At 42.1% G+C, this 115,344-nt stretch overlaps 8 protein-coding genes across 10 annotated transcripts in view; 4 read left to right on the forward strand and 4 right to left on the reverse strand.

Annotated features, from left to right (window-relative positions):
• Positions 1 to 948, forward strand: part of ap1m1 (adaptor related protein complex 1 subunit mu 1) — a 7,687-nt gene extending 6,739 nt beyond the window's left edge. Inside the window, exon 12 of the mRNA XM_067252748.1 lies at positions 77 to 948. Coding sequence (XP_067108849.1) covers positions 77 to 99 — 23 coding nt within the window. The 3' untranslated portion in view covers positions 100 to 948. The remainder of the gene's footprint in view (positions 1 to 76) is intronic.
• Positions 949 to 35,783: 34,835 nt separating this feature from the next.
• On the forward strand, positions 35,784 to 38,203 carry klf2b (Kruppel like factor 2b). The gene is made up of 3 exons (XM_067252575.1): positions 35,784 to 36,128; positions 36,238 to 37,174; positions 37,384 to 38,203. The coding sequence occupies exons 1-3, from the start codon at positions 36,057 to 36,059 to the stop codon at positions 37,557 to 37,559; spliced, it is 1,185 nt and encodes a 394-aa protein (XP_067108676.1). The 5' UTR covers positions 35,784 to 36,056; the 3' UTR covers positions 37,560 to 38,203.
• A 12-nt stretch (positions 38,204 to 38,215) lies between these two features.
• LOC136958570 (epidermal growth factor receptor substrate 15-like 1) lies at positions 38,216 to 52,484 on the reverse strand. 3 transcript variants are annotated; one of them, XM_067252571.1, is made up of 24 exons: positions 52,443 to 52,484; positions 51,942 to 51,983; positions 51,752 to 51,841; positions 51,524 to 51,571; positions 51,333 to 51,428; positions 51,063 to 51,161; positions 50,851 to 50,976; positions 50,708 to 50,767; positions 50,329 to 50,583; positions 49,250 to 49,407; positions 48,804 to 48,969; positions 48,599 to 48,661; positions 48,008 to 48,093; positions 47,750 to 47,822; positions 47,462 to 47,623; positions 47,142 to 47,339; positions 46,759 to 46,923; positions 46,323 to 46,428; positions 45,919 to 46,049; positions 45,758 to 45,824; positions 44,513 to 44,595; positions 44,270 to 44,333; positions 42,575 to 42,756; positions 38,216 to 41,312 (listed from the first exon to the last, which is right to left on the reverse strand). In XM_067252571.1, exons 1-24 carry the CDS (start codon positions 52,467 to 52,469, stop codon positions 41,166 to 41,168), a joined length of 2,694 nt encoding a protein of 897 aa, XP_067108672.1. In that variant the 5' UTR covers positions 52,470 to 52,484; the 3' UTR covers positions 38,216 to 41,165. The 3 variants fall into 3 exon arrangements, with proteins under 3 accessions (XP_067108672.1, XP_067108673.1, XP_067108674.1); XM_067252572.1 differs by lacking the exon at positions 48,599 to 48,661; XM_067252573.1 differs by lacking the exon at positions 42,575 to 42,756 and having other exon boundaries at positions 41,174 to 41,312.
• A 5,627-nt stretch (positions 52,485 to 58,111) lies between these two features.
• Positions 58,112 to 64,406, forward strand: faim2a (Fas apoptotic inhibitory molecule 2a). Its single transcript, XM_067253198.1, has 12 exons — positions 58,112 to 58,141; positions 59,102 to 59,294; positions 59,394 to 59,515; positions 60,462 to 60,526; positions 60,652 to 60,705; positions 61,183 to 61,233; positions 61,325 to 61,364; positions 61,540 to 61,577; positions 61,663 to 61,750; positions 62,159 to 62,254; positions 62,544 to 62,597; positions 62,693 to 64,406. Exons 2-12 carry the CDS (start codon positions 59,126 to 59,128, stop codon positions 62,837 to 62,839), a joined length of 924 nt encoding a protein of 307 aa, XP_067109299.1. The 5' UTR covers positions 58,112 to 58,141; positions 59,102 to 59,125; the 3' UTR covers positions 62,840 to 64,406.
• A 5,740-nt stretch (positions 64,407 to 70,146) lies between these two features.
• Positions 70,147 to 82,130, forward strand: LOC136958932 (myosin heavy chain, fast skeletal muscle-like). The gene is made up of 38 exons (XM_067253086.1): positions 70,147 to 70,353; positions 70,437 to 70,580; positions 70,876 to 71,032; positions 71,213 to 71,240; positions 71,400 to 71,514; positions 71,728 to 71,820; positions 71,936 to 71,999; positions 72,130 to 72,228; positions 72,393 to 72,496; positions 72,733 to 72,871; positions 72,984 to 73,102; positions 73,249 to 73,398; positions 73,596 to 73,766; positions 73,898 to 74,201; positions 74,368 to 74,438; positions 74,611 to 74,698; positions 74,870 to 74,987; positions 75,065 to 75,188; positions 75,405 to 75,541; positions 75,738 to 75,993; positions 76,296 to 76,538; positions 76,625 to 76,801; positions 76,982 to 77,127; positions 77,234 to 77,324; positions 77,506 to 77,895; positions 78,102 to 78,228; positions 78,356 to 78,474; positions 78,731 to 78,927; positions 79,084 to 79,267; positions 79,379 to 79,544; positions 79,609 to 79,733; positions 79,892 to 80,200; positions 80,378 to 80,581; positions 80,737 to 80,862; positions 81,198 to 81,368; positions 81,512 to 81,616; positions 81,690 to 81,785; positions 81,975 to 82,130. Exons 1-38 carry the CDS (start codon positions 70,147 to 70,149, stop codon positions 82,128 to 82,130), a joined length of 5,820 nt encoding a protein of 1,939 aa, XP_067109187.1.
• Positions 82,131 to 83,005: 875 nt separating this feature from the next.
• abcf2a (ATP-binding cassette, sub-family F (GCN20), member 2a) lies at positions 83,006 to 90,627 on the reverse strand. Its single transcript, XM_067253746.1, has 15 exons — positions 90,538 to 90,627; positions 89,118 to 89,308; positions 88,603 to 88,815; positions 87,943 to 88,125; positions 87,103 to 87,274; positions 86,663 to 86,758; positions 86,305 to 86,407; positions 86,026 to 86,121; positions 85,705 to 85,824; positions 85,213 to 85,302; positions 84,977 to 85,087; positions 84,689 to 84,751; positions 84,338 to 84,466; positions 83,986 to 84,189; positions 83,006 to 83,583 (listed from the first exon to the last, which is right to left on the reverse strand). The coding sequence occupies exons 2-15, from the start codon at positions 89,260 to 89,262 to the stop codon at positions 83,467 to 83,469; spliced, it is 1,842 nt and encodes a 613-aa protein (XP_067109847.1). The 5' UTR covers positions 89,263 to 89,308; positions 90,538 to 90,627; the 3' UTR covers positions 83,006 to 83,466.
• An 843-nt stretch (positions 90,628 to 91,470) lies between these two features.
• smarcd3a (SWI/SNF related, matrix associated, actin dependent regulator of chromatin, subfamily d, member 3a) lies at positions 91,471 to 104,739 on the reverse strand. Its single transcript, XM_067253653.1, has 14 exons — positions 104,668 to 104,739; positions 101,895 to 102,085; positions 100,822 to 100,911; positions 99,583 to 99,625; positions 98,788 to 98,910; positions 98,244 to 98,366; positions 97,666 to 97,761; positions 97,304 to 97,405; positions 96,737 to 96,898; positions 95,812 to 95,909; positions 95,179 to 95,314; positions 94,787 to 94,909; positions 94,116 to 94,217; positions 91,471 to 93,368 (listed from the first exon to the last, which is right to left on the reverse strand). The coding sequence occupies exons 1-14, from the start codon at positions 104,737 to 104,739 to the stop codon at positions 93,315 to 93,317; spliced, it is 1,515 nt and encodes a 504-aa protein (XP_067109754.1). The 3' UTR covers positions 91,471 to 93,314.
• A 2,899-nt stretch (positions 104,740 to 107,638) lies between these two features.
• Positions 107,639 to 110,448, reverse strand: tmub1 (transmembrane and ubiquitin-like domain containing 1). Its single transcript, XM_067253351.1, has 3 exons — positions 110,366 to 110,448; positions 108,520 to 109,230; positions 107,639 to 108,141 (listed from the first exon to the last, which is right to left on the reverse strand). Exons 2-3 carry the CDS (start codon positions 109,179 to 109,181, stop codon positions 107,790 to 107,792), a joined length of 1,014 nt encoding a protein of 337 aa, XP_067109452.1. The 5' UTR covers positions 109,182 to 109,230; positions 110,366 to 110,448; the 3' UTR covers positions 107,639 to 107,789.
• Between the last annotated feature and the right edge of the window lie 4,896 nt (positions 110,449 to 115,344).

The following is a 115,344-nucleotide window of genomic DNA, read 5'->3' on the forward strand; positions in this document are numbered from 1 at the left end:
TCCTCTCTCGTCCTTTTTTTTTTTTTTTTTTAAGCGTCCATTTGATTAAGTCTCATCATTTCCTCCTCATATTCAGATTATCAGCTTCGGACCCAGTAGGCGGAGCTTCAGTCTGCAGTGAGCAGGTGGAAGGAGCAGGAGGAGGCGGAGTCTCCCTGACATCCGTGTGCGACAGGTGTCAATCATGAGGCATCACTGGCTCTCCGCGTCAGTTTGTTTTGTTCAAATAGGTCATTTACATTGAATATCTCAAGCAATCACGTGAAGGCATCCTTTGTCATACTTTGCATTACAAGTTGTAGTGTTGTAGGCACTGTATAGCTCCGAACACAGGAAAGGCTATTGGAGAAATGGAAAAGTTTACTTCTGAGCTGTGCGGTCCACATTCACATGTTGCACTGTTCGTGGGTCGTTTGAGGGGACGTTACAAGGTTCTGTTCATAAGTTACTGTTATCACAACACAGGTCAGCTGCTTCCTCCGTCAGTCTTAGACAATGATTTATTCTTTCATGTACTAAACAGTATTTTTTTTGTGTTCTGTCACGTCTCAAATTTGATTGTATATATTTGTTGGTACAGTACGTCCTAAATTCCAATTAAGTGTTTCGTTTGTTTTCAGGTCACTGTGAAATAATCTGTATTTTTTGTATTTTTTATATTTACACCCCATTCAGTGTTTGGCCTGTCTTGCCATGGATGATGGCCAATTGCGATAATGCTTGTAATCCAATAAGACAAAAAGGTATGATATTACTCGTCAAGTTGCCCAAGAATTTAAACTCTATGCCAACTGTAAAGCTCTCTAACCTCCTTCTGCATCTATTGCACTCTAAATCCCTTTGATTCCATGCCTGTGAAATTTAAAATCAATGATTACCTGTTAAGAATAATTATATTCCTCCTTGTGACATTTTACCACTCAATTTCAAATCAATAAATACATGTTTAGCATATCTCTCTTGTTTCCTTGTGACATTTAACTTCAAGTTGTATCAATGAAGGGCCAACAAGTTGAGTTTATTACTTCATTTGTATTTTTGGGTGTTTGTTAAGTTCATGTAATGCCGTCATCCTAAGGCACCTGCTGTCTGTGTGTGGAATGCTAAATAGAGGGGAAAAGTGGCCAGAAGTTTCCTGTTCAAGGCCCCTTGGTCTATAGAGGTCTGTGGATGTTTCCACCCAACAGTGGTTCTCTCAGGGTCCAGAGGCCTGTGTGTGTGTGATGTCAGCTACTATTTAGAACAAGCATTCAGTAAACACGCTGGAACGTCGGGGAGGATGTGACTCAAACTGCGCTGGCCGTCTCACACACTAGAAGGTTCCTGGTGTGCAGGAATAGGACGGCCAAGCACAGAGTAGCCATTGTTCAGGGGTTAGCGAGACTGAAGTCTGGAGTGGTGTGATATTAGGTCATTAGGTTTGTCTTACGAGGCGACAACTCCTCTACAGTAGTCGTGAAGAGATGATGTCACAGTAGACCTGTCGTTTCTGAGTCACCAACAGTGTTTGGCCTTGTCAGAACTCTGAATAATTTGTGTTTTACGGGTACAATCAATTGGCGTGTTGTCCAGTAGTTTTCAGGACAGGTGTAATCGGGATATCTTGCTAGTCTCATCGTAACGCCAATGCAACAGGTGTGTTTTGTCTCTGGAGGTGAATCATTGACAGGACTCTGTCAGAAAAAGAAGGGGAATGTTATCAGGGCTGGGGAGGCTCAACATGAGCCAACATGATCATGTGCATGATAATCTGAAGTAACCTCATTGGATTTGAGACTTGAGTTGTTTTTTTCTTCGCATTTTGGCATTTGCCAGTTTCCAGTTACTGTAGCAGAATGACGATGGTGGTATCACTAAAGTAACCCTAGCATTGCATGTAATTCAACAATGTGTCTGTGAATGTTTGTGTTACTTCACTGTAAATGCTAAAGGTATGTTTCCATGAACTGGAATGACTGGTAGGGGAAGTTCTATACTTTGAAATATGGATTAAAGTGACATTAAGATATTTAAGCTCACTTGCATAAAGTCAGTGACAGTCAGGCTTAATCTTTTGTGTCTCCTGTCTCCCCCTAATTCAGTGTGGACACATCCTAAGGCCTAATTCTTAAAGCTTGTAGCAGCACTGTCTGTGTTCCTGGCCTGAACTTGCTCAGCAAACTTCTCTGATATTTGGCAAAAGCAGCGATGAGGCTCTGGATAAGGACGTCTCATTTACAATGCCTTTTCAAGACAGAGAATTGACATTTGTCTGAAATATCAAACAAATGATTCCATGTGCAGTTGTAAGATCTAAGGATACTATGGTGTGGAATCATTTATTATACATTTGTACTCCTTATCCTCTATTACACAGATCATGATCACTGGTTCATTTGGCCATCGTTACAGAAATGCACCGGGATCACTGGACCCTGCAACAACATGTATATAGAATCAAAAAATAGGTTCTGTAATGGACATAGATATTGTAGATTGTGAATGGAAAGTTTCAGTTACACAATAGATGGACCCAGATAGCAATCCCAGTTGACATTGCACAATGTGACACTTACTCTAATCTTCACACGCACATATACAGGTGTGTCGCACGGCACCATATTATTTACCTGTACACGGAACCCTGCTGCCTAGGAACCAGCATGCCTACAGTACAGGGAAGCCCTTGCATTCTTGGACTCCCATTCACACTCCTTCTTTATGACATCAATAGTCGTAGTTTCTAATAGCCTAACTAACCTGATATGCACATCTATAATGTCCTTGTTACACCTATACTTAAATTGTTGATTAGGCATCTTGAAAACACTTGGAGAATATTTATGGTGGTGGAAGGCATCTGTAGAGTATGATGAGACGTCCACACCAGTAGAAACGCATTACTTTACTAATAGGAGGTGTGTGAGTATGCGTGTGGTTTGAGTACAGAAGGAGGAAATTCCAAATATGGATTTCCATTCTCCTATCCAGACTTCAGACTATTTGGATTACAGCAAATAGCTAAACGTTCACAACCCTGAAAATCAATGTGACACATTCGTTCTAAGCTTGCACAAAGTATATAACTTATAATTTCAGAATCAGAATGGATTTAGCAAAATTATTTTCACCTCACGTATTTAAAGGTACAAGGTCAATACATTTGACCCAAGTCTGCATACAGAATAATACTAAATTCCTTTCAACAATTCTAAATCCTAGGACATGACGGGCCTGTTAGGGAACACTCTGAATTAATGAGCAGTGGTTTCACCATTACAAAGGCAAACGGAAAGATAAACCTTTGGCAAGATTACCATGATTACTTCTCTCCAAAGTCCCATGCAAAAAAAAAAAAAAAAAAAGGTTTAGATATTATGTTGCCCTAGAAACAGCATTCAAAGTACAGTATTGTGTTACTGACGTTGGCTTGGATCTTCGACGTATAGCACCCCTTATTACATAATCAGCTTCAGTCTCTGAAACAATAATTAGAATACTAGAATGCCCTCAGCCACATTTACAGTATAGGCTGTATATGTTTTCCTTATCTTTAGTAAAGGTAACTACAAATGTACCAACTCCCATTTACAATATACATTTATTGTATATGTTTAAATAGAAAAAATTGATTGCCCACAATAACAGAAATGGGAGCTTTTCCAACGGTGCAATATTTGCATATTAGTCTCTACAGAGACTTGTTGATGGATCCAAATTAACTTTGTGGAACCATTGGTACTTTCGTGATATACCATTAAGCACCTGAGGGTATCAGCTCCAGAAAATGTTATTTGACAGCTCATTACATGTAAAACCTCCCAGGTTGGAAAACAAGACATTCTTTACAGATAGCAACGGTAACATGAAAGGAAAGGAAGTCATTCAGTTGTAAAAGAAATCTTCCTTTAGCATTATAATAAAGTCAAAAATAGTTGCTGCTAAACGTATTCACATTCACAGTATCATATCCGCTTTAGACAAATAAAAGGCCTTTTTCTCTTTACAATCAGTGGACTAAACTCTGCTTGAGGCAGCATGTACTGTAAATGGAGAGGTCTTTTCTGGCAACACAAAGCATCTAAATCCCTGTCTGTGTGGCTTGAGACTACACAGAAGACCGCCATGACAGCTGGATGTTAACTGTGAAATGTTCAAAGAACGAAAAAAAAAAAACGGTTTTTGTGTCTCTTGAAGACCAATGTTAGTTGGAAATGGCTTGTGCTCTTCAATGCTGGGAGCAACAGAAAAGTTTTCCTCTGGTTTCAGCTTCCACCCAGAAGCACCTTGCTTGCACCTCTTACTAGTAATGACAATCACAGACACAAATACCAGTGGTTTCGAAAAGCCAAAACCTCGGCTAGAAATCCTCTCAATGACCATTAAATCTATTTCCTAATTCAACTTGATCTACATCTGGAGATGATCACAAGTCCAACAGCTGTGATCCACAGTCAGTGATGTGACTCAAAAACCTCACATTCATTTTGATATACCACCAGTTCACAACCACTTTATGGTTGAGCTGTTTGCTACTGAAAATATTTGTGTTTGTCTTTCTCGCCCCCCCCCCCCCCCCCCCCCCCCCCCCGGACATGGTGATTGTATTGGGATGCCATATGACATAGTTTCTGCTCTCTCCGTCCAGTTTCTCTGAGCCTGGTGATATTTTAGCACGAGTGCATGGCAACAGCAAAACAGAGGCGCAAGATGGATTCCTTTGCTGACCACTTTTTGAATTACTGATCATGTAAAAACCGGCTGCGGTCTCCAGATTGCAAACATCAGTCCTTGGAGCCTGCATGCAAACCAACCCTCCCTCTAAATAGGCTTGTCTATTTCTGTTGAGCTGTGGGGAACATGTGTTTGACATCAGTGTCACTCGGAGACATTCGCTGCAGGCCCTTCATTGTCCTTCTCATCTGAGGAGTTCATTTCGTCAAGAGATTGACGGGCGATGATGGGTGAATTTGGAGGACAATCAGAAAGCAGTGAATGAACACATAGTTTAGGTCGGCTCATTTGAGGTAAGTGGTTTGGAACTTGACATTGCTTTGCAGTGGAGTTCAATATGGTTGGGCTTGCTACTGTTTATCCAAGCTCTTTCGATAGAGCTTGCTGGAAAAAAAACAACAACAGAGAGAAATGAACAAGGCTGTTTATTCCACATCCAAACTAGCTGAGACTTTGTAGCAATGTGGACAAAATGCGACAGGTCTTCAAGAGAGTACAATCCTTTCAGACCTGAGATTAAGTCTGGTCTTAAACCTAGAAACCCTTCTCAGCTAGATTAGTCTTTGACATGGCATTATCTACATTCTACAATACCTTGAATGCTTACGTTGAACACGTTGAAGTATGTTCACATGACTGAATTCCTAAGAACTCATCACTGCAGAAGACCTGAAAGGTTCAGGAATACATACAGGTGCAGATGATCCAACTCCCTCTCAGACAGCATATTGCGGATTCCTTCCAGGAACCCATGTCTAGTTACCCAGTCAGTCCTAGGTGGGGGTTGGGGTCAGGTTGGGGGGGGGGGGGGGGGGGGGTGAAAGGCCTGTGTGACATCCACTCTCTCCCTCTATAATTTCAGGCCCTGTCTTTTCCACCAAGACCACTCAATCTTAAAGCCATGTGGTGGTTTTGTGCCACAACCACTCACAGCAAAGTAAAAATAAACCCTTGAGACACATCCTTCTCATGGGATGGGGGTTTAGAAGAGGGACCCACTGACTTGGCTTGGCTATAATAACCTACAATGATTCACACTATCTGTAGACCGGTTCCTTCAATGTAATAATTTACTAGAGGGATATGGCCAGGATAGCATTGTGGTGTATCTGATATAACAGAGTAAAAACTCAAGGTTGAGGCAGAAATAGAACGATACCACATGAAAAAGGCTCAGGCATGAGGAGCTTTTTTGGGGGTGTATTCAGAGGTCCAATGTCAGGGTCTCTCCAGATGTTTAAAAACACAATTTTTAGAGTTTGGGTAGTGATTGTGAGTGCATGTGTATGTGTGAGAACTGATTTTCTTGCCCTTGTGTAATTGCATTCACTGCCTGTGGGTTGGCCTTCATTAAAAGCAAGAAGAGCCAGTTTAGCACAACATAAAAGTGTGATAGACCTACCCGCTGACTACATTACTGCAGAACAATACCTTCCTCCTCTCCATCTTTCAACACACAGTAGACCTGCTCCCCTAACCACATCACCTGACTGAGCGTAAACCAGGACGCACAGCCATTATAGAGGTGCAGCACGCCTACTCTTTCCTCTGTTCAAGGTGTGTGTGTGTGCAATGTGTGTTGTAGGATGGAGCGGGCAGACAGGAGGACGCGACACATACCCACATTGAAGCAATTTGTGCGATTACTTAGTCTGTATCGCTATGGTGACTCATTTACTACCTACAGCCTGACTGATGGCACAATCAGTGCAGACACTGTGGGTTTTTTTTACCAGCAATTAATACTAGTACGGACAGAAATGTAGTCGATTGACTGGTTTGGTCCTATGCTGTTGTATTTCAAGTATCAGGACCAAAGGTCACCAACAGCATTACCGACATCAGAGTCACTGTTTCTCATCACACTAACACAGGAGATTTATCAAGCAGGCTTACCTTCAAAAGCAAGGTTTGTGGTTTTGTTAAGGTTAAACTGTATTCATGAAAAGCAAAAAGCAGATGAAGCTTATTGACAAGTTATTGACAAGCCTAATGACACCCTCCAGGATGTTTGATCATGTTGAGCAACATCACACACAGATTACACGGTCCTGGCTCTTCATGATATGTCTTATAAATATCCTTGTAGCTGGAGGACATCTATCACCTTCCATGACACCTTGATTGAGATCAGAGATTGTGGAAAAGTGCAGTGGGCGCACACACACACACGCACACACACACACACACACACACACAACAACCCCTGGGAGAGAGGTGAGAACAACAACCGAAGCCAATGGTGTCCCCGAGGGCTGAAGCTCACCTCCTTTGATCTTTCACATCAGATATCATCATGAACAGTACTTTCCAAGCACCAGGACTCGCAATACCCCCCCCCCCCCCCCCCCCCCCCCCTCCGCCTACCAAACTCAACCTGCTCTAATCTTTGTGATCTTAATCTACACACTTCAAAAAGCATTCAGACCAAAGGGCCCCTTGAAAAAAAGTGGTTACTGGCTGTCTATCAGGTGTCAAAAGCCTGCTGACCCTGCAGAGCTAATCCCTAATGATGAGTTTCACTCCCATTCTTTCCTTTTTTTTGCATGAAAGTAGACAGATATGCCACCTGTTCCAGTCTGAGGTTACTGTTAGTCTCTGGAGAGTGAGGGACAAAGAGAGTTCCCCAGTTTCTGTCAGTTTAGCTTTAAAAACAGATGCTAGACACACGGTAGCCAAACCAGTCTTACTTTTAGTGTTGACCCTTGTGGTTAGTCTGTTTAGCTCATGCAGACCCCATTAAATTTACCCCTACGACTTTGGCCAAATATATCAGGCAATTTTGAGTTTATATGAAGTTGATTTAAGGGAGTCACATATAGGCTTCCCAACATCCACAGGTTGGTTTGAGACAATTATCCATGAGATATATTTTAAGTGTGACTCAGAACACTTAAAACACTATTTTACCTCCTCTACTCCCAGAAGAGACTTTTCTCTTCAAAACCCACAAGGTAAAAATGAGCAAAAGGACCCCTTGAGAACCTTCCACAAAGCCCATGTTTCTACCAAATGGTCCTGAGCAATATTTATAACCTTATCAGACTCCTTCTTTGCTCAAGGGTGGCTCCAATCCATCTTCGCTAAACACTCATCCCCTTTCACCCTACAAGACCACTAGATTGAATGTCTTGTATTGTTATGAATTATGGCTTGTGCTCCTCTATTGCACAGAACCAAACACAACTTGTGAAATACAGTGCTTTTCAGTCTTCAGCTGGGAATTAAAGGAGTAGGCAGAGGGTAGGAGAAGACATTTGTCTTATTTGTTGATTGTTCCTGTGTGATTTGGCACAACATCCCCATAAACCATCTGTGAACTCATCATTATTCTCTCCTAATCACCCACTGCCGCCTACATCCTCTTCTACAAACTACTACACCCATTTCCCCCAGAGAATGGTTAGCTAGCTTAACTCTGATTCTTTTATAATGGCTCTTTACACACAGAAATGTCCTCCTGTATTTCATAAGGAAGTAGGAAAATAATAACAGCAACATTCCAGAGGGGCTATAATTTTCTTCCGGCGGGTAAAAGTTGTCCATTATGGTCAGGGTCAGGGAACACACAGAACCCCATCATCAGGCCCACACGGTTGACCACATCAGAACCGCCCGGTCACAACCAGTGGAAAGGCCCTGTCTATGCAAACAACAGCCAATCAGAAAGCCCAGGCCGAGCGGCGCGCTACATTTGCCCCCTGACCGCGTCACGGCTCTAAATTGAGCACTATATTCCATTTAAAATTACAGTATACATACCCACCCATCCCTGCAATTTGCATGGTTTCCCATTGATGGGCGAACTTAAACAATGCTGATACAGTGCAAATCCTCAAAGGGAAAAGTAGCTACTCTTTGTATTATGTCCTGGCCAATGAGAGATTAAAATAGTTTAAAAGAGATCCCAACAGTCAAACAGACTCTGAAACAACATCCAAGGTCCAGTGATGTCCTAGTTTCTGAATTTGACCAAATCCTACGTGGACATTGACCTAGTAATGTTTTCAGGTCTTGAAGGTTTCAAGTATTTGACTTGACTTCTGCAGGGAGGAGATTACAGTACTTTTCCCACAGACATATCAATGGGCAGGACACTTTGTTTTAGTTTGACAAGGTTTTAAAATACCGTTCATGCAAAAGTAAAACTATGTTATCTGAGGCATGACTGTGGCTTGTGTGGGATGTTGCCCAACGACACTATATTAGCAAGCTACATCCTGCAGGGTCGGATTTTACAAGCGGCTTGAAAAAACAAGCCCTTTTGCAAAGAAATCACCTACAATGCCCCCCCCCCCCCCACACACACACACACACACACACGCACACACAATAATCACACATGCACATTCACACACACATACACACCATTGAAACCACTTTTCTTTTCTTTTTTACAGTTTATGTTGTATCTACAGTCATTCACTGAGTTCCTCCCAGGGTGTTGACAACGGCATCAACTGAAGTATGCTCTCACCTAGGCTTGCTGCTGTCTGATAGATCAGAATGAGAGACATGGCAGACAATCTAACACACACCCTGCTTGAGAATGCCTTAAAAAACATAGCCTCTGCCCTCTTATTGGTTCTCAGAAAATATGTCAATATTAGTGATGAGTCACAAGTCACACTGTTTTTTGAACCTTTTGGATCAACCTTGACAAACTTGATCACCTTTTTCTTTATTAGGGAAGATAGTGTCCGTCATGTCCTTGTTTGTTTACTGAAGCTTCACTTATCCCCAACTATTGTACAAGGAATGCCAATGTGTTTGGGTGTGTGTATGTATGTTGTGACATCGTACTGGGAACTGTGCAGGGCAAGAGCCCATGAGCCAGGTGGATCTCACTCAGTCTTGTAACCTGGGAAACACGTGTTTGAGCCACAAACAGGCACTAAAGGTGATACTAAAGCATTGACCAAAACACACTTCATGATATTCAGGTCTGCTGCTGTGTTTCCATCACTTTTTGATCTTCCTGCTACACCAAAGATGGAATCAGGCCATCCCGAGGACACCATACATCAAAACATTGTTTCATTCATTTGCTCAGGTGCGTCGACCCAAATAACACCACACTATCGCACGGTGCAACGTTGGCGCCTGAATAGGAATGTGTTCATTGTCACATAAGATGGAGAGCCAGAGAGGGCTGGCAGGTATTTGTAAGGCCATATTTGAGGGCCTCCTTGCTGAGTGTTTACCTTCATGGACAAATGAGTCCATTGAGTTGGCCGAGAGCTGTGAATGAGCTCGTTCTGTACACACAGGCTTTTTGATTTGCACTTCAAAACAACCTCAGCAGTCCCGGGGACACATACCACAGTGCTTTAATGGGAGGCCAAATAGGCTGCCACTTCAGTAAAATACCTCGCGGATAAAATTGCATAAGTCAAAAAAACGAGTGGCGATAGGCTTTCCCTCCATTGGTCGAAGTGGAATGAGAGGTTGAAAGTTTACCAGTGTCTCTTAAAAGTTTGTTTGAGGAGCTGGATATAGTATTTTAACGGTTTTATGTTGCATATATACCACAGGTATGTACTGTACAGGTACTAAAACATAATTCAAACAACGTCGGCCATTACTATTAGTGTACACTCACTCACTGTGGCCTTGATACAGTCTTAGACTATATGGTAAAGTCAACTTTGGATCATAAAGCGCACTACTAAAAACATATCAAGTGTTCAAAAGTTTCTCTTTTCACAATAAGGTTGTGAAGTCTGGAAGTCCATTCATGGGTTAATGCATTCAGCTCAAACGTCTCCTTAAACCCCTATTTTTACACTACCATCGTTTTGGGGTTTTATACAATAACAAGTTGAGGCTGGTGAAGGCCATCCTATTTTAATTATATTATACCATAACTAACCCCCAGCCCACCCCCTCCTCTTTCCACAACCCCCTTCCCTTCACAAACACGCTAAAAAAGGCATCACATTACACACTAACATCCCCGCTCCCCGCTATGTAATTATACAATCTGCAGAAAACATTTTTATTTTTAGGGTCAGTAAATGTTTGACTTCTGTCAGTGTACAACACAAAGAGAGCCGGCAGTTGTTTTAGCTTTAAAGTTGTTTAACGACATGAGTCTCATTGTCCAACTAGAAGAGTTTATAGCCAGGGCGAAGTCGGTGAAAATATCTAAAACTCAATTTGAGATGGGGATGTGAAGAAGCGTCTATTTTTCTTTTCATGAAGCTTGGGACATTTTTATGGCCATTGTATCTGAAGTACAATATTTTTTATTACCTATCCCTTTCCGTGTCGCTAACTACATTTCCCAAGAATGCAAAAACCCATGTATTATACCTTGAATTATGAGTCTGGTAACTAGTGACTTCAACCAAGAATGCAGATGGTGCTTGTAGTTCAGTGACAGAGTGAGAATAGATGCTGAGGAGTAAAGGGACTGTGTTGTAACATGTTTTCCTCCCAGTCCATATCACGTGTGCTGAGAAGAGAGATGCAGCTGGTGCGCAGCTCAATGCACAACTGATTGTTTGCCAGTCTGATATGAACTGTAAGGCATTTTAACAAAGGACACAATAAAGTAATAAGCACATGTCTCCACCCATGAAGTTCATGTGACTTCTGTGTGTGAGTCCTGTTGTCCTGTCCTGTTACCACACTTGTTTTATTTGCCAAATCCATTTGGGCACACTGTGTAGTTGTTCACCTTTGTCTTTATCTTTACAAAATAAAGGCAACACATGCCAATGTTGTATCTAATCTAACAAGACAGAATATTGGCAGAATGTCAAGAAGTTTCCCCGTGTAAATATGCTCCGTAAAATCTCTAACATATCTTATCATGTTGTTTGTTTGGTTTAATTGGTTGTTTGTTTGGGAGGATACTTTTCTCTACTTGTTTAAAATGAGCCCATGTTGTAAAACCGTTGTTATATGCTTTAAAAGTAATTTTAAAGCAGAAACATTTTGAGAGAGAGAGAGAGAGAGAGAGAGAGAGAGAGAGAGAGAGAGAGAGAGAGAGAGAGAGAGAGAGAGAGAGAGAGAGAGAGAGAGAGAGAGAGAGAGAGAGAGAGAGAGAGAGAGAGAGAGAGAGAGAGAGAGAGAGAGAGAGAGAGAGAGAGAGAGAGAGAGAGAGAGAGAGAGAGCAAAACATCAAAACAAACAGGCTGAACTTGCGGGACCGATTTGAACCAGCAGACCTACAACCTCTAGTATCCATGCTCTCTCATCCACAAAGCCAAACATGATGCCAGACAATAGGAGGAGGACACCACCCTCGGATGTTCAAGGTCACTCATGCGTCTGACATGCACCCCTATGCCAGTGTCGTGGAGATCAATAACAACGTGCAAACCAGGGAGACCACCTCAGCTTCTACCAACTGCAGACATAACACATGTTTACTGACTACTTTCCTTTGTGGTGCTGATAATGTTTTCAGTGGCTGTTGTTTCATTTGCTGCCATTTCATGAAGGGAAATGATGTCACGTGCTGATTGAGCAACTAACTGACCTTTGAACTACAGCTGGAAAAGTGCCCTTTGAATGCCCTTGAATGCACACGCTTATTGTTTTGTGTACTCTGCAGCTAGGCCCACTGGTAAAGTAGGCAGTGGAGTGAAAGAGGAAGGGTGTAACTAGAACTACTAGGATTAACTGCAAACACAACTTCCTTCTATTCCTGTCCAAGATTCTCATACAGCAGACTGAAAACCAGTGTCGTCCATGATCATATCCCTTGAAAATAATCCAAACAATCATGTTGTTTTTTACTGAAGAAGTCATTCAGAAGGTGGCACTGTCTTTAATAGGTGACAAAAATCTAAGTAGTCGAAAAGGTCATTATTAGTTATTCATAGAAATGTGTGTACTCTAGTTAAGCATCAGCAACGTTTTCAATTGAACATTCAGAATGTACATGTGTAAATGATGTCCAGAGTGATGTAAACACTCCCCCTTGCCCCCTTCAAACAAGCTTGAATTGTTGCACCGTTCATGCTCTATCAAAAGAATGCACATCCAAGTAAGAATTAAAAAAACTCTGATGAATGAGAGTCTCCTGTAAGAGCATGTGTACTTCATTACCCAGGTGTCTGCGACAAGGAAGTCAACAAACCATCCGGCCCCTCAGCAACCTGCATGGGTCAACCTATAAGCTACAATGATGTGGATCCCCCTGGCAGGAGGCTAAGACACGACTCACCACTTCAAACAAACCCTACATATATCCTGATTAACTTTCTAATGGATTTTTGTTTGGTGTGGAGACAGTGGTTAGACTTGGTGGGGGCTCTGAGGTGGAGGGGGGGGGGGTGCAATGGTCAAAGAGGTTGATAAAAGATGTTGTCTCTGTGTCTGACCCGAGGGGAGTAGAGGGGGGAGGGGTATTCTGGGTAAGAGGAGATGCTATCAGGTGGCCGAGTGTTTACCTACAATAGGGTTTTGTCTAATTAAAGAGGTCACCTTAACTAAACTCCTCAGACCACTAATCACCTCAACCACTCTTGTTCAGGTGTCTCTAAACAACCGTGCAGAGGGCCTGTTCCTCAAGTCTAGTTGTTGGGAAAAATAAACAAACAATTGTTTCAAGCGCATTGCATTGTTAAACAATGTACTGTTTGAATATTTTAAAATGGGAATGAAGGAATTAGGGTTAAAAAATACCTAAAGTTGAAATAAAACGTTCAAGGCAGATATTGTTCAGTAATCACTAGGTGATAGACAAATCCCTTTGTGTTGTAGCTCAGGTTTACATATAGTAGAAAATATAGTATAAATCAACATGCAGAATATAGAGATATTACCACATTAAACTAAAGCATTTCAAGCTCCCTACACTATCACAGTATCTGGCAGGAGCTAGCATACAACTACCTCTGGGTCAGAGACGTAACACAACAGCAACAAATGACTGAATCAGTCATTTTAATTTACTCCAACAGCAAAGGAATGCAGTGTGTCTGGGACATAAAGGCTGGTTGAGCTTTGAAATAGGACTACACCACTCCAGCCTGCACAACTGGCTTAGGGTCCATGAAGCCCTGGACGTGTTAAGCAGGCCGGCTTATCTAGAACACATCTTCCAGGCCTCAGACTACCCAGCTATAAGATGACATGGATGTGTGAAGAGGTGAGGAGGTAAGGACAGGTGCTGGAAGGGAATGGTTCTAGGGATGAATGCATCTTTTATTCTTTTTTTTTTTAACTTAAAACTTGTTTTAAATGCTTCCCACAGGCATGTTCATTGCTGTGTTACAATGCAAAGAGGAATACATGTTCTTTTGGGAATCTAAGTGTTACATTCAGCCATCCATCTCCAATATTCACCTTCCCATAAAATACAGGTTGGCACTTGTTCAGCGATGGCATTAAAATGTGGCTCTTCTCTTACAAGACTCAGGCAACTCATCTGCATCCACTTGTTTTAGATTTTTGACCAGTGGTCTGGAAAGGGTCTGATTTATTCTGGTCTGCACAGGGGTCGGGTCTATCATGGTCTGGTTCATCCTGGTTTGGACAATTTTGTCCATGTTGGTCTTTCTTGGTTTTGCTAATCCCAGTCCGGCACATTAAAGTCTGGTCTATTCTGGTCTGGTTCTTCTGGTTTGGTCAATCCTGACATGGTCCTCTTAAGTCTTCCCGGCTAAATATTTATTCACCATTACTCCCTCAAATAAAAATAAAAATATGTGTAGAGTACAAACACTTACTTAATACTTACACCATACTTAAGCAACAGTTTTTTTATTGTGTCAGTAAAATGTACTCTCCAAAACCAGTAGTTACGCAACTTCAACACAAACATGTTGAAATGTAATGGTATGATGGCTAGCAATGGCTAGATATAGGTTATCTCTGATGGATGTTCAGAAATTCGGCTTCAGACAAACAATATATGCCAGAAAACAGGGACAGCTGTGAAAACATGGGTATTGTAAGATGATAGCACAACAGTCAGAACAGACACAATAGGTAACCATATTCTGATTCTGTCATTTCCTCTGGGAGTTGAATGGTCAATTAGACATCATTTGGAAGATTACATGCTGTCTTATGTTATGTCTCAGTACATGTCCTCCTAGTGCCCTTTCATGTATCTGACTCTATTCCCTTAAGCATAGCTGTTTGTCTCGTGTGTATGATGTAAACTCTACAGTGCGTGTGTGCTCTAGTGTTGAAAGTGATAACACCAATAGTGAGGTCAACAAAGGATAGGTTTCCTGCTGTCCTCATTCCCATGCAACACAATGCTGCAACACAATGGGACAGGCCCATTCACAGCTATTGTCCAATGACTCTCAGTGTTTCTCTGTGTGTTACCTGAGCACTTCAGATTTCTCATGGTCCCACCAGCCAGTACTTTTATTGTGAAGGGCACCTACAGACTCCTCTGGATGATGGGCAGCGTAGAGTTGCATATCAACCTGTCTTTATTACAACCGATGGGCTCCCTTTACGTTTTATAGCATCTTTCCGTAAGACCTAGCATGCCAATGCCACCTTTAGTACCTTATGAAACGCCTGTCAAAAGCAGAACAAAAAGACTCTAAGGATTCTTATTGGCTATAAATATGTTGAATCTTTGACTGCAGTTTCCAAAAAGGGTAACCAACCGAACAGAAAATGAGCAGCGTATATTTTGACTCTTGGTCAATAAATAGCTGGAAGGATAAGATCTCTGCATGGAAAGCAGCAGACAGCAGACTCAAGCTGGGCAGACTGATAGGGCATCCTGCTGAGAAACATTAAAAGACTGTCTGATTTGATGTCCAACAATTCTGTGATTAGCTCAAACAATGGGCTAGCAGTAAGACAGCCTTTTTAAATAAGGCAGGCAGAGTCACAAGGATTGAAAGGTTTAATCACAGCATCCTGGGCTGAGAGATTGGAGTCAAAACATGATTGTGCTTGTACTGTGTGTATGTGTGTCTCTCTCTCTCTGTTTGTGTGTGTGTCTATGTGTATGTGTCTCTGTGTGTGTATGTAGGCCCATGTATAAAAACGGTCTGTTTTTGCCTGTGCGTTGTTTTTTTGTAAATTCAGCAGAACGGTTTGTCACAATTACGGGAAAATCTGACCGCAGTACCAGAGGGGGGGAAACTCGAAAGTGTGACTTGTGGCATACAATAGTTGTGACAGAGGCTACATGAAAAAAATTATGAGAGCGTTTTTTGACAGTGTTGCACATATACTATAGCTGAGAGAATGTGACACTGCAGAAACTGAAGGAAGTAACCAAAACAGAAAATGTCTGGTCTCTGCTGCCCGCTACAATCTTGACTATTGTGCCCTTGAACAAGGCATTACAAGAACAAATTGAACTGGTAACCGAATTGAACCAAGACCATGGCTTTTCATCTGCTGCTCTCAGGAAAGACACGTATTTGCTACCTCACAATGAATGACTCCCTTCACAGTTAAGGGACTACCCCCTCCCCCCTCACAAATGACACACACACACACAAAGACAACACAAGACTCTCCCCACAATACTATCCCAGAGAGGTGGTGAGACTGGTGGCAGACGTCTGGACTGGGGATTATGCTGCAGGTAGGCCTAGGGCCATCATACTTGACTAACAGGCAACCCAAGATGGATAGGAGGGTGGAGGGAGGGAGAGGGGGGCATAGAGAGGGAAGGAAGGGGGAGGGGTGAAGGGTGGAATAGAGAGAGTAGAGGGGTGGAGGAGGGGGGAGGGCATGAGGTGTAAGGGGGGAGGGGGGGGTGGTGGCAGAGGGTGGACGACAAGTAGAAGTCAGGCTTTTACAGCCAAAAGGAAGAGCTAACACTATCTAGACCTAATAATAAATCAGTAAGCTTCGGGGGAAGATATTTGGGTCATTCGGTCACAGACATGGCTACTCACATGAGTGATGTTCCAAACCAACTCCACTGGATCCACCCCCCCCCCCCCCCACACACACACACACACACACACACTTTGTTCCTCCCTCACCAGAAAGGACCGACCTTCCTTTCAGACAACAGGTGACCTAAACTGGGCCTTAAAATCCGCTGACCTTCCTACATCTCAGATCCTTATCTACTGAAACATCTACCGCAAGACGGAAAAGGAATTCATTGCTACACTTTATTAATCTCTGCCTTTACATTCACTCAATCATCACACACTATCATTTCATTGTGTCTCTGTCAATGCAAGATGTGGAGAAGTACTTTGACCTGGCCGTGTGAAGGTCAATCAACTACTTTAACCACCATGTATTTAAATACACATCTGGAAAACAACAGAGTAAATACAAAATTCCCTTAAAGATCAGTTCCATAAAAAAACATCTGTTGTGCACTACGGACTGTCAAATGAGTGTCTTTAATTACTCGACTATTAATCATATCGCAACTGTGTCAGAAGCGGCCATGTTAATATTTACCAAGCAAGTGTGCCAGTGTCAGAGTAAAAGCTAACAATTCAGATGATAAAATAATAAGGTGGTGGGTTCAGGGAGCTTGAACACAAAGAGAAAAGCAGTCAGCAAATACAATGAACAAATATGTACAGAGAAAACTGTTTCTTTGTTTAAGGCGCTGATGCACTTTCCTAAGAAAACGAGGTATGAAAAGTTATTTAACTTTGTCAGTCCAGCCCCATTCCAATACTGTTTCATGGCACAGGTGAGCATGTGTGTGGTGGGGCATGTGTGCGTGTGTGCTAGTGTGCACGTAAGCAGTTGCAGCATGTGTCGTCATCTCTGTGTTGAACCCACTGCCAGCTTTCACTAAAGTGTTATCACCCTGCTTATGCCTGCAGGAACATTGACCAATGGATTGTTGGAATTGTTGTTTGTTTTCATTGTTGTTCTTTGGTTTACTTTTATGCTTTGAATGCTAATATTACTAATAGCCTACCAGTATATAATTTTTTACAAAATCGTATTTTCTTAATCTTTTTTTTTTTGCGTGTGTCTGTGTTCATGTTCTCTGCATTGTGTCATGTATTTTACTTCAAGCACACACACACGCACGCACACACACACACACACACATAGACTGTACACACAGACATAAACACACACTGCAACACCTCAGGTGATTTAAAGAGCACTTACTCCACATCTCACTCCAGCAAAGACACCTCAGATGCATTATCAGATTAGGGACCTTAAGCATGAAAATACCTCATCTCACCCTGAAAGCCTTTTATACCCATGAAAACTATAAGTATATCCCTTAAGCAGTCTGTGAACTGACCTGCCACGATTAGGTTAACTAGGCAAACCATATCAGACGTGTTCACAGAGCACAAAAGCTCACTTCTCTGAATAAGTCATTTAGATTTCATTTGGTTTTGACTGACAAACTCCAGCATCAGACTTAACAAAATTAAACATGCCTTTGGGAGTAGGCTCACTCTATGTTCAAGTCAAAAACATGTCACCTTGCTGTTAGAATAATTTGTTGTTTGTCAAAAGCATAGTATTATCAGTGCTCTTGTACACAAGTGGGAGTGCGTAGCTTTTGTCTTCCTTAACAAGCGCCGAATCATAGGTAAAGAAAACATCTCTCTCTTTCCTCAGTGGGGAAGCCTTCAATATAGCCCTGTTCCACTTGTATGGAATCCATTGCTCTATAATGGCTATAGATACTGTGGTGCTGTCCATATGTTATGCAGGTAAGCCATGTGCCCACGAGGATTTCCTGGATGTCACCTACAAAATAAGCAGTGATACAAGAGTGGGGGATGTTTGAAATGGACAGCATGTCCACATATTACTAGACTACACTGCATCCATAGGTTGCATCTAGGTTGTGTCTTCAATGCTTTTAATGACTAAATACATTTCTTTGAATCATACCAGAGCCTCGAGTGATTTTGAACTGTCCTTTAAACAAAGGCATTCCAAATACAGAGTCTACATCAAGCATGGTAATTACTTATAGGATCACTTATAGTTACACAAATTCCCCCACCCATCTCTTTGTATCTATAAAAAACACTGTGGTTAGGTGGGGCTTAAAATGAGACAACCTGAACCGGCAGGTAGCAGATGGAGAACGTGGAATGGGAAAATAGTTCATGTACACACACACAAAACACGTTATTAGTCATGAAGAACATAAAGGCACATTACTTTCTGCACCTACAGATCCCAATAATCTCACCATAGGTGTAAAGAGCAAGATTTACATTCAAAATCCGTCCAAATTGGTAAGGATTAATGCCTGTATTGCACAGAACTATGAGTCTTATAACTCATAGGCATAGGAGTGGTCACCAGAAGGTCACACATGCACATACATACAGTGCATTGCTCAGAAACAATCGAAGTATAATAGGGTGGCAACATTTATGAATTCACTTATATGGCGATAGAACATTTGTCTTAATGACTCACAGCATTAAGCGCAGCACAGCTGGCAAGAGTCAACCGTCACTTCTTCACGCCGGTCTCTTGGCCAGGTGAAGTCACTGCATAACTCCAGGGTCAACCGCAGGTCTCTCAGAGTCTCCAGGTGAGAAGAGAAACCTGAAGGCCCTCCAACCCGTCCATCTAGCACTTGAGAAGGCTGCTGAGTGAGGTCAACGTAAACTAGGATTAAGTTCCTCTCTGGTCAACCTGGGGTCAGGGCTCCCTCCTTTCTCTCAACCCCACCACTTTGTGTTTTCTTCTCTTTTGTTTGGGGACAGGCATTTGAAATATTTCAGTCATTTAAAGAGCTTCTTTTTTACATGGGGGTGGGAGGGGATGGGGAGCCAAAGCAGCTGGCGCTCGATGCTCATTGGTCAGAGCCGGGTTTGTGGTGGATCCTACTCGTGAGAGCGGCTGAAAGAAGTGGAGGTGTGTGGGTTTGTGAGCCCTGACAGGAGAAGATTCTAAAGCCTACGCTATTCGTTAGGACACTTGACGAAATGAAAGGGTGAGAACTAGTTTGGATTCTTAGTATTTGTCAAAGAAATATGCCGTCTGTCGTACCTGCTTTCTCGGTTCAACTACAACATACTTGACTCACACCAGTGTGTTGCACACCTTAGGCAAGACACTTGCTACAAATGCTATGGATAACCATTGCTTGCTAGTTGCAGTACTGTAAACAGTATACTGTAAATCATAGATTTATATAATGTGTTTTGTTTACTTTGTACCGTTACTGACCTGTCTGGATGGCGTTACTACTGTAACAGTGTAACATTCCCCCAGGGATCATTACCATACTTACTGAGTAAAGAATCCCCTTCTTTTCAATGATAACTAACATTTACATTTGTGCAATCTTCTACATAAAATACAGGTCCCCCTACCCCCTTTTTATCAAACGACAACAGAACATGGCTGAGGGTAAGCTCCGTGTGGACACTGCGCCCTCCCAAGTAGTGTTTACTTTCCTAGCGTCCATAACATGCTTTCACTGCATCCACAAGGCTATAAAGTGCGCTAATTAAAGGGGATCCTCATGCAGAGTGCAGTTATCAGTTCAGCCATTGCTAGTTTATGACAATCCTTTCCTCTTTAGTCGTAAACTGGTGCTGGAGTAGAGGCAATGCTGTCTCAAGGAGAGGAGCCAGGCAGGAGATAAGCGACTGAGCTTCATATCTTGGCTGCTGTCTTCTGTGGGTTGCATAACCCTTGGTCGGACCCAGACATAGTTTAACCACCCACACGTGCACACTGTGTTTTTTTGTCCAGACGACGAGGCCTTGCACACACAAACACACCATGCAGACGTTGAGGATAGAGTCACGGGCTATTTATGCTGAGCCCTTTCAAGCCATAGTGACTCGTTTTTTTGTAAAAACTGTAAAAAAGACTCACATTCTCACTCCCAGTGTCCGGTTAGACAGGTACAGTCTGTGAGGAGAAAGTGAATGGCAGTGATACAGTGGGAACACTCCGAGTTCTACTTCACCCTGAGTCACTGCTGCTTGGGTGGATAGAGCTGTCAGAGTGACTCAGTCTCATTGGCACATGGACGACCAGCACAGGTGGATAGGGAGCACAAGCCCAGGCGGATGACTGCAGATAGATGTAAGACAGTTACACCCAGCTCTCGATAATCAGTTGTTGGCTTCAACGTCCAAACATGTGTATCCAGCTTTATCCATGATTTTTAGGCATGTGTGCACACATATTGTGCATTTGGAAAAATTTTCTGAGTCATGCATGTAAACACATACACCGCTGCCCATCCACTGTCGAAAGGGATCATTCGACAGGTGTGTGTACTGTGTGATGGATCTTGTTATCTTTTATTCTACCTGCAGCAGGATCCTGCCCAGCCGCCTCAGTCACATGGCCATGCCAATTGTGTGCAAACATGGACCTGGTATGGCGGTGAGTCACTCTGTAAACATCAGGCCTTACTTCACTTGCTCCCAACGGTGCATATCACATCGTCTGGGCCGGGTTCCTCCGCACACACGTTATAAAGGCTTTGCATATCCTGTGTGTTGTACATTTGGAGATGAACCTTTTTTTTTCTGAATGTCATAAAACATCAAAGCATCTGTCTTTTTTTATCTGACAGGATGACATGTTATGTTTCAAATGTGCCAAGTATCGTGCTGACTGATGTGGTTAGTCACACAGACCTGAGGACAAGGTGTACCAGACTAATTAGACTCCTGCTCCTTTGCATCTCCAAAGTCGATGAGCACACCAAAACGCATTTTCTGTGCCCGGATAACTGGTTGTATGGATTTGGTAATCCCATTTGTGCAATGTGGCAAAGTCAGGCTGGTGCATTGGGGGAAGTCACAGAAACGCTGCTTATCCTGGACCGTATATTTGCATAGTTTTCCCACATCCACACACAACTCAAAAGGGCAGTTGATGTGGTGAGACAGACAGGTCGGCCTGTACACAAGAGTTTGGTGAGATTGTTCCTTTTAGATTGCTTTGAATGTAACTTTATTGATCTCTTATAGGAAATTACCCTCAGAGTTTAAGTGGAGAAATGTTTTGTAACTAAAAAGGTCATGTGTAGCCTGGGTTTTGTTTCGCTCAAGGTTTCTGTTTACAGTACAGGAAGATAAATGGTTATGGGCGTAACTTGACAGTTTTCTATGACAAAGTGTAAAAGAGGCCCATAAAGAGGATGAAAAGTGGCTAGTCAACTTCCCAACTGGAGACTAACAGCGACTGAAAAACATACAGTGGCTGAAAAGATGCATCACTCTGATCCAGAAGAGCACAAAGACTTGACAGGACCCAAATGCAGTGCAAACATTCTTACAAAAATGTTGGTCTTGAGAATGGTTTTTGTATGAAAATCATTGACCTAATGAAAGAAGCACACATTTTTCAAGATGCCACCTTTTCCTTTTACAGTGCTCATAAAAAATAGGAAGCGAAAACAGAGCCAGAGCTGACAAGTCTAGTGGCTTCATGTTAACCTGTCTCTCTTAAGCTTCAGCTAACATTGAGTCAAAATGCTTCAGCGGTGAGGACCTTCCTGTGGTCAACCTGTCAGGGTCCGGGGGAAAGAGAATGAGGATCTGGGACAAAGGTGGATGGAGATGAAGTGTGCAAGGATGACGTCCCTTCAGCCTTGACTGCCGTGTGGTTTCACCCAAAGAATGGAAGCAGATTGTTCTTAGAGGCTGTGTAATCTCCATCTCCAAACCTGAGTGGGATCAAAGTAGTTATTAAAGTAGCCCACAACCCTGAGAAATAGCAGCCCATGGTGGCGACCAAAAAAAACTATATTTGTAACAAGGGCACACATTCATTTTCCCAGGAATGGGGTGTCTGAAGCAATTGGGATTGAGCAATGACAGTTTTTTTTTTAAAGCTACAGTATCGAGTGGGAGTTACGCTTTGCTTAATAGAGGGGGGCAGTGTTAAGACCTGGGACCAGAACCTCCATACACATTTGAATATGTTGTTTTGTGGTAGCTGGCGATGAGTTATTTATCACCATTAAACAATGTTGTGAAAAATCATAGTGAGAAAAAATTAAGGACACAAAACGGTTACTGTTTTCATTTAAATAAATTCAAGGTAGTTTATGAATCGTTGTCTGTCTTTAATATTGAACTTGAAGGAAATGACTGATGCCTTACAGCCAGAGTGCGAATTATACAATGTCAATCGGGGGGGTCAACTTCTTCTCCAGGGCGTAAAGTAATATTTACGATTACAGGTAAGAATGATATATAAATATATCGACCCCACGACTTGTTCTTTTTACCTATTTTGGGGTGGTCCAAGTCTTAATTAGGGGGGTCAAACCCCCACAAGCCCCACCGTAATTCGAACCCTGCTTACAGCAAAGAACTCTGAAAATGTGTGCATTTGTATGATGACTATTACCCCTGACACAAAGAATATCAGAGTTTTCAGGAAAAATACATCTCCTCTGAGCAGAAGTCACAAATGCCAAGATGGGAGTGACTTTTGTCTTGAACACGCTGTGTTCTGAGTTTCCTCTGAAGAGTCTGATACAAATGAAGAAGGAGTCATTTAAATGTGAACAAGCCCTATAGTGGTATTGTTTAATTTCAATAGATGAAGGACTTCTTTAATCAATATACTGTCTCCATATCACACACAACTAAAGTCTTATAATTAAAGTATTATCATTATGTTATGCTATGACGTTGAAGACGATTTAAATAAATTATAATCTAGAATGTGAAAAATGCTCATATCTGACTGCAGTTTATTGTAACTGCAACTCAAGCACGATCAACAGGTCTATAAACAGGTGACCAGACCTTAAAATAATAGGTTCTATGGAAAGAAAATGAGATGTGTAAATGTGTATTATGTCTAATTTTCATACCTCCAACATGCCAGTTTCTGCTCACTTAACAGTTTCCGCCAGGCAAAAACAGTGGGCATGCTGCGTTCATGAGAGAGAAGCACAAACAGTAGGGCGTCTGTTCTGTGCTGGTTTAAAGCTACAGAGTGTGGTATTCATATACAACTTAATTATCTTTTAGTCTCTCTCTCTCTCTGTTCCAGTACAGAGAGAGGAGAGGGAGGGAGGGAGGGAGGGAGGGAGGGAGGGAGGGAGGGAGGGAGGGAGGGAGGGAGGGAGGGAGGGAGGGAGGGAGGGAGGGAGGGAGGGAGGGAGGGAGGGAGGGAGGGAGGGAGGGAGGGAGGGAGGGAGGGAGGGAGGGAATGTGTGGAGAAGCCTTATGGGTGCCTCACAACACTGAGATAAAGATATTCCCAGAAGAGACTTAAAAAACATTCACCTCCCACAGATCTACACAGACCCCTCTGTTGTGTCACATGGACACACAAGGTGACCTCTTGTGCCACAGACCCAAGTATGTAAAAACAGAGGAAAATAGCTGAGAAAAGGTGGCATTTCTTAAGTGAAACTGTGTACAAAAAAAGAGAGAAAGTGCACGAGAGAGAGAGACGGACAGAGAGTGAGTGAGTGCGTGTGTGTGCGTACATATGAGCAAGTACGATAACTGTAAATCTGTCAGTGTGTGTGTGTCTAACTGAGTGTGTGTGTGTGAGAGGAACAGAGAGGAAGAGAGTGAGAGTAGAGAGTGGGAGGGAAACCTGCCTAATATGCTAACCTCAGCTGATTACATTTTCCCGTCCAGACGGTAGACATTCCTTTCAACCTGTGGCTACTACCATAGCCCCTCTGCTCTGCTGTAGAAGAAGAGTGTGGGGCGCTAAAGAGTGTGAAGAAGAAGAATTAATTATTTTGAAGAGTTAAACAACTCACTGTTATCACTGACAAGACACATTAGTATGAAGTAGTAAAAAGATAGCTAGGCAGAAGTGTATTACTTAAACTAACCACAGACACCTGGTGCCTCATATTCACAGCTTTTACACACGTCAACATATCTGTACAGGTCTGATGCTGACCATCAAACCTACTACAAGAGACCCTTTGGGAGAGCAGTTGTTTGCAGTGAAGGGCTATGTGGTGTGGTCTGTTTGAACTCTGTCAAGAGGAAAGTAAGAGTCACCCATAAGAGGAAGACTGAAGCATCGTCAGTTAGACACGTACATGTGAAAGACAGCGCGATATCGAGAGGGGCGGGGGGGTGGGGGGGGGGAGACAGAGAGGGAAACAGCAAGAAGGAACGTTTTTTTAAGGCAGCTGAATGACATGACAGAGGTAGGGATTGTTGCCATGACATGGCAAAAGTGACTCAGACCAACAAGCTGGTGGCAGATGTGTGTTTACATTTTGACCCCAACAGTGTTTATCATCAGGCCTGTGTGTGTGTGTGTGTGTGTGCGTGTGTGAGTGTGTGTGTGTGTGCGTGAATGTGTGTGTGTGTGTGTGCGTGAATGTGGGTGTGTGCATGAATGTGTGTGTAGCCATATGCCTGTGAACACATACACCTCACTTAAACCAGCGGCATCACATTTTCCGCCAGTGCCGTAAAGGTCAGGGAAGCACTGGCAGAGTTTCAACAGGCCCCTCTTTCTCCGTCAGCTCTAAGCTTACTATCAACAGGAAACATCTTTCACAGAACAGGAAGTGTTACTTGCTAATTGGTCCAATGCGATTCAATAAGAGTTCTGCTCTCAGCCAATGGGAGTGGGCTTATTTCAGGAGGTGGTATAAAAGGAAAGCAAGCCCTCTGCGAATGCTCAGACCCAAGTTTTCACTGCTGCTGCTGCCACAGTACAACTTCTGCGTTTCTGTGTTTGCTGACACTCTTGTGTAGAAAGGAACATCTGCTTCGTTAGTTTATATATTTCATGGCAGGGTACACCACAAAACCAATTAGTTAAGAAAGAGGACATGAACACCCATAGTAGAAAACACTGACCTCACTGCACCTCCCATCATTCCTTGAGAGTTTCCATTTGTAAATTTGCAATCGTTGTTTTCTTATTTCTAGTTATAGAGGATACGTTTTCTGAAATACAAGAAATTGTTTTTTTGTCATATGGCCAGAGTACAAAGCAATTTAGAAAATCAGTTGAATTGAATTATGATAAATAAAGATGTATGGGATTGGAACGAGGTTCCTATAGTTTTGGTGTTTCATCCAGGTGCCTATATTTGGAGTAATGCCCTGGGAGGGCACAAGTGATTCGTTATTGCCACAAGCTCTCTTTTTAGCCTCGGCATTCCGATGGAGAATGTTCGTGCCAACTTTGTCATCTTTTGCTTGAATGGGGAAAAGCATGAGAACAGAGCCAGAAATACCTTATGCGCAGGGTGACATTACGAAAGTGCGGGTGAGCAGTAGGAGCTCTGACGGAATTCCGTAATTAGCCAGCCATGAGCCAGAAACAAAGGCCAGTGTGGAGTCGCAGGAAAGAGAACAATCAGAGAGCTTGCGCACATTCCGTGAAAAGCAGGGGACCAAAAGGACGTTCTGGAACTGACGTCTCTCATGGTAGATCACGATGACGGCATACTGAAGGTTCAGCAAAATAAGAACACTTTAAATTTACATTTAGTCATTTAGCAGACGCTCTTATCCAGAGCGACTTACAGTAAGTACAGGGACATTCCCCCCCCGAAGCAAGTAGGGTGAAGTGCCTTGCCCAAGGACACAACGTCAGTTTGCATGACCGGGAATCGAACTGGCAACCTTCAGATTACTAGCCCGACTCCCTCATCGCTCAGCCAACTGACTCCCCAAATCCTCTCCCCATACATATTTGGACCCTATCCTACACTTCTAAGTACCAAAGTTGACCAAAATGGAATAACTTGAAGGATGCTTTTTGAACTACACCACCACAATTGCAGTCAAAGTTCCTTCCCCACATCTCCTTACAAAATGGCCGCTATGGTCCCCTAACATTGGTTTGCTGGATTAGAACTGATCTCCCACCACACCACCATTTTGTGGATTCCTTGTAAAGGGGCCACACCCAACCATACATTCCCAATGGGAGTTAATTTTGGTCTCGGATGAGGAGAGCAAGGAAGAAATTATCTAAGAGAATGGCCATTAAATGATACTTTAGAGAGGCAGCAGATTGAGGCCTTGCTTGTGGAAGCCACATTTGCTAAAGGTACAGAAACCTCATGCAACTTGAGTTTCTCTGTCATTTCTGCGCACTTGATACCAGTCAGATTCAACAGGACTTAAAATACCACTGCAGAGATGATATGAGGGACTTCTATTGTGAATGTTAAGTACTCTCTAAAACCAACGGGGACACTTTCTTGTGGTCTGTGTGGGTTACCTTCGGGTTGTGTGCACGTGTTGAGCTTTTCTCTCTTTCTTCCTATTCCTGTCTTTGTGTGTGTATCTATTCTTTTCTCTCTGTAATCTCAAGTTTCTCTCACTCTCTCTGTAGTTGCTGGACTTCTCTCTCTCTCTCTGTTTCTGTGCGTGTATCTGCGCTTCTCTCTTCTCCTTCACTCTCACTCTCTCGATTCAACAAACAACTCAGGGGGCACCTACAACCCAAATGATTTGTATCTTACACCCAGTCTCTCCGACACTTAAGACTGACAGATTAGGAACAACCCACAGCCACCCAGCTGGCTCTGACGCTGGCTGGACCGATACAGATAGGGAAAGTCAGGAGGATGCCAGATGAGTATAAATCTTCAACACGGTCCAACTCCAAGTCTGCAACAACAAATTACGCTTGGCAGTTTCCCTGGATTTCTCCCTGACACACTGTATATACACAACTGGTGTACATGTGGTCCTGCCAATCTCTGATTTGAAAAACAACAGAGGGGCACACACACATGGGATTTCAATGGAGTGGTGTTAAAGCTGCCTTGGACTAGTGGGAGGTCTCATTCACTATCTGCAATGAGATCCAAAGGGGGATATGAATACAACTGGCATGGTATTGTTCAGGGAGGGGAGAGCAAGGGTGAGGGTGAGAATCCAAAATGTTCCAGAGTGTGAGGCAGAGGATGTTGGTTTGCTGGCAGTGGAGGGGGGGGGGGGGTGGCTAGAGCATCAACACAGGACTATCAGACACACAGGACCATGCTTCTTCCATTACTACATCACTCCGCAAACAGATCCACCGTGAGACAAAACACACGCACGTGCACACGCACACAAACATACAGATGAACAAACACAGAGACACAAAAAAAGACAAATGGCTCGGAGAATCGGGGAGGAACTCTGATTGCCGGTTGCGAGCACACAGAACACATTTACATTTAGTCATTTAGCAGACGCTCTTATCCAGAGCGACTTACAGTAAGTACAGGGACATTCCCCCGAGGCAAGTAGGGTGAAGTGCCTTGCCCAAGGACACAACGTCAGTTGGCATGACCGGGAATCGAACTAGCAACCTTCGGATTACAAGCCCAATTCCCTCACCGCTCATACGACATACGAGGCTTTAAGTGGTGTGCATATGACCACACACCACAAGGGCGCCTGCATACAAATCGAGGAAACAATTGTCAAACTGTAAAATGATTCACATGTAGAAAAAAAAACAGGATGTGGTTAGCGAGCAGAGCACACCTCTTAACTACTCCAAGAGCTGCAGATAGGTGAAATGTGACACTTTGTGCCTAACAAGGCCTACAATAATAGCCCATGCTGATGTTCAAAAGGCATGCCTCTCTCCTCTAGGTATGTCCTCTAGTATATGCTGGACATATTATATTATGTTCAACGTCACTTAACTTCCCCCAGACAATTATCCCATTAGTTATAGATGTGTGTGACATGTAATCATGTTCAAATTAAGATGTATTTAAAGGCAAGACCAGTTAATGGCTACATTTTCCAGAAGCACATCTCCTCTGCTGACTTCTCCCTGGCCTGGGGTCTGATCAAACAGCTGCAGTACAGAAAGTCGAATGTCACCCAGAGCTCCGGGGGTCGCTCAAACAGTCTGCGCTTATGTCGTCCCCCGTCCCCCCCCACCACCACCACAATCCTGCCTCAGGTTGAAGAGTACGATCTGTCCTGCATTCCAGGGGAGAGACGCCCAGACATGTTATAATTTACCCCACTTAGGCCAACAATAACAACAACTCAGGGATGAATGTGAGTTGGGAGTTATTATGTGCCACTCCGGCATGGCTTGAAGCTCAAGTGAGCAGCAAGTGAAAAAATTAAGTCTGGCAGTTAGGCTAAGACCCTGGCAAAAAAATTGAGCTAATTAGTGGTTACGGTAAGTGCAGGTGGGCCCTTACGTGGACAGTCAAGGTCAAGAAAGGTTGCTTTGAGACTCTGAGAGGTCACAGACATTTTGGCTCCCTTGAGCTGCCAATTTTGACCTTTGCCCCCTAAGCATGAGGTTAAGATATCTGCCTCTTTTTTTTTAAGGTGGAGAAGGTTGTGCATTTCTGTTGCCATAACGATGCAAGCTGGTATGGTTTCTTGGAGGGCTTCACACAGAATGTTTTGCACTTTTGAAGAACAGGAAGAGCTTTTTGCTTAAGGGGCTGTATTTTATTGGTGTTCTATAAAAACGGAGACTGTGTCGACGGCCTATGTTGTCATTGCCATATAATGCTAAAGAATGACTACGATATCTGTCCTCCCTAATGTCCGCCCCATTGCGTGCTGTTGCTAAGCACTGGCAGTGTGTGTGTCCGACACACACTATTCACTGTGACAACATGCGATGATCACATCTTGGGAACAGTTGGGGGATGAATAAGAAACCCAGTCATGATACATACACACACACCATGGTTCATTTCCATCAGCACTGCCTGGTGTGTGCAGTAGCCTGACCTTGACACAATAAAAAAAATCATAGCAGGTCAAAGAGAGAGAAATAAAGAGAACGTGTGAGTGAGAGAGAGAGAGAGAGAGAGAGAGAGAGAGAGAGAGAGAGAGAGAGAGCGAGAGAGAGAGAGAGAGAGAGAGAGAGAGAGAGAGAGAGAGAGAAAGAAAGAAAGAAAGAAAGAAAGAAAGAAAGAAAGAAAAAGGGTGAGAGGCCGTTGTATTGCCAGTTGAACAATGCTATGTCTGAACCCAGTTTAAAACAACAGCAAAAAAAATTGCTGGACCTCTAAGTACGAATACATAATACAAAACAAACATGAAGCAACGCACAGACCGATTTTTGGCGTCTTAAGTCAAGTAAACAATTTGTAGTAACTAGCCATCCTACTCTGACCACTCAAACTAGCCTGTACCCCTGCAATCAAACAACATCCTCTCAAAGACTCAGTGAATGACACCCTATTGAAACTAGATCAATGAGGGGTTTCTTAGGCAGAGATAAAAACAAGAGATAAAGGTTATTAACAAGCGCTGGGTAAAAAACTAACGAGGTTGTGATTGTTTTAAAGATCGGCAGTTAATTGGGAGAGTCATAATGGTACAATAATTATACCTTTTTGAAGACCGATTGATTGACTAGCCTGCTTTTCATTTCTTATAGGGACTAGGTGTGGTACATGTACATCCATTATTGGTGTGCTGTCTTTGTCGAGTATGTGACATGTGCTACTGCCACGCTTACACTGCAGTCTGGTGTAGATTGAGACTAAGATTAAGAAAGATATTTGTGACTGTTTGTGTGCGTATTTACAGCAAAACTCTACTGATCTGAACCCTGTACCACTGTGTTAGTTTATTCCAAATTGCACAGTGTATTTCTACTTATTTAGTTTGAATGACTATTTAGTTTTAAGCACATTCACTTTGTGTCTGTATACAGCAGTTTTTAATCTCTTGCTGACTAATGATTTAGATGATACAGCATTGGCTTGTGTGTGTACCCATGGAAAGTCTGGCCCACATAAGTAACAGTAGAAAGTAAGAGAGGAAACCAACTTGTGGCCCCGTAACAAACCACATTCTCTGTCACCGTATACACCCAGATAACAGTTCACTGCAATGACAGTTCTGCACACTTTTATACTTGAAATGCACAAGAACGGCCCTGGTTGTAGCTCAGTTGGGTACAAACCACACCACAGTTTACACCCAGATAACAGTTTCAAGAAAACTGAAGTGATTTGTGCATTGTTGAAGCCTTAAATGTAGAAGACTTCCCCATGTGATCAACTACCTAATCATACTGCAACCTCTTGTCGTGTGTTGGGGCTCATAATGAAAGTTGGTTACATTAATATCTGAAGGAGCCTGTGCTAAAATCATGACCGCAAGCCGGATCCCGTTTGTCTGTTTACCACACTGTGACCATCTACTCTATGGTACGGAAGACAAGCGACTGCAGAATTACTCAGTCATAGTTACACCCTATTGAGTTAATCCCTCCTTAAAACTGCCCTAACTATACAATGTTTCTCCCATCTAACTGGTGTTACCTGTACTGGAGGATGAAATCAAAATGAATTTGACCTGCTGCATGTACCCATTGCTTCTTCTAATAAGACTTGACAAAATGAGTCGCCCTGCAGCTCAAGCACTGCATTTTGAAACACTTCAAAAGCAAAGGACACAAACACACAGCAACAGGGGGTATGGCTGTTGGCTTGGGGTTACTGTCTTTGGTTGATACACCTTGCTCCCTTTGTGATAACATCTGAAATGTGCCGGGGGAACCTGCCTGACCTGGAGGAAGAAACGCTTTGTGGCGGTGTTGACAAATCAGTGGGGATCGGGGGAAGCTGGTGGCGTTAGACCCATAGATACCAGGTTTCCTGCTGCCCTGGGGACAGAGAGGGGAAATGACATTAGGACCGGCCTAGGCCTTGATAGTAGTCCTGTCAAGACAAGTGGAGCCACAAGTCACCAGCCACTATAACCTCCTACCTTCGAACCTTTGAGCGAGCGTTTTAGTGGTTTGAACGTGACCTCATTCTTTTGAAAGCCATAACTAAAAGTCCACACATTAAGTATATATTGTTTGATTATTTGGAAGATTTCAAACCCAGAACTAAGATGTGAACAGTTTAAATGCGAGGTGTGTTAGTTCATAGTTTCAAAGTTTCTTTCAGGCATGTGTCCTTTAGAGGACTTGATCAATTCGATCTGATTGGAGATCTTCTTTTTGAAAAGGATATTTAACCTATGCTATATGAAATGGTTATGAAGGTTTATTGTATAGTAAGAAATTACATTTTAAGACACACAAAAGATGTATTGACTGGTTCATAATATCACTCCCTTCGTGTAAAGTGCAACCAAATACTATGGGTGGTTCCCAGTTATTTAGAAGTAACCTTAGCTTATTCACCAACGAGAGAATGACAAACCGACTCCAAGTGTTTTCAGAATATGCTTCCATGGAATATAATCCAGGTGTAGTGGAGGAAATACCATTTGCATTCCTTCGTAAAGGAATGTTTTCATTCGTGTTTCACAAATGTCGCCATTTTGAGGTGTGTACGTTATAAAGTGCAGTGCAGACTGGATCACTCAATCAAGCAGGGCATGGCCTCAATAGGTAACCTGTGTAGGAGCCAGGGAGATGGTATTTGAACAGCTGGCACAGTTTAGTCCGGCATGTTCAAATGTGCGCAGGTTTCTGGTTGTCGTCGTCCCATCTAGAGGGGCTGAAACAACACACACACACACAGGTCCCTCATGGCTTTGAAGTGACTCCACTCTACTTTCCACAGTAACATGGAGCTGACGGTGTTTATCTGTCCAATGCTTCATCCTTGTCAAATCCACGTGTAAATCTTCTGAATAGGTTATTAGGTGTCTAGAAGACACAGTCGTGGTCCAATCGGGCTGTTTCTTGTACACACACCCCTTGGTACATCTTTTGGTGGTTTATTTCTATTTCTGAAGACATGGAAACAGAAACTGACCTTTACACTTTAACGATATACCAAACTTAAGTCATTCAGTGTGCAGTGCTCAATGACAAGGCTTATATTGAGTCAGGTCAAATCTATGTGAGTGTGTCTAAAATACCACATGGAATATCTTGAAGCACTGATAGACTCCAAAGCCATGAATACCCTGGGCCAAAGAGTCTGTCCATTCTCATTAATCAAATAAAAAGCGCCTTTCTTTGCACTTTGGAGAAAGAAAACATTTTCATAGCCAGCACAAGGCATGCAAGTGTGTGGTGTGTGAGGAGGTCTGTACGATCCCCAGTGTTAACAGCTAATAAATTGAGCCCATCCCCCTCACTACTAGGCCTCAACTCAATTATATCCACATGTAGCCAGGACTGCCATGTTAGCTGCATATTTTCAAGAGGTGGGTTTTCCATAACACTTTCTGAAAGCTAAGTTGGTTGCTGAAACATGTGTTTGGGTTTGGTTCAAACCAGACTCTGGTTTTGTTAACATAGATGTGATGTGGAATGCAACGTGACCAACCGGCCAGTGTAGCCACTGTTTTCTAAGCTCTGTGTGTCGAGACTATAAACTTAGATGTTTACCTGTAGTGCCTTATATTAAATTTAAAAAAGGGATTATTGTGTGCTTTTTCATCAATGTCTCCCAAATATTGAAATGGAGTAAAAACCTTTATGATAACACAATGTGAGAGTAAATACATGTTTAATATTAACTTTTTGAGTAGAGACTCGAAAATTCATGACGATTTTGGTTTTTCTTGTTGGAACATTGACTCATTGTTTGGTTGGTGACTCTCAAATGTACCTTCAAGTCTGCATCCCATTTCGGATGACTATGACAAAATGTACCCAGTACACTGTGACTAAAGCAAGGCCATACTCATGTTCCCAAAGCTAAATTTAGTGCTTTGTAGCCTTAGGACTGTATTGTTTAGTGGTGGCGTTGTATGTTAATGTGGTGAGTTTCTAACGGCCAATCAACAGTACTGTTGTGGAATACTGGACACACAATATCCACTTAAATCAATAAATAGTTGCTTATAGGCAAACCAGATTATTGTGGCTGCTTTTTTGTATTCGGTCAATTTGTTTACAATGGATGTCGGTCACTGCAACATACTGGATCCTTACACTAAACTTGTATACTAAAGAAACAAAAAGCTCCTTGGGTAAAATGGTCAAAAAGTGAGAGGAAAAGTCTAGGTCGATTTTTTTTTCCACAAATATTTGAGGTGCTCTGAAATTAGAGCAGGACAGGGGCCAAGTCTTTGAATCTCACGCCACTGGCACGTGCTAACCTTTTCTGTTTAACATTTCGTCCCCAGCATCCCCCCCCACCCCCCCACCACACACACACACACACTTCTTTTCCTAACAGGAGATGGTGAGACTCAATGCTATCATTCTTTGATTCTGTTTGAATCTGGCCGCGTGTGAGCAGGAAAAGGAGCCCAACGTGCTTCCTGAGTGGTCCAGGGAGGAAACGCTGTAATAAGCAAGGAGTATGTGGTTAAAAATAACCCGGTATATAAACCCAGAGCAGAATCCCACTCACTCTCAAACTCGCTCTGCCTCCCGCTCTGGCTGGAAGTCCCATGCTGCTCCTGAGCTCTGCATCCAGATTGGGTTTTCCATGGAAGCGCCGCACCCAGCCAAAGGCGCGTAGCCCTTTCCATAAGGAAAGAAAATGTACACCTTTGTGACATTTGTTGTTAATACTGTAAAGCAGTCAGTCACTGTGGAATCCTGATCAGGGAGATCAGAACTCTAAAGATTGACCCCCTTGTGCAGATTAAGTTATGAGTAAACATAACATTAAATGTTTACTTGACCACAATTGAATGAAAAGTTGAGCGAAGTCTTCCTTTAGATACATGATGTACTTGCACTTAACTTATTGAATTGTGAAATGTTATTTTGAATTGCCCAATGTCACTATTGTGTAAATGTTTCCACATACTTTCCCATATATCGCTCACATGACAGTTCCTCTAATGTGCACCTCTTAAACCTGATTACCCCTTTAAAAGTTACCTGTAGCTAAATGTAATTAAGAGATTTCATCTCCTAAGAGTGATGCTTTTAGGTAAATACATGAGGAGCATTTAAACATAAATACATTCCATCTAGGGGGCTGCACTGATACCTCCCTGCTTGCTACTGAAACCAAAGGTACGCTATCTGTTTCAATCTCCCTTCATTTCTTGAACAATGAAGGCATTTTCTGAATGCTATCTTACCCACTGTCATAGTTATATAATGCCAAGAACATTATCTAACTGGGCCTTATCATTCCTGATCTTAATTTTTGTTCACATAATCCTAGACACCAAAGGTTTGACATCTTGTGTGTGTGTAAGCAGGTCAGCTGTGGTTGTGTCTTTGTTGGATATCTATTTGACCCTGCTAGGCAAGTGCTGTAGTTTATGGACACTGTTTGAACACATTGCCCCCTATGACCGTTCAGAGTGTTGGATGCAGAGAGTGTGTGTTTTACAGTTTGGATGAGGAAATGGTTTGTGGGGACAGGGCCAGGGGTTCACACTAAATAGTTCTATGTCCACTCATTCCACGCTTCTCTCCAATACTAGAATTCACACTTGTGACGCATGTTCCACAGAACTGGCATAAAAAGCAGAATAAGTAATAATCAGCAAGTCAAGGGGAAATGTATTTTGGCCGTAACAGTCATTGTGGTATGTTTAATTGTTTCAATAAAGCAGATTTTAAAAAACTATTGTCAATACTTAATAATTATGGCCGTTATTAAAGTCTACAAGAACGTCTAACGCAAATAGGCCTACCGTTTAATGATTCTGGTGGAGGGAACAAAAAAATGGCTAGAAAATCTCGACTGTTGTGGGTGGCGTATCTCAACATGAACGAAACTGATGCTCCTGAATGAGATGCAAATTTTACACGTCTGCATTTCAAAAAACGCCTTCAACACCCGTTATTTACACCTGAATAGGATGCTAAATAGCGCCAAAATTCCGAGTTTTGAAACTGTTAAGTACCGTGAAAAGAGTTTGAGACGACCCTGGCGCCTGGGAGCCGTGTGCGTTTAGACAAGCCTGCTGCGCAAGAACAATAGAATCACCCTTTTACAGTATGCCTAATGATACTGACTGGGGGAGATGTGCGGCAAGCAGGTGTAAATGCCTCTCCGCGCCTCTATCTCTCCCAACCAGTTTTAATCTGCTCAGTGACACGCACAACACTAAGCAATTTAAGATATTGGACATCATAGTGCCAGTATATAATTTCAAGCTTTTTTCAAAACGATCATTTTGGAACTTTGTCCTAAGGGTATAGCTTACATTACGCAATGTAATGGTTGCCTACTGTATATTTCATTGCTAGTGTAACCTACAACTTCCAACTGTAGATGGTGCAGCCCCCTTTTTTTTTCTTCTTTTTTTTTTTTACATAGGCGGAGCTATTGGCTACATGCGTCACCGTTTAGGAGGGAGGATCCAGTGCTTTATAGGCTTGTAAGATCGACCGTGAGCGAGTGAGAGGCAGAGCGCAAAAGCTCTTCGAACTTAAAGAGGGACCCTTTATAAACGGCTATATTTACTTATCCTAGACGTATTTCCTGGACTTGCACTATTGGTCGAGCTACGGTATTTAGAAAGTCGAGAGGACCTCCTACCATTCAAACTTGTTCATGTCTCTGAAGCGCAACTTTGGAGTAACAGTCTGCTAGGCGCACACATTCGAGTGTGACAAGGTGATCACAGGCTCTCGCACAATAAATACACAACTGTTTATCGCATCAAACGATGGCCTTATCCGATGTAATGCTGCCGTCTTTTTCAACATTCTCAAATCAGAGGGAAAAATGTTGGGATAATGTAAGTATGACATATTTACAACACCTTAAAAGTTGGACAGTGATACATTTCTGCTTTGCTTTCAACGTACTATATGGTGTCTAATGGCCTCTCTAACTTTCCTTTGCAGAGATGGAAAAGCGAAATTGACAAACCAATATCTCCCAGCTGTTCAATGCTGGAGATGGTACATAACATTGACAGTCACGGCAGAAAGGACGACGAGGATCTGAGTAATTACTTGGATTTGGATTTTATACTCGCCAACACAACTGCAGCGGATAGCGTGGCGCCGATTGGAACAGGTGCGGAATATATGGGCTCAGCTGACCCAAGCGCCATGTACACGACGGGAAACACCATGACGACCTATCCATCAGCGGAACACAGCACACCGCCTCCACCGTACAGTACCAGTCTCATGACTGAACTACACAGCGACAGTAATTATTGCATTACGCGCGGCACTGGCATACATGGAAGATTTTATGTGAACTCCGCGGCCTTTCCCAAGCAGGACATACTTGATAACATTAAAATTGAACCATCTATGGACGGTTACGGGCCAGTTTTTGGCATTGCTCCTCAGAACTGCCCAAAAATCAAGCAAGAGGGAAATGTTTCTTGCATGATGTCCTTCGAGCAGCCGCGGGTTGCCATCTCCCCGCGCGCAACTAGCACCATGACGCCGCCGCTTAGCCCAGATGACCAAGGCAACTCCGACATCCAGACACCGATGTGTCACTCCATGAGCTTCCCCCAGAAGTACCACTCCTCGCCGTCGTACCCACACCTTCCTCCACCTCAAGCTGCCCAGATGCAGCTTTCATATCACGGTGCGCATCAGTTTGGCATGTACGAAGAGGGCCTGAGCATGCAGCCAAATCCGCAGAGGGTATTGCTGACACCCCCGTCATCTCCACTTGAGCTTCTGGAGTCCAAGCCCAAGAGAGGACGGCGCACCTGGCCACGGAAGCGGACAGCGACACACACCTGTACCTTTGCTGGCTGCGGAAAAACTTACACCAAAAGCTCACATCTGAAAGCGCACCACCGAACTCACACTGGTAAGAGTTTCAATCTTATTTTAGTTGACTTAGTTGATCTTAGTTGAGGGGGGGGGGGGGGGGGGGGGCAGTTGTAGGGTGGGGGGGGGGGGTAACAATGTATTAATGACCATGACGTACCGAATGTAGACTAAACATTGTGTTTTAACTTTTGAGGAAAGCTTAAGCAGTGCAAATGTTTACATCTCCTTCGTTCATTGTCTACACAGGTGAAAAGCCATACCATTGCAGCTGGGAGGGATGCGGATGGAAATTTGCTCGCTCTGATGAACTCACTCGCCATTACCGCAAACACACCGGTCACCGTCCCTTTCAGTGCCATCTGTGCGAGCGGGCCTTCTCGAGGTCTGACCACCTGGCCCTTCACATGAAGAGGCACATGTGAACCTGTAAGGCCTCGAGGGCCGGGGAAATTATAGGATGTATTTCATGACGATTCTTTGTTGTTTTTATTTAATTTGTTCTTCACGACCAAAGCTTTTTATATTGATAAAAGTTTAGTGATATTATTTCGTAATAATGTAGCTGGTACTACCTTGGTTGTATATGAAAGCTTTAGAAAAGCTTCATTAGATATTTGTTTTTGGGCAAACAGGCCAATAAGGGGCTGGCCCTATACTGCTCTTCTTCAAAACTGGAGTGCTGTTGGACACAAAAGTGCCTTTCTATTGCGACTGTGTGCTACTGTAAAACTTTCCATAAATCTGCCAGGTCAGCCAAAATAGTGGAGACAAAATAATTTCTAAGTGAAATGTACCTGTGTGAGCAAAGACAATGTTTTGTTATTTAAACTGCCTCATTGTTTTGAATGGCCTGAATAGCATAGTCAACTGTGTTCTTAATTTAAAATCACTTAGCTGAAAATTGTCTTTCTTGAGTGCAACTGCTGGGTCCAGCCCCCGTGTACACTATCAGGGCTTGATGTCCTGTGTATCTTTATTTTTTACTGAAATTTATATGGACTTGTATATGAATTTTATACTGTACATTGTGTATTTATTGTAAATATTAAAAAAACTAAACATAAAATACATGTGGATATTTCCTGAGTTTTCACAATGACAATGATTGTACAAGGTTAGTCAACAAAGTAGTTCCTTTTCTAGAAACGTGTTCACACATTGTCCTTACATAAACCACATCCACCCCCTGAATATCAACTTAAGACTTGAAATAGATGCAGAAGCACAGGCCTGAAAAGGACACAGGTAAACTGCATCTATTTGAGTAACTGAGGCCCAGTCTATACACCCGCTGCTGAACTCAATAGACATGGTATCACCATTTACACAATTATGTTTTCCAGCTGCAAGACACACCAGGCCAGACGCTTGTGGGCTCAGACTATAAATACAAACAGTACATTTCCATAATTACAGAGAGGGAGTGAGACGTCTGGACAGAGGGGCCTAGCAGCCCTCGTCAAGCAGCCCATAGACTCCCACTTCTGATGGGTAGAAATTACAGTTAAACATGAAAGGGGCCTTAATACTACAATTACACAGGCAACAGAACCATAGCTGCAATTTCAAACATTCAAAGAGCACATATTCCTAGGCAGTGTAGTGTCTTCTGCCATGTCTCCCATACCAATGAAGTTGAGTGTAGAAAACCAATACATCACTATAAGGAGTACATCCATATTGACATGAAACACTCAATGGATTGGGTACATAACACATTTGTGAAAATGTGGTTGTACATTTGTACATAATGTTTCCCCTCAGTTGTGTAAATTACTATAAAAAGTTAAACAAGCTCAATTAAACCACACCTTCCATCATGTGGTGCCACTGAGTCACCCAAACTTTATTACATACTACTCTATTCAAGTGAAAATGTTTTGAATATGTTTCAAATTCCAAATTCAGACTACTGGGGCAAGAGAAGATAGCCAGTTATCATTCCAGTTCAACCGTGTCAATCATTCAACAATTCATGTAAAGTATCAAAAGAAAAAAAAGGTAGCTGAAAATAAATAATTTGTGAAATGCAAATTCAACATTCTCATTTCACTTATCTGCCGTTTTAGTAACTTTCAGTTGTGAAAGCAGTGTGTGTGCAGTGCAGGGGTGTGCCTACAGGCGTGTCCTTCTACCTATAATGAGACAGAAGTTATCCAGGAATGTTACACTTGCTTTTATTATATTAAAAGATATACATAGTATGTATCACGTATTGAAGTAAGTTCCAAAACCTGAAAGAATATTTATAATCATATATGGTATGTACTATTACATATGACATGTTGGATCTCAATAAATAAGGCAGACATTGTGTACCATTCAATGAAGCTCCATGTAGGCCACACATTTCCAGTCAACCATTCACATTGGAAGAGCAAGCTACACAGTATGCCTTGAATATGCTCCACACGCAAAGTTTTAAAAGCATCTTGGGTCAATACAATGATACAATGACATAGAAGCAACAGTCTATAAGGCATCTGAACCCACAGTATATGCATCGGATCGTGGGCATGATTCAACTTTGAGCGCAACTGATATGATGGTAGTTGTGAGGCTTTGACAGGTGACATTAGTTCAACTACAGCTGCCTTTGGGAGCATCAAGCATTTTGCCAGGAGTAGACAGGTAGCTACATCAAGCACACACAATCTTTAGTCTGTTGTAACAGTATTAGTCAAAGCAAATAGGTTTGTATCCCTATGAAAGAGGCTACACTGGTGTATTACCCTATAGAAACCTCTAAGTGTTGTAAGGTTGCCATTGTAAGACATAACCAACACATGTTTTTTGTCAGCTAACAAGTAAGGCCAGTCAGACCACTGGAATATCCTGGCAAGGAAGACAGACATGATTCTTCAAATAGCATTTATGATAGCCACACAAGCCTTTATGGAAGATGAAACAAGGCCCCAACTGTATTGGACTACGGGGAAGTTGTGATAGTGTTTTATTGCTATGCACAAAACAAACTGAGTGGAAACTGCGAAGCATAACCATTTCGCGTCGAAAAATACCAAAATGCATGCTAAATTTGATACTAAAACTAAGGGATTTCTTCAAAATTCAAAAAAAGATAAAAGCCGAGAAGGCATCAAAAGGTTGTTGTTCTAAGGGGTTTACACCTTTATCAATAAGCCATTGTTTGATAAGGAGTATTAAAACATGTCCAAAGCATGTGTATTATAAATCACACAGCTCCAAATCTAAATAACACTTAAAAAGTTGAAAATTCTAGTTTTGGGAAAAAATATCTTTACCAACTGAAAGAGATACAAGGGAACCTCAGATACGACAAGAATTTAAAGATAGTAAAAACTGAAAATGTAATCAAACAATAACTGTACTTTCATTTTTGATTCCCTGACCCAAAACAAGATTTGCACCAGAAATCTGGAATTCATAAGTGTCAGACCTCAAAGATAGGATGAACTTCCTGGAGAAGAACTGTTGAAGGTTACGATAGTGCATTCACAGATACTTCATAAACTACAGATGAATTTTGTATATAAATAATAAAATGAAATAAAATAGATTAAAAAAGCAGATTTCTTTACAACAAAGAGTAAAGCAAAGACATGTCTTCAAAGATTTCCCCACCTAAACCCATGGAGCACGATGCAGGCTCTCCACTGGTGATGGATTAAGTCACTTTAGAATTGGGCTTCACCCAGGCTTAAATCAGGCAGAAAACGGTCTTCATTGTACTTCATTACAGTTGCAACGCAATGTGGATGAGAAACACGAAAGCTGCAGAACTTATGAGCTGAGGCTTTGGTGAATATAGAAGAGTTTTGATGAAAGGTTTGTCCACAATTCTTGAGGGTGTACATCAAAGCCTGCGTCCGAGCTAGTCTCAGAGTGGAAAGGCTAGAGTCTGACTGTAGAGATAATAGCTAGGCCCATTTTCTTCGTCGTAGAAGTGTTGTTCTTTCATGTGTCATCATCTCAGTGTTAAGGAGCTGACATTCACCTTTAGTGAGGGTAGAGCTGACCCAGGAAGTGAGTGCATCGTAGATGAGTGGTCAGACACTGGGCATGTCTGCCTTGCTGAGGGCGATGGCCAGGTCGAGGTCTTGCTGTTCCTGGAGGCGGAGTCTCCTCAGCCTCTCCTGCTCCTCCCGCTCACTCTCCCGCTTGGCCCACTCTAGCTGGTCGCTCTCATTTCCAAACTAAAGAGAGGACAGCAAAGAGACATCGGTCAGTGCGCTGGCATGCGGGCCGGACAGATTCACTCCAAGCCAGCCGCTAACACAAATGCACCAAACAAAGAAACTCATCTGATGTGCTTCTGAAAGTCGTGATTAATGTGGAATTTGATTGAATAAAGTTTATATTGAATAGTCATTGGATAAAAACCAAATGCATTTTTAACAAACAAACACAATTTCAGGGAATCTAATAAAAAATAGGGAGGGTTTGGAATTTCAAAATAATTCAAAGCAAAGCAGCATGACAAATCACATACGATGTACCTGAGGTCCTACTGGTTTTACAGCAATGTGTTGAACGTGCCATTCTGCTATAAGTGATTACTTCGCTGAACACGCCATTGGACTTAGTGTATCAATCATAGTGCTCTCCTTCTGGATATGTTCGTTGCATGCAAATAACAATACAAAAGGTCACCACACCCACAAGTAACCTTACCTCGACTTTTTCAGATCCTGGGAATAAAAAACAAACGTTCTATAATACAAAAACTAGATATAGACAATGTACAAATATCTACACATATTTCCCCAAAAGAGAATACACAAAGGGCCAAACTGCCATGCAGCTGATAGTCCCGAGAGCATTGGGGCAGTGGGAAGAGCAATAAAACAGCAGAGATGGAAAGCCAGAATTAACATGCAAGTTGATCTAAGGTTAGACTTTCTGTTCCAAACCAGCTAATGAGACCATATGTACATTTGGCAAAATCGCAATATGCCAGATACTGTGACTTTTAACTTCCTTCTCACTACAAATAACATCACAGCGAAAGGTCAGAGACAAGGTATGGAGATGTGAGGATGGACAAGGTCTGCCCTGAGACACAATCCCTGTGTAGACTTGTAAGGACATGTACAGTAAAAAGGAGTGCAATAAGCATGGACACCAAAAGAAACCCCGGTCAACATTCATTCAAAGGCCCACAAAGGTCCGTGAGCTGAAGACCCTACCACAGTCAGACATGGTACAATCCAAGTACTATTATTATTATTTTTTTATTGGGTCCAATTGGGAAACAGAACAGTAGCAACGTACACCGTCACAACAGACTCAGCCGTCTGGATTGACAGAATGAGGAGCAGCAATCCAAAGCCATAGCGCAGAAGCCAGACACAAGGCCACTGTTATCTACTGTGGGATGCGACCGCTAGGAGCAGAAAGCAACAACAGCAACGACAACAACAACTGGATGAAAGCGGTAACCAGCACTTCCACTTACAGATCCCACATCTGCAAACCCGCCAGAGGTGTCTTTCATAGCAGCGCCAAAAGCGAATGACTCTTTGCTGCTTGTTGAGTCTCCAGAAGCCATGTGACTCTGACTACGTTGGGCACAGTGGACCGGCTCCCTTGGGTTGTCCAAGGCAGCCAGCCCCAGCAGGTTTGCATGACTACGTTTACCTGGAGAGGGTTCAGAGAGGAACATGGAGTATTGTCAGTATCTGACGCTCAGAAATGTCGTCAGGTGCCTCCCTGCCTCACCAACCAGGGTCAATGATGCAAAGGGTGCAACACTCAAAACTCAGAAAGCAGGGGTGTCCTGGTGGCTCATCTGGTAGAACACACACCACAGACGCCAAGTCCTTACAGCAGAAGGCTCAGGTTTGACCCCAGTCCGGGCCGTTTACTGCATGTCATGCCCTCTCCCCCGCCTCTCTACATACTGTCACTATAAAAAAGAACACAGAAATGACTAAAAGTATTTGTAAAAATAAATACAGAAAAACAAAAACAGAAAAGCTAACCCTAAACCCGCAGTTGGAGAAGTCAAGAGACTTGTGAAAGCTGCAGGAAGAGGGCAACCAGCACACACAGGCACCCGTGGGAAAGCAATAATGGTTGGCTTACCATAAAAAAGGTGCTAACCACAATGTTGATGAAACTGTCTCACATTTGGATCCTGATATGTATCCTTTGAGCAACTGGTGTGGGCCTCATGCAAAGTTCAACTCAAACTTCAGCACTACTGCTGTAGATTTCATTGATTGAATGACCGTATTTGCCAAGATGCTCTGGTTCCCGAGCAGTACAACCTGTAAATACTTCCTGTGAGATACGAGAGGGTGGACTGTTTGACCACATGGGAAGACCGGCTGCTGTGTGTGTGTGTGTGTGTGTGGTGGGGTGACCTGCAGATCACACCAGAGGAAAGGTGGCATAGCTAGGTCACACAAGTTGCAAGAGCTGTGGGTAGGAGTTTTCACACTTGCAAGCGCACATGAACGCACCCACAAAAGACATTGTGGCGTGCCGCATGTGCACAATGTCACTAAAAAGGCAGCGCAACAGTTCAGTGGCAGTACACTGGCTGCCAAAGTGCTGTCTTTTTCGTAACGGTGCTGTCAGTACTGATTCAAAAGTATGAACTCACATCACAATCACCAGCATCACCTGAGCAAAACCAATTCATTCAGTACACTGAACAGTCAACAATCTACACCCGTGCTTCAGGCCTGCGTTATCTGTACCAACAGCTTTCCTGTTTACCACTTCAAGAATATGAAGAAACTGATAGCTCTGCCCCCTTGCAAGGTTAGCGAGGGTGGAGTAAAGGGGAAGTACTTTCATACAGCGTACTAACAAAAACAACACTGAACTTTAATAAGACAGTGTGCCACCCAGAAATGAGTTCTCCAAAAAACGCTGACTCAATCAGCGGTTTTCTCTGACGGTTTCAACCAGCAAGAGTGACTGACATCTGTAAAAGTGAAATTAAATACACATGACGAAGAGTGAATTCAAAAACCGTTTCTATTCTATTCAAGCTTGGTTTTTTAAATGGAAACTCCACAGTCAATACATACAGTCATTTTGGAGCTCGGAGAAAAGGTATGTTAAGTGTTACATCCACAATTGAAATGAGATTTACTACATTGAGCAGGCACACACACACAAGCACATCATCAGGCCTTACCATAAGGAGGGGCTGGCCTGTTAGGTACGTTTTTCTTTGGTGGCAGCATAGGATTGTCTGGCTTCTGAAATAGAACATCACACGACAACCTATTCCTCCCGAACAAAACCTTTGTGCTAGAATGTAGATACTGGTCATCAAGATGCTTCATGACATCATCAAAGAGGAAATCAACAGGGAATCAGTTGAAAGTATTGCTCTTTGGCATCACAATATTTTCGTATCGGAGGACCAAGAGCTCACCTTTGACATTTGACTGAAGTCAGCGAAACCCCCCTTGGCTCCGTAAGGGCCGCCACCAAACACGTCCCCCGACCCAAAGCCGTCTAAAACAAAAAACGGCACAATGAAACATTTATGTGAACGTCTAGCGTCAATGAGGGCTTGGCCTCAAGCATCCATTCAAATCCATCACCATACTTTGCTTATTCCAAAAGAGCTTCGGCTCTATTTTCAGAAGGGGGCGTACTGTTTGTGGCTAGGCCGCTTCATTTACCACGATTTTTCCGAAACCTGAAAAGTTGAGGTACTGTTATAGCCTGACGTGTGCATCTGATTAACTCATTAAAGCCGTCAGTCGGGGTACTGTTGAAGTACTGTGGTGAGCTTGTTTTTACACATTGTGGTATGCCTTTGGACTTAATGAATAAATTGCCAACTGTGCAGGGGCACCAGTGGGAAAAAAAAAGAACCATTGTAACTAAATATGTTTGTTGTGAGGGAGACCATAAAGAGTAGCATTCATGGGTGTTACGCTGCACAGCAGGTTCGTTTGGCGTTAAGAAGCTGGGCTCCCTCCCACACTCGGCTCTGTGTTCCCGCGAAGGCTGCTAGATTCAGCAGTGCGTAGGAGGGCCCTTGCCCCTAATTTAAAACAACTTACTCCTGTGAATGAAGCATGTACCAGTTCAATACCAGGCGGAGAACAGGGGACAGAGGCAGAGTTGAACTGGTTAGGGCAGTGTGTTCTGGACCTATGGTCCCACATAGTTTCTGTTATGTTTGGCCCCCAGTGAGCCTCCTGTTTTTCCAGGGGGTTATTTTTAGTTGGCCAGCAGTTAAATGCGTAGGTAGCCTGCTTAAAATAGAAGGTTTACCACAGGAAAATATGAAGCCACAGTGAGAAAAATAGTATGTCACCGCTCATGCCCCTCCTCCTCCAAAACAGAAAGAAATCTAAATGTCACCATGGTTACGTTGAATGACTGTATTTATTGAGAGGTCTTGCAGAATTCGCCAAAAGATTATATTTTTCTAAAAACCTGTAAATGAACCTGGGTAACAACACTTTTTATAGATGCAACCCCAATGAGGCCACATCCAAACATACTTTTTGGCATGACATTTAAACGTTTTCGGACTAGGATTGGCAGTCACACAACAATGACATTCATTTCTAAGAACGGCCTGAATCTGCTTTGACTATTGTAAGTGAGCCTGATATAATTAAAAGTTTATTTTACTTAAGAAAAGCTTTTGTTACAGTACCTGAGTCCTTTGGTTTTGGGCTTGGACTGTTGGAAGGGAAGTGGTCACTACTACCAAATGCGCCAGGCTGGGAAAAAAAAAACAATCACACATGTCTTTATTCTATTCCATATTTTCAATTAATAATAAGCAAAATACACTTAAAAGAATCCTCTTTAGACCTTGGCAGGGGGAATGGGCTTTTTTTTGAAGGGGTCTGATGATGCAAACGGATCAGCCTTTTTGAAGAAGTCTTCTGAGGAACTCCCTTTAAAGGGGTCAGTCTCTTTGAAGGGATCACCCCCAAATGGATCTGTGGACAGAAAAGGGTCCAACAGTCTTCCATTAAGTCCAAGTCATCATCTGAAACACTGGCTTTGCATTAGATGCGTAAGATTACGTGTATGGCCTATACAAGGCCACGCATGTGATAAATGTCACAAATTGGAACATTTTATAAAGTATCCCATACGTAACCGTCAAGTCTTTCCACTGAGAACTCCCTACACCGTTGCAGTGAGTTCACTATGCTTTTATCTCTCCTTTAGAAATGGAAAAATGAAAAATGTGGACTTTGAAGCATCACCTCTGAAGGGATCCGACTTGAAGGGGTCTTCAGTTTGGAAAGGGTCAGGCTGAGGCTCCCGAGGTTTGCTGTTGAACATGGCTACCTTGGACTTAAAGGGGTCCTCCTGGGGGAAATCATTTTCCAGTAGTTGATCCCCAAAAAGCATAGCCACTCATCAAATTGAAAAAGTATCTAGACTGATGTCTTAAATTATGAATTTACTTTCAAATATAGGTCAACATGGAATGTAGAGGAGTCTGATATATATAATACCGCAAAAGAAAAAAGATAATTACAGCAATTATAGTCGGAAGCATTTCGGAATACACCTTTGCAAAGCTAGACCTGGCAAGATTTGACCTTTCTCTTCTCAAAGCTGCTTAAACTCGAGTCAAAACAAGTCACCAGATCTTCCATTGGGTTTAGGTCAGGGCTATATCCTGTATGATTTTACCATGGTTCCGAAGCCTCCGTTCTCCTTCTCGGTGAATCCCTCACTCATGTCGGCCAGGTTGGTCATGCTGCCTCCGTTGGTGCCGTTAATAGCGCTGTTGTACTGCTCAATGCTCTTGCTCACCTCCTGCTGACTGTCCTGGATCTGAGACAACTTGCTGCGAGCCTAAGGCAACAAACCACACAGACATGAATGCGTGCACTGAGACTAAACAACACTAGCTCGCGTGGACAGTGTAGGCCTAGGCCTCTGCTAAATGCCATTTACTTGACCAGTGTGTGCATCATTTGTAAAACGTCTGAGGACAATATGGATTCCTATATGGAAACAGTGTCATTCATGAAAAAAATAAATAATAATTGCATCTAAAACGTTTTTTGCACCTGATTGATCTCGTCCTGGGTGGCTTTGAGGGACTTGACAATGCTGTCCAGCTGGACGCGGCCGGCTAGCAGGCTCTGCTCCAGCTGGCCCTCCTCCTGCTGCAGCCGGCTCAGGTCCGACTGGGTCCTGCTCAGCTCCGCCTCCTGGCTCTGCAGGTCCGTCTCCTGGGACTGGATCTGAGTCTGGAGCGACGAGATCTGGGGGCGAGGGAAGGAGGGGGAAAGAGGGAAGACAGACGAACGGGGGGAGACGTAAAGTAAGAGACAAGAACGCGAGGGTTAGGGGCGAGGGTTATTGGTCCCAGAGGCTGGACGCTGACCATGTGAGACTCGTCCTGGCACTTCTGTTGGACGTCGTTGAGCATGCCCTCCAGCTTGGACCTCTGCTGGTCCATCTCCTCCAGCCTCTCCTGGGCATCCTGCTTCTGGGACTCCAGGTCCTGCAGACTGCTGCTCTCCCTGTCCAAGTCATCCTGCATCTCCTGAGGACGCAGACACAAGCATACACGCATGCACACGAGCACACACACACGCACGAGGACAGACATCAGTAAACTTGGGTCCGTTTGTTTGGACAGACTTGCAAATTTGCACAAAGGCTCGCTCACCTGAACCTCGTTGTTCTTCTGTCGGATGGCGTCCTCTTTGTCTCGGATCTCTTGCTCCAGAGAGTACTTCTCCCTGCAGGACGCCACAGGACGGCAGGGATGAGGGACAGAGCCAGGTGCAGGAACTGAGCTCAATCCCCATGCCTACGTTAAGACCTTATTTTCCTGTCCTTCTTCAGCCCCCCCCCCCTCTTCCTACAAAGAAGAACACAAGGAAAGGGCCTTCTATTGGTGGAAGGGGCTGACTGGAAGGCTCACCTCTGCAGCTGAGCTATTTCCTGGCTGAGTTCGTCCAGCTCTTTCACGCCCGTCAGGTCCCCTGAGCCAGTGGAGCTGGAGCTGTCCTGGGGGGGGGGGGGGGGGGGGGGGGGGAAGGGGGAGAAGTCAGTCAGTCAAAGGAGCAGAAGACCTTCCCCACTGATGTGACGATACACACAACACAGCAGGAAGAAGGGCAGATCACCTCAGATCATCAATCATGCATTCAAACTGCCAACAGAATATGAAAAACTCTCAAACTTTGTATAAATGAAGCCCAAAACTTGTCATATGGCATGCATTCCCATGACCTAAAAGTGATACATTTCAATGAAGCATTTCTCTGGAAAATCAATTCATCAATCAGACAGAGCTCTCAAGACAACCATATTCTTGAGAACCACCTGGTGGCACTGTTGCTTTAAATACGGCGTATTGGGCTGAAGACAGATCGACTTAGAATGATGGAGCAGACAGGATGTGTCTACAGAAAAACCAGGAGCTGCACAGGATAGAGACGACGGCCAAGAAGCAAACCAAACTAATAAAACGGCGACAGCACACCAGAACATCCCAGCGGCGCCTACTCACTCTGCGTATGTTAGCATAGGCAGCAACGTCAGCTCCCACAGCAGTCATGAACCCAGCAAAGCTCTGAGAAACGGGACCGAGAGAGAGAGACAGGCAGAGCTGAGAGCAGGAGGCAGGAGGGCGCGCAGAAAAACCAACAGTACCTCAGCGTGAGGAGACTTGAGACTTGAAGAGAGAAAGTGGCGAAAGGGCGCCCGAGACTCACGGGCCCGGCTGCGGACGCGGCACTCCTCTCCGAGGGGGGGATCATGTCTGGGGTGATGGTCTGGGGGGGGTCCAGGCCCTTGGTCACTTTCTGCTGGATCAGGTACATGGCCAGGGAGAACTGCTCCCTGGACAGCTTGCCGACCTGCTGGGTGTCAGCCAGGCCCCTGGGGACCACAGGAACGATCTGTAGACACTTCGGCAGAACTGGGTGGCAAAGCTGTCAAAAGGCCGACGAGCCTAAATAGTATGTGTCCTCCCCCTACTGGAGAGACCTGAGAATGCCTTTATCAGTGACATTCTACTGGGACAGGCCTTCATCCAGTGCACCATACTAATACAGCTAAAGACTGAACTGTGTTCAGTGATTGTCCGGGTTATGATGTTTGGTTGGGACTTGGTTGGGTTTGGTTCCTTATTCATGTCTCATTTGTACACTGTGCTCACCATATCTGAGCCAGTGTCGTCTGAGGCAGGCTGGATTGCATGAAGATCTCGATGACCTCTGTGCCCGTGACCAGGCCGTCCATGTCGCTGTCCGTTTTCAGGAAGATGTCATCATATCGCCCTCTGTCTGCCACTGGGACGACCCAGTTCACTGTGGGCTAACATGCAGGAGAGGGGAAATTCCAAACATTTAAGAAAGGAGAGACAGAGATATAAAGAGAACACAAACATAAATGGGTTCTTTTGTGGGTGCTGGGATGGCTTTAAACTGGGTTTGTAACCGAGTGCTTAAACCAGGTGTATGAGAAATATGCATTATTGTCGCCCCAAAACAGATGCATCTAAAATAGGTACAGACAAAGTTTGAGGATGCAACAGTGCAAGTGCAGCTGGTCAAGAAGTAGCATATTTTAACACAAAATGTCCATATGATGAATTGCGTCTATGCATTTTTTTTTTTTTAAAGGAATCATGCAGAGTGCCAAAAACTTGTGCTTGTCCTTGGCTTGTGGACAAGACTTACGCCCTGCTACATCTCTTTCATTAAAGAAATACAGTGTAAGAGAAGGAGTGAGATCCGGTGTCCTACAGATAGTGTGCAAAGTATTTTGTCTGCAACTGAACTGTGATACCACATTTTATAACTGCTAATCTCACATCCACTCAAATCTTTAAAAAGTACTAAGTATTTGGCCATACTAGCTTGTGTACCTTTCAATTAAGACAGACACTGCCCTTAATATAAATAATCTGAGATAAATCACCACGGCGACAATAGGAGATGAATGTGGAAAGACAGACTTGAGGCTAAAAGGCGAAGCTGGGCATGTGGTTGAACCGGTCTAAAGAGAAGAGGGACAAGGCAGGTTTACTCAGCTGTGACCTCAACCAACAACCCAGAAGAACAGGGGACCACATTCTTTACAACGTGCCCTGGCATGAATAACGACAGCATGCCACACAAACAAAAATATGCCATCCTTTGTCACATCCAAACCATGATAAGGCAAGAGGAAGCTGCAGTAAGAGGCCTAATGGGGAGGTTGACTCCAGGCCAGCAGCTACAGAGCTGGTCTTACCTGTGAGGCAGCTTTGAACGAGTGTTTGGGGGAGAGGCTTGTGTGGATGGGGGCCACGCTGCCCAAGGACGGCGTGGAGCGCAGGGTCTCTTTGAGGGGCGGGGAGCTCATCAGGCCAGTCAGAACGGGCAGCACAGCCACGGCACCAGGCAGTGCCCCGGCGGACTTCTTCCTCTTAGATGGAGGGATGAGGGAGGCGGGTAGAGCGGTGGGGGTGGGCTCATTCTCCATGGCACGGTACACCAGATGCATGGCCTGGAGAGCGTGAGGAGTTACATTGTCTTTGTGCATGTTTTGACTGGAGACAATAACTGGAAACACATTCATACACTTAATAACAGAGACTGTAATGACCTGAGATTCAAACTTGTCAACTCACCACTGAAAACTCATCTCTGTCCAACTGGCCATCTTTGTCTACATCACTAAGGTCCCAAATCTACACGTATAAAAAAAGAATAAAGAAAGAGGTTAACAGTAGGTCTTTGTGTAACAAGACAGGACTAGTTTTAGGATGCTTACCCTTCCTAAAACATCCAGAGGTAGTTTGGAGTTGATCAAAACCGGCTTGACTTTATCACCCGAGAGCAGACCATTGACTGGTGAAAGGCTGTCAAATATGCCATCGAACTTCCCTTTTTCCTCAGGCTGGAGGGTGAAATATGTTACAGACTGAGTTGTGCTAGTTAACAGATGATGCATTGTTAATGTACGTATGCATAATTAATCCTCACCCTGACAGCCCACTGAGAGTCAACAGAAGGAGATATGCTCAGCGACGTGCTCAGCGACGTGCTCAGCGGCGTGCTCAGCAGTGGACTGTTTGCGTCTCTCTACAAAACAATTCACATGCAATATCACAAAAAAAGATCTGCAAGAGGCTGTATCATCAAATAATCTCAAATCTGCCAGTGGAGACAGACAATCTGCTATCCATATTAAAGATCCCACAATAAGAAGAAATACATTGTTATACAAGTGTGTGGAGTGGTCTCAACACTTACAAATGTAGGTGCAGCCAGTGTCTGGTTGAGATTATTAAGACTGATGTCATTTCCTCCTTGAGCAGACGCCACCAACCTCAGAGCAATGAAAAACCCCTGAGAACAAGGAAGTGAGAGCCTGATCAATACTTCATGTTGGAAAGCAATATGAAAAAGCTAGAAAAAAATACAACACAGCAGAATTTGTTCACCCGCTTATCCAAGAAGCCCTTTCTCTCTGGGTCGGCCAAATCCCAAATCTACACAGAAGAGTATCATTGTTGATCAGATGAAATTAACATGTCAACAATTCACCGGCCAAGGTTGATATCCTGACAGTATTGATACCTTCACTGTACTGGTTGGAGACACAGGATGATAACGTTTTACATGGAAACAAGGTGTACCTGGAAACATTACAGTGTGTTTATGTTCCTTACCTTGCCCAAGGTGCTATCTGACAGGCCAGACTTTTTCAGGAACTGAGCAGCATCAGCTGCTCTGATTTTTCCAGTGTTTCCTGGGTCAACCTACAAGATTGTAATAAGAACGCTTCTGTTGTTATGCCTCACGTTACAGTCCAGTTTTAGAAATGTATTTTAAAAAGAAACACCCCACAAGGTATATTACCTGTCTGTAATAGTTCTCGTAAGCGGAGTTTCCACTCGATAACTGTACAAAAAGTATGCATATGGGTCGAGTTAAAATACATAGATGCGCTCTCTAAACTGGCTACAGTAGCTAGCTAAGTTAGCTGGCTTCTTAAATACACATTGTGTTGGAAACTAAATATATAGAATAGAAAGGGCCACGGTAACCTCAAAGGGTATTTAACAGGCATTCGTGATTGGACTTTTGCTATGTCAGCTTTACAATAAAGTTTACCGATTTACAAACTAAGAACACAAAATATTGGGAATCGGTGCATCGGCTTGATTGCTAGCTACCGCGTTAGCTAAATCAGACAACACAACTGAGCTTGCTAAATGATCCACATCTTCCGCTTCGTTACCACTTTTGACTGAAGAGGGTTGCCATGTGTGACCTTCCTATGCAAAAGTGAATTAAAGATAGGCTAAACTCACGAAACTAACTTTGATTTAGGGCGTTAACTCAAGTATTTGAAGTTACCTGGCTGAGAGTCATGAGCGCCGCCATATTTCCTGCTGTCACGGGAGCGCGCACACCACTTAACTGACACGAGCCTAAACTTGACAGCTGTCAGTGCACAGCTCAGAACGAACGCTGCTCTTCAATGTATTTCGTAAATTCATAAAAAAGTGGTTCGTTTTCTAAGAAGTCAGTTCCCAGCTAATCTAAATTCGAGTTATGAATGAGCTTACTTTCCTGTGTTACGAGCTTATTTACCTTAATCACCGTGGAAAATCTGAGCGTTTAATCTTGATTTATCAGTTTACTGACCCAGTTTGGTCTCGACCTGCCGTATACCTGCTCGTTGACTAACCTTGATAAACTACATATCCCCATGCAACCCATATCTGCTACCAGCCTGACCACGCCTGTTACCAATAAACAGGGTTGTGTTTCTGATTGTCTGGTAGGTGGCATTCAGCTCTGCATAACGAGACACCTATCAACTAGGCAGAAAACTTCCCGCGCCTCGTCCATTAGTAAACCTTGACCGAGGTGCCTAATGTGCTAGGACCGCCACTCCCCTTAGGGGCCTTCTTCACAGCGTGAGAAATACAAGGTGTTGGGTGAGAGCGAAGGGGTCCTTCGGCATGTTTACTGTGATTGCGCCTCCAGTAAGGACTCTCAGTAATGTCCCCATTGAGGGGACAATGGACATCACTCTATCATTTTAGTCAGCACACTTGTCTATTTTTACCTCTCTAACAGCTAGAAAAACAAACTTTGAATCAGTGGCTGCAGACTGTTTCAATGGCAAATGCTCTCTCCCTCTTCCAGACTTCTATCAAGTGATTACAATCTAATTTGCTGTACTGGTGATTTCAGTGCTTCTTGATATATTTTCAAATTTAGCCTTCTGGACACTGGAAATTCATTTGATACTCTATCTGGACAAAATGTCAGCCTTCTGGATTACTACCATTACGGCCACTCGCGGCATTAAATCTCACGCATGCTTTAAATATGACTGAATGGCCTGCTTCGATGTCCCAGTGTAGGCAGGCCTGAGATGGAGTTTTTCTTAAGAGAGTGAGTGGTATTTAGTTAAGTCAGCGGGTAAACCATGTGTCTAGAAGGGAGGATGATATGAACATTTAACCAGTATTTCGATCCGAGCATAACACCAAGATTGATTACCCAGCTTGGCTGATTTGATAGCTGGTCTTTAAATCAATAAACGAGAATCTTCCACATTCAATGGGGACACTCTAAAGCAGGGGTCTTCAACCCTGGTCCTCAGGGACCCCCTGTCCTGCATGTTTTAAATGTTTCCCTGCTCCAACACACCTGATTCAAATGAGTGGGTCGTTATCTAGCTCAGCAGAAGCCATTCATTTGAATCAGGTGTGTTGGAGCAGGGAAACATCTAAAACATGCAGGACAGGGGGTCCCTGAGGACCAGGGTTGAAGACCTCTGCTCTAAAGTAAAGGAGAGGACGAATGCAATCCACTTTCTCTAAGTATTTGGGTGTGATTATACTTTAATATGCTCTAAAAATACAAATCTTTACACCTGCATTTAAAAATGTTCTGTAAATATGTTGGTCAGCTGGTGTGATGACTCAGATGGTCCACATGGGAGGGTTCTAGTCTTCCTCTGTGGGGAGGCCGCAGCAGCAGCAGGAAAACAATTCACGAACACGCCTGAAGAATCCACGAATGCCTCCTTTCTTATACTTTTTCAGAAGGTCCTGACTGACATCTGAAAATGACAACACTTTGATGATTATTCATACTCTGCATGCCACAGGAAAGCACATATCTATCACATATTACACAATAGAAACTATTTGGATGTCGAGGTCAACAATTAGGCCCACACTCACCACGGTTCTCCTCTGCCACGTCTCTGCACACATCTCCAAGAACCTGAATGGTCTAGAGACACAGAACTGTGTAAGGGAACATAATCAACATCTACCCTACAGTAAGAACCATTGATATTATCCAGAGTGAATAACAATACGTTGCAATGCCATTTAACATGATACAAAGTTGATACAAACCCCCCCTCCAAATATGTTTTTTTTCAGACCATCAATAGATTGTTGTGTCTCACCATGGGGTGGAGATCAGAGTTGGTTGCTAGGACACAGCTGATGACCACGCTGGGTTTCTCATCTGAGAGTTCAGGCTCCACCTTGGGAGCTTCAACCTCCAGGAGGTTGCTCAGAGTCTCTTCTGAGAATCTGGATGCAGCAGTGGTCTTTGGAGACCTCGGGGAAGGCTGAACCTGGTCTGAGGTGACCTCCGTGATAACTGCCTTCATCACTTTATCATTGTGAGCCATGACTGGTTCCTGGAGAAAGTCCTCCATGGCAATTGCCAGACATCTGGCCTGGGCAGAGATCTTGGGGGTAGCCTCATGAAGGTTGTCTTTCACTGTTAAGCCTTCGCTGATGTTGTTGTTCTGTAAACAGTATAAAGGTTTACTGATTTTTGGTACACATTATATGCTGTGTTTGGCAATACATGTCACAAGGAAATAGTGAGATGTTTAACTTTTGCAATTGAAGCCTTTACATTATCGGCGATAGCTCTAGCTGCTTTCAGGAGAAGGTCTTTCATGGAAACTTCAGGGGTACCAGTTGTGGTGGCGATTTCACACATCTGGTTGGAAAAGTCCTCCGGTACATCAGTCCCCCAGTCCCCCATCTTCAGCAAAAAGAGTATTATTTATGTACATGTTCCGTAGGTGTCTCGAAATCTAACACATACCAATGCCAGAAATACCTTATCTTGAGATCTATTCACATTTATGTACTGTATGATATTAAAAACAAGACACAATTACAATACCTCCATATCATCCACGATAGCTGAGATGATAGAACGAGTCACAGCCAGACCTTCAAATTCTGTGCTGTCGTGTCCTATCAGCTGGAAGGATATTAAGGCATGCTCAAACTTCTGGAAGATGGCAACCACCATGTTTTTTACCACTCTGTAAGTGATGGAACCCAGTGCTGAGACATCCTGGGGAGTGAGCACAGAGCTGGCTGCATCCTCCACAAGCCTGAAGACATCTACAATGGCTGCCTTTGCCCACGGCCCCTCCATGGAGGTGAGGCCTGGCTGCTCAGAGTTGAACAGTGATCCCAATAGCAGCTCTTCTCTGTCCTCCAGGAGGTAGTTGAGAGTAGCTGTCACCAACTCAGGGACCAGCTTCTCTGCTCTTTGGAGCAGCGTTGATGTGCTTGGCACATGGTCATTTGGAGACCCTGCATCCCCAGCAGGTGGAGAGGACTCCATTTCGCCCTTTGTGTCATGCATGGCGCTGCACGCAAGGTTGGAAAACAGGGGGAGGAGGAGATTCCTGACCTCAGCTTCAGCTGATGGCCTGATCATGCCCAGGAACATCTCAAGTCCCTCCAAGGTGACCTAGAGGAACGGGAAAGACAGAGTACAAAAGAGAGAAAGAGAGAGAATTAAGAGAGATAATGAAATGGTGAGAAGTCCACTCTACCAGGATTTTCCCGGGTGTCTCATGAGAAAACGTCTTGATGTTGTCTCATAGCCTACCTTCCTCCCAAACTGCTTAGAGAGACGTCGCTCGTTCTCCAGTTCTGTAAAGACCTTTTTCTCAATCCCCTCCAGCATAGGACGACGGAGGACATGGTGAGGTCTACAGAAGTGGACATGTATGACTGGACACACATTTTCAGTGAATGTTATAGAATTGTAAAATGTGAGAAACATAAAGCTTGCTTACGCTGGTCCGAATCCTGCCTCTCTCAACAGAAAATCTTTAATATGCTCCAAGTTGACCTGGTCAGGAACATCTCCCAGTTTCTTGAGGATCAAGAACTGTCGCATGATAGTTTTCTGCAAGATACATACTGAATTTACTGGTCTATGGGAATGGTTGTAATGATACTCATACTACCAGTCCAATAGTACAATATTACCTGTCCTGTACACAAATCCATTGTACGATTCATCATCAACAAGATGACTATTGCCCTAGAGAATGAGATATAAAAAATGTTTTGAGTCAACATTTGTTACAGAAACGTTAAACATTATTAGATCAGATGTCGGACTAGAAGTATATACATATTGACGGTTTGAAAACAATCTGTAATATTACGGAAATCGAACGAAGGCCTAGACCAACCGACCACGCAAGTTGTGTTAAGCGTGATAGAGAAAGGTTGGAGCATGCCTGAGAGATCATCCTGCAGGCTAGGTTAACCAAGCCTAAAATATTACAAACCGACTCGAAATACTTCAATTAAAAAGTCAAATCTTAAATAAATGTGTGTGAAGCCAGAGTAGTCATACATAGTTGTCATGCGAAACCTACAATAGTCGACGGGTGAGAAGTAGTTTGTTATGTTAGGCTGCCATATTTCTCTGGGTTTTAATTGTCCTTTGACAAATGAGACCGCGCAACATAAAATAGTATTCAGTGTTACATGATGTGACTAATGAGAGTAGGCTACTTACCTCACAGTAAGAAGCAAACGGAACCGTTGATTGGGTTTACTTTTTTAGATTAAATACAGTTAGCGCACTAAATAGGTCGTTTAGTGGTGTTGATTTGCCAGTGAATGATTATACCCCCTGTGTCAAAGTTCTAGATGCAGTGTTTGGAATGTTGAGTAACATTGTGACACTTTTATTATGATCCGTAAGGCCTGATGTAACGATAATGTCGACATCTGTGGATGTCATCATGTGGATAATCAGTATTAATTTCTTACAAATATTATATATAAGGGGAAAAGCATGCGATATCCTGATTCCTCTATGTTAATTGATAAGCGTAGGTATACGTACAATTTGGTGGCCATGAAATACTGTTTCAAATTACATTTTTTTTTTTTACATCTATACATGTTCAGTACCACAGTGTATTACAAAGCTTATTTAGCATACCATGAAGTGAGATGGTGGGATAGGATTCCAAATACCTCAACTGAATAAAACATATCAATTAATCTCATGTGATTTATTTGGGGTTCACAGGGACCCCAGAATGCTGCTGTGGATGTGTCTGGTGGCCACAGGAGGTGCTGATTGGTTATGCATTGCTGGGATTGTCCAAGAATCCGGAGGCGTTGTCGTCGACACTGATGGATGTTTGTATCTCTAGTATTGAGTCATTAAAAACTACTTTTATCATTCTTTAACTTTTTGGTACGCCTACATACCATTTCATTTCAGGCTTTCCCCTATAAGCGACGATGAATACCCAATTAAGTGCAGCCTTACTGGGGTGCACCAACAATGGACACGACTTTGTTAAAACATAGACATTATGTTTTAAGCAATTGGCATTGCTTGTTTGTACGTTCTAACATTTTAATGCATTTTAACTTAAATTAAAATGGTAGGCCTTTACAAATTATAATATGAATATGGCTCAATTATTTGTTTGTCTATGAATTTTATAACTAGCTCTAGCTATTACAACTCAAGCCTCTCATGGAATTAATGTTATCAACCGAACACTATCATTCATTACTTTATTTTTAATTTGGGTAGCCTATATAGAAATATTACGTTTTTGTCCTAAAAAATTATTAATATTAAAGTGTAGGCTATGATTGTTAATTTCTTGGGGCATTACTTGCGAATCCCAATTGCATTGTTGTTCAATAAAGCTTGTTTTCTTTTGAGTGGGTGTACGACAATTTGGGAGGGTCCGGCAAGTGTCGCTTGTGCAACCCCCGGTAAGATTCTTAAACCTAAACATCACTGATTATTGTCTGAGTGCATGCTGTTTTGCTCTATTCTATTAGCTATCTAAATGGAGCGTTTAAGATGGTTTCGCTTTTAAGCTATTTATCATCCATCAAATAACAAAGACTGTATGACAGGCTGGGCGACATCCATATTGCTAGCCTAGCTAGCTACAGTAGCTAGCCCATTAACAGTAGTCCATTTACAATATTCCTGTAGCGAGCGATAAAGTTAGATTTAGGCTAAGATTTATAGATTGAGGCTATCATTGAGCTATAGCCTACAAGAAAATTCTATCTCTATTTCTATTCATAAATTGACAGCTATGCATATCCCCGAGTGTGATTTGCGACTGTTCCATAGTTACTGTACTAGGCTTTCCAGCTAAAGCTACAAATGTACATTTTCTTTTTACTGCGAAAGTGCAAAATTACTTATCATACGAGGTTTCTCCGACTGTCCACCTTGCTTTGACTCGGTAATCTTTATCGTATACTATGGCCAATAATACATCTCTTGTCTAAAATGTATGTATGATGACACATACATTTTAGATACAGCTTATTCCAATAAGCTGAATTATAGTTAAAGTTTTTAAAGAGTCACATCGCATTTGGGTCACTGAGGCTTGCACACCAAGTTTCAGAAGAATTGGAGCAATGGGGTGGAAATGCCATCATTTTGAAAATTTGACTTTTGGGAATACTAACAAAAACAATAGGTTCCCTCCTACCGGAGGAACCCTAATAAGAATACTAACAAAAGCAATAGGTTCCCTCCTACCAGAGGAACCCTAATAATAATAATAAAACTAACAATACAATAGGTTCCCTCCTTCTGGAGGCACCCTAATTATCAATCCCTAGGTGTGTGCAGCCTTTTCTTGAGGTGTTGACTTTAACACTGGTCTGCTCTTATCTTTATTTATTTCGCTGTCCTTCTTCGAACAGCTACACACAGAACTAACCTTCAACATGAGCGTTCAGGCCGCTCCACCGAGCTATGCGGAAGCCACAGCAGGGGACAAGGAGCATGTAGGGGGGACAGTGTTCATGCCCTCCTATGGTGCCAACGGGTTGCCACCCATGTCACCACCGTCAGTCCCCTGCCATGCCAGTTGGACCTACATGCACCCTCGGCCCCGTGAGTCTTACTGTGGGACTTTCTGCATGACTTTTTAACACTAAGTTTACATTTCAGCAATCCCTCGCCCTCTGTTTGTGTCATCATTCTTTCCGCTAGACCCAGGCTACACCAACCACTGCCCGTCAGATATTTCCTCCCACTTATCTGATCCCAGCACAAGCAGCTTAGATGGAAACAATTGGGAGGATAAAAACATCCGCCGCATGTTCATACGCAAGGTGAGAAACATGAAAAGTATTCGAAATACGTGTATGTTGTACATCGTATAAAGCCATTAACAGCTGACATAGAAATTGGCTTTGATCGTAATTATTATTAATTATAATAATCATTATTATACGTGGATTTGGTGTTTACATTTTTAATTTGTTTTATATGGGTAAAATGGGCCTATAATCATGTTAGTTGTTCAACTACTGAAAAAGTGCAAGGACTTTGCTAATTACTTCTTATGTAAGATTGAAAATATCTATAACTCCATTGCTCCTGCTCGAACATCTGATTCTGTAGAGTTGTTACCTCATAATCTTTCGGTTCCTGTATTCTCAAGTTTTACTGTTGTTCATTATGATTTTATTTCTAAACTGCTCTTCTGCTGTGAGCAAATGTAATAACTTGAAAATCTCTGTGGATGACGGCTCAATTACTCCTGCCAACCAAGTGCAGAACCTGGGTGTACTCTTTGATGCACCACTTGTGTCCTGACCCGCACATCTTCAAGTCAGCACATGACCCCTGTTACACTGGCTTCCAGTGTAACTGTTCAGAAATACTCATTAACTTGGCCATTTTAAGAATTTGCTTAAAAGATTTTAATTGTTAATTAATTGTGTCTGTTCTTATTGTTATTGTATATTATGTTTTATAATTGTAATTTTTACTAGTGTAGCGCTTTAAGTGCATGAAAGACGCATTACAATTTTTTTGTGTTATTAGGTATTGCAATTTAACATTAGCCATGTTTTGTGGGAAAAATACTTTCTCTCAGAATCAGAATATATTTTTCCAGCTTTGCGCTTAAATAACTTAATTGAAATGTAACTATATAAGCATATTGCATTTATAAAATCTTGTCTTATAGAGGTTTGTCTTTTGTCAGTTGTGTGGTGCTCAGGAATCTGGTGAATCAGTATGTTTAATATTTCCTGGTTCTATCCTACATAGGTGTTCTGCATTCTGATGGTCCAGCTGTTTGTGACTTTTGGTATTGTGGCTCTCTTTACATTTTGGTAAGGACAACTGCAATACTTAACGTACTTAGCTTTCTGTCTTTTTAATCCTAAAGCTCCTTCCTTGCAAATGAATTGACCATATATTGACCACAATATTTTCTTCTATTACCTTCCTACAACAGTGAGCCAGTCCGACAGTACGTACAGTACAACAGAATCCTCTACCTAGCATCCTAGTAAGTGTTCATTCAAGTCATTATAATGATATCCTCAAGGAAGTCAGACTTAAGTTGGGCCATAAGTCATAATATTGACTGAGATCCTGAGTCATTGAAAAGGTTAGTTAGTTTCACATGTATTCCATGAGGAATCCACACCTTCTCAATAATGAGGAACAGAGTTTACGAAGTGTGTGTTACGCAGGTGATATCTGAATTAACAAACGAAGACTGTATTGAGTTCATAATGTTATGCTATTTATCAAGTTGGGTAAGAGGATCCAAACATAAAGCATGTTCCTCATAGCTGCCCAGATAGTCCTAGGCCTTTCTGCCCTTATGGGTTGTAGAGTGTGGACAAAACAGTTATATACATGTATATATGGAAGGTCAGGACAATATATTTTTGTGTGTCATCATTGCAGGGAAATTGCACAGTCACTGAATCTCAGTGCTGTCATACTGCATGTAGTGACACTATTGTCTCTCTTACAGCATCACATTCATGGGAACATATCTGGTGCTTGTCTGCAGCACTAGTGCCCGGTAAGACAACAATGTTTTTGACCAGATATCTAAGTTACTCTTTCATCCCTTTTTCTACGTGTTCTTCATAACTCAAATTTTATTTTCTCAGACGACAGTACCCCACAAACCTCATTCTTCTGAGTATCTTTGTAAGTGTCTCTTGGGGCGTTAGTTGCTATTGAGAGGACTAACTCCTCAAGTAACTCTGTAGTTGAGGTAAACTCTTTCTGGACTTGGCAATTGACAGCAAACTGTTAAACTAGTTAAATCATTTAAGGTTGTTGTGTTTGTGTTTCTTTTTCACCTTTTGTTCTTATTTTCCAGACATTAGCTATGTCCTACATGGCAGGGATGCTGGCCAGGTAAACATAATACGTGTGTTGCTATATTTGTCCTCATTCTCACTGATGTATTTAACATACAGCTATCTTTCTTCTTTGTAAACAGCTACCACAACACTAAAGTGGTGATGCTTTGCATTGGTATCACTGCCCTAGTGTGTCTGTTCATCACACTGTTCTGTTTCCAAACTAAGGTGAGAGCGTAAATAGCCAGCATGTCCAAGTATTTAACACACACACACACACTCTAACATGTGTTGCATATATGGACTTCCTTAAGTCCGTGACCCATCAGCATCACCAAGCTCTTGGTATATTATTAGCTGTCTCTCCAACAAGCTCATACTACAAACTCTTTGTTTCCCTGAGAATTCAGCTGTGGATCAGACAAACCAGCGTCAGACCACAGTGCACTGCTACTAAGCTTTGTTGGACTACAGATATAGATCACTATAGCAGTTGTTTCTCCCAGCTGACTTTCCCCATGGTGTTCAACAATAAAGACAGCAAACTGCGTATGAGTTGTTTGAAATGGTGTCAGTGCTTTTGAAGGCAAGGCGTCTTACGTGTTTGACCTAATGTCAGTGTTTCTTTTGTTTCAGTTTGATTTGACATCTTGCCATGGTCTGCTGTTCTCTTTCATGATGGTGCTCATGATAACAGGGCTACTGCTCCTGTTTACTGTTCCCTTTGGTTATGTAAGCAATTACTCCACTCACATGCCTTATATATTTATATATATTGCAGACTTAGGTTTAGATGGTAGGTGCGGTTGTATTATTTTTATTCCAGTTTGCTTTCATGTCACACTTCTTTTAAGTGCATCTCCTAGGTAGAGGTAGATACTACAAACTAATTAGATTTGTTTTTAACATCCTCAGAAGGCAGGTGTGGAGAAGAGAGTTATTACATAGTACAGAGGAAGTTATTCAATTTTCAATAGGAAAATGCAACGTCTGTTTCTTGTGAACATCCTGTCATTCACAGATTCCTTGGTTGCAGACCATGTATGCTGGACTTGGCGCCCTGGTGTTCACATTGGTTTGTATAATTACTCCTTTACTTTGAGTGTACCATGGTCATTACAAATACAAGTTCCTGGGTCTCTAAATGTTTTTGTCTCTTTCTCTCTCAAGTTCCTGGCGTTTGATGTGCAACTGTTGATGGGAAACAGACGTTACTCTCTAAGCCCAGAGGAACATGTGTTTGGAGCCTTGTGTCTCTACATGGATGTGGTCTACATATTTTTCTTTCTCTTACAGCTTTTTGGCAGTCAGGAATGAGCAGAACCTCAGTGAAGTGTTTTTGTTTCAATGGCATCCCAAGCAGATGAAAAACTGACATACATTTTCACACATTTACAGACACACAAGATCACATTCTGAACCTTAAAGAAAAAGTGACATGCACATTTAATTTGTGAAAGTATGGGCTTTATTTAAATTTCTGGATTTCAGGGTAAAGACAAATTGATTATGTGAAGACAACTTGAATACTGTGGTATTTAACCCTTTATGGCTACTAGTATTGAAACAGAGACGTATGCGTTTCTCTGCCTCTGACCTCACAGAAATGTTCTTACACTGATAACATGCACACACATACTTAAGTTGTCTGCGTTGCACTACTGTCTCCTGCAATATTATACTCTATGTTTCATGTTACCTCCTTCATGTGAATCACCTTCTACTGGTGATTGAGCAATGCCACCCAATCACTGACTGTGGTGGTAGAGGCAAACACAACTGCCTTTTTATAGAGGTGGTGTGTTGTAGGGCAGTACTTTCAATTGTTTAATCTCTTTTCCATCAGCTGTGGACCCAATGTAATGAGTAGCTAGCTAGCTAGCTAGCTACAGGTGTAAGATGAGTCTGTCTGTGATGCAACACTGACTTAAAGGATCCCATATATGTTTAAGTCATGAAATTGGCATATATGTTTGTTTTGCGATGTGTTGTCTTAGTTTTTGGTATTGGTACTGTATGCAACTTTTCTCATCCTTTCTTATTGCTTTATACACCTACCAGAAGACTACAGTGCATGCTTTTAACGTTGATGTACATTCACGTTATGGTACAATCCACTTTGATGCTATATTATCTGACAATTCTACCCAATCAACTATTTTAAGGTATTTATATAAAAAAAACAAGGTTCAGATATTTAGGGTCTACATTTATGTAAGCTATGGACAAATTGAGACATTCACTATTTTCTAAGTTTTACATTATGTGGACCTACGATAGAAGTACTTTGCGAGCCATCATTGTTATGGTAACAACATGAGTGCTTATTCAGGTGCTGTTTACCAGCATTTTAAACCATTATTACAATATTGTGTTTCTAAGTTTTAAACATTCAATACGTTTTTTATAAGATATGTTGTTTTAATGTTGGTTATTATTACAAAAAACAATCAATAATTGATCTATGTTCACTAATGACCAATTTTCTTCTCGCAAATTTGATTATTTTGATAGATATTATAAATATCTATTTTTCCTGTGGTTTACACTATGTAATGCACTTATACTCAATGAGAGAAATCCCAAAATAATTAGATGGTTGGCTATGATATATGTATGATAAATAAGTAGGTATATTAGTAATGTGCTTTGTGTGTTGTGTCTCTGTTAAGAGAGCCTGTATGAGAGTATGATCTCATATTTTTTGCATTAAGGGATTCTGTCACAGATGCCCTTCTAAAACCCATAATTTACAATTTTAGGTTGGATTTGATCCCTCAACCTGAATAGTAAAAAATGAAAAAACAAAACAAATCTATACGCTGTTTTGTGAGATTTTATTTTTCTGTTTATTTATTAAATAAAGTAAGATTGTGAATGTTTATTGGTGTTTCCTTACACAACTGTGAACATGGAGCGCTGCAAAGACAGAGAACGTCTACACCCACCTCATGGAGGGTCATGATGAGTTGATTAAACCTTTCCGAGGTTCTAAAAGAAGTCCAACCTGGCACAGGAGTACACCCCTCAGGAAATCCCATCAATCCAATAAGCCAGCTATAGAATGTATGATCAAATACATTGTTTTCGGCCTGACAGTAATCTGTAGTGACAATGTCTACAATTGATTGAGAATGCTACATGGACAGCCCAGGCTCCAAGACCCTCTTGCAGATCGAAAGCTAGTCAGATCAACAGATAAGTTGTGTCCGCATTACATCCATGTGTAAAGCCCTGACACAGCAAGGCTAACCAGGAAAGGATTAGTATCCACTGAGCCATGACATACTGGGCTTCACAACTCATGATCAACACCAAGACCTTAGGCACCGAGAACAACATGCTTTTCGGCTTTTCAACTACATTCATGGAGCATTCCACTTGGGTCTAAGATAGACCAACGCCAACCCTCAAAGGCTAAGCTTAAAGGCTGTTGTGGCTCTGGGAGCCACAAGGACCCCCTGACCTGGGGCGGCAGGTTAGGCCTCATAGCCAGTTGCCAAGCAATTCACAACGATGCGGGCTGCAGACGACTGAATGAAGACCAGGCCAATATGATGCCATCAGCATTAAACAATGGCATGGAAACTTGATTGAGAACCTGCTTCCTGTCTTTGGAAAAACAATATAGGTTGAATAAAGACCTAATCAAGACATTCAAATTGCTTTATCCTCCTGATTGCACCCATGGCCAAGAGTGGAGACATTTTCACCCAGATAACTTCTTGAATGGTCCGGATCTGAAAGGGAAACCATAGTAACCCACCTCATTCCATTTGGCCTTTGGTCCAGGAAGAAGCAACTGAGGCCTGGGACATGAGGGTCCACCATGTTTAGTTCTATTAGAGGACCAGTTGTCATGTGGCATTTCTCTTTTAGAGGCAACATGCCTGTTAGCCTGTGACTTCTTCTTGACAAGGGGCACGTGTCATTGTTTATGTGGAGGCGGGAGAGAGTGGTGGTCCAGCCACCCAGTTGTAGGGCGAGGGGCTCAGAGGCTTGTTGCCGATGTGAAAAAGTAAACTCACTCCTCCATAAATACAGGTCACCCTAGCTTTTCAATGCCGTAGCTGGTTAGCGGTCACTCTTACGAGTCAGGGGGCCTGAGTTCGAGTACCAGTGTGGGGGAAGGTTGGGAGGAAGCAAACTGATGAGCAACTACCCCTGTTACAGAAGTATCAATCATCTCAGTGTTTATCAATTCTTTCTCACTTTCTCAGTTTTCAACAGGATGCCATCCATCTCTAAGATACTAGTGAAGCTTGGAGTTTCTTCTGCCACCTGCAGGATCAGGGGTAGCGCTGGCGGTAAGCTGACTCCAATATATTAACTGTTTGTTCTGGCACCTTACCAGCCTCTCTAAATCAGACTAATAGAGACTGTTGACTAGGAGTCATCTTGCTACTAGGGCATCCACTGGCAGTGTGTAGTAATGTAGTGTTGACTGAGTGTGTGACCCCTGTAAAAATTGCCAAATTAATCTGAGTGATAGATCTGTGGATCAGATGGAAATAAGCAGCTGGCAAGGACTTCTCCTGGTGGCATTCTGTAAAAAGGAATGTGGACCATTGTTCTCTATCCTTTTTTTACTCCTTGTTTCTTATTCTCAGAAGAAGACCTATTCATCTGGCTGCTACTTCTTGCTCATTCAAACTCATACTCAGACTCAGACTCAGACAGACCCAGACTCAAAGTCAAAGTCAGACTCAGACAAACTCAGACCCAGACTCAGACTTTTCCTTGCTCTTCTTCTTCTTTCTCTCTTTCTCTTTCTGATGTAAAATAATCATGGTAGTCTAGGTAAGATGTAAAACCTTCATTTTGTAATATCCTTTCCCTTTGAATTGATTTAAATCACTTGCAATGTTATTTAATATCAGTTTCATTTTGCTCAAATGTAACCCATTGTCAAATAAATGAAATTGTAAGATGTTTGGTTCATGTTAATACACTGTCCAGTTTAGCCCTCTTCAATCAGATAGAGGGGTACAGTTTTGGTTGTTTGGCCAATATAAAAATCTCTGCAAGTTCATTAATTTATAATATTTTTTAATCTGAGAAATCATTCTTGTAATCTGATCACATTGCAAGGAGTAATATTGTATGTCAACCTCATTGTACATGTATTAGGCTTTATCATCAACAGACACAGATCAAATGGCAAATTATGTATGTTGACATGAAATGGTCTGCTTGTATTTCTGACCAAAAGTCGATATCCTTGACATTAAAAAGTGCACTGCCTGACAAACAAACAAACAAAAATTACTCTGTTGTCAACAAATATGGCATGGGATCAAACAATGTTCTGCTAGACTAAATATAAAATTAATTAGTTTGCTGATTAAAATAGACTGAAATTGAGATGACTGAAAACAAAGCAGACTCATTTTACAACAACATTAAGAACAGCTGCTTGGGAGATAAGAGGGATTGACTGAGCTAAATTTGACAAGGACAAGGTTGCCGAACACAAGAGTTCAAATTAGAGTTCAAGGCTTTCTACACAATGACCACAACTACTGTACTACAGTCTTAGGACTCAGCTGCTGAAAGAGAATTGAATTCCGTAAGACCTGCTTTTACAGCTTTGAGATATCCGGTGAAGGACACGCACAGTTATTTGACCATACAAGTCCCCTCTCCTGGCGTCTTCCACTGTCACATTTCTGACATTGAAACAATTATAGATTGCCCACCATGATATTTGGCCCAGAACACAAACATGAATGAGCCAATCCCTGCTTCGCCCTTTCTTAAGGTCCTCCAAAGAAGGGCCAAGAAGGTTGTTAGTCAGTGGAGCCCTCTCATTACATGTGACATTTCACATCCTAAAGTAGAGACTTTTATAGCTCAAATTAAGTTACATAAAAATGCTGATGGGAACAAACACGTGGGGTGTCTCCAACAGAATGCTGGTAGACTTGGAACAGCTTGGCACAGTAGTAGCATTAAAGCATCCAGTGCTAATTCAGAGTTACAGTGATGTGCCAGCACATGAAACCCTTTTAGAAAGATGTCTCAAATAAACCAAATGACAGTTTTATCTCATTAGATAGCAATAGGTTTTTGTTTACTTAGGGCATACATTTTTGCTGTAAATCACAGGACGATAAAGATAACATCTGTGTTGTGTAGTATTTCGCAAAATATAGTTTTAGGTTTGAATGGAGACAATAGCAAATGATCAGATACCCACAAAAGAGGAACATTTGATAACCCTCAGTGCAAATATTGAACTTTCTGTTTTGTTGGCTTTTACTCCTTTTCTTTGTCTTCATCTTACAAAGAGCACAGCATATAAAATGCCTTGGCAGTTAATAAGTACTGATTGTGGTAAAGTACTTGAACTATTGTCTTTGAATATTAATCAATTTTATTAGTTGGCTGAGTTGCAATGCTGCTTGATCTTGACTTCAGCGCATGCCTCTTTGAGCTCTGTGGGTGTGATCATTAAGGTCAGCAACATGAATCGCAAAGCGTCAGAAGTTTTTCTTTGCACTTTAAATCTCAGTTGAAAAAATGTGAAACATATCCATGACTTCTTCAGCATCTTAAAGATGTTCTCAAATAACACAGGAATGTATGTCATTATGAATTGAATTGTCCTTAAATGATGTTACAGTAAAGCATAGCAAGATGAGAAGAAACACTAGGTACCGGTACTCCATCTACTAAATTGTGTCACTCATTTGTCAACTATCATTGTACAGTAGATGGACTCACATATTAGTTATACATATAGCTATTAAGGATAGCTATATGTATATCCAGATGTTACAGGTTGAAATCCCTCTCTGTACATTTGTTTTGGATAAAAGTGCCTGCTAAATGAAGACCTTATTATAAAGACTCACAACAAAAGATCAGATTAAAGATCGCAGGAGTGTGACAATCAACACTTTTGAGATTCAACATAATCCTATTTTACAGATTGGTTATATATCAACATGATGCCTCAAAATAGAATCAAAGTACATATCAATTGACACATTTATTCTTTCCCCCTTGAAGGTTCAGTAGCAACGGCTTACAACTTCTGTGCCTGATCCACTTTCTCCACTTCTCCATCTTTGACGGGTGCTGGGTAAAAGATAAATGTATTTCCCTTGGTCAACATGAGAAGTCCAATATCTATGGCTCAAAACCAATGGGTAAAGGTCTGGAGAGAAAGCGGTAATTGTATCAGGGTACAATAAATAATGCTTGATACATACATTTGTATCGAGACATAACTTGGATATTTAAAGCTTAACACCGATACAAACACTGTGGCATTCTGCTATGATAGCTTATTGCTAGCTGAGTTTACACCTTGGGTTGTTATGCTGATCAGGAGTGAGCCAGGATGAATTGGTTAAACTCATCCCTCAGTTTAAATACCAACCTCCTGTGCAATTGAATTGGTAGATGTTTGGTGATTTCACTAGAATGAAATGAAAGGTTTAGAAGATGTGGTCTAACGTTGCATAAGTCAGTCATGAGTTGCAAAATCAACCCCCCCCCCAAAAATATCATCTTAATCAGCTATTTATTGCTCGTAGATCAAATGCATAATTTAAATTCACAAGGAGTAATGTAAGTTACTGCAATAAGCACAATGAAATATGTTACTTTATTTAGGTAACATGTTTAATGCACTAGTTCTCTATGAACTAAATAGTGATAACAGTTAATTCATTTGACAAAAAAGTTAGTAAATGCTTTAATCATAGCTTCCTATAACATAAATGTGACTTGTGACAAATGTGACTTTCTCCAAAGTAGTCACAATTAACATCAATACATTTCTACAGGAGAGATGGGAGGGGAAATGAAGCACTCAAATGTCTCCTCCAATCTATTTCCTTGAAAAGCAGTGGTCCATAAATAGTTTCTGCTTGCTTGTCATGCTCAACCAGATATAAGGGGGGCCTTACAGAACAGCATCCATGGACAGATAGCCTCAACCTCTGTGGTAAGTCTTAAGTTCTTACACTTCTTCACTTTCTGACTGTGTGGTCAAATTGACTGGGTTGATTCTGAAAGTGCACTCAGTACATTTGCATTGTGTCCTTAATGCCATTTGAAATGCTTTTGTTGATTGCTTTGTGTAAAATGTTCCATTACAATTTGAAATTGTTTTAAAGCCCAAGCCACATGAAACATCAAAGGTTTATGAAAGCGTTATTCAATTCTTTCAAAGGTTTCAGCTATAGTTCTTCAAATTCTTTAAAAACTAGAATATGATATGATAAAAAATATGATTTGCTATAATGCTTTTTGTTTAGGAGATGTGTAATCTGTGGAACTTTTTTTACAGAGCATCACTGTTTTTTAATCTGGTAGAGATAAACACGGTAAGACACAATAAATACTTTCTTTATCTATTTAATTGGTATTTATACCATGTATGGATAGGATCCTGTAAGTTATCTGTGTATACTCAAACTATTGAAAGAATGTCAATTCTAGCCTTTATCTTTCAGTATATACCGGTCAACTTAATACCTCTGGCTTTTACCCATGACATTTTATTATTAATGGAGAACTATTGATATGGCAAGAGGCGTAGGCTATTTCTTTTGTGGTAGCTGTTACTAAGGTGTCTGTGTTTTCCTCTTTTCTTCCAGTGAGCCGCCACCATGAGTACAGACGCAGAGATGGCCCTGTATGGGAAGGCCGCCATCTACCTCCGCAAGCCTGAGAAGGAGAGGATTGAGGCCCAGAGCAAGCCCTTCGATGCTAAGAATGCCTGCTATGTGACAGACACCAAGGAGTTGTACCTTAAAGGATTTGTTGTTAAGAGAGATGGCGGGAAGGTGGATGTTAAGATCCTCGACACTGAAGAGGTCAGTTCCATCAGCAAGCATTGCACATTGGCCTATTCACTGAAACTATTTTTCATGGAATTTTCTTTCTAAATCTGTTTCAGGTGAAAACCTTCAAAGAGGATGATGTTTTCAACATGAACCCTCCTAAATTTGACAAGATTGAGGACATGGCCATGATGACCTACCTCAATGAAGCTTCTGTCCTGTATAACCTCAAAGAGCGTTATGCTGCATGGATGATCTACGTAAGAAACTACATACATACATACATACATACATACATACATACATACATACATACATACATACATACATACATACATACATACATACATACATACACTGACAAAAATCTAAAGGAGTTGACAATTATACATTGACCAAATCTGTAATCTAATGTACACATTTCTTATATGTTTTGAGGTTTTGTATCAAAATCACTGTGAAGTGAATGTGGAGTTAAGGATTAAAAAGAGAAACCTCAACCTCAGCTCTAGTGTTCTCAAGGCACAAAACTTGTTTTTGATACCTCTGATGCAGACCTACTCTGGGCTCTTCTGTGCCACGGTGAACCCCTACAAGTGGCTCCCTGTGTATGACATGGAAGTGGTCAACGCCTACAGAGGGAAGAAGCGTATGGAGGCTCCACCCCACATCTTCTCCGTCTCTGATAACGCCTATCAGTTCATGTTGACAGGTATGAACATTGCAAAACATGGGAGGAGAAAGAGATTAATATTGGTCTAATGGATTATGAAATGTGTACTGGGTGTGTGGTTGGATGAAGAACACTTAAAAAGGATGGGTGGGATAGTAAGATACATTCATAATTGTAACGATGCTTGAGATGCCTATGAAAATGTCTATTGACTTGCAGATAGGGAGAACCAGTCTGTCCTGATCACGTAAGTTAAACGTTATTCTTCAGGGATAGCTTTCCTACCCTTTGTCATGAGGATGCATACAGCTTATAATGATCATATTTGACATGAAAATAATTGAACAATGCACCACTATATGCTCACAAAATAAAAAAATAAAAATGACTGAATCCATGACAATAGTGGAGAATCCGGTGCTGGGAAGACTGTCAACACCAAACGTGTCATCCAGTACTTTGCCACCATTGCTGTATCTGGTGGTGATAAGAAGAAAGAGGCCGTACCAGGAAAGATGCAGGCACGTCCACTCTTCATCTCTCCCTGTCTTGTCTAGCCTGTCTGCCAGGGATAAATCCAAACCAAAATGCGTGCTGGATAAAAAGGCATTCTGTTGGCCTTGTGTGACATGTGGCCTACATCACAGTTTGGGCATGGTTTTTATGAAGCTGAAAACCTAATTGGGGGGTTTCGGCTCAGGCTGCTTCATCAAAACTGTCTCTGTCTCACCTAGGGTTCTCTCGAGGATCAGATCATTGCAGCTAACCCTTTGCTGGAAGCTTATGGTAATGCTAAGACAGTGAGGAATGACAACTCATCTCGCTTTGTGAGTATAAAAAGATTTCATTGTAAATATACTGTAATAGATTCTGCCATAATGTTTGGAAAGATAAGTCATATTCATGATTATTATCCTGATTCTCCCCTACGCTCTGACTTAGGGTAAATTCATCAGAATTCACTTCCACACTACCGGCAAACTGGCTAGTGCTGACATTGAGACATGTAAGCAGTTTCTCCTCATTGTCTAATTGTCTCATCCTCATCTACCTATATCTTTCTCTTATTTGTATTTACTCCTTTGTGTACACGTTTGTGAACAAATTCTAAAAGCTCACTTTTATCTTTTTCTCAGATCTGCTGGAGAAGTCTAGAGTGACCTTCCAGCTGCCTGATGAGAGAGGCTACCACATCTTCTACCAGATGATGACCAACCACAAACCTGAGCTGATTGGTGAGGCAGACTGAAGTGCAAATGACTAGCGCCCACTTGTGGTGTATTACAGACCCCTAAACTATTATAAAGGATAAATACATTTTGTCAGGGTAGTGCCTTATAAAAAGGGCAGAGAGATACACATTGATGTAGTGATTGTAACGAGAATTTGTTCTTGACAGAAATGACGCTCATCACAACAAATCCTTATGACTTCCCCATGATCAGCCAGGGTCAAATCACTGTGGCCAGTATTGATGACAAGGAGGAGCTGGTTGCCACAGATGTGAGTCACTTAAAGGGATTGCAAAGCGCAACTGATAATGGAAAATTACATCCATTATCTGTGTGTGTCGCTCCACTTTGCACCCTGCCAGACTGAATAGGTTGATTTGGTGTAATAAAGATTTATCTTGGGGCTATGTTGCGTGTACCCACATACATTTTGAGATAGTAACAAACACTTAATGGTGGACTCTGGACTTACTGCTAATCTGTTTTAAACGTCCTTTCCCCTTTCAGGATGCTATTGATATCTTGGGTTTCACCAATGAAGAGAAGATGGGCATCTACAAGCTGACTGGTGCTGTCATGCACCACGGCAACATGCACTTCAAGCAGAAGCAGCGTGAGGAGCAGGCTGAGCCAGATGGCACTGAGGGTGAGTGGCACAATAATCGCCAAACCTTTATCTCACATTTATTATTGTTTTCTCTGATTTGTTTGTGATAAACTGACTGCTCAAATCTTTTGATGATTTTCTCTCCCTCCAGTGGCTGATAAAATCGCTTACCTTCTGGGTCTGAACTCAGCTGACATGCTGAAAGCCCTGTGCTACCCCAGAGTGAAGGTCGGAAATGAGTTTGTGACCAAGGGTCAGACAGTGCCTCAGGTAAGCCCTTTATTAATATCTATATTTTTGTTTTAAGAAAATATTATTAGAGCTTATTTATTCTAAAAAATTACAAATACTAAGTTACTCTTTAAAGCTACTTACACGCTAACAACTAAATGTGTCATTACTTTTTTGTTACACAGGTGAACAACTCAGTGAGTGCTCTGGCCAAGTCCATCTATGAGAGGATGTTCTTGTGGATGGTCATCCGCATCAACCAGATGTTGGACACCAGGCAGCCAAGAAACTTCTTCATTGGAGTTCTGGATATTGCTGGTTTTGAGATCTTTGACGTGAGTTGGGATCTACAATAAGAAAAAAGCGATCGTTTATGTTGATGTTGATGAGTTTAAAATTTCAATTAGTCAGTTATTAGTTATTAACTTTAGAAGAAAACAACAATTTTGTTTTAAATCTGCTTACCATCAAATATGTCAAACCAAAAAGAACAAACCAAACACAAATGTTCTCTTTGAAATGGTTTTCACAGTTCAACAGCATGGAGCAGCTGTGCATCAACTTCACCAATGAGAAACTGCAACAGTTCTTCAACCACCACATGTTCGTCCTGGAGCAAGAGGAGTACAAGAAGGAGGGCATTGTCTGGGCTTTCATTGACTTTGGCATGGACTTGGCTGCCTGCATTGAGCTTATTGAGAAGGTGAGGTAGGGAGGCTTTGGGGTTGATGCAAAAAGAAAAGTTACCTATCCACATACAACTTATGTTGGAAGCACAATGTTTTGGGAGTCCCAAATCTGACCACAGATGATCAAACTGGGTTTCTTACACAGCCAATGGGCATCTTCTCCATCCTTGAAGAGGAGTGCATGTTCCCCAAGGCTTCAGACACTTCTTTCAAGAACAAGCTGTACGACCAACATCTTGGCAAAACTAAGGCCTTTGAGAAGCCTAAACCAGCAAAAGGCAAGGCCGAGGCCCACTTCTCCCTGGTCCACTATGCTGGTACAGTGGACTACAATATCTGTGGCTGGCTGGACAAGAACAAGGACCCGCTGAACGACTCTGTGCTTCAGCTGTACCAGAAGTCCTCAGTCAAACTGTTGGGTTTGCTCTATGTGGCTCCTCCACCTGAGGGTTTGTACATTTAAGTTACATTTAATTAATCCCCCCCTCCCTAAGCTTTATTCGAAATTCTAACAATAGTTTTGATCTAAGCGAACAAGGTTTTCGTAAAATGTAAATCTCACACACGTTTCTGTTATTTACACTTTTCTCACTCTTTTTATCGTACTATTTACAGATGCTGGTGGTTCTAAGAAGGGAGCCAAAAAGAAGGGAGGTTCCATGCAGACTGTGTCCTCTCAATTCAGAGTGAGTGAGAAACAATGTGTGCAAATATGTGTACATGTTCTAAATGAACAGGAATTTATAATGGAAGTTTATTAATTGATTCTAATTTGTAGGTGTACATATAATCCTTGATTTAAAGAAACTAAAATAACACAAATTTAACAAACAAAATTGCTTTTGAAACTCTTCACAGGAGAACTTGGGTAAGCTGATGACTAACTTGAGGAGCACCCACCCTCACTTTGTACGTTGCCTGATTCCCAACGAGTCCAAGACTCCAGGTGAGAATGATTGTTACGGTCTCTCTCTCTTTAGGGAGATGGGCTGTTTGTCTCTCTCTCGCTTACTATCTGATGCCTCTCAGGTGTTGCACCTGAGAGACCTACTTACATAAGAGTTTCACTTAGCAAGATTGTCTTGGACAAAAGCTCATCTCAAACTTTTGCTTCCAGGTCTGATGCAGAACTTCCTGGTTATCCACCAACTGAGATGTAATGGTGTGCTGGAGGGAATAAGAATCTGCAGAAAGGGCTTTCCCAGCAGAATCCTCTATGGTGACTTCAAGCAGAGGTACACACAAACACACACACCTATATTTAATTTCTACACTGTGATATTGACGCATATCCATATTTTTTCCAATACAGATATAAAGTATTAAACGCCAGTGTCATCCCTGAAGGCCAGTTCATTGACAACAAGAAGGCTTCTGAGAAACTGCTTGGATCAATTGATGTAGATCACGAGGAGTACAAGTTTGGACACACCAAGGTATGGGCTCAAACTAGCATGACAGCTATTTAGATAATACATACAGTACCAGTCAAAATGTTGGACACATTTTCCCATTCAATTGGGAAGATTTGTCCAAACTTTTGACTGGTACTGTACATTTCTCATCCACAGTATACAGTGCATGTTAAAATGCATGAAATATCCACTGGCAACTCTTTATCTTCATCAGCTTTTTGCTAACCTGTGTCTCAGGTGTTCTTCAAAGCTGGTCTGCTGGGTGTTCTTGAGGAGATGAGAGATGAGAAGCTTGCTGCTCTGGTAACCATGACGCAGGCTCTCTGTCGCGGCTACGTGATGAGGAAGGAGTTCGCCAAGATGATGGAGAGGAGGTGAGTGGGTGACGTTTGTCTTTCTACTTTTTTTCAACCCAAAGATCAGTTAATGGCCCTTTCCAAAAGTGGCCAAACAGCTTTCCAAAGCTTAACTCAAAAGTGGAATCCGTGAAGATATGCCGTTTGTTCTGATGTCATCAAGCTGTTCCACGGGGCAACACACTTTCTCACAACCTCTCTCTCTCTTTCTCAGAGAGTCTGTCTTTACCATCCAGTACAACATCCGCTCATTCATGAATGTGAAACACTGGCCATGGATGAAGGTTTACTACAAGATCAAGCCTCTTTTGAAGAGTGCTGAGACTGAGAAGGAGCTGGCCAACATGAAGGAGGACTTTGAAAAATGCAAAGTCGCCCTTACCAAGGCTGAGGCTCGCAAGAAGGAGCTGGAGGAGAAGATGGTGTCCCTCCTGCAGGAGAAGAATAACTTGTCTCTCCAAGTCGCATCCGTGAGTGAACGAGATATATTCACATGTAAAGACAGTTAAACAAGCTAAAAAGACCAAGCTTAGAACATTGGGAGTCAGGTGGCTGAGCGGTTAGGGAAGCGGGCTAGTAATCTGAAGGTTGCCAGTTCGATTCCCCGGCTGTGCCAAATGACGTTGTGTCCTTGGGCAAGGCACTTCACTCTACTTGCCTCGGGGAGAATGTCCCTGAACTTAATGTAAGTCGCTCTGGATAAGAGCGTCTGCTAAATGACTAAATGTAAATGTAAACATTGAAATGCATTTCTCGACCTTTCATTTTCCAGGAATCAGATAATCTGAACGATGCTGAGGAGAGATGTGAGGGTCTGATCAAGAGCAAGATCCAGCTGGAGGCCAAACTCAAAGAGACAACAGAAAGACTGGAGGATGAAGAGGAGATTAATGCTGAGCTGACAGCCAAGAAGAGGAAGCTGGAGGATGAGTGCTCTGAACTGAAGAAGGACATTGATGATCTGGAGCTTACCCTGGCCAAAGTGGAGAAGGAGAAGCATGCCACAGAGAACAAGGTATCAACATCTCACCAATAGCTGACCTTGTGCTTCTCTTAGTTTGTGAGCTGCCCATTGAATCCTGTTCTTATTTTTCTCACTAGGTTAAAAACCTGACTGAGGAGATGGCATCTCAAGATGAGAGTGTTGCCAAGCTGACAAAGGAGAAGAAAGCCCTGCAAGAGGCCCACCAGCAGACACTGGATGACCTGCAGGCAGAGGAGGACAAAGTCAACACCTTGACTAAGGCCAAGACTAAGCTGGAACAGCAAGTTGATGATGTGAGTCTATCATTTCTATGAGAAATTCAGTAGATTCACACATGTATTTCTGATTGACATTTTCCTGATATATTGCAAATAGAGTAATACTTTTTGTGCAAGAAAGCCTACACTAATTGTTTGAATCATACTACCACTGAACTTGAGGTGTGATGACTAAATGTGTGTTTTGTTATTCAGCTTGAGGGTTCTCTGGAGCAAGAGAAGAAGCTCCGTATGGACCTTGAGAGAGGCAAGAGAAAGCTGGAGGGAGACCTGAAACTGGCCCAGGAGTCCATCATGGACCTAGAGAACGACAAACAACAGTCGGATGAGAAGATCAAGAAGTAAATACAAATACTAAGAATATTTCTGTCGATGTAAGTTACCTTTGATCTTGACTTTCCCCTTAGAGCACCTGAACTAAACCTCTGATATTAATGTGCTCCATAGGAAGGACTTTGAGACCAGCCAGCTCCTCAGCAAGATTGAGGATGAGCAGTCTCTGGGTGCCCAGCTGCAGAAGAAGATCAAGGAGCTCCAGGTGTGGTGTAGTTACTGAGTACAGGAATATTTGTTTCTTTGGAAAATAGAACAGTTTATCACATTGTCATATTTTGCCCTATGAGACATCCAGCAAACTTAACTGATGAGTTAATTTAGCCTTTACCAGCCCATATTGTGGATAGACCAAAACGGAGGACCTTTTATACTCTTGATTGTAGGCTCGTATTGAAGAGCTGGAAGAGGAGATTGAGGCTGAGCGTGCTGCCAGGGCCAAGGTGGAGAAGCAGAGGGCCGATCTGTCCAGGGAACTTGAGGAGATCAGTGAGAGGCTGGAGGAGGCTGGAGGTGCCACAGCTGCTCAGATTGAGATGAACAAGAAGCGAGAGGGTGAGTTCCAGAAGCTGAGACGTGACCTGGAGGAGTCCACCCTGCAGCATGAGTCCACAGCCTCAGCCCTGAGGAAGAAGCAGGCTGACAGTGTGGCAGAGCTGGGAGAGCAGATCGACAACCTGCAGCGCGTCAAACAGAAGCTGGAGAAAGAGAAAAGTGAATTCAAGATGGAGATTGACGACCTCTCCTCCAACATGGAAGCCGTTGCCAAGGCTAAAGTTAGTACTAAAAAGAAGGGAACATCTCCTGCATAGTGCTTCATATGATCAAATATACTTCCAAATGACATGCTACAGAGTAAACTAATTGAAAATCACAATAATGAATGTGTTAGAGACAGAATAATAACTGCAGCACAACACTATGTATAGTCATTATTCATACCTTGTAATTATTCGATTTTGTTGTCTACATTGCTTAACAGGGCAATCTAGAAAAGATGTGCCGTACCCTTGAGGACCAGCTGAGCGAAATTAAGACAAAGAACGATGAGAATGTTCGCCAAGTCAATGACATCAGCGGACAGAGAGCCAGACTTCTGACTGAAAACGGTAACCTCTATAAACAACAGCATTAACCAATGTAGGTAGAATAAAATAATGTGCGGTCCGCCAGCAGAGGTTAATCTCAGTCTTAGAAAGTGCTTGGCCTAACAAGAGCCCCTTTTCTTCCCCATAGGTGAATTTAGTCGCCAGCTGGAAGAGAAGGATTCCCTGGTTTCACAACTGACCAGAAGCAAACAGGCCTACACCCAGCAGATTGAGGAGCTGAAAAGGCAGATTGAGGAAGAAGTCAAGGTGGGGCTACAGACTGGGCTCAGATACCCAGATTTTAGAGAGGAACCAAGGGCTTTTGTTGACTATAACTTTGTCACCTGAGTTAAAGTCTTCCACCAGTTTCACTGTTCTTTCACAGTTGTCGTTGTGCTTTTGCTTTTAGTCCTTTTTATGTTCTGTTTAAGCTCTCAATGACACCCAACTCTTTATGCAGATTTTCATAAGGCTTTGTCAAAAAACGAAATCCAGCTTGAACTTTAACCCGTCTTTCTTCCAGGCTAAGAACGCACTGGCCCACGGTGTCCAATCGGCACGCCACGACTGTGACCTGCTGAGGGAGCAGTTTGAGGAGGAGCAGGAGGCCAAGGCTGAGCTGCAGCGCGGCATGTCCAAGTGCAACTCTGAGGTGGCTCAGTGGAGGACCAAGTATGAAACTGATGCCATACAGAGGACAGAGGAACTGGAGGAGGCCAAGTAAGTCCATGAATCTGGAAAGCGGTCTCCAAAAAGCCAATTTAATCAGTTGGCTGGTGGGCTATGGGGCACCATAGGCCGCGATGTTAGGCTACTTATGAACCACACAGAGACAGCCATCAGGACAAGGACAGCTTTACTCTTTTGCCATAACAGGAAGAAGTTAGCTCAGCGTCTCCAGGATGCTGAGGAAACCATTGAGGCCACCAACTCCAAGTGTGCCTCTCTGGAGAAGACCAAGCAGAGGCTGCAGGGAGAGGTGGAGGACCTCATGATTGATGTTGAGAGAGCCAATGCCCTGGCTGCCAACCTGGATAAGAAGCAGAGGAACTTTGACAAGGTATCAGATAGACAAAGAACTATTCTTTTATTGATTTTGTTTTATTATAAACGTTTTTATTGTAAAATCTTTCAGTAGCTCAACACTGTCGTGGTACATGTTTCCTCCTAGGTTCTTGCAGAGTGGAAGCAGAAGTTTGAAGAGGGCCAGGCTGAGTTGGAGGGAGCTCAGAAGGAGGCTCGTTCTCTCGGCACAGAGCTCTTCAAGATGAAGAACTCCTATGAGGAGGCTCTTGACCATCTGGAGACTCTGAAGAGAGAGAACAAGAACTTGCAACGTGAGTCAACTGATATTAACCCGGATTTAGTTGAGCGAATTGTAAATCTTATTTTTTTCTACAGAGGAGATCTCTGACCTGACGGAGCAGATAGGAGAGACTGGCAAGAGCATCCATGAGCTGGAGAAGGCCAGGAAGACGGTGGAGACAGAGAAGTCTGAGATCCAGATGGCTCTGGAGGAGGCTGAGGTGCAAACTATATTTGTGATATACAAAACTATTTTTGTTATAAATTGACCGAAATACCTTTCTGAGCAGGTGTTTGCTCGGTGTTGAATTGAAAATAACAGTTTGGATTTAACATGCACTGTAGGTGTGCATCACACTCAGTATTTCAATTTCTTCAGGGAACACTGGAGCATGAGGAGTCCAAGATTCTGCGCATACAGCTGGAGCTGAACCAGGTCAAGGGTGAGGTGGACAGAAAGCTGGCAGAGAAGGATGAAGAGATGGAGCAGATCAAGAGGAACAGCCAGAGGGTGGCTGACTCCATGCAGAGCACCCTGGACTCTGAGGTCCGCAGCAGGAATGACGCCCTGAGAGTCAAGAAGAAGATGGAGGGAGACCTGAATGAGATGGAGATCCAGCTGAGCCATGCTAACCGCCAGGCTGCTGAGTCCCAGAAGCAGCTGAGGAACGTTCAGGCACAGCTCAAGGTAAATCATCACTTAACTGGTTTCTGAAGTAAAATAACTTGAGAGATATAAAAAAATACTCTGCAGTAAATGTAGCGCATGTCACATGTATACATGAAACGGTTGGTGAACAGAGCAAACAAATATGACTTTTCACCCTCATCTAATGCCTCCTATATCCTAATTTTTGCTACTCAGGATGCTCAGTTGCACCTGGACGATGCTGTCCGTGATTCAGAGGACATGAAGGAACAGGCTGCCATGGTGGAGCGCAGAAACGGCCTGATGGTGGCTGAGATTGAGGAGCTGAGAGTGGGACTGGAGCAGACAGAGAAAGGCCGCAAAGTGGCCGAGCAGGAGCTGGTGGACGCCAGCGAGAGAGTGGGACTGCTGCATTCCCAGGTGCGGACAACATCCACACGCACAGACACAAAGTATAACAAAACAGAACATAGATCCAGACTAAGGAAAGGTTATCCAATCACTTGGTTATTTCACAACAAAACAAATCTCCTACAAGTTCACAGGTTTGACTCTTTGTGATTCCTCCTGTCCAGAACACCAGCCTGTTGAACACCAAGAAGAAGCTTGAGGCTGACCTGGTTCAGGTGCAGGGTGAGGTCCAAGACATTGTCCAGGAGGCCAGGAATGCTGAGGAGAAGGCTAAGAAGGCCATCACTGATGTGGGTTTTTAAATAAGAATTACTTATTTATTTTTTCATTATTGTACTGATTTATATTTATTTGGTTTCTTATATAAGGAGTAATACACCTTTAGGTGTGCCCAGCCCATATGAGCTTGTATGTCTTCAGATAATACACTTATGTTTTCATTAGCCCTAATATAACTACATGTCAACACTATACTAACCCACAGTATCTGCCCACCCATCATCATAATTCTTCCATACACTTCTCCTCTCACAACATATTCAATTTTGCTATATGCACTCACATCTTCATGCAACCGTATGCATCAAGCTCAATCCATTACCTAATCTCCCCACAATGGTCGCAGGCGGCCATGATGGCTGAGGAGCTGAAGAAGGAGCAGGACACCAGCTCTCACCTTGAGAGGATGAAGAAGAATCTTGAAGTGACAGTCAAGGACCTGCAGCACCGTCTGGATGAGGCAGAGAACCTAGCCATGAAGGGTGGCAAGAAGCAGCTCCAGAAACTGGAATCTCGAGTGAGTCGGCGCTGCAGTAGCTCTGAGAACCAACTGCATTTGTTAGCTATTTCAAACCGTATTAAATGGTTCGTTATTTTGTTTGTATAACCTTAGCATTTAGCATATAGAAACTGTCCATGTAATTGTCACCCTCTGAACAGGTGCGAGAGTTGGAGACCGAGGTGGATGCAGAACAGAGGAGAGGAGCAGACGCAATCAAGGGAGTTCGCAAGTACGAGCGCAGGGTGAAGGAGCTGACATACCAGGTAACAGTCAACAGTAAATGAGTCACACTTTATTCATAAAATTCCAATTCTACTAATTTCCTTTCTGTTCCAGACTGAAGAGGATAAGAAGAATGGAACCAGACTTCAGGATTTAGTGGATAAACTGCAGCTTAAAGTGAAGGCCTACAAGAGACAGGCAGAGGAAGCTGTACGTGTACACATTCACCCTCACCAGTATTTTAGTAATTGGTTTTGTGAATAAAATAATAAAATGACACTGAACTTTTATAATTTTTCCACACCAGACTAATGATAACTAGTGTGCACTTGCTGCCTACTGAGTCAGATGACTTAATTCATACTTTGAATGTTGATGTTCCTCTCCCCTGTCTCCCAGGAAGAGCAGGCCAACTCCCACATGTCCAAGTTCAGGAAGGTTCAGCATGAGCTGGAGGAGGCTGAGGAGCGTGCCGACATCGCTGAGTCTCAGGTCAACAAGCTCAGAGCAAAGAGCCGAGATTCTGGCAAAGTAAAGACCAGCTATTCCACCTAATTGTGGTTCAATTTCACTTCATAACCACATCAATAATAGGAATGCACACTAAAATGTCCCTTTCAGACTTCAAATATATTCTCAAGTCAAATTAGATGACTCATGTTTGCTGTGTGAGAGGGTATTAATAAGGCTATCTTAATTTTTCTCTCCTCAGGCAAAGGATGCTGAATAGACCTGACCAGAACCTGTTTCAAAACATTCCTGTGTCTCATAAAATATGATTTTCATGGTGATATTTTGAGCAGAAATAAAGCATGTAGATCCACACATTCCTTATTGGATTTGTGGGGGCAATTACCTAAATAGTTTTTTTCCCAGCCAAACCATTCAAATTTCAGAACAATTATTCTCATGGTTGCTGCCTTAATATCTTTGCTGTCCAATCACCGATTTTAAGAAAACTGCCAGATACTCACAAAAAACCCCCCAATGATATGTTCTTTGATCTTAAGGGGTAACTCGGTGTGAATAAAACATGTATTATCATTGTTATCTTCCATTTGCCTAAGCAGAGCCAGAGGATACCGAGATAACCAAGTGGTTAAAAAAAAAACATGTTCAACTGGCCTCAACATCTTCCATATAGTTTACTGTAAAATACAACTAGTCTACAAACCCATTTTCTATTATAATTGTAGATATGGAATTGTTAGTTGTTATATATTCTGGCTCACAAATATAGATATATAAAAGTACCCAATGCTTATCCAGATTGTATCATCTTCTACTGGATGGGTAAATGCATTACATGTGTATTGAATGTTTACAAATGATTTATGTGCCTGTACTAAATTACTGTCTTTTTGTAGATGCACTGTATTTAAGGCAGTCCATTTGACATTTGGAAAATACAGATTTGAAAAGTCTCCAACTCCAGTCTTGTACTCCTTTATTCAGACAATCCCATTATTGCAGGTACAGCGTTAAATAATAAACAAAAATAAAAAGCAATGTTTGAGTAAGAGGAAACAAAACTGATAGGGGTATATGCAGTTTATAGTCTTACCATCTCAACTTACCAAAAATGATGAACAATGTTTAAAATTAACCATAAGTGCAGCCACATCCTTTATTAAATACATTTGAAATCCAGATTCCATATGCCTACTAATGGTTACAAGTACAGGTAACCACAACAATAAACATAACGGACTTGTCCAAAAGCCAGTGAGGTGGCTTTAAGACCTAAACGGGACGGCCATCTTGAAATGCAGTAGTTGCATGCTTTTGAGGGGGGGGGGCGGCTATACAGCGTGAAGAGAGAATGGGCGAGAAATGTCAAGTCTTGGGAGAAAGTGTCGTCTTGAACCTGGGGAGATCTTTATTTTTCTGTTTAAATATCATGCATCTGTTTGTCAATCTTGGTTTTCAGGTGGTCTTTGTAGGCCAAAATGCCCCGGGTCCATTTTGTGATGGTCTGTTTCTCACACACCCAGATCTCCTGAGCCACCTGGGAAAACAAAGATGCATCACATTTTCGTAAAAGACGACAAAGCACTGATCAGTCAAACAAGTTAGGCACCATGGCCTCCAAGTAGTCTAGCCAAATTCAAAATGGGTAAAAATATCAACTGACAGGGGCCTAGGGGGAAGTTCAAGCCCCAGAGAGCAGAGGACGAGGCCATAAAACAGACCAATAGAAATTATTTTACCATAACATGCATAACAAGCAGAGGACTTGGAAAGAGGTGGGGCTCAGTAAGTGTTATGCCTGCCAGGCCACCATACGTTGAAAGCAGTTGTAAACAAAGAATGTCAAAGCCCCAGGACCCTTTATGTGGGTTTAAAACTAAAGAAATACCAATTACGGACAGATGTGCTCCCACTTGAAATCTTGACATGTTATTTATACCTGCTGGATGAGCCTGAAGTCGTGGCTGACCAACATCATGCCTCCCTCATATTCGTTGATGGCATCGGCCAGGGCATCAATGGTCTCTATGTCCAAGTGATTGGTGGGCTCGTCCAGGAAGAGCATGTGGGCATTCTGCCCCGCCAGCCAAGCGAAGCACACTCGACATTTCTGACCGTCGGACAAGTTCCTGATGGGACTCACCTGGTGGTGGGGAGTGGACAGTTGGATTTGTAAGCAGGTGCCATTTTAATGCTTCAAACCTAACATGTTACCACGTTGGTACTAACAAATCAGCTAGGACTGTTTTCCATTGTCACCAGGCTCAGCTAACCCCAGAGGACAAACATACCTGCTGTTTGCCAGTTAGTCCATAGCGGCCAATGATTTTCCTCATTTCTTCCCTCTCCTTGATCATTGGATAACACTTCATCATGTAATCCAGGGGGGAGAGGTCCAGCTCCAGCTGTTCAGTGAGGTGCTGCGTGGGGGATCCAGAAATACATGAGACTACGTGTACATAGTACAGGTAAAATAAACCATTTGGGAAAACGGATCATTTCTGATTGACCTCTTTGTAGATACTGCATATGACATTCTGTGCTGACATGTTTTAACATAGTTGGCTAAATCCAGACCCTGAAATATGGAACCAAAGGGAGATTTTGAATATGCAAATGCCGATACGCTGACCAGAACATACCTGGTGATATCTGCCGATCTTCACATGGGAGTTTTTCCGAATCATACCATCAGAGGGCAGGAGCTATGGAAAGAACAAGGAGGGGGGGGTGAATAGGATTCCCAACCAGACACGTCAGATCAGCGCATTAAAAACAAAACTGAATTACTCTACATTGATTTTGAACTAAGAGAATTAAGAGTTCATACACAAGTCAATAACTGTGGTCATCACATTCATTTTGTGAAATAAAGTTCCAACAAGTTGTAAATTACATTAAATATGCATTATAAAAACCCTAATGCTTACTTCTCCGGTGAGCAGTTTGAGCAGAGTGGATTTCCCGGCTCCATTGGGCCCCACAAGGGCCACTCGAGAGTCCAGATCAATACCAAACTCAAGGTTCTTGTATATATGGGGCTATAGCATTCATAAAAAGCAAAAGAAAAGACAATTAAAGACTTGCAACTAAAAAGTGGTGAAAAGTTTCTTCAAATATTAAAGCAAAACACTCCAAATTGAGGTGATCTTGAAGGTTTACTCACAGTGTCATCAGAGTATGTGAAGCTGACGTTCTGGACCATGATGACAGGAGGGGGGATCTTCCCACAGGGAGGAAAAACAAATGACAGCGTCTAGGGAAAAGGAAGGGAGTTAAGAATAGTGTTCTTTAGATGAGCTTAATATTGGAAAGTGTAAGAAATCCACATCATTGTCCATTAAAACACCATTTTTAAAAAACACAAAAATTCTGTGTATACTCGGAGTTGGCCGCTTAGATCAGATAAACGCTTCGGTCTAGTTTTTGTCAACGCACCCCTGCAGTCAGAACACTGCCTGACAGGGGCACTATAATTCGGCCTTTTGTTCACATCATCTCAAAGCAGCACTCCGACAGAGCACAGAAGGCAACATTTATAAAATTAAATAAAAAAATTAAAATCGATCCAAACACTCATTACACTATTAAATAATACAACTGGTCCCATACTGTAATGTTTTCTGTGTCACCTCATAATTAACAGCACACTTCTTACCTTGTCATTTACAACTTTCTCAGTCAGGCCTGAAGCCACCATCTTTTGCAGGGTTTTCTCTTTGCTCTGGGCTTGGCGGGCCAGCTTGGCTGAGCCGTGACCAAACCGGGCTATGTAGTTCTGGAGGCGGAAAACATTAGAAAAAAAAGCTATCAAAATAATGTTGTTTTCTAAAGCACATTATATGGTTGCTTTGATAGCACATTCATGACTGTTGATCTAATGCCCTGAAACTAACAAAGTAAAGAAATTAACGCTGACAAGATGTCAATTAAATCAGTTACTACTCCTTTTCATGGGTTCTGATAGGTCCACCATTACCTTCATGTGTGCCATCTGGTCCTGCTCCCAGTTGAACCTTTTCATCTGGTTCTCCTCCAGCTCCTCCCTGGTCTTTATGTACTGGTCATAGTTTCCCTAAAACAAAGCCATCAAGTTACTTCACACAGCTCAACGTCCTTTCAGGTTTAGCAGAACTTGGTGGTTTCCGTAAGTAAAACAGACCACACAGGTCATGTTGAGGACTCCTATTGTTTAAATGGAGCAAATTCGAATATCTAAAACCATCTGTAACTGTGCTGGCTGAATAGTTGCTCTTACTGTGTAGTATTTCAGCTTGCGCTGGTGCAGGTGAATGATGTTGGTGCATACACCGTTGAGGAAATCTTGGGAGTGGGATATTAGGACAAGAATGCGCTTGAACCTGTAGAGTACAAACATAGTTTAGTACACATAAAAGAAGCTACAAACAAGTTCACAAAACTGGCCTAAGTGTTGATGTTGTCAAGACAGTACAAATATAGAAAGCTGAACTTGAAATGTTTGTATTGTAATTTGTATACTTAGCATATAGACAAATACAGTATGGTTAACTACAAAATAACTTCTGACATTTACAGACTACAAACATGAGTCCACAGAATCCCATCGGTGGCGGTCTAGGTACACACACACTTACTGACTAAGCTCCTCTTCCAGCCACACGCAGGCGTCCAGATCCAGGTGGTTGGTGGGCTCATCCAACAGCAACATGAACGGCTTCAGGAACAAGGCTCTGCAGACGAGGACAACACAACATTGGTATATGGTACAGTCTTACAACAGGTAGCAGGTCCTGTCTCAATCCTCTTTTCAGATTCCTGTCAAGAACTGCATGTTCTCATAGAAACACCAAGTAGCCCTTCTCGCTACAGCAACTAGAAAGATGCCCCCAAAAATTAACTGCAAGGATCAGAAAAACGCTTCGGTCCATTTTTGTCACCGCGCCCTTGCACTGTGAACACACTGCTCGGCACTGGCGCTATCATTCGGCCTTTCGTTACATCATTTCCAGGCAGTTCTGTACAGACAAGCCGTTCCTTCGCGAGACCCTTCTGTTCAAGGTTAGCTCACACCAACCTGGCCAGAGCGACACGCATCCGCCAGCCTCCACTGAAGTCCTTCAGCTTCTTCTGCTGCATGGGCCCAGTGAAGCCCAGGCCGTGGAGGATCCGGGAGGCCCGCACCTCCGCCTTGTCTGCATCCAGCTCCTCCAGGCGCTCGTACAGCTCCATCAGCTTCTCGCACTCGGCTAAAGTGCACAGCGGGAAGGGAACGCATTGAGTGGATAGGTACAGAACGAGACAGCAAATGGCACCCGCGGATGAAAGGTGACGAGGTGGAGAAAGATAGGACGACAACAGAAGCGCACTTCCTGTTATCCTTTTGACCCCGTTCTCGGGTGTTGTTCCCTTGTCCAGACATGACACCATGAAAGGTTTATGGCATGACGTGCCCATCTGAACAAGGAAGCTCATGTACCACGCCTAGGAAGGGAAGCTGCCACAGTGAACACAGTTCCCATGGTAACGTGGAATACTATACGCTACTATGACTTATCATACATTAAAACTTAAGGAGTCGGGTGGCTGAGCGGTTAGGGAATCGGGCTAGTAATCAGAACGTTGCCGGTTCGATTCTCAGCTGTGCAAAATGACATTGTGTCCGGGGGCAAGGCACTTCACCCTACTTGCCTCAGGGGAAATGTCCCTGTACTTACTGCAAGTCGCTCTGGATAAGAGCGTCTGCTAAATGACTAAATGTAAAAATGTAAAACTTAAGGGCCCCTGGCATCTTATTGATTCTTTGTTTTAACCCATCTACTGTGCTACGACTATTAATCATGCATCTTCCATTTGGTTTATATAAAAAAGTCATAAAAAGTAAACCGGGTTAACGACAGGCGCTGACATCACTCACAGTCCTCTGCAGCCAGACGCTCAGCCTCCTTCTCCAGTTTGATCCTCTCCTGGTCCACCTCCATCACACACTGCAGGGCTGTCTTTTCACTGGGTGACATCTCCCGGGTCAGGTGGTAGATGTCTATGTGCTCTGGGATGGGCACCTCTCTGTGGGCAATGGCGGACAGCAGCATTGACTTGCCTGCAAGGGAGAAAAATATTTTTTTTTAATGTCTAGTCTGCCCATGGTGAGGGGATTGGAACTTGTCTTTGACCAGCTACTATGCGGACCCAAGTCCTTTACTGGGTCATAGACATGGCTTTAGTACTATGAAGACCAATAAAAGGAAGGGTTTCCCTAAGAGCATTAAACTAAAGAGTTGGCTGCTTAGATCAGATAAACGCTTCGGTCTAGTTTTTGTCAACGCACCCCTGCAGTCAGAACACACTGCCTGACAGGGGCACTATAATTCGGCCTTTTGTTCACATCATCTCAAAGCAGCACTCCAGAGCACAGAAGAAAAATCAACCGAAACACTTATTACACCATTTAATAATACAACTGGTCCTATATTATAATGTTTTCTGTGTCACCAACTTGGCATTTACAACTCATTTACATTTAAAATATATATATTAAATACATGTTAATGTCCCCTAGGGAACCTAGTGTTTTTACCTGTGCCGTTGAGGCCGATAAGACCGTAGCGTCGACCCGAGTTGAGCTCCAGGGTGGTGTCAGTGAGAAGCTCCTGGCCGTGGAAGGTCAGGGACAGGCTTGCTATTTGCACATCAGTGCTGTTGGGGTGGGACGCCAGGACCCCAGTCACGGCCCGTGCCTCCGACTTCTTCAGTTCAAGCTCAGCCAGCTCCTTGGCCATGCTATCCATATCTATTGCAGCAAGGTTTAAAAAGTAATGCCACCGAATAAATTGTAATAGAAAGCGAACCCCTATATGGAATAACAGGGATGTGTGGTATTGGCCTATGTGGGGCATAAGTTGGTTTGGATGTGTAGTGGGTGAGTCAAGTTCAAGCATAAAATCTGAATGAAACATTGGAAATCTTCTAAAAGACCATGAAACACTGACCAGCAACGCATGCCTTGACTTTGTGGATAATTAGTTCTTCAGTTGCTTGTTCTGGCCACCTGGAACTAAATCCCTACAAAGTGTTGTCCACACTTAGGCCTACCGTTCATATCATCTCCATCATCTCCGTTCTCCAGCCCATCTTCTGGTCTCTCGCCCTCTTCTTCTTCGGTCTTCTTGGTCCTCTGGCGGGATTTAGCAGCTTCCTTCTTCTTTGCCGCCTTCTTCTTGGCCAGGTCAGATGGCATGGCTGCTACAGATGTCAGGCAGATATTGAGACCTGAAGACAGCGAGCTGACAAAAGTAAAGGGAACAGTGACCTCGGGATTAGAATGGGGCCAGTTTAGGGTTGCCCACACTTGTGTTTTTTTTCCATGAGTCTCCTTATATCAGCCCCCAATGATACAGATGCACATGGGAGAATTTGAGCAAGACAAAAAGTACTAATAAACTAATACAAAAAGATACCAATGCTGACAGATGACAAATGACGAGTATCTTACTATCATTGTTATATGCCGTTTTACAGTTTGTCTTTGACAGTCCAGTTACAAGTTAGAAATTCATTGTTCTGTGTGCATATACGAGCGTCCAAAATCGGGAGTGAAAGGGGATAAAAGGATTAAAGTAATAACTTAAATCAATCACTTGTCATTGCGGTAATGATATAAAATCATCCTTACACTATATTTGGCAAACCGTGAATGGAATTCAATCTAAAGCCGTCACTCTTTTTCCGTATTGAAAAGTTATTCTGGTGATTGTTGAAGTAACAACGGATCTAGCTAGACAGTCGTATTGCACAATACCGGCTTTTCAGAACAGTTAACGCTAGCCTGCTACATCATCATGGCTTGGTGGCCCGCTATGGCGGTAGGCCATCATCACGTGTTCCTTCGGTACACCGGGAAAAACTAATTAATTAGATTTGGTATAGGGCGTTTATAAAATAGCCGTGTGTGTTGCGGCTAAATGTAGCGGTTTATCATATACACCGGCTAGCATTGACAAGGAATGAAAGTCCATTATTACAAGTGACACCGGGCCCTGTGATGGGAAAAAGCAAAGGCCCCAATCTTGCTAACAGCCAGCTTCTTTGGTTGCCTACGGTATGATTGCAGCTAGCAAGTGCTGTAGTGGCTCACCCGCGTTATACAGCAAGACAGCTGGCTTAAGCACGTCTAGTAAAATGATAAAATAATTTCTAAAAACGGCCCTTTTCAGATTTAATTTGTTGGCAAGCTACAAAAAAATACCAGTCCGCGGGATATCACAATACTTAGCTAGCCACAGCATGTAGCTTACTAGCCTACTCGTGGTCCTTCTTATACTGCTTTGTCTATTCAAAAGCTAGTTAGCTAGCCAACGCGTTAGCCTAGCTATGTTAGCTAGCTAACTAACCTTGCACCCCTACGCAGGACACGTTTAAAACTACCCAGGCTATACTTTCTATTAATGTCATCAATGTTTAGATATACTATATAGTTTTGTATGATCACGCTGAAAAAAAGACTTGTTCTTACCACTCTTGTTCCTCTTCGCCGGCGGTCCAACGATGTTAGATTGCTGGAGGCTTAAGAATTCGTTTAGTGCTCGCGTGTCCCCGATACCGGCTCACTGACCAATGAAAGCCCGAGTTGTTCTACTGGCTCCACCCCTTGGGTTGGGTAATAAGGCATACGTCAAATACACGTCATAAGATTCCGACGTAAATGCTCGGAAACAGCAAAAAAAGCCTTTTATAAATGAACAGAAGGGCGCTTCTGTAATAGTTTAAATACTTGAAATCATCCTTTTCTATTTGTGAAAAATGCAAATTCTCAATTTTCTTAAATGTTAATTAATCATTGTGAATTAAACAGAAGGTTATAGGGGTTTCACTCATCAGGGTAAAAGAGTATCCATGGAGGTATAGATACCCCTCGCACACCCATGCTGACCTTTGAACTTCAAAAGGCAAAATCTTTAGAATTGAAAGGTGTGGAAAGCAAAAACTTTAGGCTTCTCAACACACTGGAAAAGCTGTGAGGACATACTGCCAAGAGCCTAAGCAAAGCCATCACAGGTTGTGTGGGGCAGTCCAGGCTGGAGATGTGGTTTGGAGGCACTTCTTTAAAACCGGCAGGAGTTATAACAAAAAAAATCTATACATAACAAAAATTTGAATAAAAATATATAAATGCGTAGGCCTATGACATATTGTTGACCTTTCCATGAAACCCTAGTCAGGCAGCGGAGCACTTTCAGCGATGGCCTGATCCTACCTCAGTGCTCAACTGAGTGCTATCAGATGCCCCTCCTACCTGTAGCTATCAGACCTGAAACATGCATTTTTTATCAGAGTATAGGAAAGGATACACTTTCTAAAGACCCTTTCTTGGAGCATTAGCATTTGGGAAGAAATTGTGACAAGAATTTGAACAGATGAAGCATAACACAGAACAAATAGTTTCCATTTCTTTTTTATGGATCAAAGTCCTTTCTGGCACACAACATGTGGATAAATACACAACATGCATAGTAAAATAAATAAAATAAAGAGTCAAAATCACAAATGCTTTCTGAAAGATTTCTGAGGCTATAAGGTTGTCAATTACTTGAACACCTCTCCATTTACAACAAGCAACCTTTTCACCTCACTCAAAAAATCAAGAACACTTGGTGAGATGTTTTTTATTACTTGAAAATCATCAGTAAGGTTGATTTGGTTTAATGAAGAATGATCAGCATCTAGTTGAGGGTCCAGGAAAGGATATCAGACAGTGTTTTATAATAAATTGTTTACCAAAGTATTTTTTACCTTTCCAATTTCCATTATGGTAAGTCAATAGATCTACATTTTCACATTTTTCATTATCACAGTTTGTATTCAGAGTAAAAGTCACTTCCATGTGCCAATGTCAATGCCTAAACAACATAAAAACATATCTACATACCATTTCATTTTGAAATAAGTACTCCATTAATAAGATACTATGAAACTAGACAGTGCATACTAAATCAAGACAGTGCATTCCAAACCATGGAAACAGTTTAACTTCCCACTCAAATCTGTTGTACCTTAACTCACCAAACATGTGTATGCAACATTTCACGAGGTATTTCATTCTCAGTAATGGTCATGTAGTTATTAATCAAATAACACTATATACAATTTAAACAGTCCTTCATGAAACCTTGTGGATCATCACCTTTTTCCCTTCTCCTAGACTCTGGTCCAAGATATACGATAGATTCTAGCAGTGTCATTGGCTAGAGAACCAAGCATCTTCTGCTTACCCTTGTCTCGAGGATAATGTAACACTTTATTTTATGATGCTCAAAACGTCATGTAACACAGCCTACTGTGTACGGTACAGTACACATATCTACAACTCAAATTATTACTGCAACATGCAGTATTTACTAGTTCTTCTTTACCTAGTTGTATCCTAGTTGCATTTGATGTAATATCAATAATTTGGCATCACAATTTGGGCATAATCTATTATATGTGAGTTCCCCTTCTCTTTAGACATGTGAGCTCAGTATCTTTGGAATTTCAGAGTGACTACACCCTTGCTGTACAAGATGCCATCTTAAATATACGATACAGTATATACAAATAATGTATAAAGCTTTTGCTATACAGCACATGTTACAGCAAACCTGTTCTGGTGGATACATACGGTACTATTTCAATGTAAAACAGCATCAAGGGATGGATTATTAGTCTTGAGACATTAATTACTACAAAACAAATGTTGATCATAAATGGAAAAATACATTCTGTATTATATTGACTGTTTGGATGGAGTATAACAAGCACAGCTCTAGGAAGCACTTCAGTGGGGATGACTGGAGATGGCCCAATACAAATACTGACATTCTCCACTTAATTAGACATAGAAATGTCCTATTTTGGCATTCTATCAGGCATTCATTTTCAAGACATTCCTCCATAGTTTGTTGTGGAAATATGTATACTTTTCTCCCTACTAACTAAAAGTCCCCATTATTGGAGATCCATGGAATAATTGTCTTCTATTGCTTGAAAACTATGTATAGGGCCTACTGAAATAAGATGTATTTTTATGTGGTTGAGTTTTGGTTTGACGTGGAGGTGGACTAGGCTATGAATACAGGGGTTTTATAGCCCAATGGATGTTGCAGCATAATTATTTACTTAGTCACTTCCAATGACCCTCCCAAGGTCATCAAGACCAGGACATGCCGTCCTCTCAATGAGGCTCTATTAGAAGTTGAAGTGTAGTCAGTGACTGCCTATGGGTCTTACGTCACTGCTTCCTATGGGACAGCTTTAGGTGTTACGTACAGATAAGGCCTGATCCAGCTCTTGTCTGCGTTGTTGAATCTGTAGGACAAAAAATGTTACTGAGAAAGATAGGGATGACCTAAGCTATGCAGTATACTTTCCATACCATGGCAGAGTATAAACAGGGCAAAGACCACCATTAAAGGCAAGGCCTCAATTAGGAATATAAATCACTTGGACATTTAGCAGAAGCCAGAATCAGAATGGGTTTTTATTCGCCATGAAAGTTTGCACAGACAAGGAATTTACTTTGGCCGGAAGGTACCGACCGAGGCAGCCATTATCGTCGCTCCTCAGAAGGAGCAATGATGCTCCATAGACACCATTATGATTCCAATTTCTTCTGGAATGGCCCACACTAGAAACCGCAGTTGCCAGGTGCTCACATTAAATGCGAAAACAGGAAGGAGCGTAAGCGCATAATGTTGGAGACTGAAAGTACAAAGGGCGATTTTGTCTTCTCCAAGGCTACTTTAGGTAACCTATTTTACCTACAGTAGTTTTGAATAACCCACCAATTTGAGAAGGTGATAGGTTGTATAGTAGAAGCTCAGTCAGTAGCATATCAACATTAGTAGCCAATTATGAAAACCTCTGGAAATGTAGACCGTTTGATTATTTATTTCAGTGGGAATGCCAAGTCAGCCCATGCCTCCCCACCTTTAACTTTGAATCCTTAACCTTCATGTCAGACCCTAAAACTGAAAGACATCTCCCCGAGGCACTGCAGTGAACTCTATACAATACCTGACTTTTTCCCCGAAACTTATAAAACTGTGAACTTACCTTGCAGTAGAAGTAACGGCTGACAGCCTCTTGAGACCAGGGTTGTTCATAGAATTCTGCCCTTCTCTCCTCCTCAGGGTTTCCCATCACATCGGTCATCAACTGATTCCAGAGACAATAGTAACAGTAGTCAAACATTTGCATGGATCCAGTTGAGCTTGTTTTGTGTGCTGTACGACTGTATTAGCAGAGACCTTAATCAACCAACCCTTTTGTCCCTGGTCACTCAGACAGTCGTCTGGGACAGTCGTTCATTTACACCAAAAGCACTGTCATGTAAAATGACGATCACACCTTCTATCACACACCACTTGAGGAGTGGGCTCAACAGCTGAAGAGGAAGGTGAACTGAGGAAGACTCCGAAATGATCATGAAAAGTTGTGTTTGTGTAAATATTGTTCAAAACAGGCTTCATATTTGCCCCGCTGCAGCTGCTGAGTAAGCTGGTGATCGTCCTGTTTGAATCTTTCTTCCATATATCCTGTGTCCCTATTGTTGAATGGCAGTAAAAGCTAAACCAGTAATCTAGACCAGGATGATCTACCTAGTTAAATCTTAATCTTAACTCTTAATAATGTAATTCATTGGATTGCAATGTATTGGTAACCTTAAGTGTTGCCCTGTGAGGTTCAGCAAAGTGGTACACAGCTATGGTACCAGATGTATTCACCTTCAGGTCTCTGTTCTGGGAGCAGAGCCAGTCCTGGATGTAGCCTTTTGGATCTTTGGAGAAGCTGAGCATGAAGTCCCTCTGGATCTTCAGCTGGTTAATGGACTCGATGGTTTCATGGATCTGAGGAAAAAATATGAATACCAGACGTGTGGAGGGCTGTTTTATTTTTTTGGCTTTGACAAATGGCATGGTCACAAAATATGGCTAAAATACTAATTTCTAATATCTAGTCATTGATATTCAAATCCTTGGTACAAAACCCCTGAAGAAAATGCAGTGGTCGACTTATTGTTTTGGTACAGTATTACAGTATGGAAAACATTTTACTTGTTGACTTTTCCTTGTTGTATGTCTCCACCAAACAAATATGACAATTTGGATTAGCTAACCTTGTTGTCTAGTGATGCGATCTCCTGCTGATTGGCTGTAGAGAGCAGGAAGCCACTCATCTGACTCTTTAAGGGGTCCTCCACCTCAACATCTATGTCATAGCACGCAGTCTTCTTCTGGTCATTAGGGTCAACACTGATAAAAACACAGACCTTTGTTTGTGAGATGTGGAAGTGGAGCTGTAGTGTTAAACACTCCCTGCGTGCCATTCATAAGCCCTCCCCTCACTGGGTGTCACCCCTGACTTCAGCTCCTGCTTTCTGTGCTGTAATCCCCAATTTTTTTCAGTTTCCTTCTCTCATTCAACCTGTCTAAGAAACAAAACATACAAGAAATAAGTATTCACTGCCCAATGTCCCGGAAGAACAAACAGCTAATTAGGCTCTACTAACCTTTTCTAAATTGAAGCTTTAATGCAGTACAACAGATTTACTTGAGCCTCAAAGCTGTACCAAGTAATCTCTATTTATTTTTACATTATTATAAACTATGGATCTGTGGAGATATACTTTCATGAAGTAGTTTAAATTGTCTAAAAGATACTCAAGAGCCTCTTTTAGCATGTGTGCCCTCTAGTACTATGTTGTGTAACTTAAACTAATGACTGAGGGCTTATTAATGAAACATTGTACCTGATTACATGGTTGATGACAATAGGGTCTGGAGGAAGCAGCATGTTAGTCAGACGCTGAGGAATCTCAGAAAACTTTAGACGTTGACAGTCAAAGATCTATGGGAGAGAGAATGTCTCATAAGGGGTGTGCATCCACAAATACAGCCGTGACCAAAAGTAATGGGAGCGACATACATTTTGTGTTTGCAAAGCTTGCTGGCCCCTGGCATAAAATTACTGCTAACATAACTTCAGTAAGTAATATCACCAGCACAGGGGCAAGTGTCAACTAGTTCTAGCCAGGTGAAATCACTCTATCATTCTGATTGGATTTTAAGAGCAGATTGACTGCTTTAAAAGAAGGGACTATTTGCATATATATTGAATTGTTTTGCCTCAAAAAAGCTTTAAAAATATGAAATGTGCCTTATTGTATTCCAGTATTCTATAGTAACATGTGAATTTTTTTTCCTCAAATAATGAACCAGCAAACTTTACAAAACACATTTGTCATTGCCAAAACTTATGGCCACGACTGTACACTCAAAACGTACTGTACTGTATAATACAGGCAAACACTCAAAGACACATTCTTGTAACAATATACAATATTTATACTTAAGTGTACACATACCAATGCCGAGAAATACAAATAGCAATGCGTAGGCTAACTAGGGAGTCAGGTGGCTGAGCGGTTAGGGAAGCGGTCTAGTAATCAGAAGGTTGCCAGTTCGATTCCAGGCCGTGTCAAATGACGTTGTGTCCTTGGGCAAGGCATTTCACCCTACTTGCCTTGGGGAGAATGTCCCTGTACTTACTGTAAGTCGCTCTGGATAAGAGCGTCTGCTAAATGACTAAATATAAATATAAATATAAATATAAAATATAAATATAACTAACAAAATGAAAAACTGTCATTAAAACACAAGATTTTGAGGGAGTACCTGTTGGAGGTACTTGTCACAGTTAATGTACTCTTTCTCGTGGGAGTCCTGTAGTTTATTGGTCTTGATATACTGCCAGAGAGCCTGGATGATACAGGAGCGGGTCTGGGTGTGAATACCCAGCAGACGGGCCAGCCGAGGGTCCAGCTTAAACTGAGGGGGCTGAAGGGGAGAAGAGGGCGACGTCAGAAATAGGGGATGGCTGGAAATAGGGTCAATTTAGCAATCATGACCAACTATGGTGTATATCGACTGGACAGGCACATTTCATTTACTGGTCTTGCCGGTTTGGTATTTAGTATCAACATCCCCTACAGTCCCCTATAGATTGTCTGTAAATGTACTCTGCTGATATTCACACAGATATGTTTAGGGGGTAGGAGCCAGGGTTGCTACTAAATTATATATTTATATTCATACATTTTTATTTTGAATTGAACTTCTGTAGAACATAGACATATGGATTTTCCAAATAAAGTCTCATAGGAATGTGCTTTTTTGATACTAGATTGAATTGGTCTGTGCTATTCTAGAACATTAGATTGCTATTTCCCTCCAGTTTCCTACCTGGTAGTCCAGCATGAGAAGCAGGGTGCAGCGCACACTAACGTCCCCTGGTCTCTTCACCTGGAATCCATCAGTCTCCTGCGTGGTGGGGGTCCTATGCCACTGTAAGGAAATGAAATACATATCTAACTCTCCCCTTCACATTGGTTTGGGTGAGGCATACAATTTCGGACAAACTGGATACGACAATGTTACGGCTGGGATACTGTTAATCACACCTTTGTTTGGAATTCATGGTTTTATAGAATCTAAATCTCTATAAACAAAGTACCTCTTGAAACTCTGCCCTCACACAACACAGGTACGCATGTTTAGCAAATGTTTGGTTTTGTAAGTATGTGTGTGTATGGGTGTATCCTTACCTCCACAAGGTGGTTGTCGGGACCATACAGGTCCTTGTCCAACTCTATCACCAGGCTTTTGAAGAATGATGAGAATTTCCTTTTCAGCTTTCCTGGCTTGAGTGTAAGAGGACATAAAGTAAAAAGCTACAAATATTTCAGCAGGTGTTTGGAAGCCACAATTATCTGACCATTACTTCTAATCATTAAAACGATGGTAAATTATTCAGTAATTAACAAGGAAATGGGTAATTAAATATGCAAAGAAAGTACACAAGCCAGTGTGCAAAATGCAAAAGTTGCACGTTCATCTTGGGGTCACCTGTAGTGTTGTATTTATGAGTCTGTCTCGCATTAGTTGAATGGGCTATAAAATGCATTTTAGGGGGTCATTGTATGATGCTGAGGGACAAGCACACAGGGCTCTAAAAGGCATAGGCAAAAATATAAAACTATGTATTTTGATATCCACACTGCATATTCCAATTCAGTTTCTTCAAAGTGTTGGAAATATTCACAGTATAGTAAATATATATACAGACAATAACATAAAAACAGTACTCAGCAAACTTGAAGGTTTGCAGAAACAAGAAACTCACATCTTCTAGGAGTTTGCCCTCGACCCTCAGCTCCCAGGATGCAATGCTGCCATCAGAATCATCTGGTTCTGGCTTGGCAGGGTTGAATGTGTTGGATATATACAATCTCAACTTTCTTTTTTGCTGTTAACATGGATATATGAATCAGTTTTTCTACGTTATTTAATTGTATCTTAATAGTAACACTTTCCCTTTGCTGTGCCACAAGAAGCAAATACACTGCAGAGCATATACATTGCTAAACTAAATGCTTGTTGTATGATAAACATCTTACATGAACAACTTTGTGTTATTTTCCTTATCCTCAGCTCTGCAACAACCATCATAAAGGTTTACAAATAGACTCAGAATGTTACATACATAACTGTAACGCATTTGATATCAAGTTCAAATGTAATAATCTATCTGCTTGGTTTTAATAGTAATTACATCACAATTGCTCTATTGAGAGTAGCCTACCTTACAGTACTGCAGTTAGGGTTACATGCTCTTTTACCCTTTTGACTTTCCTGGAATGATCCAACATTGGTATTGACATCAGTACCTTCATTGGTCTCTTAATTGCTTCCTGGATGTCAACCCTCTTTCTCATAATGGTTTGGTCCAGTTTCCTCTCAAATGCCAGCAAGTCCATGTAGGCCTGTGATTCTGGGACCAGCTCACGGATCTAAATACAAGTTATTTAATAAGTGGGTTTGAAGGTGAACATAGAATTGTATGCACTATTGTGAAACCCATCTATGACAAACAGTTATCTAGAGGATATTTTTTTATATCAAAGTTCACCAAAAGTATACAGAAGTTCATTGCAAGGCCAATAGGCTCACATATCTGCTTGTGCTAGAGGAATTCTGAACTTGTTGTTACTGTAGGTGAAAAGCGGTATTGACACTGAAGACCAGACACACTGAGACAGACTTTGTAATCAATTTTGATGACCAATGTCATTGATAAATGGCTGGTAGTTTCCCTTATTAACATATATTCCAATGTATGTTAGAGGTGGAAGGACCCATGAATTGTGCACAATTAATAGGGAACCGATATGGAACTGGAAATTATGTGAGAAAACTTGCTTCTTGCCTTTGGTCTTGTTTTGGACCTTAAAGTGGGTGTTGTGAGCCTGATTTCAAGACTTCTGTTCATTAACCTCTTTTGGATAAATACTTCCAGTGCCAACATACCACCCATTGTAACATTAAACGCATAAAATCTGCTCTTTACTCTCAAATCGTCAGCACACTCCTCCCCCATTCAATCCTCTACACCCTACAATAAGGTCCCCTACTTAACTGCTACACAAATACACAAAATATGTAGACAAATAACAACCACTTACCCTCTGTGGAAGAATCTTATCAGCCATTTTCCTTTTCTTGGCACTGAGAAGCAGGTTGAAGAGAGGGTTGAAGAGAGAGATGGAGAGAGAAAGAGAGAGAGAGGATATATATAAATATAACATGTTTCTATGGTGACTGTAGTCCAGTCCATAGGCCATCTACTTAATGAAGGCCCAACTGTTGTTCCCAGCTGTACTGTATGTGTGTGTATGTGTTTGTGAGGATATAGATGAATTTCGAGGGGAACCAAGGGAAGTAAATGGAGCTGTTCCAGTCTGAGGGGTGAGGCTGTGTGTATGTGTGAGTGTAGCTGCGCCACCAGGAGGGACTGAAATAAAGCCAATTCACTCGCCTTTCTGCATGTGCACGTGTATGTGAATGTGCTGTGAGTGTATCGATACATCCAAATCCAGCTGGAACAGGAAGTGGCTTCATCTGCCCTCAACAATCAACTTTCCCATGGTCCTCTGTGACCACCACAAGTCCCACAGCTCTGGGGGACCCAGGAGGAAGGGTTCTGTCTCAAGAGATGATATCAGTGTGGAAAAACAAGTTCTAACTGGAGACGGACAGACGGATGTTTAAAGATTTATGAGAAACTGAACACTGGGAATTGTGGCCTTGACTTTTTGGATTGCAGAACACATCTGCATTAGGGAGGATTACCACGTTTGACGTCGACATAAACTTGGCATAGAAAGTCACATACTTGAAGATAACAGAGACTGACAAATCAGGTTGTAGTCAGCAAAAAACAAGACAACAGAACCCTTGCCATAAACTCACAACATCCTGTATGAGGACATTTGTGCTCATGCTAAAAACATGTGCCTGTCATGTCATGCTAATGACCGTTTTGCAAGCATTCTTTCATGTGCCACCACTTTCATGTCTGAGAGGTGATTGGTCAAAGGCGTAAACCCAGACCCAGGTGGTGCAGATTCCATCCCTATCCAGCGCAAGGACAATCATGCTCTGCAGGGTTTGACATGCATCTGAAGAATCATTGATTTAAACTTGCACCTATCATATTATATGTATTATATATATGTATTCACAAGTAGCATCACTGAAAAAACTTTATTGTTAACATACATGCCACAAACATAAATATCCAGTAGATCAGGGGAGAATATGGGAAGGATTTCTGGAAAGTACTTCATTTTATGTTGGGCTGGCTAAATAGTGACTCAATGCAAGCTGTCAAAAACCAACATGCATCAAAAGAGACTGCCTACTTGGATCCAAGTGAGGAATCTGATTGGACCTCTCTCATATCCATCTGCCTCGCAGCAATGTCATTGGCTCCAGGAATTCCCGTTGGCTTCCTATGGGTTGATTGTTTCTATATTAGATGGCAATGTGACAGAAGATGTGTGCGTGTTTGTATGATGCTCTGTGTGTCACTTGGTGTGTTTGTGTTCATTTGTGTGTAGAGTGTGACTACTGCTCTGTTTTGTTAATGATGTGAATCTGTTTAAGATTAAGTGTGATTTATGACAAGAGACACAACCCACCACTGTTTTCTCTACAAGCACAGAGGCTGAAGTTGACACTGAGCACAGAAGCTGAAGTTTACAGTGAGTTAAAAGGGCACAACATTAGCATGTTAATTAAATGAGCATTAATTTAAGTTAAGTTAATTGAAGCTAATTTAATCTCAACAGCCCTCAGACCCCACTTAATACACTGCTAGGATCGAAAACGACCACCCTAGATCACCATGATGTCCCCTCTGCAACCACGGTACTTGTGGTGTGTGGGCAACATTCTCTTGGAACGGACATCAGGACACACTGGACCTAAAATCCTTGATCACTGGAGGCGTTTTCAGAAAGAGTCTGAGCACCTATCCAAGGAGCCAAACAGTTTTTTGGTTTGGTTCAGTTTAGTTTCCGTATCTTTTACAGGGACCAAATACACAGTTTTATTGGTGTATCTGTGTAGGACTCACACGCAGGTCACACGCAGGTCACGTAAATAAATAAAATCCTTCTGTAGTTGGTGAGAAAATATTAGTTCCATAATCACTATACACAGTAATTATTATTACCTTTACTACCTATACTATGTGCATTAGTTAGCAATGGTCACTGTGGACCACTGGAGGCCAATAGACTAGAGTCCCAAGCCTATTAAAAGGTGTTAGTGAATGATAGTGAGGGATTACTGTAATTTCAACCAAAGACAAGCCGCAAATGTATTCAACACAAATTTAAGGAAAAGACGGCAACACACACACATACACACACTACATTCAGCCATTTTTTACTGGACAATATACTGTATATATTATGCTTTTGAAACGTACTTCCTGGATCTGCTTTGGACTGCTTGCTGCTGTTGAACCTGTTGGGAGTTTGGGGGCCGTTTCCTTATGGGCTCCATAGTGGGGGTGGGCATCCCTGGACGTATCAATGGGGCCCCACCATAAGGAGGTCCTGGGGGGCCTAGGGCAGTCCCCTGATGAGGCATCCGTGGCCCCGATGGGATTCCTGGGCGCTGTACATGGCAGAGAGATGAGAATGTGTCTGTTAGTGGTCAGAAAGAATAGAGGCATTTTATTTTGCATCTTTGAAGACGGTTGAGGGCCACACAGTTCCGTTTCATTCACTTAAATGTAATCACCTTCGGTTCAATCCAAACACAGATTGATTCACATATACAGAGTACATGCATGCCCAAAACCAAAACACACCACCACCATCGGCATTCATGGAGTAAATTTGACAAATACATACAATAAATGGCCTTTATGAAATGGATGAACCAAACACAAACCCATGTATACAGTATTTTTGCTCAAGGTCCGTCCTGGCTTATACTTTAAGTTGGGCAATCTCTAGATACTCGGCCCGCTCAGACACCTGTGCCTGTCTGTACAGCATTTGACAGCTGCAGTGCACACACACATTCACACACTGGGTAGAGCAAATTCACACACTGGGTAGGACATTTTGAGCCAGACCATTAAATTGATCCTTTGCATGCTTTAAAAGAATCAAGCATGCAGAATTGGTGCCCATTAAAACTGTAATACTGTATACATTTTCTGTATAACATTTTCTGTATAACATTTATTACAAGATGATGACTATCCACTATCATTCTGAAGTAGAGATGTAGGTTCAGAATTTGGTTGAATGTGCTACAAATCTGAACAACAAAAACATGTGTTTTAATAAGCATGTCCTCAGATATAGCACACCACTCTTTATAACCCAGGCAAAAAAAGGAGCTGGGGGTCTAAATGTGTCCGCCATGGTTTACTAACCACGAGAGATGACAAGAGATATAGAGGTGATATTACACCCGTGTCAGACACGACTTGGCATCTGAACACCAATGCAACATCAGCCATTTATAGGATGCAATAAGGCATGTTTGGGTATGTCTGCACTAGACAGTGCATAATGTCGGAACTTGTGTTGACGAAAGATTTAAATAACTTGTTACCAGGGATACGACTGTCACACAACAAGAACCGTAAATAAGGCATCAGTAAGAATTCGCAGGATTACCATGTCGAAATACTTCTCTCCATTCACACTGTATTGATGTCAAAATGAAAGCAGTCCTATGTGCTAAATGTGACTTTTGTATGAAAGGTGACAACCGTGAAGCGGAATTTAACTGTAGACAGAATATTGCAGCTGACTACCAGGCCTGACAACTAGAACAGACATCACTTTCCAACAATATTGGTAATCGCTATTTACCTTATATTGACTTTAGGCAATTCTGAGAATCTCCTTTGCTCTAGGTTTTCATGGTATGGCCTTCACAAAGCCTCAAAACCTGAGTAGAATGCAGATTGCACTGTACATCAGCAGACAATACATTGTATATACAATATAATATTCTACAAGCGTCCAGCAGATACAATAGACAACAATATAGGACAGTATCTCATCCGTTCTACCTTGAAATAATTTCCATAAAGATAAAATACTGTCTTTCTTCTCTACACACTCTACATACTGTAGTACAGGATGTCATCAGTCTTCATACAACAAACACACAATCAGTGTATTGCCCCAATAATATGTATGCAGCCCTACCACATGCTGTAGTATAATGTAATGTAAAGTACATTTTAAAAGAGCTCTAGACATACAGTAAATACTACCAGTTTGATTGAATGTAACATAAAAGCCTTGCATGTTACAACAAGCCTGCTACATAATGGACTTTTACCGAGCTTTAAAGTCATTATATACACTTGTATATCACACATAACTGTCCGATTTCGATAGTGTAACAACAATGCTTAAACTCTTATGTTAGTAAACAGAAGCTGGGACTGTATGACCTGGACTGAGAATCATACAAAGCACACACTGACTGTAGTCTCATAAACATTACATACAACTGTTTAATAGGTGGGGGACTAGAAAAACACAATTCAGTTATCTTGACACAGAATCTGCAAAAATGTCATGATATTCCCCAAAAAGTTTTTTTATGTTGGCCATGGACAGCCATTCAGGATTGCCTCGTAAGAGTTAATAGTATCTATGGTACTCAAAACATAAAGGCGGTTAAACTATGTAACATGAACAAAGAGACCACACAGACAGGATTGGAGTCCATTCAAATTTGAATTCAAGTCAATTTCCAAATGTATTCTTCTATTGACATTATCTAGCCATTGACATTCTCATTTGTGCTTAGATCCCTTTAGTACTCATTTGAACATGATGCTAAGCTAAAGCCTGTAGCTCAGTGATCAAATCTATTAGCCAAAGCCTTCCACATGGTGTTTGGACACTTATGTTCTTAGGTCTGCTCTGTTTAGCCCTCCAGGAATACAATATGTATTCTTCTTCCTTTCCTCAGCTTCCTCTTCATTTTCTCTCTACCCCACTCTCCTATCTCTTCCCTTCCTTTATAAATAAAGAAAAGGAGAAATGCAAGATTCAGGGGCTCAGACGTACCCTTTACATGGCTCCCCTTTTCCTGTCTGATACACACACACTGTAGCTCCGTGCAATTTAATACCCTGCATTAATACACACACACACTGCTTTGACAATGCACATGCACACACGGCCACACACATGCAAATACGCACACACACTCACCACTCCATGGACGAGGAACTCAAACAGTTTGCTCTTGGTGGCTTTCCGAGCCCCTCCAATGCTCTCCTCCATAGCTGTCTCTAAATCCCCCTTCCCCCCTTTCTTTTTTTCTCTTTTGTCTCCCCCTCTCCGTTCCTCCTCTCAACCTCCTCTCACACACCCTCTTCTTCCTTCACCACTACTCTGTCACAACCTCTCTATCTAACCTTCCCTTCCCATCTCCTACACATGCACTCTCTCCCTGCCTTTTTATATGTGTAGCCTTGTCGAATCCACCTCCCTCTCTCTATACACCACACACACACTTTGGTGCTGGAGTGTAGTGGAGCTGTCTTCCAAGCCTGGAGTAGCGGAGAGGGGAGGGGAGCAGAGGGAAGGGGGGCGGGGGGACTGAAGGGGGTTCCTGTGGGCCAACTAGCACAACCCCCCACGGGAGAGCAGGCATGGATAGCTTGTTTAATTTGTAAACATAAAATACATAGACTCTATTGCTCCCTTACACACTCATTAATATGCATGTGTGAATGACAGACCAAAAACAGAATTAAGCCACAACAGGTTAAATACAATGTACGATCTCAGGGCAAAACAGGAGATAATGAAAAGGTAATTTTAAAAGAAACTAACTAGACAGACAAATGAAATAAACCATAAGAATCCATTGCTTGTTCTAAAAACTTGCATTTGATTGTTAAGTGTTCACCCTTTAACCAACACACAAGCACCTCCCTGAGGACAATAAGCAGCACTGCATATCAAATATGGTCAGCTAAGTAGAAACATGTCCACTCGACTTATTTGCAAAAGCAATTAGTAATATGTGTGCATAAAAAGTGTTTGTTTTTTGTCTCTGAGAGAATGTCAGCTATTCATGAACGAGGAACTGTTATAAACAAAAAACCTAGACTGTTCACAAAGTGGGCCTACATAACTGCAAAGCACAACCTTGTGGATCCAATTCCAAAAATGACTTTATATGTTTATCACTATTGTTCTTTGTTATAAAGTCTACAAACATAATAGTCAACTACAAAACATAATTTCTCAATCACAAAACACAGTAAAATATAATTGTACTAAGCTTTCACTTGCCGTAGAATAAAGAAGGGAAAATGGTACTTTGTTCCTCAGGTGTCTAAAAAGTGTCGGAAACCATATTAGCCGACATAACAACAACATAGAATGAAGAAACTATAAGAATACGTGTTTAAAGAGGATTTATAGGATTCAATATTTTCAAACCTTTACAAACTGGTAAAGGTACTGGAAAAACTGGTAAAGGCTAATGATGACAAGACAACACACTCATGAAACCCATTTGTCTGATGCGCAAATCTGGATGGCCGTGGACAGGTGGGCGGCAGTGAAGTCCATCACGAATTGTGGCCCGCAAGCACTTTGGAGATCCGCATTAAAAAAAGACCTAGGCTATACGAGTCTACCCAAGAGAAACGCGAGTCTGTGACGAAGCGTATTGCTGAAAGTATATCCTACCTTTCTTTCCATTCTAGCCGAGGAGAAAAACTCAAACCTTGGAAAATTAAGCGTGTCGCGTACTCCCTAGTCCACGGCGCGTCTTATTGTTTCTCAAATTGTGCCTTTTCTCTACCAGTCCTCTTGTGATGGTGGCGAGCAGTTAGCAGGTATGATGGTAGCTCAATATGGGCCGGAACCTGGAATATGAACAGGGGCAGAGGATGCTTAGTGCGGCAGAAACAATGGCGCAGGCGCGACCACGACCAGAGTCCGATCAATTCAGCGGCAGATTTTGAAGGGGGCGTCGTAAAATGATCGAAGAAAACTGCCACCTTGTTTGACAACCACTATTATAAAAGGAAAAGGTTAAATGATGTCCGCATTTAGCTACAGTGAACAAATATCATGTTGCTTTAAGGGTGAAATACTGAAGGTTTTACTATACGATATTTACCCTAACCCTATCTCAACTTCATCACAGTACCTTGATTGTCGTGTTTTTCTTAGTTTGAAACAGACATTTATTTAATCAAGTCTAATCTGTGAGAATATTTAAGCCTGAACTCAAAGTGTGAATGGATTAGGCTACCAGCTTTATGCAGTCTATACATTTTTCATATTTACATTTTAGTCATTTAGCAGACGCTCTTATCCAGAGCGACTTACAGTAAGTACAGGGACATTCCCCCCGAGGCAAGTAGGGTGAAGTGCCTTGCCCAAGGACACAACGTCATTTGGCACAGCCGGGAATCGAACTGGCAACCTTCAGATTACTAGCCCGATTCCCTAACCTCTCAGCCACCTGACTCCTCATATAGGGCCTACAGATGTAGTTTGAAATACAACTTGCCTGGGTTCCCTTTTTAGAATAAAGCACACAAAACGGCAAGTAAATAGAAGAATTATTTAATATATTTTTTTCTCCTTCAAAAGCTATATTTTACACAATGATGCTTTAAGTCCCAATATACATACATAACAACAGCAGATCAATCTTCGGTGCTGCAGACATACTCAGACCAACAGACAGACAATCTGGGGTCTGGCCTAGTCAAAGTCCCATCTAAGTACACAGGGTAACCCCGCCGTAAACAGACCCTCGTCTACAGAACACATGACAAAAAAGGATAGGCACAATGAGTATCTCTATACATTAAAAGACTTAGAGCAAAAATAATCTATCATAGCACATATCCATCTGCGTGACACTGTTTTTTTGTGAATGTGATGAATGATTAGTAAATTAGTCAAAAGTAAGACCAAAATCTGTATGCTTCTTTAACAGCAAATTATGACAGTTTCTGACACCACAGCCTCCTTCCCACTGTAACGGACATCCAGAGGTGGACTTGAGCTTCAAGTGATCAAAAAGTTGGGGTTTGCGCCTACGGGAAGGGAGAAGGAGAAAGGCTAAAGGGTGCATCTTAATAGTTCAAGTGGCTTCCCCTCTTCACGTGCACTGAATCTAGAATAAAGGAGATTGACAGCACTTTGGCAGATCTCTTACCACTACTTTCACCTATCCATTTCTTCGAGATAAAGCACACAAGACATCTCACTGGGAGGAAGCCCTTCTAGCCGTTTCTTCATGATTTAAGCCTAAACTCCAGCGGTCCAGAGGGCAACCGAGCCAAAAGGGCTACTTCTCAACGACGGTACACCCCAAACGCCACAAAGCTAAAAAAGATGGTGATCCCCACTAGCGAGGCGGTAGCAGGTGCAGTGAAGAACTGCCGGTACTGGATCTGGAAGTACCAGAGTACAGAGAGCATGAGCACGAAGAGCGGCAACATCAGGCTGCCCACGTTGAGCGCAACGTGGACCTGGTCGGCCGCCCTGGCGCCTGCTGGTGCTGCCCTGGTGGCATGCTGCGAGATGTGGCAGTGCAGAACACAGTTGTCAGCCAGGTTGAGGGAGGCCAAAGTCTGGCCGTCGTCCTGCAAAAGTTGACCCTGGTAAATCAGGCGCACCTGGTGCTCCTGGCCAGTAAAGTAGGTTCTAGAGTTGGGGAGAAGTGAGACAAATGTAAGGTTAAATGTCAAACAAGGTCGAAGTTTTCAAGGGTAATAGACTGCTGTTGTAGGTTTTTGAAGGCAAGCTTTTGTAAGTGTAATGTGTCATTTAATACTGAATGGGTCCCGCATGTTGCTCAAATAACTCCACTTACAGTCTGTTTTTATAGCATTATGGCCTTGAGCAGAGACCTACACCAAACCTCATCTGAATCTGGAGAATATATTTTGTATGGCTGAAAGTGATCTCAATGATCCTCAATCCCAATTGGCCATGCTAGCATATCTGTTAAAATCCCTGTATTGAAAACCATCATCTAATGTTATAGGCCAATAAACTTTTCAATTGTCTAAACTTTACAACCTTTTGATGTAGCCAATTGTATCCTCTGGCTTGACCTGGGCAGTCCTCTCTGTGTCATTGAGGAACTTCAGGCGTAGAACCATGTTTCTCTCCGTGCCATTGGCTGGCTCACCGTCAGGTAAGGGGTTGGCACTTGAGGTACTGTCTAGCGAAGGGGAGGAGGAGGAGGTGGCAGGGGAGGGTCCAGCACCAGTCTGGGTCCCTCCAGCCCCCTCTCTGTGTCTCAATCCGTCTCTCCCAAAACCAGCTCCATCACCTTCGTTAGGGTTCCCCCTGTCTTCTGAACCTTCAGCCCCTACTTCTCCCACGGGGCTCCTCTCGTCGTCCTCTTGGCTACACGCCTCTCCTTGCGGCTCTTCCTTCCCCTCTTCCCCCAGAGGAGGGGCCAAAGTGTCCAAAGTTGTGGCGGTTGGTGGCGGCTCCAGGCCATCACCATCAGTTACATTTCTGGGGGCAGAGTGTTGATCCGGTGAGGGGGCATTCCGTTGGAGATGGATAGAAGCAGCTATAGCAGCAGAGGCAGAGGAAGGGGGTATGTTGAAGAGGTGCTCGGGGGGCTCGGTAGTGTGGGTTGAGGCCCAGGCCAGCACCAGTACTAGCAGCAGGAGGACAGCTCCAAAGAGCAGGGTGACCTCATCCCCCACCCCCTCAATGAGTGCCATGGCCCCGGGGCCCGCAAATCCCACACTAAGGCAAGTTAAGGGTAGGCACCTGGAGAGCAGAGGAGACCAATGAGTTAGGTTGTCATGGATAAAGCAAATTCAAACATATGAACAATAAAATTGGGTATAATACAGAGTCGTCAATGTAAGTGGTTTCCTAGGATGTACTCTCTACATACTAGTAGATACTGTCAGGGAGTCAGGTGGCTGAGCGGTTAGGGAGTCGGGCTAGTAATCTGAAGGTTACTGGTTCGATTCCCAGATGACATTGTGTCCTTGGTCAAGGCACTTCACCCTACTTGCCTCGGGGGGAATGTCCCTGTACTTACTGTAAGTCGCTCTGGATAAGAGCGTCTGCTAAATGACTAAATGTAAATGTACTGTAACATTCCAAAGCAAACGATTGCCCAGCAGTAGTTCGCAGCTAAGTAAGCCTGTCAGCACCTTGGCAAAACCCTATTCCATCTTCTGTATTGTAGCTAACCACTGCACAAAGTAAAACTATTACTACAAAAAACTACTAGTGTGTCTAGCCAGCTGCTCCTGCTACTGTATTAACGCAAGTGTGTGTTGTCTAAAAATGTCTGCCTGGCTAGTTTTATGCAGTGCTGTGTAACTGAAACTTGCATGGAAAATGGCCAGCAAACGTTAACCCTCTAGCCAGCTTACATTTATAATATATTACAGAGATAACCCAAGTATAGCGAGCCAGCTGTGCAGATAACCTAGCTATGCAAACAACAAAGCTATCTAACGTCTAAAACGAATCAGCCAGCTAATGTTTACTAGTATACAACAAGCTTACAACTACTGTAGCAAAACATTCGTGGTTTGCTAGACCAGAAGTGCTAAATTATCTACAGCCATACCTATTTACTGGTCTCAAGCTAGCTAGTTAAATGACTGAACAAGCTAGCTAGAAAGCTATTGGTTAGCAGATTGATAGGTAGGTAGCTTGCCATGTCGACATGTCTGAGCCAGGTGACGTTAGCGACTAACGTGGCTAACACATTAGCTAGCTAATCTAAAAGACATTTAGCTGGCTAGAAACAGTCTAGAGCCACACTGGCAGAAGATGTTTTTGAACACAATTATCTATTGACATATACTGCTAGATGTACAAATAACATTTGTTTGTATTGCACCACACTATTTCCAAGATCTTAATTGTTTAATGAACTTACTGTTAACATTTGAAACCGCATTTCTTCTTGGCTAACTAGCTAGCACTAGCGAAAATAACACCGCGTTCACACATTACACTTCCTGATTGCAAAACCAGGTTGAGTGAAGCAAGGAAAATAATTTCCGGTGGATGTCAAATGCTCATTTTGCAACACTGATGCTGAAAGTGTTATACATTTATATTGTTCTTGTCCATATACTAATAGATTCTGGAAAGATATGGAAGGTTTCATACTAAATCAACCTGGTCACTGTATTACTATCAAAGACAAAGATGTTATTGCATATTTTGACTGTACTCTAATATCCTTAAACTGGATTGTTAACATTATGGTTCTGATAGGTACATTTCATGTTCATAAAGCCACATTTTCAAACTATTCCGTGCTTTACAGTATTTCTAATAGACTGTAATCTCTTGATAGAATCTCTTAATCTGCTACGAAATAAGAAAGCCTTATATAGCCTACTATTCAATATTATAAGGAACTGTTTTCAAATATGTCTCTGCTCTAATTTATATATATCTTTGTAGTTTCGACTGTCTTGATTGTTATCCACTATACTTTAATCTTATTGTTATTACTGTTTTTGTATTTTATGTTTTCATTATTGTATTTATAAACTGTATCTGTACTATGCTTCTGTATTTGTGACCTGATTGTAAAAAAATAAAATAATTTCCTGTATTTTATATGTACTACTTTTCAATATAGTACAATTGTCAACATAATACAATTATTTGTAGAATAATTGTATCTGTATAAATAAATGCATCCTTTTAAAGGTGAAAATGTGCACTGCTGATCCAGTGTAAAATGGAAAAACAAACGGAACGAAATTGTAGGGTGTGCTTTGCTTGCGTCGGTTACAGGTGGGTCCGTCCCCTTAAATTTTTCTCTTCTAGTGACATTTTTCAAGCATTTAGCCTACTCATATTGCGTAATTCATTAAGAACCCCCTTTGAAACAAACTACTGTAACAACGTTGTCACCGGCAGTATTTCAGATGGAATAGCGATTCAAACAGTACCATCTGCTAACTGAAAATATGCCCCCAAAAACGTAAATAAGCTTGATATCTATTTACATTAAGTCATGTAGCAGACGCTCTTATCCAGAGCGACTTACAGTAAGTACAGGGACATTCCCCCGAGGCAAGTAAGGTGAAGTGCCTTGCCCAAGGACACAACGTGCCTTGCCCAAGGACACAACGTCAGTTGCGTCAATCGAACTGGCAACCTTCGGATTACTAGCCCGATTCCCTCACCGCTCAGCCACCTGACTCCCACAGTCTATCTAGGGAGAATTGGCTAATTCAAAAGAGATTTGCTACGAGCAAGCTAGTTGCGGTGGCTAGCCAAACTTCAGGGGATTGTTTGACAGCGCCGGATTGTTTGACAGCGCCGGAAATGAGAATGTTTCTTTTGACATAAAGTTTAGGCTGTGCCACTGAAGCCAGCGATGCACAAGCTTGAGTTTAAATACATTATTTAATGTTACATTACTTACTGTACATGCAAGTCTTGATTTGCTTAAATGTACATGTATGATGCTACTAGTACACCACGGCACGATACTCGCTGTGCAACAGCACGTCTATGCACGTTGTATCCATGAGTCGTTGCTAACGTGTGCTGACGTTGTGACGTAGGCTAGCGCTGATACCCTTTGTTGACACAAGGCACTTTTTGCCACAAAAACTTAAGTTCAGCCTAAATCGTGCAACGGAACGTAAATCCCAATAGAAGCAACGCAATCGTGACCAAGACGAACATTTTCACAACGACGTTGTCTATGTACTCCAAATATTGACTGATCCTTAGGGGTGGGAAAATAATAATAATAATAAGATGTGAGAGAACAAAGGTTGTGCCCTTGCCGAAGGCAAAGCACACCCAATTTCAGATAGATCGATGGATATATATAGTTTAGTAATAGAATATAAAATAATAATAATATAATTGGGGAACAGTTATAATATAGTTGTGTGTCTATCTATGTATATCTGAACTACCCAGTGGGCTCTAGTTTCTGTGAAACTCAAATAGATATGCATGTATTACCTAGTTACTGTAACTTGACCCCTGAGTGTGCAGGGCCCATAAGAGATCCTCAGACTGGGCCGCTTTCACGGGTCCCCTAGAAACTTCCTTACTGCTGCCTGTCTGCCTTTTTGTTCCAGGGGCACACACAACTCCCATGGTGTTCTTACTGTATTTACGGAAAACAAATAGGTTGTTTTAGAACCACTGCCTGGCCAGAGAGAGAGAGAGAGAGAGAGAGAGAGAGAGAGAGAGAGAGAGAGAGAGAGTGAGAGAGAGAGAGAGAGAGAGAGAGAGAGAGAGAGAGAGAGAGAGAGAGAGAGAGAGAAAGAGAGACAAATCATTTCATTGTTTTCAGTATTACAGCACCCTTTCAAATGTATTTAAATCAGTTGTTCTATACCTGTCTACACGCAGTATGGAATAGCCTACTCAAATGACTGCATGCCATTAAAGGGTAAACCAGAACCAAACCATGACACAACTGCTTCTGAGCTTTGTGGTACTCCAGATCATTTTAGCAGATGTTTCTCCTGACTTATTTTCCCAGAGGAAAGATTGTCAAGGAAAACAAAGGCTTAAGTGACCCATGCCAACAACAAACTGTGGTAGCAAGTTAAATTATATTCTGTAGCATCAGACCTTTGATGATTTACTTTAATTCTTATAGAAACACATTGAACTACATTTTGTTTGCAGTTTTATCTTGGAGGAGGTCCAACTAACAGGTTAACAAGAAATGATAGGTAGGAGACTAAAGGAAAGTCAAAGCATGACTACTTTATTGTTTCTGACTATTGGGAGTCAGGTGGCTGAGCGGTGAGGGGAATCGGGCTAGTAATCCGAAGGTTGCCAGTTCGATTCCTGGTCATGCAAACTGACGTTGTGTCCTTGGGCAAGGCACTTCATCCTACTTGCCTCGGGGGAATGTCCCTGTACTTACTGTAAGTCGCTCTGGATAAGAGCGTCTGCAAAATGATTAAATGTAAATGTATTGTAGATGTAATGAGGGGAGTAAATACTCTGACCAATTAGATATTTCAGAAGTTCTTTAATCTGTCAATACAGTTTTTTGTGTGTAGAAGGAAATATATATTCAAATATACATTTGAATTGATACATTTATTGGAATTAATAAGTGAAGGAGAATTGTGAAGTAGGCCTATATAATCACATAAATGCATTAGTCAATAGAAGATTTACAAACTATTCCACTGGGCACCCAAAATGCAGTGCAGTTCAATGCAACTATCACAACGCCAATTTCCAATGTTGGACTGCTCCAATCAATGACTTGTAAAATATTATGAATATATATTTTTAATTCTGTAGTCCTATTTACATTTTGAATTTATGAAATGGTACGTTAGTCAAGTGGAGGCCGCAAATTACTTCAGCTTCATGGGAAGTTATTTGATGTCTTCACCAAATTGTAAAATCTAGTTTTGCAATACAGTTGCTGTAATGATAATAAAGTTCTATATAACTTTGTTTTAAGAAAAAACTGAACACACAAAAGTATTGTATTTCGTAGACATACTGAAATACATAATATTTAATTGTATAGGCTGCATTCTGCATGTTAGCCAGTAAGAACCATTTTACATGGACAACAGTTTCACTTATAAAAAATAAAACTATACAAGAGCATCTGAAAGTGTTCTCATGTTAATTAACAAAATAAAAATGTGTAACAACACCTTCTGTAATGTTTTTATTCATTTATTCATGATCCTAATAATCCTTTGATTATGAAGCCTCACTCATTTGGACAACACTGAGAAATAATTGTAGAGCTTTTGATTGGTTATAAAATTACCAAGATTGAACAGCTTAAAAACTACAGGGAGGGCATGGTACAGACTTCCTGCCTAAGTTATTTTGGATATATCCTAGGTTCCTGTGCTATTAGCTCCTAGATCCTATCCATTGTAGAGACGCTATTCCCCCACCCACATGGTTGATCCCTATTTCCTGTCCACCCGCTGTAGATTTTTCCTCTCAGTTCTGATGAGGAATCATTTTGTAGACTAAATTAGTGGTAAAACTTGTTACGCTTTGAAATGACATTTTCCCTCGAGGTGCACTGTATGGATATTCAAAGGAAGTTAAACATGGTTGTACTTCATGTCATAACTTTAACGCACACACACTTTTTATTTTATTTTATTTAGTCCACTTGGCAAAGTAACGGTGACGGAGGGGGGGGGGGACCACAGCTGTAGCCTATTGGTAAGTTGTCCAGACGTGTTTTAGTCTTTTACTGTGATAGAAATGTAGCTAGGTATTGTGAAAGTGAAGATTGTATGTCGTAAGATATTCAACTTTGAATATTGATCCGTTAGATTGGCGCTATAACAAAATGATTGTAGAAGAATCTGTCTGTTCTTTTGTATTGGAACGTATTCAGGCAATGCACATTTTACACAACAAACATGTTAATGTTTCACAAAAGTCATAGTTAGGCCTAATGTTAGTCTGTCTTGACATTTCTCCGTCTGGTCCAGAGACCTATATTGGTGTTGACTAGACATGAGGGCCTCATCCTCCCGCTTATCCAGTGTTTCGTCTCGTGACTCACTATCATGGAACCGGTAAGTTTACTGTATGAAACTGATTCCCATAATATGCCTGTAAGCGAAAAATCTTTTGCACAACAGTTCAGCTACGTTGTTTCTTGTTCTTGCAATTAAGTCATAGCCTATTGATCCACTGTCTTAAAGCCATTTGCGGAAATAAGTCGCCTCACATTACCTGTGGCCAACAAAATACATTTTATAAATTGGCATGTGCTACAAATGATCACCTCCAGGCCACGCTATTGGAGCGTTATTTAGCCTACCAAACATAAGACATTACAGATCAAAAGGGGTCCTTAAGTTTTATTAACAGGAAATCTTGGTGAGGTTTTTACACTGTTTCTCTGCTGAAATT

This window comes from Osmerus mordax, chromosome 16, assembly GCF_038355195.1.
Source record: "Osmerus mordax isolate fOsmMor3 chromosome 16, fOsmMor3.pri, whole genome shotgun sequence".
Lineage (NCBI taxonomy): Eukaryota > Metazoa > Chordata > Actinopteri > Osmeriformes > Osmeridae > Osmerus > Osmerus mordax.

Bases quoted from the DNA above. Each gene is read 5' to 3' on its own strand.
- klf2b (XM_067252575.1), top strand. From the start codon at position 36,057: ATGGCCTTATCCGATGTAATGCTGCCGTCTTTTTCAACATTCTCAAAT. The intron at 36,129-36,237 runs GTAAGTATGACA...TTTCCTTTGCAG, and splicing joins GGGAAAAATGTTGGGATAAT to AGATGGAAAAGCGAAATTGA. The intron at 37,175-37,383 runs GTAAGAGTTTCA...TTGTCTACACAG, and splicing joins GCACCACCGAACTCACACTG to GTGAAAAGCCATACCATTGC.
- LOC136958570 (XM_067252571.1), bottom strand. From the start codon at position 52,469: ATGGCGGCGCTCATGACTCTCAGCCAG. The intron at 46,924-47,141 runs GTGCAAAAAACG...TTGTTGCCTTAG, and splicing joins CCCAGGACGAGATCAATCAG to GCTCGCAGCAAGTTGTCTCA. The intron at 41,313-42,574 runs GTAAGTGGAAGT...TCCTCTCTTTAG, and splicing joins GGTTTGCAGATGTGGGATCT to TTTGGAAATGAGAGCGACCA.
- faim2a (XM_067253198.1), top strand. From the start codon at position 59,126: ATGAGCGTTCAGGCCGCTCCACCGAGCTATGCGGAAGCCACAGCAGGG. The intron at 60,527-60,651 runs GTAAGGACAACT...TTCCTACAACAG, and splicing joins GTGGCTCTCTTTACATTTTG to TGAGCCAGTCCGACAGTACG. The intron at 62,598-62,692 runs GTTTGTATAATT...TTCTCTCTCAAG, and splicing joins GCGCCCTGGTGTTCACATTG to TTCCTGGCGTTTGATGTGCA.
- LOC136958932 (XM_067253086.1), top strand. From the start codon at position 70,147: ATGAGTACAGACGCAGAGATGGCCCTGTATGGGAAGGCCGCCATCTAC. The intron at 75,189-75,404 runs GTATGGGCTCAA...CCTGTGTCTCAG, and splicing joins ACAAGTTTGGACACACCAAG to GTGTTCTTCAAAGCTGGTCT. The intron at 81,617-81,689 runs GTAACAGTCAAC...TTTCTGTTCCAG, and splicing joins TGAAGGAGCTGACATACCAG to ACTGAAGAGGATAAGAAGAA.
- abcf2a (XM_067253746.1), bottom strand. From the start codon at position 89,262: ATGCCATCTGACCTGGCCAAGAAGAAGGCGGCAAAGAAGAAGGAAGCT. The intron at 86,759-87,102 runs GTTGGTGTGAGC...CCTCGTCTGCAG, and splicing joins ATGCGTGTCGCTCTGGCCAG to AGCCTTGTTCCTGAAGCCGT. The intron at 84,467-84,688 runs GTATGTTCTGGT...TCCCCCACGCAG, and splicing joins AGATCGGCAGATATCACCAG to CACCTCACTGAACAGCTGGA.
- smarcd3a (XM_067253653.1), bottom strand. From the start codon at position 104,739: ATGGAGGAGAGCATTGGAGGGGCTCGGAAAGCCACCAAGAGCAAACTG. The intron at 97,762-98,243 runs GTGAGTTTCTTG...CTTACACTCAAG, and splicing joins AGGGCAAACTCCTAGAAGAT to CCAGGAAAGCTGAAAAGGAA. The intron at 95,315-95,811 runs GTACAATGTTTC...TGTTTTTATCAG, and splicing joins GTCATCAACCATGTAATCAG to TGTTGACCCTAATGACCAGA.
- tmub1 (XM_067253351.1), bottom strand. From the start codon at position 109,181: ATGGCACTCATTGAGGGGGTGGGGGATGAGGTCACCCTGCTCTTTGGA. The intron at 108,142-108,519 runs GTTGTAAAGTTT...CCCCAACTCTAG, and splicing joins ACAATTGGCTACATCAAAAG to AACCTACTTTACTGGCCAGG.